Raw genomic sequence first — 144,179 nt, 5'->3', positions numbered from 1 at the left:
GGAAGATAATAAGAATAAGGTGATACTTTCTTAGTTGTACATGCCCAGTCTCCAAGGATTTGTTGGTTGGGGACCATCTGAGCCAGAGGCCACTCCTTTTGTCTAAACGTGGGGGTGGGATATGTGCAGAATACTGATGTGGAAGTATATGAACATAAGCATTTTAACTGGCCAGAAAATGTTCACAGATGTATTTTTTTTTTCTGGATTCATCCAACTCCAATTTAAATGGTTTTGACTATAGAAACAAGACCAGAGTTGCAGTTCTTGCACAAATCAGTGTTTTGTCTATGTTATACGTGTCCTGGCTGCTTCATCTAGAAAGTTTGGGGTAAAAACCCGAAAGTTCAACTCATCTGTCTTCACATCATGCTCCTGACTTTGGAGTGTATGAAATGATAATCACTCTCAGTTGGGTGTCTTGTAAGGGCTTGAAGCAAGCGGGGAGACTTACTCTTTCGAACAGGGAGTTCTGGATGTCTGTCCTCTCAAAGGGTGTGTAAATGTGGATTTGCTCTCCTGACAGAAGATCCTTTCTATTTTTATCTTGTAGTTAGTGGTTTTTGTTTCTTTGCAGTGTATGCTATGTCATCCTAAAAATTAAAGATCAATTTTTTTGAAACTCCATTCAAACCCGTGTCCTTTATTTCTGTAAGCTGTTTCTGCTTTTGTCTTAGCAGGCAATTATCAGATCAGCCTAAATCCCTTAAACATTCTTTAGCAATGTGCTGCCATTGTCTAGTGTTTAGGCTCTTTGGAAACATTCACAACTCATTTAACAACAAGACCGCAAGCTCTTCAAACAATTTTGCACAGTGTGTGCCTGTGTGTGCGTGCGTGTGTATATGTCAACAAGACGAGGCTTTTTCCTATCCTATCTCCGTGCAGCAGTAAAAATGCCCCTTTGTAAACGTTAGCCACAGGGCATGTTGGTGACATTATTAGCCTTTCTTCTTCTGTGTGTCAAAGCCCGTTTGTCCCTGCCCAGGAGATCTTACTTATTAGTAACAAATGAGAGGGGACACTTGGATACTACAGGACCGTAGGCGTATTCTCAGCCACGACAGTGTTTCTGTAACTTCAGTGCAGCTAGGTCGATCTGCCTCTCCTGACATCTAAAACGGTGAACTAGCTAGAGTTAGAAAAGTTTTAGGTTTGGAGGAGTGGCACAAGCCCTACGCACAGCCTTGGGAGTTGAATGCCCGCTTTGGGGGACAAGCAAGACCTCTATCTGACACATCAGTGTGTAGACAGAATGAGGGACAAAAGATACATCTTTTTTTCTCTTGGCAGAAGGAAACATGGTGAGGCACTGTAATTTTTGGTCTCTCCATAGCATGACGTGTTGGCTGCCTGCACTGGAAACAAAAGGGGGCTGAAAGTGGAGAGGATAGGGCTAAATGGCATACATACTGTAATGTGAAATTGCAGAGGCACTTGACACATTTGTGTATAATATGAGAATTGTCCACCTCATTTTCTTTCTGCTGTGTGTGAAACTAGTACCTGTACAGTGCTTCCAGAGCTCACAGAGGCCTGTGATCTGTAACCTTGTCAGTCTCCGTTATAGCCACTTCTCGTTTTCTGCATGTGGAGTGTGAAACAGGAATAGGAGAGCCAAAATAATCCCATTCATGGTGAGCCGTGGGCTATGAAGTACGATTTATACCTCTGAGATGCCCAGACTGCTCCAGACTAAGCATTGGAGAAAATGGGAGGGCAGTACAAAGCACCATAATGCAGACTTTGCCCAGGCAAGGGGCTGTGACACTGTAGGAAATGGAGATGGAGAGGTCATTTGCATCTGCAAGACTCAGTTCCACATGCTAATAAGTGCCTTGAATTTTAAAAGATTTAACATCACAAGAAGAAAGAGATTAATTAATTGTCTTTGGTTTGTATTTTTCTTTCCCTGTCTCTACTCACTGGTGTTCTAAATTAATATTATTCATCTGGTGATCTAACCAAGAAGCTTCTTGTTCCTTCTTCCTTGCTAGTAAGAAACATGGTAAAACAAAGTAGATCACAGATCCTGCTTTAGTTCCCCTACCTTTTGCTATTTGTGGCCCTCTGTAATGCATTGCAGCTGATGTGTGGGGGTTGGTTTTGGGGAGGCATCCACTTTGAATTTAGTTTGAGCATTTTGAGCTACTCTATTAAAAGCTGCATGGAAAAACAGGCATGTTGCCGTTTCCACTTAGCCTTTGTGAATTAATACTGGGGCTTTCTCAAACTTGTCTGCAAGAAGGTCTACTTCTGATTAAACCCCTGCTGATAAATATTAAGCTGTTCTCTAATTTTATATGCCTACGTGTATACACACGTGTGCATATACGTTTTAGTGTATTGGGTCTGTCATTCTCTGAATGGCAAAAGTATGACAGATAAGCAGGACCAGCTAAAATAGTAGATATTTTGGACTGCCCTCACACTAGTGTAAATCTGGAGTAAGCAGATTTGGCTGTTTAAGTTCTGGTGTTTGCTGGTATGTGAGTTATGTCAAGAACTGAATCTTACATTATAGGTCCATTTTGATTACTTACAGCTCTGATCTCTACAAATGAAACTTTCTGCTTCCATGGGGAGGTGAAAATACATACTGTATATGACCAAGTTTTCCTGGAGCCTGTAGGCAGCTGTAGACATTAAGAGCATTATTCTGCTGTAGTTATTCATGCATGGAAAACTTCGTGGCAGTGACCATTGTTACATTCCAGAAAAATTAAGTGTGCCTGAAATAAAGCAGGCCTGATGCTATACATGTCTCTACCTTCTTTTCTCTCTAATTTGCATGTCAGATGCTGCAAACTTTCATCACTTCATCTGTGGCATACTTGCATGCATATTCAGACAGAGCCTGATATTTTGAAAGAAAATCTTTTTCTCATCAGAGGAACATCTAAAATGACTTTATGGAGTTGTTCAAGTATTCTCTGGCCTGGATTCAGAGGAGCACACCAGTCTATACTGGAGTCTTCCATCAGTCATGTGTATGAGCACAGTGGGACTTGGAAAGCACATGCTTAAAATTGAACATATGCTGCCATGTTTTCTTGAGCAAACATGCTTCCCTAACTTGGAACCTCAGTAAGTGCAGCAATATGTAGTACAAACTTAAGCAGCTGAAACAGGCTGATTTTTTTTTCTCTCTTTTTGGTGCGGGATGTGTAATATCAAATCCTTTGCCATGTAAGTAAACTTAGTGAATTAACAGAGCTCATACTACTGGGTATAAGTGATTCCTGTGGGCTTGTTTCGAATGAAATGAATGTGAACCCTCCAAAGACTTTTTTTCCTCTGTTACAGAATGGCACACTTAGACGAAACCTTCCAACTTTTCTAGCTACTCTGAAAAAATTGGAAGGCACAGTAAGAACTGATTGACAACCGCTTGTAGTGTGACTGCACACTACCTTCACCTTCTCTTTTAAAGAGCCTTCTTTTCAGCCTGGGAATGCTGAGTGACCCAGCACATGAAACTGCGTTAAATATAGATGACCTTTGGCAGTGACCCTTCCCCTCCATAGATTTGCTTTCATCCTGCAAACAGAAGGAGAACCGAAGGGGTCATAAAAATAACACAAAGATAAAAGATTCTGACAAATTATATTGTGTAGCTAGGTATCCTTGTGTGTACAAGAAGGTACTCAATGTATGTTCAATAATCCAAAAGAAAATTGGAATTTTTCTGGCTCATTTAGGAGTCTGTGGTCAGGCCCAGTATGTTGTTCTGGTGTAGCTGTCCTTGTTTTCTGTCCTAGTGAAGCCCTCCTTGACTAGTAGCAACAGTTGCACGCTGATAAGATAATTTTTACCACCTGTGTCCTGAAGAGGACTAATATTCGCTGCAGTTTTGTTGGCACAACTGTCAAAAGCTTATGGAGATCACTTTGCCTTACATCACTGAGGTGTCTCAGTGTCATAACACTTTTAAACCTGTATTTAATACATGGTGGGACTACCCAGGGTCATTATGAGAGGATCAGGCACAGAGGATTTTACAGATACATGTCTGTGATTTGGAAAGGGCATGATGATAGGGGTAATGAACTACTGAAACAGAACCCAGTCTCCTAATGTGCTGAGCATGGTCCCTGCTTCAGCAAAACCTGTGAGTGTTGTGGTCCATGGTGACCTTGACAAACCAATTAATTCCTCACTGTCATTTTTTAGGGGGAGGGAAGGGGAAGAAAAAAACCTAAACATTAGAGTCTTAGCATTATGACAAACAGATTTTTTTCCCCCCTTAATAAACTGTCTTTAAGTAAAGATGTGTTGGTTTTATTTCCAGCAGAGTATTTTTATTGAAGAAGTCTATGAAACTTTTTGATGCACAGAATCATTAGATAATCACATAAATGACTTGGTCATGCAGTGTCATATGGCTTTATTTAAAGTATATAGTCACAAGTTTTGGTGAAACATTTTCTGTCTCTTCTTTCTTCCATCTCTTTGGTATTTGCTGATGCATCTAAACTGCTGTGTTTTGAGGGAATGAGTTAATTGCAGTGGAGTGGTACTGTCAGAGCCTCTCTTGGGTTCTCTCATGTTTGCTTATCAGTGCTAATACTGATGGGCTCAAGGGAGAGGGATTGTAATCTGCCCTCAGTAGTGAGTGCTATTAGCCTGGCAGGGTTCCTGGCTTTCACAGGAGCTCTCTGGAAAATGATGGCTCTCATTTTTGTGGTCATTTAAAGAAAAATGCCCTGCTGAATTGTGAAGGTTGGCTCCAGTCTTGGAATTGTGAGCAAAACGGAATCTGTTTTGCCCCTAATTGCCCTCTCAAGTCACTTCAGTGTTCTTTTTCTTTTTTAAAAAGAAAGAAAGAAAAAAAAAAAAAGAGTGTTTTTTTAACTTTCATCTGCATGCTTTGATCCTGCATCTTTTGTGTGTGTATAGAGCTTTGGTTTCATTGCTAGAAGATCAGGATTTGGAGGATAAAACCCAACTTTTTTCTCTGGCCCTATATTGACATCAGCTTGGATGTGCAGCTCATCTGAGGAGGATGCAAGTCATTTAAACTTAACACAGGGAGAATACTCAGAACAACCAGCTTCAGACACCGAGCAGAATGGGTTGGTGAGAGGCAAGGCTTTCTGCAGGCCTGGGCAGGCTGCAGCTCTCACCTGCTGGAGAAGCCCTTCTCTCCCAGTGGCCCTATAGTATAAGCACACAAAACTTTCTGATTTACATCTCTAGGTGGAGCCTGAACTTAAATATATCCCTCCTGGTATACAGATAAAGCTTTTTTTCCTTAAACCTTTATATCAACATTTTGATTTTTTTCATGATTTATTTGCATTTAAAATGATGCTTTAAAAATTATGTGTATCCTGCCTCATGTGACATGCTTTTAGCTGCTTTGTTATACATAGTTATATCTATATAGAGAGATATAAATGAATGGGCTTAATAAAAAAAGGCAACCAACCAACTCTGCATCAAAAGAATCTCAGGGAATACAAGTTCTCTAGCCTCTCATTCTTGAAACTGTTTGACTGCAGTCAACTGTGCAAAATAAATGTTCCTTATTTCTGAAGGCTATACCATCTGAAGCACTGTTGTGTTATTTGGAGCGTGTTTGGTGTTTTAAGCTTATGAGCAAAAATTTATTGTGAGAATGTTGTGCCCGCTCTGAATTACACCATTGTGTCATGCAGAAAACAAATTTCCTTTTGCTCAAGAAAATTAGCTGGATAGGGTGAATGGGAGGCATTGCACAGGTATTACTCATGATTTGTGGCTGATGGCACAATTGCACTGGGAGAAAGCATAAAAATCCCTACACTTCTAATCCTATTCTCAGCCACTTTTAAAAACTATTTAAACAATGCTTTCTTCTTCACTTGTGTGTTTATGTCCTTGCATGACTCATGATTAAAATTGTGTAGACAGAGATGCTATAAGGAAGAGATGTTTTGACTGGATGGGACCTTTGCCCCTTTTGTGTGTGACAGACCATGGGATTTCACAGTTCTGTGCTTCTACAGTTCTGCTGGTTAGTCGTCTTTTCTCAGATTTGAGTTGCTTCAGGTCCTCTCCTGTGTTTAGAATACAGAGATCTTGGAAAACATCGGTTATTTACGTCAGAGCTGATTGCAGTGCTGTTATGGCTTCCCTGTGCATTTGTCAGGATTCTGTGTGAGTCTGCTTCCTGACTTGGGCTTTCTCTACCTGCTTCTTTCCCCATCAATAACGTACAAGCTGGAATGAAAACTTATTCCACCAGTTGTGCCCCCTCTCGCCAGTCTGGCTAGGAAGCAAGAGCAGAATATACCCCCCTTAATCCAGGAGGAAATAGTTAGTGACCTACTACGCCATCTGGACACTCACAAATCCATGGGACCAGATGGGATCCATCCAAGAGTACTGAGGGAACTGGCGGAGGTGCTTGCCAAGCCACTCTCTATCATCTATCAGCAATCCTGGTCAACAGGGGAGGTCCCAGAGGACTGGAGGCTTGCTAATGTGATGCCCATTTACAAGAAGGGTCGGAGGGAGGATCCGGGGAACTATAGGCCTGTCAGCCTGACCTCGGTACCGGGGAAGGTTATGGAACAATTTGTCTTGAGAGCACTCACATGGCAAGTCCAGGACAAGCAGGGGATCAGGCCCAGTCAGCATGGGTTTATGAAAGACAGGTCCTATTTGACCAACCTGATCTCCTTCTATGACCAGGTGACCCGCCTAGTGGATGAGGGAAAGGCTGTGGATATTGTCTTCCTTGACTTCAGCAAGGCCTTTGACACTGTCTCTCATGGCATACTCCTTGAGAAGCTGGTGTCCCATGGCTTGGACAAGTGTACTTTTCGCTGGGTGAAAAACTGGCTGGCTGGATGAGCCCAGAGGGTTGTGGTGAATGGGTTTAAATCCAGTTGGCAGCTGGTGTTCCCCAGGGCTGATGTTGGACCCAGTTCTGTTTAATATCTTTATCAATTATTTGGATGAGGGGATTGAGTGCACCCTCAGCAAGTTTGCAGACGACACCAAGTTGGGAGGCAGGCTCGATCTGCTCGAGGGTAGGGAGGCTCTACAAAGAGATCTGGACAGGCTGGATAGATGGGCCGAGGCCAACTCTATGAGGTTCAACAAGGCCAAGTGCCGTGTCCTGCACTTGGGTCACAACAACCTTGTGCAGCGCTACAGGCTTGGGGAAGAGTGGCTGGAAAGCTGCTCAGCAGAGAAAAACCTGGGGGTGCTGGTTGACAGCCAGCTGAATATGAGCCAGCAGTGTGCCCAGGTGGCCAAGAAGGCCGATGGCATCCTGGCCTGTATCAGAAATAGTGTGGCCAGCAGGAGCAGGGAGGTGATTGTTCTCCTGTACTCGGCACTGGTGAGGCCGCACTTTGAGTCCTGTGTTCAGTTTTGGGCCCCTCACTACAGGAAAGACATGGAGGTGCTGGAGCATGTCCAGAGAAGGGCAACCAAGTTGGTGAGGGGCCTGGAGCACAAGTCTTATGAGGAGCAGCTGAGGGAACTGGAGCTGTTTAGCCTGGAGAAGACGAGGCTGAGGGGAGACCTTATTGCTCTCTACAACTACCTGAAGGGGGGTTGTAGTGAGGTGGGTGCTGGTCTCTTCTGTCAGGTGACTGGAGATAGGATGAGAGGAAATGGCTTCAAGTTGCAGCAGAGGAGGTTTGGGTTGGATATTAGGAAAAAATTCTTTACTGAAAAGGTTGTCAGACATTGGAACAGGCTGCCCAGGGAAGTGGTTGAGTCACCATCCCTGGAGGTATTCAAAAAGCACATAGACAAGGTACTCCAGAACATGGTTTAGTGGGCATGGACGATGGTTGGACTTGATGATCTTGAAGGTCTTTTCCAACCTAAATGATTCTATGATTCTAGTGCAGCTCACGTTTTACGGGTGTGAGAGTTTCTTCTTATTTTTTTCCTCTTTATCCATTGGAACTGGGTTGGTGATGGCACATCTCAGGAAGTGAAGCTCATGAGACTGCTCTTACTCTGTGACTTGCTTGGGAACCTAGCGCTTTATGAATATTTCACTGTCATGTACATGAATGTCCTTTGTGTGCAATGGCAGTATCTATTTAAGTTGTACAGCATAGAGTAAACATTGAACACCAACTATGGTTTTAAACATCTGTCCTACATACTGCTTTTGCATTGAGCAGCTCACAGGCAGGAGAGCACTATTGTAGCTGTACTGCAGCAGTGTTTACTCTCATTGCTACCTCTTCGCCATTTCAAGTTTGATGAAACTTGAACTGGTTATCCTGATTCACCAGTTAACCAACTGGATTTGGTTATCCTGATTTCTTATTATCACCTGATTAGTTTTCAAACTTTGCTGCAGCCAATGGAAAGATGTGAGAATCAAAAGGCGACTGTGCCTGTTTAACTTGTTTCACTTGTTCATCTGATAAAGTGCTTTCAGATTTTTCATTTTTTTTCCACTTTTTATTTAAACTTTCAAAATTTCTCCTATGTTTCAATTAATAGAAATTTTGCATTTTTTGTACTTTTTTTTTTCCTGAAATGTTTGGTACTTTTAAGAGGGATAAGAGGTAGGATTATGTGTGCCAGACAGCATGAAGACTTCAAGTCCAGAACATTTGTCATTTCAGCTAATGGAGCATGACTGAGGAAGAAATTTGATCTGTGAGTTTTGTGTCTACCAGATCTGTTGCTGACCATTAGATTTGCATCAGCATAGACCAAAAATGCCATCCTTTATAAATACCTACTATAGGAATTAGTCTAAAATAAAATTATTGGAGGTATAGCTCCATTATTATTTTAGTTGGGGTCTCTCTGTTGCTCAGACCCACATCTACTGCAAATCAGTCTCCGTTTCCTGAAGCTGACATAGTTTCATCAATTTACACCAGTTAAGGATCTGTCCAGGGTTCCTTATATGGGCTTGTAAGAAATTTCCTTCACTTCCATTGAATTTAATTATTTTGTATATTGCTGAGTACTGTAAACTGTATGTGGCTTTTCAGGAAAGGAAATTAAAACATCAGATAATGTTTTAGTGATTTATTTTTCCATGAATTCCTGAAAAAGCAAATGTGATCCTTTATTCTCAATCTGAATAATTTTTCACCATTGCTAGAAGATAATTGTTGCTGTTTTTTATTAAAAAAGACAGACCTCCATCCCTTATTTTGTCCTTCCTTCCTTTTTTTTTTTTTTTTAATATTAACTTACATCTGAAAATTCTTTTTTGAGTCAGTAAACAGGACACCTGTCAGCCAACTGTGAGCTGAATTTCTGTAACTTACAGAAAGACTGGTCATAAAGTGCTTAAAACTCTGGGGACTTGGGTACCACCCAGTGCAGAACAGATTAATTTCACGGTGTTTTTCTGCATTTGCACAAACTAAAAACATGAGAGTCTGTGCTTTGTTTGTTTGAACTTCTTGAATTAAATTACTTCAATTAATTTAGTGCTCAGGTGTGGACACTCAGCATTTTCCAAAAGTGCCCAAATTCCTCTAAGTTTAATGCCAGTCGGATATGCAGACCTCTTTCTCTGCCTATATCCCATTAGCCTCTGATGCAAAAGGATTTGTTTCTGCAACCTCTATTCATCACCAATTTTCTCCACTTGGATGTTACCCTTGTTTGCATGCTTCAGGTCTAACGTTCCTACTTCAAATAGTTTTGGTGCTTCATGTTGGAATTTGTGTTTAAAGAGACAGAACTGTCACTTCAGGAACCTCTCATGGTTGTTTTGGGGAAACTGTGCTTTGATTAACAATCCTTAGCAGTTCAGTGATGTAATATAGTTCAATTGTGTTTAAATTTAGCCAAACTTGTCCAGATTTTTTTGGAATTTGTTCGTACTTCTTCTTTTCTTCCTTCTAGTGAGAGCTGGTAAAAGAGTGTTTCCCCACCCCACCCATACAGAAAGTTGCTATGAAAACAATACCTTTCAAACCTGCTGAAAAATGGAAAACCCACAAATGGAAAATTTTGGGCCAGAAAGAATGGCTATAACAATAGTTTGGTGACTCAAAACTTCTTGAATCACATCTCCCTCAAGGGTTTAGATGTCCCTGGATGGGGTTAGGCTGCAAATTGGTGACTTTGCCTGTAGCAAGTTTTGCCATTTATAAAAGGTTTTCTTGCAGCTCCCATGATGATTTTTACATGCAGCCTAGCAGAAACTGTTCTGAGTTAAAGCATTTCTGCATTGCTGGGACTACACAGGAAATAACCTGATCATCTTCTTGATGACTGAGCTACAGCTTCTGAGCTTTCCAAGAAATTTTGTCACTAAGTCAGTGTGGTTTTTTGGTTGTGTGCTTTTTGTTTGTTTGGTGGCTGTTGGTTTGGGTTTTTTTTTTTCCCCTCTCCAGTCAATTAGGATGGGGCTTCATCTGCTCTGCACTTAGCAGTCTAATCAAAACTATTCAGGTTAGGCACTGTCCATGGTTAATGAAGTGAAATGGGAGTGTTCCTGAGAGCATTTAGACTCACTTGTTTAAACATTTATTTTAAGATTGGTGTATCAGCTTCTGGGGTCTCTCTGTCCAGTAATCAGTTAGGTTAACATCTCTTTACTTCATTTTATCAACTGGATATAAAGGAATTCTATATATGAAAAAGTAAGCAGTAGTATGTAACACTTCGAAGAACAGATTATTTTTGTTTAAGATTGCTTCATAGTCATAACCTATTCCTTTATATACTAAACTGAATCAATATAGCAACTACTTGGGGAATTAGTTTTTCTTTTCTGAGATCTGGAACATTGGTTTGCATGTGCTTAATTCTTGAGGGCCGACAATGCATCTTTAGGAGGATACAGGAGGATAGTTTGCTTAAATATCTGGTAGCTGTTGCCTAGTTTCATACCTCTTCATGCCACCATAATCTGGCAAACTGCAGAGTATCTTGAACTTATTACTAGTTTTGTTCAAATAGGACTGAGTCCATGGTGTAATCAAGGCCAAAGCAGAAGACAGTCTGAATTGGCTGTTGTTACCTGCTGACATAAATCACTTGAATAGATCAGCCCTGCGGTGCTTAGGCCAAGTAAAGATAAGTTAGAATGACCTACATTTCATAACATTTCAAAGGCTGTTCTGAAATTGGGAAGTAATACTTTTGTTCTTGCTGCCTGCTCTTTTAAAAATAATTGCAATTACACTACTGTCCTTACCTTAATAAGGAGTGCAAAGGTAAAGGTGCAGTAGTAGCTGGATGGATTTTTTAGACTCCAAAAATAGACAGCCTTTCCTGCATTTAGCCCATAAAGGAGGGGTGATCTACAGCAGTGCTTTTTCCAGAGACTGTGCCTAACTCACATATACAACTTTTCCATTCTAGAACTAATTAGTTTTGGATGAGTAACTCATCAACATTAAGTAACAATAAGAATCATATTTCCAGGAACACTTCTCTTGTTATAGAAAATTGGAATCAACTGTGGAAGTGTGGTTACTGAATCTAGTTACTTTTAACAGAGCATTTTTTTAAAGACTTAAGAAAGAGCTTCCTGTTACAATGCAAAGTGTTTTAAATACAGTTGATTGGGTGACTGGATTATAGTTATAAAATTTTAGGCTTCTTTGAATGTAAAGTTTTATTGCACTTTGATTTTAGTAGGAAGATTTACATATTCTGAAAAACTTTCCCAATATGAGGGATAGTTTAGCTAACAGGAAGATTTAAGAAATCTCATCTCTGGAGTCTTATAAGAACAGGTTAAATAAATACTGGCTCTAGGTGGACCAGAGTTGGGGATAGACCTCTGAAAATCCTTCCAGTTTCACACTTGTTGTGAGCCATGTAACCTGCTTAGTCCATTTGTGTTAGCCAGGCTTGCAGTTAGTTTCAGTTACAAAAGCTTTATTTACACTGACTGGGCTTCGATCTTTAATTTAGGGGCAAATTCTGCCACTGAAGGCCCCTCTCCCTGCAGATCAGCCCGGAGTCTAGTTTTTCATCATCTGAGCATCTGGCTAGTTTCTACCACCTGCTACTACCTCTACAATAGAGAAATTTCAGCCCTTCTACTTTCCTACTTGTTTTCCTTTCACTCTCAGTGCCAGAGGTTGCACAGCTTCTGCTAGTTTTCAGCTACCTGAAGGCTGCTTGCCTTAGTCTCCTCCTTTTCACAGATCATTCCTGATCTTCCTCAAGGTCTGAATTTTGGGGTGTTTGATCACTCTTGGGCGAATGATTTCTGCATATTCTGCCTTTTTATTCTCTCTTGAGAATCTTCTGCTGCAGTTCTGCTTTGATTTCACACTCTGTCCATTTACAGTCAGGCAAGACTGCAGTAAAATAAATTGATTTCCTTGATGCACTGTGGGACATGTTTCTTTTGAATGGTGTCATGTTCTTTGTGACTTGTTTTTTCATTACTCAGAAAAGAAGGGAGAAAGGTGAAGACCTTAGACTTTTATATTTCTCAGCTGTCTCCTTTTCATTTTAACTTTTACTTCTTGTCTTTCATCATTATACCACCCAAATGTGCTTAGGTCAAAACTAAATGCTTTACCCCTCAGTGTTTTACATTCAGGCTTTGGTGCAGAATCCAGAGCTCATCACATCAACCTCATGATGAGTGAAAACAGCTATTGAGGAACCAATGAGCCTCATCACACATTTTTGGGTTTTTTTTCTTTGTTGCTTTGACTAATGTTGTTAGTTTACATACCAGGAGTTATACAAGATGAGAGAAGCTTATTGACCTATTGAGGCCTGCTCATATTAACCCTGAAAAAAATCTAATCAACCAGTCCATTGCCACTGTCAACTAACAAGTTCAATTGGTGGCTGCAGCTTCCGGTTTCTTCCACAAACATGGATCCAAGTCTCCTTTGAACTGACCCTCATTGTTTACTTTCATTGCTGGGTGTGTTCGTTTGTTGCTCATCTCAGCTACCTGATAGGTAGATAATTTTTTGTCTGATCTGTGTGCTACAGCCTCATCTTTAACTTTTCTTTGTGCCTTCTCCTTTATAGCACCAACTTCATTAAAAGAGCTTAATGACATAAATTTGTCAACTTCCTTTAATGCATGTGTACCACGATGTTTACACAGTCAGAGAAGCTGTGTTCATTTCTTGAGATGATGCAGAGTTAACCTGAGTTGGTCACGTTCATGTGAATCCCCTTTCAGCCCGGCAAGTGAGAGCAGCTACAGCGGTGGGCAGCGCACAAGACGAACACAATGACTTTATTAGCAGCTATTGTCTCGGGCTCTCAGTGCTTATCCAGTCAAATCAGGTTTGAACATTCGCATTTGCATTTGAGGCAGCCGTCTGCGTTGTGCTCAGCACATCAGCCATAGCTCCGGGGAAGCTGCAGTTGAAGAAAAAGCAGTAATTTCTCCCAGTTTCCTCCCATTCATTCCACAATGCCTGACACCTTCCTTAATTTACAGAGCCTACAGAAACTGTTTACTGGGGGAGATTTTCACTGTCAGGATAAACTGCTGAGTGCCAAATCCCAAGGAGAGGTAGAAGAGTTGTGTAGCTTTAACTTTCTTGCAGCTCTGCAAAACTTTTCTGCTCTCCTGGAAAAACTGTCTCATGAATGTCATTTGCCTTAAATCAGGGACAATTTATTGATATACAATAAGTCCTGTTGTTCTGACTGGCTGTATGGATACACTGTGGATCACAGTCTGTGTTTCAGTTGGAGTTGAGGGAATTTTGTTTGGAAGAGACAGAAGAAAGCATAATTAAAGAAAAAAAAAAAAGGCAAGAAGGAAACTGCCAATGTAGACCAGCAGTTTTACCGGGCATCATAAGTTTCCAGTACTGCCTAAGAATAGTCACACCTTATCTGTACTGACATCTGGGCCAAACCTTTAGTTCATGTAAAAAGGGCATAGCTATGATGCCAAAGTAGCTAGGCTGAGAAGACCCAAGTAAGGATCTGTCTGCCTGATTTTACTTTTGCTGGTTACTGTGCATTGCATTTCAAGTATTTCAGGCAATATGTTTCCTATTTGCATAACTGTTTATGTTAAACAATCCTATCTCAGAGCAACAATGTGTACTTGCTTTTTTAAATATTTGTCTTGATATGTTTCCCAATTTCTGGTCCTGGCACATCAAACTCAATAGAACATATTCTGGTTTTGGGAAGATGAAATCAGCCAATGATGTAATCTATGTAACTGATTTCTCTTTTCTTCATGGCTCCACTGAATTTGCTGCCTTTTATTTTATCTCTCATGAACTCATCAATAAAGGACAGACAATAAAAATAAGTTTTGGATTTTAGGCCCTCACTGTGTTTTAAGTTTGTAAGAAAATGGTTACGAGTGACTTAGCTAGGATATAAGTCAATAAGAAACAGAGATAAGAGGAAAAACTACTAGACTCAATGACTGTCAGTCAGTGGAGATACATGGAAAGGAATCATTACCTTAAAGAGCTATTTTGAGAACATCCTATTTTAAATTCATTGCAAATATTAGCCATGCACCATTAGCAGGAGTATCACTTACCCTGGCATAAGGGTGCTCCAGGTGCTGAAAAAATTGCCTGGTATCAGAGATGTAGTAAGTTGAGCAAGCCGTTCTCACTATTGAATGACTTTTTTGTATTTGTGTCACACACACCCCCTCCCCACTTACCCTACAGTGGCACTTATGTTTTGGTACATAAGTACAGGTCAAGTCCTGCAGGTGGTTATTCTGTATCATTGCCATTGACTTTACAGCTGATACCTGAAAACTTTTTGGCAAGCCCTGGCAGAAAAGCTAAGGGAGTATGGAAAGTCCTGTCCAAAGCAATACCTTCAAGAAACACTAAGCCTGTACTATTGCTGTTGGTGCTAATTTGTATTCATTTAAACAAAAGATGTTTGGTCTCCAATTTTTCCACTCACCTCTTTAAGCACAAAAGCAAGATGTTGGCAAATTTGGGATGACCAGACCTCTTTGTGGTAAACACAGCAGATGCAGGAAATTGCAGATTGACAAAGATGCAAAAATGCACCAATGCATCCGTAAAATATTTCTTTTTTGATGGAGCAAAAAGAAAATCCATGACTTTATTATTGTTTTTTATTCAAACCTGTTGTTACATTGCCTATTTTAGATAAATCTATTTAGGTAGCTCATTTTCACTTATTTTCAATTTCCTTCCACTGTTGGCATGCCGTAACACAGTGCTCTTGATATCAGTAAGGGTCTATCCTAAGATTGCAAGAAGGTATTGCTGACTGTTGAACCATTTAGTTATGTAAGACCAACTCTACTGTTGTAAACATTGCCTTACTCTCTTGTTGGTTTCAGAAAACAGGCGCTTATCAAGAGAGTCAAGGCAATAAAACATGTTTTTCTACTATAAATATGCTATTTTCTTTTAAATATTATCTAATTAATTTTTGTCATTTTTTTAATTGTCATGCCTATACACACATCAAAAGCAGAGCAATCCTTTTTCCTGCAAGGAGCGAATGCCATCTTCTTAGCAACAGGCAGATTCTGTGATGCTTTAAGTGATATTTTAGCCTAGGATTTTAGGGGAAATGATGGAAAATATTTAAGAAAAACAACAGCAAACAAATAACACTCAGCAATAGACCTTTTTAATTAGCTGAAGTCAAAAGAACAGATGTCAAAGAGAATTATTTTCTTTTCCTTTGTTCTTTTCCTTTAAAAAAAATATCTAATGTATTCTCTTCAAAAACTTCAATGAAACAAAAGTAGTATTCAGGCCAAAACTCAAGCAAACCTCTTTGTTTAAATTTCCGAAGTTAGTGGAAAATACAAGACACTGCAAAAGGAAACCTGAATGGTAAGAAGCTATATTAAGACTGGAAGAGCAGTAATTGAGTGCAATGACAGTGGAGGGATGGTTAGTGTTGTCTGAACAGACACTGTTCAAGTAGATGTTGCTGTCATATGCTTGCTTTACAGTTTTTGTTGCTAGAAGCTGATCTATGACAAATGCAAGCCAGTTCTGTTGTTTTGACCCCAATAATGACTAAGACAAACACTTTCAAAGTCATAGGTGAATGGCCACATGTGGCTTCTGTTGACTTCAGTGGGACCTCTGCATAAGCTTCTGCATTCAGTATTTGGTTTGTCTTGTTCATGGGAATATGGAGTCTTGTCTGTTCTGCCTCATATTCATCTGGAGACTACCAAAAATACATTTTCAAGTAGTGGCCTGAGAAAAAGCCACAGAAATGTTGTATTCCAAAGCTACAACAATATTCAAGGTCAAGTACAGAGAAGATATGACAGATGGAAATGAATGCAGGAAAAGGAATGTGGTCTGAAGACCAATATGTTGCATAAATTTAGCCCACAATGGAAAGGTTAAGTTCAAGCAATCACACCAATCCTATCATCTATAAAGCTCAGTTGTAACTTTTGATATAATTCCAGTGGAATTTGTAATAAGAGGTTGAATTTAGTCCTAGCAGCATTTTTTTCCATAGTATAACAGGAACAATATATAGAAAATAAGAATCAGATTTATTGTTCTGTTTAGACATTGACAAAAAAACCCAATACAGATTCACTGATCCTCACCGTGGAAATCTCTTAGAGTCTGTGCTTTCTTGTTAAATGGTACGTACACCAGCTCACATTCTCTCCCCTTTTGCCCCCTTTTGTTGTTGCCATTGTTGCAGGCTTTGAAAACAAATGCCTGTGCTATGAGGTCAAAAATCTTTTGAGTAGACCATATACCACAGGTGTAACTGAAGAATGGCTTTAGTATGCTTCCTAACCCTTCTCCATCTGCTCCTGGCACCTGATTTATTACAGCGCACAGGGCAAACTTATCTCTGGTGTTTGGTCATAAACTCCTTTTTGTACAAGGAGGAGAAGAAAGTATTAGCACTCAATAAATTATAAAATGAAACACTAAGAGTAACAGTATCACTGATTTTAGTCTGGCTTTGAAACTCCATGTTAGGCAGAAGAACTGCAAGCATTTTGGGTAGAGAAAGCTGAAGCCAGCTTGACTCCTGAGGTTTCCTGGACCTTGGCTACTTCATTTGAATGTGGGATGCACACTTCACTGGCTGTTTTCAGAAAGGAACAGAGGAAAGAGTGGAGTAATTGGGAATTGCATTTCCTCTTTTGACAAGACCAACCGCTGTTGCAGTGTATTTAGATACTGAGGCTGGCTTTTTCACAAATGGCCTTCAAGCTTCTAGTGACCTAAACTGTCAACACTTCTTTAAGAGTTTAAGATGGCATTTTCTAAAAAACCCGGTATAGGCCCAACTCTTTTCTCCTGAAGATTGGCAATGATACTTTCATTAATTTTTGTAGGAAGCAGTTCTGCTGAGCTAGAAAATCTTAGTGTCTTTGTGGTTTTCGAAAGACAAAATAGAGGTGTAAAATGCTGGCATTTAATCTCATCTTTCCTTTTGCTTTGGTGTTCTGGTGAGCTGTTTATTTTCAGCTTATTTCCTCACTGGAGGAGTAACTGCGAATTTTTTTCTCAAGCTGTCATGACACAAGCTGAATAAATAAAGCTGCAGAGAGCTTTATCCTGAGTCTGTCTTTTCACAGTGCAGGAGAAAACTGCAGGGTTAGGATCAGATCCAAAGTGGAGGGAAGTCAATGGGAGCATTTCTGATGTTTTCACTAAAATTTGGATTGGGATGGGTCTTGTAAAAAGTAAAAAGCTTCCTCTACAAAAAATTCCACCAAAATAATGTTTTGTTTTGCTTAGTATCACATTTTCCTGTAGTGTGGTAATTATAGTGATTTTGAATAATAGAAAGGGGTCAAATCCAGCAATTAATTCACTTTTCACTGCATCCTCATTCCTATTAAAGTCTGGAAGACTTGCACTGCTATTTAATGTGAATTTTGAAGACCAAAGGGTGGATAACAGAACCATGATGATGATATTTACCAATACTCTGAGACGTGAGTGGATGCTATTAATTCTGCTTGTTGGGCTGGATGGCTACATCGTGCTCAAACAGCTGAAGTGGCTGGCTGTACTCTTTCAAAAACAAACAAAACCAACCCCAACCCCAAGTTCCAGTATGTGGCTGGAAAAAGATTTGATACCGTTTCATACTCTTTTCTCTAAAGGCATTTAGTAGCATTTTTCAGACAGATGCTCTGTATGATGATAAATTAAGTTTATGGAGATGGGAAGCATTGCTCTTCAAGGCTGAAAAATGAGCTTGCAAGTATCCTACTGTGGTTCTACGTACACTGATGCTCTGCCTTGGGAGGCAGAAGAGTAACTGCTCCTTCTGGCACCCTGTTAGCTTTATCACAGCTTAGAAGAGCTTGTTCCAAACCCTGGCTATACTTGTGCAGCTCTGTTAAAAGTTTTTTCTCGTGTGAATTTCAATGATAAAACAGGAAATGGGGTGAATTTTGTCTCAGTGGCTCAGAAATGTGTTGGGTCTGTGTTAGTAACAGAAGGGGAAAAAAAAAATCATAAACCACTGTATTTGTAATAAGCAATTCAGAGCCTACCTGCTTTTAGAGGTTAAATCCTTTTCCAAACCAGCAATAGGATTTCAGGCACCTTGCTTATCTGTTAAGGTTGATCAGTATAGAATTGCTTTCTCTAAAGAAATGGTTTGTGCTGAATGGTACAACTGTGTCTTCTGAAGAGATGATCTGAAAGTCAGTGGCCCTTCTGCATCGGTGAGTTGCAGTGGTATGATATAGTACATGGTTTTAACTGATGCAGTGAAGTTCTGGTAAAGGCTGTTTCACTTGTAAGCCTGGGTGGTTTTGGTTTTTCTTGGTGTCTTGGACACCAAACCAAACTTGATATAGTTGTAGTCACTAAGCAAATTATGACCACCGAAAAACCCCACTCTTGTAACTGTCTGTTATGTTCTCCGTTTCCTTAATTATGAGAAGAGGTAGAACAGGTTCATTTTGTTTCGTGACTGGAATTTAGGCATTGGCTTTGCTGGCAAGAGACAACTTCTGAAGGCACCAGAATTGAGTTGCATTTAGGTTGGGGTGGGTGCTCTCATCTAATTGAATTAAGACCCTCTTAAGCTGCTATGATATAGTTGCAGGTGTTTGTATATGTTTAGATAGGTGTCCTAGTTTCAGCGGGGATAGAGTTAACTGTCTTCCTAGTAGCTGGTACGGTGCTATGTTTTGAGTTCAGTATGCGAAAAATGTTGATAACACTGATGTTTTCAGTTGTTGCTCAGTAGTGTTTAGACTAAAGTCAAGGATTTTTCAGCTTCTCATGCCCAGCCAGCAAGAAGGCTGGAGGGTCAAAAGAAGTTGGCACAGGACACAGCCCAGGCACCTGACCCGAAGTGACCAACGGGGTATTCCATACCATGGGACTTCCCATCTAGTATAGGAACTGGGCAGTGGGGGTGGGGAATCGCCGCTCGGGGGCTAACTGGGTGCTGGTCAGCGGGTGGTGAGCAATTGCCCTGCGCATCATTTGTACATTCCAATTATTGCTGTTGTCATTTTATTAGTGTTATCATTATCATTATTAGTTTCTTCTTTTGTGTTCTATTAAACCATTCTTATCTCAACCCGCAGGTTTTGCTTCTTTTCCCGATTTTCTCCCTCATCCCACTGGGTGGTGGGGGGGAGTGAGTGAGCAGCTGCATGGTGCTTAGCTGCTGGCTGGGGTTAAACCACGACAATAGGTTTAAACACAGATTTAATTTAAATCAGATCCCACTGGAAATGTGTTTTGGAAATTCTGTTAAAATTTCAGAGGAAGTGTGCCCATGGTCAGTTTGCTACTTGCAGGAAATTATAAGCAGTTGGACCTCAGAAAGGTGAGGTGGGTACTGCAAGATCATGTGGAAGGGCAGGTGAAATATATGAACCAATCATGTTTTTCAATGCAGATGATGGAAAAATATATTTCACAGAAAACTATCCATGTGGACAATGTGACTTAATTTTGCCAAACCCAGATCTTTGGTATATTTTTTAAGTGTTCAAAAATATGTATCATACAAAAATTGGAGTGTTTGATTAGCTCACTCTCCTGTGTCATGGACAGTTATACATAAAATTTCTGTGTGTATTTCCATGGCCCATGGGGAATTACCTCCACCGACAATAAAGAAACTTTCAGAGGCACGGATAGATGCTGCGTGTTTTATATTTGAGTAGCTCTGTAAAAGGTATGCTAAGGCATCTTAACTTTATAGACCATGTATTTGATGGGATTGCAACATAAGATTATGAGCTTAGATAAGCTAGTGTGGACATGGATAGCAGTGCTAAGCGTCTGGGAAAAGTAGAGAAAAGACTTCAGGGGAAAAGAAAAAAAGCTGTGTTCTGACTAATCAGTTCATCAGCCATTGCACTTTTGTGGCGTGCCCTACGGCCACGTTCTTCCCAAGCATAGAGATTCTCACATGACATGAGATATGCCCAGCATAATAAATCCTAGCAGTTGCATTATACCAAAACAAGACATAAATGCAGGTTTTATTCATCTTGCTACAGTTTGTAGTTTACAGTTGTTTTATGTCTTCTACTGCAGAGCTTCTCACTGCAACCTTTCCCAGACCCATCTCCCAGTTGGCTGATTGGTACAGATTTAAAGTAGTAATATGAATATCTTCTTAGATGAATGGTGATATCTAGTCAGGCTGCCAGAGAAATTGCACATGTACACCTATGGAATAAATGGGCTAGCATATAGATTCCCTTGACTAAAGAGAAATACTCAGTATCTCCTTGTCCTGTTCACTGTCATCTCATTCAAACATGCAAGTTTGGTGATTTTTCCTTGTCTCTTAAGGAAAGTGGTAGATCGGTCAGGATCAGGCCATGAACAATATCTGTGGAAGCTGTAGCCTTTAACTCACACAGAGGTGGGGACTTGCTGGTTTTTGGGTGGAAGTCTACAGATACTATGCAACTGTGTAATCACAAATGCTTCCCTGAAAAAAACATGCAGCCTCCCAGTAAACCCTTGTTGGAGCTGACAAGGACACGAGGTCTCAGTTGTGCTGCTTGTTGGAAGAATTATGCGATATACTTAATCTCAGGCTGGCGTGTAGTAAGTAACTTTGCTGTGAAGCAATATCACATGAGGTGCTTTTTCTGCAATAACTGTGAGCAGTCTCATTAGCTTCTTCAATGGCTGTCCTGACTCCTTGTGGCCACTAAAGACACTTGTCATGCTTAAACTAATTTTTCAGAGGACAGTGCTTTTTTCTATTCAGTGATGTTGTATGGGTCAATGCTTATTGTATTTAATAAAAATAGGTGATTGCTTAGTCTTCAATTTTGTAGAAGTCTTAATTTACCTAACTAGAGATCTCTGGGAGTTAGGAGGTGACTCGTGGATCTCTATTAATGCTGAACTTTAGCTTGCCCCGAATGCTTTTACAGTGAGCATGTAACTCTGCTGTAAGAGTTCTTTGCTATTAGCCTTACCTCTCCTGCATGGTCTTTACACCTCACATAGCTACAGTGGCAGCAGGTATAGCAGAATCAAGATAAAGACCATCTGAGAGATTTTTGTTTGGAAAGCTCTGTGATACAAGGATGCAGTAAAAACCACCCATGTTTTCCATTCTTGCATCTTCATTTTATGTTAGTTTTAATCTGTTGGTTGTTGGGTGTTTAGCAGGACAGAAATTTGGCAGGAGGAAAATACTCCTTTATCTCTGTAATGCTGATGATTGTTTTTCTTTCCTTTCCTGGATTAGTTTGTAGTGGTAGGTGGGTTGTTTGTTTTTCCTACAGAACAGACTACAAATATCCTGACAGTCACTCAAAAGCAGCATCAGCAACAGGCACTGCCTAACAGTATTTGAAAATTGTTAATAGTTATGGAAAGAGGATCTTCAGGTACTTCCCACATCTGAAGGTTGCCTATGCTGCTTTGGATGTGCTTATGAGATCCTTTGGGAGGAGCTGGGAACAAAAGAAAGCAAAGGAGATCTTGGCCATGTTCATTAAATTAAATCTTAAATTTAGAATGTAGGGAGGTTAGCCCAGTTTTGCTTCTGCAATAATCTGTGCATTTTTTCCCTGTTGTTGACTATTGTAACTAGTCCTGGATAAAAACTTAATATTCAAGAGCTGCTGATGGTGGTGAGTGGCTTGCATACACGTAATAGAATTTGCTGTTACCTTAACTTTCCCAGCTTCATTTACATAAAATGACAGTCTTTAAACACATATTCATGCATGACTTTCTCCTCCTTCCTCAGAGAGGCTGAATATAGCAATTCACTAAAATTTAGCTTAAATTTGGTATTTTCCACTTTCCCTGGCTTTTATGGGCATGATTTGTAAACAAAATAGCATTCTCAGAGTCATTATTTCTGTGCATGATTTCTGAATGTGAAATTTTAATTGTCAGAAGTAAATGCTTCCTAACCCATTTCTACTGGATTCTGATGAGGTCCTACTTCATAGGTATAAAAATGTGAACAATTGTAATGAACATGGTGCAGTAGAAAGTATCCCATTATCAATTAATACCTTAAAATTTAAAGTTACAGCTCAAAATTCAGCTGTCATTAGAATCAAATGAATGTCTCATGATTCTCTCTGTAACAAGGTAAAAGAATTGCTGACTGTTCCTTCCAAAGAGATTTCTCTTTGTGATAGATCTTCTAAAGTACAGTCTGACACTTCATTCTTGGAGTATGTTAAGAGAGGGTGGCAGTGAACAGTGATGACAGAATGACAGAATTTCGAAGGAACTTCATCCTAGCTGGCCAGGAGCTAACATCTGGGACTTGGACACAGTGTTCATTCACTTCTGTGTGAGAAAGCACTGGTGCTGCTGGATAGCAATATTGCAGCCATCTACAGGTGCATGCATCTGTAGGTGTATAGATGATCTCCAAGAAATTAAACAAAGATGGTGCATTGGCCAGATGCCAGCCCATGTGAATCCTTCTTAGGATAGTTACTCTACAGTGATACTAGCAGATTAGTCTTTATAAAGCTCTTGGGTGGAAGGCAGGTGTCAGTTTTTGTATCCTGTCCCACAGAGAGGGAGTCAATGGAGCACTAGAGCTTCCCCCCCTGCTGCCCAGCACTGCTCATGCTCTGCCACACATTCTCAATGAATAATGCACAAATGCAATGTGCTGAAAGAAAACCATATGCAGCATTCCATATAAACACACCAAACTATATTCATATTCTGACTGAAGGGAAAGGAAAAAAGCTATTTTCTTGTACCACTAGTTGGTTGAGAGGAACTTAATAAACCAACAACACCTAAATGGGAATAATATAGGCAGGGGATCCATTATAAATACCTGTGTACTTTATGGAAGCAGAAATGCTTCCTTTATTCTCATCTCTGTGGTGCTCTGGTAGGAAAAGTTATGGAAGTTACAAATTAATTATTGACTACAAAGTTCACAGTTAACCCTGCTGAAGGACTTAATTTGTAAAGAAAGTATAGTACAGAATTGCTTAATATCCTCAGTATGTCTTGGATACTTCAGATACCTTCTCAGAATCAGATTAAAGATTTACCCAATGAGAAGTTTGTCACTCTCTCTTTCTGGCCTCCATCCTGCCAGCTGCCAGATCCCATCAGTGTGTTTTCACTATAGCATTTCACATTGCAGGTGCTGGAGTGCCACACACAGTCCAAAGTGCTGCACACCACTAGCAGTTCCAGAACTATGCTAAGCAAAGCCAAGCGATGCATAATTCACCTTTGAGTTACTCGGCACTACTACAGCTGGCAGTGAGCTTACAGGAAATCCCAGGACTGACGCTTCATTTGTTCAATGAGGGGAACACCACCAAATGTGTGTAGCAGTATTGTTTCTGAATGTGAGTACAGGGGGCTGATGAGAACTCAAGGCCTTCATTTTGCTACCTAAAAATGGTATGTAATCATCAGAAGATGAAAGCCCACCAAAACATGCAAATTTAACCCCACATCTTCCCTATAAAGATCAAATGTCACAGCCACTTATTTTCAATGGTTTTCTGGGGAGAACTCAAAGGCACTTAATAAGAATCAGATGTACAAGAAGTTGCTTCTCACTAACTGTATTAAAAAAAATTGTGGAGCTTTTTTTGTTCACACTGGCCAGTTTGCCCAACGCACAATCTATTTCCTTCCATCTGAGACCAAAAAGTCTGAGGCAGGCAGGAATCACCTCTAAGAAAGGTAGGAGAGCACCCGGGATCTGCAGCAGCAAAAGGAGAATTTAGCTATGTGTGACTTTTGGGTTGCTTGCATTTGTCAGTTCTTCGGCTTTGAAAGGATTTTAACTGAGTAATGTCAGCCAGCACCAATAGATACTGCTGCTATAAGGAGAGAGCTGCTCTTCTCTCCTGTCTGTGGTCTCTCATTGCCATCCCTCTGCTCACCCTCCCTTGGCACAGGCCTTTAGGCAGCTGTATGGTGAGCAAGACTCGGGAAGTGATCTCGTCAAAAATGTGGCAGAGTTGCGTGTCCAGCTTTCCAAGCTTGTATTTCTCAGGAGACGTGGGAGTCGTGTTTATGCCTGGTAGTGAGTAGGCAGAGTAGCGTGACACAGAAAAATTTTAAGAAATTTGCCTGGCTTACTAAAGGGTGTGTGAAGATGGCAAAGAACAAAGGAAATATGTTAAAGCCTGCTCTGAGGAGTGGGGAGTAGAGTGGCAAATGGGATAAGCAATTGGCAGAGGTGTCTGAGTAAGGGTTTGAAAAACAAGGAAGTTTGGAAGAAGAAAAAGGAGGAGCACATACTTGGGGAAGAAGGGATTGTTCTTGCTGGAGCAGGCGCTGATGAAAGGAGAGGAGGCTGGCCTCCCTGTTTTTGAGGGGGAAAGTGTGTGCCAGGAAGGGGGATCCTAAATGCCTGACAGAATGCCAACCAAATCCCAGTAAGCGCTCCACGGTGAGGAAACTGAGGCTATCAGTATAGGATTGGATATATTTTCTTTTAAACTTAAATCTTTAAAACCCTTGTGCTTTCCACCAGACAGAATAACGGAGTTAGAAACCTTTGGTCTGTCTGCTCCGGCTTTTTGCAGAAGGGAACTGTAAAGCAAAAAGTGGGCAAGGATGAAACTCTGGGAAATCATTGGCTTAATGATTTGCAGTGGTGTTGGAGGTTTTACATCTAGGCCTAGTGTCTTGAAACAACAAGATAACAAGGGCCCATTCCTATGACAGGATAATAGACACTGTCTCTGCCCAGGAATTGCAGGGGTGGAAGAACAGGAGATAGTTGCAACCTGCTTCAATATGGCAGCTTTCCAGTGTTCCAGTTAAGAGTGAGAGCGCTGTTAAATGCTTAAGACCACAGTGCAACACGTGCACTTTTCTGTCTGATGGTGCAGGAGGATCAGGAGTCACTCTCTAATGAGGTTCTGAACGGCTGGCAGGGATGTGGCTCAGCGGTTACGCTGTACCTACAGGGTGGCCACCCTGGACCTTCAGGCAGCAAGTCACAAGGATCCCCTTGTCCAGTTTTCTTCCATCACTCCTCTCCTTATACTGCAGCTCCTCCTGCCCTTCCTGCTGTTTCTGTTTATGGAGTTAAATCTCCTTTAAGACTGTGCTATAAAAAATTTCTCTGAAACCAGCCTGAGTTCATATCAGATGTTTCATGTGAATGCAGGAATTAAAATACTTTGATTCACATCACAAACTGAGACAAATAAGACAGTCTTTCCCCTTTGCTGGCAGGCCACTGTTCCTTCTTCCTAGTGGAGCGAGGGTTGGAGGATTTTCTCTGACACCAGCACTCTGAAAATTGACAGTGTTTTTGCTGCATGTCTCTCACTGTGTTGAGGCTGTACCAGGTCCTTCGTGCTATTTGTTGGCTGAGGCTGCGCAGGCTGCTCTGCGCAGAGCCTCTGCAGGGGCTCCCCCACCTCAGCTTCTGGGTAGCTGCATTTAAGACAGCACTTAAAGTAGTGGCAAGGTTGCTGCCTCCAGCAGCAATGCTGCTCCTGCTTTTCCCAGCCTGAGGGATTTTTGCAAAAGCTATTCCCGGGTTTTAAAGTCTCTGAATGCAGTTGGAAGCTTGGGGGTGGTGGTGTGTGTGCTTTCTTATTATCCTGACTGTCTCCCTTCCCTGCACTGAAGGAAAGAATTGGGGTGGTTTTCCTCGGTCTGACACTAATGCTTCCAAATGCCTTCACTGCTGAAAAGTTCTGAGTAGTGACAGAGAGAGGGAAAACAGTGGTGAGGAGGCTGACAAATGTCCATTTTCTTGGATAGGAAAATAAAACATGAAATCTTTGTTTGTGGAAAAAAATACATATTTTGAAAACAAAACCTGGCTGTGTTTTGAAACAAGTTGCATGCAAGACTTGGTTCCTGTTTGCTTGTTGCCTTGTGCAATATTGTTGATTTTTTTGTTTGACCATACAAACTTTCTGTTGGGGACTTTTGTTTTCTGTGTTGACATGCAAAGAAATTTTGCATCTAAAACTTCAGCTGCTTTTGACAATTTGAGCTGCTGCTGTGCTTTAGAAGCACAAGCAGCATGCAATACATAGAGGATATTCAAGCCATGCAATTGGTCCTGTAAAGACGTTTGTGCATGCCTGTTTTCAAGCAAGTGGATAGTCCTACTGAACTGTTAGAATATCTTTGCATATAATCATGCATATGTGTGTCTCGAGCTCATAGGATTTTTTATATAAATATTATAGGAATACAAATGTTCTCAGTTTGAAAAGACATACTTTGGCTGCACTGTCTGTTTCTTTATTTGTTAGCTAAGACTTACCATTCAGGGAGAGACAGTTGAAAGTGTGTAAGAGGCCAAACTGTTGCTTTACAGGTGTGTTGGATCCTCTAGGCAGCATGGAAGAAAGTGTAGAGTAGATGGATAATAGACGTAAGGGCATAAACAGACACATCCATTAAGCTAACATAATTGGTGAATCATTAAGGGTCACAGAAGTAGTTATAAATAGAAGTGGCAGCAGAAGGTTATTTCTGTGAAGGACTTCAAAGTGAGGACAAGAAGCTTGAATGTGATGTTGAGCAAGTCAGTCAAGGGAGAGTGACAGGAATGGAGGATGGTGTCCAGCAGGCAAGAGATTGGAGCTGTATTTTTAACTGGAAGGAAAACCATGACACTCAATTATAAATAAAGTGTTAGCTTGTTGAAACCAACACCATTAAAATCTGGAATCTCTTTCAGTTAAGTCTGTTCTGTTTTTTTCTTGGTTGAACAAACAATTCACTTGTCAGTTTTAAATTTATAACTGATTTTACTTTCTATGGGACTCATGTATGAAGAGTTCTGCAAATTGATATCAGTTTTGGCAGTTTTGAAGATCTTGAAATGTTTGTTAATTATTTTTGCTGGGCTTTCCTATTACTTCCCCACCCCTCCCCCCATAAATTAGTTTTGGGAGGATGTGTCCCTCTCATGACAAAGATTTATTCTGTCATGCATTTGATAACAATGTTCTGACTGGTAAATGGTCAAACCCTTACTTTCTGAGGAGGTAAGATATTCTAAGAAATACGCCTTGAAGTGAAGTCTGGGAAGTTTTGATTACACCTAGTTGTACGTGACATTCAGAAATTTGGTCATGGGGAAAAATCAAGACTTCCCTTAAGATAAATATATTTAGGTTAATATAGACTTATTTGCATAGTTTTAAAGCTTGCCCAAATTAATACATGCATTAGTACATACAATAAAACATTAACACACAGACTAAAAATATACATCAATGCATACATTTATTAATACATCCAATAAAACTTTGATACAGTCATGACTATTTACAAACCCTGAAACAAATGGCCTGCACTGGTGCTTATTGACTTTAATTTTGGTAATATCCAGCCTTTGAAACCATTGTAAATACATCCAAGTAAATTGAAAGTTGTTAATGAGATGTCTGAGGGAGAAGGGATTCCTTCAGCCCCCAGTAGTGGCACCTCATGCACCCCTAGAGGTTGGACAAATAAAAATGGGATATTAAATGGCACATGAGGAATAGAAAGATTGGCTACAAGGGCAAAGAATGGAGGGGAAAAAAAAAAAAGGTTGTGTGAGCTCCATTGTTACTCATGCTTGCAGTGTGTAGAGGATAAAGACATGCAAAGAAATGATAACAACCTAGAAGTAAGGTTCCCAGCACTGTCAGCTTTGAAAGAAAAGGCTCGTGTGCCCTGACCTCCTTTCTTGGATGACGGATTACAGCTAACTTCAGTGGTACTAGTGTGTAGGCGTGTGTCCTGGTTTCAGCTGAGATAGAGTTAATTGTCTTCCTAGTAGCTGGTATAGTGTTATATTTTGGGCTCAGTATGAGAAGAATGTTGATAACACTGAAGTTTTCAGTTGTTGCTAAGTAGTGTTTAGTCTAAAGTCAAGGATTTTTCAGCTTCTCATGCCCAGCCAGCAAGAAGGCTGGAGGGGCACAAGAACTTGGGAGGGGACACAGCCAGGGCACCTGACCCAAACTGGCCAAAGGGGTATTCCATACCATGGGACGTCATGTCCAGTATATAAACTAGGGGGGAGTGGGGCTGGGGGGATTGCCGCTCGGGGACTGACTGGGTGTCGATCAGCAAGTGGTGAGCAATTGCACTGTGCATCACTGTATATTCCAATCCTTTTATTATTACTGTTGTCATTTTATTAGTGTTATCATTATTAGTTACTTCTGTTCTATTAAACCGTTCTTATCTCAACCCACGAGTTTTACTTCTTTTCCTGATTTTTCTTCCCCATCCCACTGGGTGGTGGTGGGGAGTGAGTGAGCAGCTGCGTGATGCTTAGCTGCTGGCTGGGGTTAAACCACGACAGTGTGAGTGCAGGATTAGTGCCTGTGCATACTATATGTGCCCTGCACTTGCCTCTAGTCACTCAGAAACAGGCTTGAGCTGAGACCCAAGTCTGGATTTAAGATGGGACATTTTGCAAGTGCAGAGGTGTTTTGCAGAGGAGTTTTAAGGCAGGTCTGGAGACAATGTGTAAGCATGCACTTAAGCGGTTCAGCCACGTGTGCACAATTCCTGGATCAGAAGCTATGCTTCTATGGCTATTACAGTTCTCACACTGAGGAGATGAGAGCCGCTGAAGGGCAAGGTGTTGCCATTGGCACTGTGTCCTGGTTATGCCAGAAGAATAGTGTAGAAGCTGCTTGCAGCAAAGGCAAAGCTTGTTCGTATCTGTCTGCAAAAGACTATGTATGCATACTCTCAGTCTGGCTTATTAGGGAGGAAGATGCTTGCTGGGAAGTGCAAAACCGGGTCAAAACTCTTCCAGACTGGTTAGTTGTTGGGATCTGATTTTGGTTCAGTTCCTTTTCCAATAGCAGATTTATTCCAGATACTTATTTTATGGATGAGATTATAGAATATCTTGTTTTGAAGACTGCACAAATGCGTTTAATTGCTTTAAGATGTATTTACCAATACAGTGTAGTGATTTTCATAGCAGACCCATAACTTTGGAAAAATCCTACAGCATATAACAATACCTTAATGAAACTAGACTCTCTTTTTATAAGGCACATATGGTATGTTCAAACAGCTCTGTTATCATAATCATGGTCTTATGATATGCTGGGCTTCTCCTATAGCTTAATGATGGATGCAACATTATTACAAGCATTGGACTGACATGAAGGATGGAAGGGAAGTAGTAATTTGTGCCTTCTCCATCTGCAGCTTGTTCATGTGGTTATCATCACAATTTGTTTCTAAATGAACAACTTTGATTAGGGAGATACGTTGATGATGATTATTACTTGTTTTCAATACTGCTACTGTGAAATTCAAAGCAGAGAGGGTAGCTTAAAGAAAAGCCTTGGTGGCTTTATCATACTTATCATAAGTATGATAAAGAAATAATACATGATAGTAACAACAAGTAACAAATTTCTGATTCAGTGGTGGGAAAGTACCTAAAAAATAAATTTCCACCAGAACATATGGATTAAATTAATTGAAATGTTTAAAGCTATTTTTTTCAACCAAATGTGGGGGAGAAAATAGAAATGCTTTAATTAATTAATTTAAATTTTAAGCTCCTATTCATCTAGCTGGACAGGATAAAGTTTTGAGTTTTGGCTCAAATGTAGTATTTTGCTCGACCCTCAAAATTATTTTGCTGAAGAGTGAGGAATCAGAGGATTCATTTAAGTGTAAAGATGAAACACTTTTCAGTTTAGATTATCTTCTTCTATTTTTCTGAAAATCTAGTATTTGCACAGTTCTAATTGTGAGCTCTGACATGGGATCAGATTCTGTACTTTGCTTCTCAAGAGGCATGAGTAGCTTAAGCGTACTTTGTCTCTGTGAACAATTTGGCTCTGAAACTTGAGGCTCATGCATCATTTCCAGTAATGTGCTACTGGAATAATTATGGAATCTTTTAAGTGTGTGTGAGGGGGGAAGAGCAGTAAAGTACCTAGCATGTATTTTTAAGAGCAGGTGGCTTAATCTTCCACTAAATAAAGTAATAATTTCAGCATATTCTGGTGATTACAGATAATAGTTATTCAGGTAATATTAGCTTTTTCAGGTGTGGCATCTTGTTCTAGGTGTTGTAACCTGTCGTTTACTCCTTCAGTGTATTCAGGTTTACTTCGTAATTGCTTTGCTGAAAACCAGATTACATATTATTTAGCTGTCAGCTGTATTGGAAAAGTGCCAAATAACTCTTAACCAAATATTACCCAATAAACAGAAGTGAGAACAACTCATGCATGAAGCAAGGACCCAAACTGTTTTCTTGGTAGATGGTTAGTATTGGAAAGAAGTTCTGAATCAGGTCTTTCTGCATTTGCATCATTGTCCAACTCATCTGATTGGCTTGAAAAAGTTTGACTTTTCAGTTAAATAGTAGGCAGAAGTATCTTAGCCATCTCAAAAAGACCCTCAAACTGTTTTGACTGAAGGAAAAGCTCCAAACAGTCCTCAATTCAGCAAGGTGTTTCTAGATGAAGTGCTCCTGCAGTAGAATGTCAGTGTAAGTTGTTACACTTTCATAAAACAGATAATGGTCAGCATTTTTTCAGAGTCAGAACAGGAATCCTTACTGAAGCTTCCCTTTGAGCACAGCAGGGGAACTGTCTAACCCCATCTTAACGAACAACTGTGTTATTTTATATTTTGCACTTAGCCAGCAAAGACAAGCGTTACTGGAGGCAGTGTCCAAAACCAAAACTACACATGTGCTCAGAGTTACAGGAGAAAGTTCTAAACCCAAGTTTTGGGTTACATCCATTTATTATAAGATACTGAGCTTTAAATTGGGCTTAGCAGGGAAGCTGGCATATTTTAGGTATTAATGTGTTTCCCTGATGAGAGAATCATGCAGGATTTAGGGTATCTGTGTTGTATATTAACTGTTTGGAGTAGGGAAGCTCTATCGATGCTGTGATACAGCTGGGCAATGGAGACAGGACTCTTCAAAACCACGAAGGAAGTCAGTGTCAAGGTAAAGACTGGGAATAGGTGCTAGTCTTGAAGCCTAATCCTGAGGTTTCTGAAAGCCTTTAGGGGCTTCGGGGGCCTTGGTTATATACTTGCATTGAACACTCTCATGTCCTTTTTTTCTTTTGTGGAGGATGAGGTTATTTTGGGTCAAACAACTGAGCATCTAAACAATCAGCCTGCCTCATTTCCTGCTCCCTTGAAATATTCTTCACTGGAAAAAAGCCAGGCAGAAAGGACGCCATGGCAGGATAGCTGTTTGGTCGAGCAGGTCTTTGCAGCCTGTTGTGTAGTTCACTTTGCAACAGCTTGAGGTCAGCAGGCAGAAAGCAGGAGTAGAAACTACTCAAAGAGTATGCTTCCCACCCTTGCCTCCTGCTCTGCCCTGCCTGAAGCAACTTGTTTGATTCCACATATGTTATTTTCCCTGTCGGAAAATGACTCCCACTCAAAACAGGATTAGGGAGCTTGGCAAAGGGAGGGTGAATTTAATTACAGGGCAAACCAGCATTCTCTCCTCCAGGAGTCTTGGCTTCAGTTGTCACTTCTGATGCTTATTCTCTATAAATGGTATCCGGTTGGCCTGTATTCCTTTTAATCTGATAAGATGACATCTTTTTTACTCCTGTGTTGTTGCCCTCATGTACAGATTTCAGATGTCAATGGATTAAAATAGGCAATCTGCAGAACACAGTGACTGATGCTTTTAACCGCACTGAGATTATGGCATTTGGTCGAGATCCCATCTAAGTTTAGACACTTTGAGGTGCCTAAAGTACAAGGAAAGTCTCTCCAGGCTTTACCTAGTTGATGGAGCCAGACAAGATCTCCATTCAGCCATAAGGAGGACTGAATAATTTTGTGCACATATGTATTTTTCTCTTCTGTCTACTGAAAGAACGTACAGTGATAAAGGTCCTAAAGACTACTGAAATGAATCTGGATGTTATAGAGAGAAATGTAACATTTCAGCCTTGATCCTGTAACAGTTATTACATGTCCTTAGCTTTGTGCACACCGAAGTAAACAAAGGGTTTGTAATATAATGCATCATTCTGTGATGACTTTTATAATCTTATATCATGTAACAGAGAAAACCCAAGCATAGAGGGCATGCCAGTAGCTGATAACATTCTATAGTGCTAGGTGCTGCAGTGTTAAAGATGTCTTTATTTCTGTAGCTGATCTTTCCAACATTGGGTCACACCAGGTATATTCAGTGTTGATTCTGCCTGGGTAACTGACACCGTGGTTAGACTGAGCAGATAGGATCTGAGCAGTCACAGTACAAGTGATGCATGAGGTACACTTCCTAATGTCTGTCTTACCTCAGTGTTGCTGGGATTTGAGGGTTGTTTATGCCATAGACCTTAGCACTTGCATAAGCTGAGGTGCTTTGATGCTTTTTCCCAATGAACAAGTAGGAGAGACTTCTCTGGTATCCTGGAGCTTTAGGAGACCTGTGGAAGGTATTGAAGGACTCTTGTCTGACTTTGCATTCTGGCTGAAAAATAAAGGGGTTAAAAAACCCCAAATGCAAGTACAGTCATCTTCCTTGCCTTCAGGTAGTCTAGGTTGAAAGCCCCATTATCTTGGCTTATTCTGTCCATAAATAGAAGGGAGCTGTAGAAAACACCTTTCATGCTGGCTCTGCAAAGAAGCTATCTTAAGCAGATACTGTTGTCACCAGCCTTCAGTGAAGGTTTTCTCGCTGTGTATCTACTGATAATCTAAGTTAACAGATGTCTATGTGTATTATAAAACAGTAAAATAATACCAAATTAGGAAAAAAGGGAACATGGGCAATGAATGATAAGTAAAGGGGTGAAAGGAGGTCTAGAAAAAGTCAGAATAGGAATTTAAATATTGCTTAATGGATCTTGCATGATATTCCGTTTCAGTATACTGGGATAGGGGCAATGAAGGACCAGGATCTTATCCATCAGTTATTACCTGACCTGTAATATTTTAGGTGCAAAACCCATTTGTCTAAGAAAGATCAGTCCCTATGCTGATTGTAGAATTGAACTCACAGCAGAACTGGAGAAGGGTAGCCTATACCATATAGTCTTGTATTGAACAGATATTGGAGAGCATTTAGCTCTGGAGAAGAGCTTTAAGACTGAGACACAAACTTACATGGTTCTTCCATGTTCTTCTGTGTTTCTATGGCCTGGGCTAGAGCTTGTTTAAACTAACGAAAGGCTCCTTGTGAATTCAGTAAAATTTGGCAAAGTTGTTGCTAACAGCTGGCTGAGAGATTGGATTTCTGTCCTCTGGTTTCATCCTGAATGAAAGCAAAATATATGTTTACCAAAAGAAATAGACATTCTTGTTTCATCCTTATCAGAATATTTGATAAGGTTGCTATGGTTATTTTCTCATAACAAAAACGTGAAAAGTGATATAGTTCAATCTTGTAAGTATGAAAAGACATTTAATGTGGGATATTTTAACTTAATCAACTCTGTACTTTCCATTGGGAAAACCATTGTGTACAGTCTTTTTTGATCAGCACTAGCTGAGATATTTGAAAAGCCATTGTAATTTAAGAAAATAAGTCTTTAGATTAGTGCTGTTCTGGTTCAGAGTTTCTGCTGTCCAGCACCAAAAGCACTGACCAGGAAGAGAAAAAAAATGACAAAAGTAACTTTGTGGCTTCTTTTGTTTACATTAAAAAACCAAACCAAACAACCCTCCACCAAAAAAAACCCCAACCAAAACCCAACCCTAACCCCACAACACTTTAAAAACAAGCAACTATTTTCTGCTATCTTCATTTGCCACAAGAGGACTTACAGTAATTTCTTATCAACTTTGGGTGCTTTGTGTTTTACAATTGTAGAATTAATTTAAAGTTTTTATTTGAATTTGAAACTTGACTAATCTGAGAATGTTTAACATCCCTGTTTCAATGAGTGAATAATCAAAACAAAAGTTATTTTAAACCTCATTTTATTTTTTCCTTGTACCCCATTTTTATCTTCTGTTTCCATATTTCAAACCAAGTAGCCACAGTTCTTCATATTTACACTCTAGCAAATGTTTCCTCACATACAGTAATTACTGTAGAACTAAAATTATGCAAATTAGACATTTCTGTCCTTCTACTGTTTCTTTGTATGGTGGAACAGTAAAAATGTGGATGAGTTGAGTTTCATTAGTTTTGCTAGCAGGAAGATATCAGGAACTCTGAAGTAAAGAGTGCTGCTCATTGGGGCATGCAGTGCATCTTCTTACTTTTAGGTACTTCAGGCAAGAAAAGGATAAGTGTTAGTTGTTATCAATATTACTGGCTCAATAATATCAAAGGGATCAAAAGTCTTGTGAGCAGGGTTATAAATTAGTGCCTAGAATGCTTTGGTTCTGGTCTTGGCTGTCCACAGACTTCATCCACCAGTAAATCATTCAGTGTTTGTGTTTCCTGCCTTCAGTTATGAACCTCCAATACCTCTTTTGCCTCATAGTTTTTTCGGCATCTTCATATGAGCTTGTGCTATGCTTAACATGTAGTGAGTGGTTCCTCCTTTGGCTGGCTGTGGGTAGGGACCTTGCTGGGGCTGGTTCTGGTTCCACCCTTTCCATCTGATGCTCCCATGGAATGAGATGGTTTTAGCAGGAATTGTCTTCTGGAGAAGAAAGGAGCTGGATCACAAAATATAAAGACTAACTGTATTTCTTTTCAAGAGATAAGCTTCTAAATACATTACTCATTTAAACTGAGCTGTTAGCGGCAAACAAGGCAATCAAGCACCGTCTGTAATGAATCCTCTGTGGTTTGTTACATATATTTACAAATGGCCAAAATTTGGCCTTGCTGTATGGCTTTGCTACTTGTGATATAGTGCTGTTCATGTTAATTTTTTTTTTTTTTTAATGAACATTTGGGTCAAAAGTCTTAGTTAAATACAGATGAGTACAAGTGAGCCTGGAATGTGTCATGAAAAGCTTGTGGAGTAGGACTAGCTAGCGATTTCTTTCTATCAAACAAACAATTAAGGATTTGTATTGCAGCTATACTCGGCACCCCCTGAGGCTCCTGTGCTAGGCAACATATAGGCACTCAGCAAAAATACACTGCCCTGTACTGAACATTTCAATTCAGAACAAGAGAACAAATAGAAATAATGAAGTGGTGCGAGGGCAGAGGTCCAAAGAATTACTATTGCTGTCTAACCCCAAAGAGAGTGATAGCCCTAATAAGTCTATATCTGATAATCTCTCTTTGAACTGAAGTGATAGAGACCTGTGGTTTTACTATTGAAAATTTTTGCTTCTGTCTTTGCTGCTGCCTGAATGTAGGTTATCTGATGGTCATGGTGATGAATTGTGTACAATGATCATGATTTAAAAGTCAGTATTCTTATCAACACTGGGACTTCCTCTGAGTGCTAAAGTGCGAAGCACTGTAGAAAGTACTGCTTTAAATACATATGTATAGCTATAGTGTACGTTTATACACCTTCTTTCAATGGGCTGCCATACCAGATATATTAAAAATATCATCATCTGTGGATAGAACATCTTTGTGTTATCACAAGTAAGTGTTGCAAAATCAAGTTAGGCAGGTGACAAACTGAAAGGAAACTTATTCTAACCAAAATTACAGCAGGTGATAAACTAGGAATGAAATTTGTTCTAAGCAAAATTGCTTAACGCTCTGACAAACATTAGTAACCTACAGATTCAAGATGCCAAACTTAAGCTTAAGTTTTAGAAATGATGACCCAGAATGTGCAATCAGTCATCCTGTAAGGTGAGGGCTCTCAACCTGGAAGAGTTTCCTTAGGCAACGTCCCAACCCAAGGGGAGAGTCCCTGACTGCAGACCTGCTGCTCCCAGGAGGACTGACTCAGCTGGCCCCCTGGCAGGACTCCATTTATATCCTAATCGAATCTGATCGGTGGTCATATATGGTTAATGGTCGAGAAGTTTCTTTCAACCAAAGTGTTTCGTTGACTGAGGGCCTTGCCTTTCGACTGAAGTGTGTACCATGACAGTTGTCTCTAGGGAGAGCTGTGGTTCAACAGTCTAGAGCTTTTGAGGAGTTTAGGTCTTTACCAGGGTGGGTGCTCCTGCCACAGTAAGGGACATGTCTTTCCCTTCTGTGCCTTTTAAAGTTGTCTGGAACTGAATGATAATTACTAAAGTTACTCCAAATGCAATAAAGCTGCCAGTAGATTTTTAGCAGTGGAACTGGTGGCCTTTCACCCTGGTGACTCAGGGCTCTAGCAGACAAGCTGAAAACATGCTGCATTGCTCAGGAGACATGTTTTATGTGTCTCAGACTTGCTGTTATGAGTAGCACGAATAGGTATCCTTTGCTGTCATCTCTGCAGAAGTACGACACAATAGTCTCCCCCAGTCTTACAAAAGGCCTTGTCAGAGATGTGCCCAAGCACTGGTGGGGTTGTAGAAGAAACCTTATGTATCTGCTAGTCCTGATGAATAGATAATGTGCAGGTGGGAAATGAATTTTAGATTCCAGCGCTGCTCTTTCAGTGCATAGCCTAAGCATTCCAAAGGCCTAAACTATGTGAGCTTAATGCACACAGTATTGAAAAGAGCTAGCACTATAAGACATTTCGCTCTAATTCCCAGTGTTGCTGTAAATTCACTATATTATTTAACCCTTTTAAACTGAGGTTTCAGACTGTAAACAGACATGAGCATTTCCTTATCAATTTCACGTTCCCTTTGGAGTGACGTCTGTTTTTAGTTTTAAGTGCTGCAGTAATACAAATAACCCGGATGAGAAGGTAAAGTCCGCAATAAAAATGTGTGAAACTCTGAAGGCTGGGTGCAACCAACACCTGGTGTCCATAAGAAATGCCGTGACTATGCTATCTAGCAGATTTATGGTTCAATCCAGTCTGATCAGACATCTGAATATTTTTTCCTCTGTGGAGTGCACTGATTCTCAGAATAGGTGTCAATTTTCTCTTGCCCTCAGAAAGCAGAGGGAGAAGCACTGTGCAATCCTTAATATGCTGGAGAAAGGCTGCTCTCTAGTGTTCAGTGATGGGGTAATTCTGGGAAATGCTGGATCGTGTATTCTGCATATTGTAGCAGTCATCGCTCAAATTTGATTTAGGCTTATTTGACTTGCAAAGGCAGTAACAATTCGATGGAGGGCATTTCAGAGGATATATTTGTTGAGACTCTGAGACATTTTGCTATTTCTACTTGATTTTTGCTATCTACTTGATGGCAATCTATCTCTGAATGATTAGCAGAAGTTAAATTCTCCTGCCAGTCTCAACCAGTTGCTAGAATGTGACTGGCAGGTGTGGGCCATGCCAAGATGAGATTTTTTTTTTTTTTTAATAGGAGTAAGCGGAAAGAAAGCAAAATGTCACATCATTCCTGCAAATGTTGACAAGGATTTAAAAAGTCCTGCAGGAGAGCAATCGTCTTCATCAGGGCAGGGAACAGCAAAGGGATGGTGCTCGAGAGGAATCAGAATTTAAGCAGTTCTAGCTGAAGAAAACCTGTGGCATTAGTGTAAGTTTTCACTTACTCACTAGTCTCTGCCACGCCCTCTGCAGGACATGATTTAATTTGGTCCAAGTGTTTCACTGTTGCTGCTATGTTGATGGCTATAAATTGATATGAATAAACAACTTAAGAATAAAAATGAGAAACGTTTATTAAGTAATAGCCATAACTAGCACACAGGTCTCAGATCCACTGTTTCTCTACCCTGCTGTGGGGCCAGAGGGCATTTAGAGGCCCAAGCGGAAATTAAGCTGAGTTTAGTGGAGTGATGAATCACACACAAGGGTACATTTGCCTTGTCCTCATTCTAACACATCAGTCTACTTCTCCCATGACTTCTCGGTACTACTGAATTATCATGTATTAATTAATCTGATGATGCTTCATATCATGCTTGTGATACTCCATAATACCTACTAGATAAATTGAGGTAATGGCTGTGGCTTCTGTATCCAAATACAGATACACAGACTTGTAGAAAGTGGGATTGGCAGTGGCAACCCATCCCTGTCAAAGCTGTAATGAAAAACCTCCAAGGACAGAGACATCACAATCTCTTGGTGATCTGTTAATTATCCTCACCACTGTAAAGCTTTTACTAGTGGCTAACTTAAGTCATCTTTGCTATACATTAAGCCTATTACTTCCTGCAGATGTAAAGATCAGTTTATTCTCCCTTTTACCAGCAGTCTTTGCAGAAACATATCAAAGAATGTCTGAGGACTTCTTCCACATGTGAGTGGGCTTTATCAAGCCAAACAATTAGGATGAACAATTATGCCGATCAAGTCAGACAGCCAGGTTTACATACCTCACTAGCAGTCCTACTCATGGAATTAGGATAGTGTTTAAAACTTCCCATATAGAGAAAATTCTGTATGGTTTTAATGGAAAGGACACATCCTTTGTAACCGGTAGTATTGTTTCTTTCCCCGCCTTTTTTCTGTTTTTCTTCTTCTTCTTTTTTTTTCCTCTTTATTTTTTTTAATTTATTTTTAATACCATGTACCAAAGTGGTAAAAGAAGTGGCAAAATGGTCATTGAAACTCCTTACCTAGTGCTAATTCTAACACTTTAAAAGTTGTCCTTTTTCAAAGGATGTTAGCTGGAGGAGTAATGCTTTTCTATCTGGGATGTTAGCTATCTGAAGTCAGGTATTAGAAGTTAGAGACATTACAGGTCATAGGTGAGACTGTAAACACGTGTGGGATCCTGTCTGGTAGAGGGGGGAAAAGAGAGTGGGTTAATTTTTAGGACAAGTCAAGGAAATCTGCAGATTGATCTAGAAACAGATAAGCTTGCTTTCAGTTCCTTTGTTGGCTGAAACAGATTAAAACCAGCAAATTGCTCTTTTTAAAAGAACAGCTGGTTAAACTGCAGCTTGGTTCAAGTGAAGCAAAAGATTGGTGTGGAGCTAGTGTATTCCTGGCTCCTGGCCACATAAAGAACGGAGGAATCACTTTCTGATCATTTCAATTTTTGCCTTGCAGGCTCTGATGGCATAAAGACATATGTAATTAAAAAAATGTCTGTATCTTTGAGAGAAGAATCCACAGGGAAGAGCTGCTTCCCGCTGCTTTCCTCCCTGCTTAGAGTGGAGATGGGTGCTTCTGGGAGCCACTCAGGTGGAAAATCCCAGTCTGCAGAGCTATGTAGGGAGGGAATTCCTGCTGCTGACCGACAGCTGGAAAAGCAGAAGGCAGCAGAGGTTGCTAAGGCTGGCCCTCTTACCAGAGGGAGCCTGAGGAGTTTGGACTTGCCAAGTAAGTAACACGTAGAACCAGAGCTCTGGGAGAGCACGTCTGAGCAGCTGCAGGGAGTATAGAGTATCTTTACCAAAACAACGCAAATGTTCTGCTGAAATGAGTTGACTAATAGTTTCCCTCTGTCCCAGTTTCCCCTCCACACAGTTAGCTTTTTATTTGAGTTTGCATGGCTTGGGTGAAGTTGGCACCACACATCAGCAAGGCTGACTCTTATTCTTTCCTCTTTTGTAGAAAATAAGTTTCCTGTTCGCTTGCCTTCAGGAGTTGGAGGGTTAATCTAATTCTCTTCAAGCAGCTCAGTTCAGCTCAGACAGGGAAAACAGAGGACCCTCTGACCCTACTGGTACTGCATGTTGTAGGTGGCAAAGCTACTGTCATTGCTGGCTTTGGAGGTAGTATGGGGAGCAAATGTTTTTTCATAAACAATTTCAATAATTCTTTAGAATCAGGGAAGCTAATAAGCAAAGCTATTTGTCGTATCAGAAGGAGCAAAGGCCTGGCTTATCCTAGGTAGGATATGTAATAATTTTCTTTCTCATTTCAAGGATGAGAGAGTATGTGGAATTAGTGGATGGTGACATTAGAACTAGTAGTTCTATGTCTCAGTGAGTGTTTGGTGAGAAAGTGCCAGGAGTAAAATGTTTACTTCTGCTGTAATTAGAAAAGCAATCCATAGAAAATCTGAAGGTATCTGGCTTTGGATTAGTTCCAGGCTCTTTTGCTGCCTCTTGAAACCATTATCCGTCCATGGAATAGAGTCCAGGGACCCCCCTTGATTTGCCTTGTCTCAGAAGTATGGGGAAGCTAAAACAATGCAAGAAACCATGGAAGGTGTGCATCAGGAATATCTTGGCTTACAGTCAATGTAACCTAGTAACCTTGTGCAGCCCATGGGGAAAAGTAGGGGCAAAAGGGGAGGATAAAGGCATACCATAGGGTGAATACAGACTACAGGGAATTCTGTTTCCTTAGGCAAACTATAACCACATCTGCCAAATGTTGACTAGTCTGATTTTGTTAAGCTAGTGTGAAAAGGTAAATTTCCTCCATAAGTATTCATGAAACAACTTTTGGAAGGATGTCCTAGGCAAACTTAGTTAGATGTCAGAGTTTGGGTCTTTGCTGGGAAGCAGACGTTGGAATGAAAGTGCTGCTTTGTGAAGGATGCTTTCTCTTAACTCTGCTCTTTACAGTGTACAGTGTTCTTAAGAAGGCTTCTTAAGAACGGCAGTCTAGTGACACATCTGACTGTGGTGAACTGTAAAAGGAATGTCTGTGGTGAACAGTAAAAGGGGACATTTCACCTAACTAAATCAATAGTCACAATAGTGATGTGTAAGTTACCCTTGTTTTACCCAATATATATGGATTTGCGGAGGAGATCACTCCCAGTTGACTGTTATCTGAACGCACAAAACACCTGATTTCCCTCTGTTTAAGCAAAATATGTTTTGGTTTATGCTGAGATCTAATCAAAGCCCAGTGCAGATGTTGTCTTTGAATGGACTTGAGGTCATACTTCATATCATCAGTAAAATTCATGTTCTGAAGGAAGGACCTTACAGAGTCAAATCTAAGTCTAATCTAGCTCTGAATTTGAAGGCGCATACAGAATATGTTTGTACAAGACTTGCATTCACTCTGTGAATAAAGCATATATGATATTTTTGTCTGGTCCTACTAAAGACTCATTTTTTCCACCTCTATTGCTAAACAGGAAACAATTGGTCAATAATTAGAATTTAGTGTTTAACTACTGAACAGATATGTATAAAGTCACTTATCTTTCTATTGCCTGTGGTTCTCAAAATAATGCTTGTAACTACACAGGCCATCAGAATCCACAGCTTTTGCTTTCTTAGGTATTTTCAAGTTGATATTTCCTGTTTTAATAGAGCATAAAGGTCAATTGATTTAATTTATGTTGACCGTGGAGATATGGTTTAATTTGCTGTTCAGTAAGATATTAAAGTGATCTAATTTCAAGGAGTACCTACAGCAACAAAATTGCATGTGAAAGGACATAGTCTTGGAATTTTGTCTTGCTTAAGTTTGCACATTTCAATCATCTTACATATGTTAAATACCAGCACGCATTGCAATGATTAATAACCCTGTGTTAATGAGATGAGAAGCAAAATGTAGATGTATTTTGGTTTTAGAAGTAATTGGTGCAAAAAATAAATAAATCCTCCAGTGACTCAAATACTTCTTGTAATTTGAAACACATTTATCTGGAGAATGTGTTATTGGCACATTTATAATAGATCGACGCTTATTATTTTAGATAGGCAAGTTTTTGGCTCAATGTCTATTAGAAATTAAAGGCCTAACAATGTCTATGATTTGGGTTATTTTTCTTCTATATTGGTGATGTTTTTTTTTTTTTTTAACCTGTGTTGTTATGGAAAGGTCTTCTTCCTTCCTACTTTTCCAATTGAAATCTGGATCGCTTTAAATGGAATTAGAATTAGTATCATATTTGAGAAGCAAAAACTATGTGCATGTTTTTAAGTTAGAAAAGATGTGAGCCTTGATGCAACGAAGAGCTGGTCAACTCTTTGTTTTGCTGGATTGGGGATTTTGGCTTAACATTAGGAATCCTAATATGTTTCTGCACTTCTACAGCCTGCAAAATTGGGAAGGAAATTCATAAGAGTGAGCTCTGTGAACTATTGGTGTTGTGGAACAGACATTTAAATTTTATACTTCTTTCCTGGTTGGAATGATAGTTTCATGCTTTTATTTCAGTAATCAGAGTTAACAGACACAAGCAGAAACACTATTGAGGGGTGCAGTACAAAAGAATGACTTTGTTAGGACAGTTCTTAATACAACAAGAGCCCCTGCTGCATTCTTATTACGTAAGCTATTGGCTAGCAGGTACAGTCATGCACTTTATGCTGGAAAGCTGTCCTTGCAAAAATCATTATTTTCTCTATATGTCATTTGGAAACATTTCTGTCAAGAGTAAAAAGAAGTATTTGCCTTGTGTTGTTTTCATAAAGATTGTGGTAGTTTGTTACTTCTTTTATTTTTAAGTGAATCTGATCTAATTCAAAAGGTTTTGTTGACTGTATTCACAATTATGTTTTCATCTTGTAGACATTGTCTTACGGAAATTGTGGGTTTTCAGTGCATGAAAGAAAATGGAGGCTGATGGCAAGAAATGCACTGATTTCTCTGAGTTTGAGAGGAGTATGATGGGGTGCACTGGGCAAGAGAAAGTTTGCTTTGGGAAGCTAACTGGTTGGGAAGAAAATGATCTGTTGCTTTATGGGACTTAAAGTTCAGGAGTCATGATTCAGTATAAGGTTAAGTCAGTTCATCAAAATGTCAATGAAATACATGGATTTAAGAAATGTCAATTGCTTGTTTTTCATGAAATACCAGAGCACAACACTCTGCTTAAAAAACAAGATAGTCACCTTTGCTTGGCCTGCAATATTATGGAATACTTAGAGAAAATTGTTTCCAATTTTGGGAATGCAACAAGATAGCAAAATCTTTAGAGTTTTCATAGAATTGGGAATTCCAATTCATGTGTGAATTTTGTAGCCTTATACAGCAACTTCCCATGTATATTTTACACATATGTAAAAGACTGCAGTGCATTACAGAATAAACAATGATTCCAGTTCAATAGCTGCATAGAAAAGTTTGCTGGAGTTGCACAAAGTCACAGTGAAGAGCCAGGTGTCATCAGTGGAGTTATTCCAACAGGAATCATTCATGTGTCTAAACTTCCTTATGTTGTCCAAAGTACATTGGCATCAGCATCACTTTCATGATTTTATTTAACTTGTACCAGTGACCACACCAGGTAAAAATCATGTTTGAAGGATCAAGCCCTTAGTGTCTCTAATACTAGGTAGCCCAGGGGTTGTGGCAATGCTAGTCCCAGTACTGACGACGTTCTTTTGACTCCCTGTCTTCACAGACGTCACTGAGTCGGAAAGAGCAAGTCAAAAGTACGATGCCTTTAGCGTAGGATTAGAGCAGGTTCCTACCTAGGCAGGACAGGTGAGAATTGTGATCCAAGGATTGTCCAGTCACATTAGTTAAGTGTGGCTTCATGTAAAATACATAAATACCCATTGAGCAGACAGTTGTGTTCCTATCCCCTGTTCCAGTGCGGAGTGCTAGGTGATGGTCGTGGACACTTGGGTTCTCTTTTTGTGTTACTACAGTTTCCCTATGCCTGAATCCTGTGTGGTAGGACAGCGTTGTCTGATCAAGTTGGGGGATATGAATGGTGATTCTTACTCTTCTTCCCGTCCCCCCCGCCAACTTGCTGCATTTAGCAGCCTCTCTCCCTTCATCCCTCTACTGGTAAAGTGGATTTTAATACTGCCCCCAAACAAGAGAAATTTATTTAATGTTTGCTAAGTGCTTTGAAATCTTCAAAGAAAGGTGCAAAAAGGACTTGGGAGGAGATTAATTCAGTTTTAAAGGGATCCATCATTGCCTGTGCACTATAAAGGGTTATTTTGAAAGCTGGTGGTGGATGCCTCCTGCTGTTGCCTACAGGGAACGCACTTCACTAAGATCTATGAATGTTTATTGAATTATAAAATGAATTTGCAGTGCAAAACTGCACTGGCACGTATACCAGTTGCCTCCTGCTGTGTTTCAGATTGCCAGCCTGAGCCTACTGGCACATGCAGGAGAAGTTTGAACAGTCGTGAAAGAAGGGAAACTTTCAAAAGACTTGTCTGACTTTTCACCAATTTCTGTCAATAAAGATGCCTGTGTTGCAAAAAACTTGTAATATCTGAGCAAAAATGGGGAAGAGGTGATTCTTGCTTTCGGGGGCCTTTGATAATAGCCGTCTTAGGAAGGTACACTCACTGGCTGAGCTCACAGTAGAGGCCTCAGTGTTTCCCCTCATCTGAAAGTTTTTAAGCCCTTATTGGTAATGCTGCATCTGAAGGGCAATGCAATGCCATCAGTTTGAGCTCATTTCTTGAGCCCAAACTCTCCAGCTGATTGTTGGCAGCACAGCCATGAGGAAAACTGCCAGAATGTAATTTGTGTGTTGCTACTCAGAAGAAGGAGACCCAAGAGGTGAAAGCATCAAACCACATGTGCACTGAGGCACATTGTGCATTGAAGGCATTTAGTCCAGGGGCCAGACTAAATCTAATGGGAAGGGAAGTAAGTCTGAAATACATATAGTGGAGATGTCAGGAGGCCAAGCACTAGCCACTTTCACCTACTGATCCATTACTGTTGTGCCAAAGTACTTGCTGATGTGGACCTAGCCTAATGCTTCTTAATCTGGACCAAATCTAGGACAGTTTGGGAAGGGTGGTGGATGAGAAACTACATTCTTCTAAGTGCTGCATGAATGTTTTGCAAAGGGTAGTGAGGAAAGCATCTAAAAAGCTGGTTGTTTATTCAACCTTTCTCCTCCATGAAGTCAGTTTTGCAGTAAACAAGCTGCTGAAAGAATCACCTCTATTATTTATAGGGTGGTGGGTTTTCCAATGTGTGCTCTCACCAACAACTAGAGATACACAAATTGTCTGTATTCTGGCGTGGTTGTTTCTCCTCTGTGAACTTCAAAGATAAAATGCCGTTTTAAAAACAGGTTAACTAAGTAGGTCAGTATTTGTTCCAGAATGAGCCTGTGTGGTCTTTAAGACACTGAAGAAATACTTCTCTTTGAAAGTCTGCATTTTACAGCGTTGAAGAGTTTGGCCATGCTGGCTTAGCACAGGTCCTTTTTAAAAGCTGCATACTTCAGTGCTAAGGGGATTAGAGTTGAGCGCACTTTAATGAACACCTGTGAAGAGAGTGAACCTGTTTAAAAGAATAGACATGCTGTGCTTCAAAGTAATCCATAGAGAGAAATATGGAGAGCCATTTTAAAAGAATACTGTGCATTTTAACTAACTAATCCAGTTAAAAGAATAAATTTTCAAGGCACAGAAAGTCAAAATACAAGAGAAAGCAGAAGAGAAGGGTTGTGTTATATGGCTACATCTTTCTCTGCCATGTTTTTTATTCTTAATCTGAATAAAAGAAAGAACACTTTGAACCACCTACCTGAAACATATTCAGGGTGCAATTTCAGTGGGGTTTTTCTATGGCAATGGGATTATGCATTTAATGGGTGTCAGTTGTACCTTCTCTGTGCTTTTTAGCTAACAGTTGTTCCGATCCCTCAGGAAACGAGAAACTTTTAAGTGAGGGTGTAATGATCACATTTACTAAGGGAGAAGTAATAGAATTTTTGCTGACTGATTATTTTATCACCATTAATGCTTCCTTATGATGGTAATGAAAAACTTGAAATATTCAGCTGATGAAACATTTTATGATGAAGACTGAGCTGGTGTTTTGCAGAACTGAATTTGTGACCTGGTAATGGCTTTAGAAGGCTGGCACAGATGGCAACAGTGGTAAAATACTCAGTGAATAGCATACAAATAATGAAGCAAAGGGTCTCTACCGCTCTTTTCATAGTACTATCTTGTGCTGAATGTCTTTTGTATGGGAAACAAATAGAACCTCGTCTGCTTTGGCAATGCTGCTGGAAGGACCTGTCTCTTATGGTAGGAAGACCAGTAATAAGAGTCTGTTTTTCAAGATTTTTATTTTTAAATAGATGCCCTGTAACAGTGCTGCTCTTCACCCAGCTGTTCATTCCTTCTGCTGTTGCTGATGTAGCAAGGCTTTTCCTGGAGTGGAATCTTTTCACAGTTGTTCTGATTAAAATCATACATCATCCTGGCCTCCCCAAATAAGGTTTTGCATGGGAGATATTCTGTCTCTTCAAGCATAACAAATGTACACAGAGATCAAATGAACACAAGAATAAGAAAATGAAATTTTGTCCTTTATAACCCTTACTGTCTGAGCCTCCTAAAGCACTTTGCAAACTTTAGGTCATCTTTGAAGGGAGCAGTGCTGTCTCTGTTTTAAATACAGGGAAAGAAGGAATGAGGGGCAAAGGAAATGAGACCTAAATAAATGATCTGGACTGGAGTTGAAGGCTGACCTTCCATTTCCGCACAAGGCAAGGAGGACAGGACCTCTCCCTTATATTTGAATGCACAGTAGAGGAGGGAAGGTGTACAAGGGAAGGCAGTTTCAGATCTATGTCTGATTCTCAGGGCAGGCCCCTCTAATTCAGTTTGACCTTGGCAAATTCTTCAATAGTAAGGGACTGGGGTAGTAAAGTTCCCCCTGGCCAGTGCCTCACTGGGCTGTAATGCTCTTGATGAGAGAGGGTGTCCATGCAAAGGGCATGAGGGTGCTACACCCCTCTAACCAACAGCCCTGCTGGTGCAAGGCAGAGGGACAGCTGTGCTGCAGCCCTGCAGGACCCACGTGCTCTACTGTGCAGAAGGGACTGTGCTCTGCTATGGAGATCGGCCCAGGATGGAGGCTTACTGGCCCAAGAGCCATGTCCTTGCCATTCTTTTTGCTTGCAGGAATGGTGACAAAACAAGAAGGTTCCTTGAGTAAGTGCTCACGTGCTGTAGGTTTGCTCAAATGCAGTTGTGAGTTCAGAAGAAGAATTTTGAAAGATTTTAGCTATTTTGCCTACAGGGTCTATTGCCTTTTAAATCTGCAGAGTGAAAATAATGATACATCTCTTGCATCTGGAGACACTGATGTCTCCTAGTATCCTTCGTAACAGGAATTTCTGCTATGAGGACCAACTCTTTAAAAAGTGTATTTAGAGTGATTTAAGGGCAGATTTTCTCTTACTGTCAGGTTACTTTAAGCTATTCAGATGAGACCCAGTTGACCAGACACAGAAACAAAAGAACAGTGTAATCCAAAAATGTGTAAAATGAAGGGAATGAAAGTCTCTTCTCAGTCTGTGTGGAATCAGCTTAAAATAGGCCTAAAATAAGTAGGATTTAACTGAAGTACAAAAGATCAAACCTCAGAACAAATTGTCAGGTAATTTTAAATAAATCCTCTTTGCTCCTTGTGCTAATAATGAGACTGCTCTGGAAATCTGGATCACTGCTGTTTCAGAGCAAACATCTCTTTACCTGTATAGTTGCTTTTCCTCTCAGCTCAGCACATCAAACCTGAACAACCCTTACTGTTTTGACTGAAAAATGTCCCCTGGAATAATAAAACTGATCCCAAAGGTAATTTAAGGTTTCCTTCTTGTAACTTTGACCCTTTGAAATGGGGAAAAAGCTCAGTTCCTATACTGAGTAAGGGAGGAAGAGACCCTCTTGCTGAGGTCAAGATGTGCTTTCTATTAGATGCTGTTGGGTTTTATTTAAAAAAAAAAGGGGGGGGGGCAAAACCCCCCTGCTTTTAGTTCTTGTTAAAAGCTAAGTGAATAACTTACAGCCTTCCACAAATGAGGGCAAGAGTGGAGTTTGGTATATACTGGGGAAGAAAATCACAAATATGATCTATCTCCTTGAAACCTTTTTTCTAGTAGAGGAGAAATTCCTTGCAGAATATTAGTGGGGTTTTGGGTTGTCCCTTTTGGGTGTCAGGAGCACAGGGATAGTCTTGCTGCTTTTCCAGTCATCTCCTCCTCCTCCTCTTGCCTGGGCTAATGTCAGTGCCCCAAGTGCTCTCCCTCTGCCTGGCTCCACCACCAAAGTCACCTGCAGGTAGTGCAGGAGGCCAAGTCCTGGGTGCATCTGCTGGCAGGGAGGGAAACGAAGTGCCATGAGTAGATTAATTTGCATGGCAGCTGCATGTTGCAGGAAATTAATTGCAGCTGGTGAATGGTGGGGACAGATTGATTAGCAGCCCTCAAAAGGTGGATTTAACAAACTTTATCAAGATTGGGAGTTGTCTGTGCTTGATTTAGAAGTAAATCAGAGATTTGTGTAAGCATTTACTCAGGAGTTTTATTTTGTGCAGGCCTATGAGGTGGTGATTAAAACTAGTTTTCATAAACTATGTATTTGGGCAGTGCAACAGATGAGGAGAGCAGCATGTGCTCCCTATTGTAATACATTGCAGAGGGGCTGCTCTGAAGAATGCACAGGTAAGAGTCCCAAAGGGTCACTTATCCTACCTGCTGGGCAAGGTGTCATTCCCGTAAGGCTGCTTCATGCTGCAGTCAGTGCTCTTGACTACTAATTTTCTCAGTTAAAAAAAAACCAAAACCAAAAACCAAAACAACAAAAAACCTGTCTTAATGAAACTACTATACAATTCAATATCAATATACACTAATCAAATATTTTGAGAGATTAGAATTTACTAATGGGGAAATGTGAAAAGAGGCTGATTAATGTAGATTTTGGGGATAGTTTTGGTGCAGCAGGGTGCACAGCAGGAAGGTTTCTTTCTGGCTGTAGCGTGAAATACTTGGAATTGTTGCACGGGGAGGAGGTAAAGTTCTCAGGATTTTGTTTTGCCTGATTAATTTGAAAGTCAGCCTCTAAATGAATAGCTACATAGGAAAGAGGTGTTCTGTGGAGGCTTTCGAGCTCTTCTTCCCGTCCCTCCCTCCTTTCCTTTTTTCGGGGACAAGCTTAAAACACGTCAAGTAATCATCAACGCACCTATCCCGCAGAAAGCCCGGCCTTTTAGAGGGAAGCGTGCCGACAAGGCAAACGCACGCTTCGCTCCCGCCCCGCCGCCGTTTCCGGGGGCGGGAGCGGGGGCGGGAGCGGGAGCGGGGGCGGGGGCGGGCGGCCTGCGCCTCCCCGGCGCGGGGCTAGGTGGCAGCCTCGTCCCGCCGGCCCCGAGGAGCCGCTCGAGCGATGAAAAGCTTTGCAGCCTTTCGGTTTCAGCGAACGGTAACGTTCTTAGGACAACTAAAACGCACTGCAAGTGTCGTCTCTCTTGGAAAAAGGATGTTTAAGCGTGGAGCTAGCTATAGGATACGCTGAGGGGGAGCAGGGAAACACCTCCTCTGGTTAGGGCCATCCAGCTGAAACCCCTTCACCCCTTCCTGGAAAATTCCATAAAAGAGGAGAAATGAAACGTTTGGGAGGTGCTCTGGGTTTAGGTAGCGCTCTAGGATTTACCGGTGGTGTTGGAAGGCGACTTGTTCCCGCACAGGGTGCTTTCCAAGAATGGATCCAGCTGTGTCTGTTGGAAATGTGGTTTTAATGGCTGTTAAGAGATGCTGGTGGGGTGGAGTTTTCTTGTTTTGTTAATTTTCTGACATTGCTGATAGTGGTGCATGGTTGCGTCCCTGTGCTCTGTGCTGCCAGGGTGGGGAGAAAGGGTGTGCAGGGACCATGATCTAACACACAGGTTATGTTACAGGTGTTGATTCCCACATCCTTAAGGACCATGCGGTGTAAGCACAGGTTTAGCCCATGCACATCCATTACGCAGCTTGCGGGGTGCCCATTGCATAGCTCCTACCAGGCCCAGTACAGTTGGGACAGGCTGTGTTGACTGGCATTTTACTGTGCAAGTACTGCCATTAATTCAGTGAGGCCGTAACTAACTGCTGAACGTGAGCAAAAGGATTGCAGTCTGACCCATATAGTGTTTCTGGGAGTATTCCATACATTGGAAGTGTGCTTTTTAAAAAAACAAAACAGTAACACTATGGTGATTCAATGCTGCAGTTCAGGACCAAGCGTACAGAAAAAACAAATGTAGCTATTGTGATTAACTTTATAATGTGAAATCTTTACTAACTAGGAAATTTTGATAATTATTCTACCTACTTTTCTATCATTTAAAAAACCCCAAACAATAAAGCTCTTTTGTTTTGTTTACAATATATACATTTTTTATACCGCCCCCACCCCCATTTTTGGGGGTAAGTGAAGAAAAGACGTGGTGGTTCCTGCCTTCATATATAATAGTGTAGAGATTTTTATCAATGAAAATTTCCAAGAGTCTTACACTTACATACAAATGTTTATTTGGGGGGGATTTTGCCAGTGCATAATTTTGTATTTCTTTTTTTAAGACACTAGAAAGAGAAAGGAGATATTTTCCAGGCTGCTGTTAGTAAAATAATTCTTTTGGGGGTGAAGGAAGAGGCTGCAGGAAGAAACTTTGATGTAACAAGTGTTGTGCCATACTTGGGTGAGGGAAAGGAGAGCACTTTGGTGCTTGTTAATACAGCAAGTCTCTTGCAGGTGACTGGTTTGAAAATATGATAATGCTGTTTTACCATGTAAAACATGAAGTATGGGGTTGTTTGACTAGCCTGCTCAGGGCTTATCTGGGACCTCATGCAAGTGTGAAGGAGGATACGTCCTGAAAAATGAGTATAAGGGGAATTCTTTGTTTACATGGAAAAATACAGACTTAAATGAAGGAAGAGTTTTGGGTTCTGCGTGAATCAGGCAGGCTGTGTTCAGACTATAGGAGTGACTAGAGGATAAAAGTGGAGGAAAAGCGATGTAATCTTGCTAGTGTAGTGTTTTGGGCAGTGGGTCCCGAGTGTTTTACGCTTTTGCAGCTCAGAAAGCTAAAATGAACGTTCAAGCAGTCTGGTGGACTCAGGCAGAATATAGAAGACTTCACATGAGAAGATACGTGCTAGAGTATAGCCACAAATCTTCAGGCTTAAACAAACATAACTTTCAGGTTTATTAAAAGTTTCCTTAAAGCTTGTGAACTCGCTGTTTCAATGTAAAGAGGAGCTCTGATCAAACCAGGGTCTGGCTAAAACTGGTAGGCAGACTTTGCGTCAATAATATGCGTTTGAATTCAGCACCTAACTTGCAACACTTGATAGTTGGAAAGAATTGGGAACAGATTTGGAGAAATTCTGAAGGCTTGATGTGCAGGGAATGGTGCAAAATAAAAAGCTCACCTCATCTCTAGCAAGCAGATGCAGCCATGCCTTGCAAAGCTCTGGTGTGCACACGTTGGCCTAAGTACAGCTGCTGTGCCTCACTCTGAATCCCAGTCTTTATCCTGATCTCTTTCAGGCTTAGGCATGGCAACGTGTTTAGAATGATCAGTGATACTGCTTGATGAAAGTGTAAATTTATTTTTTTTTTCTTGGTTCTTTTTATTAGGTGTTGGTTTTGCTCTTCTGGGGCCTTATGAACACATAAGGTATCTTTAGCATTCAAATCTCTTCTCCTTGACCGTTGACTAACTGCTTGTAATAGTCATGTTTTCTGTATGAAAAAGCAAAGTTTCTGAGTTTAGTTTGCAATCCAATGTACTCAAAACTGTGTTAAGGAATTGGTTTGAAGTTTTATCAGTAAAATGGTAGTAATCGACTTTGTTTTGTTAGATAGCATAAATGTCAATGCTGTCAATAAAAGCTTGAAAAAACACCTTGAGCTGAAGCTTAGCTAACAAAAACAGATATTAGGAATAATTTAGCTACAAAGTGGATTTCCAGCTTCCATGGTTAGAGTTTAGGCTAGTCTGATCAATATATCTGGTCTTTAAGTTCCTGCCCACCTTTATTTTGCCCTATCAATAAGCCTGAGCCACCTTAGACTTGGACCTCTCTGGGACGAATGTATTCCTGATGTGGGTTCATCAAGTCAGTTGCAGAGATAAGAGAGGAATACCTGGATTTTCTTTCTGCCAGTGAACTTAATCCCCGGATGCGCTGTTATTTGCATTAAGGAAAGCAGTAAAAAGTCATTGATTTTAACATCTTAGAATTCATGTCTGATCATGATGGAAGATGCAGTTTTACATGTTAGATATGCCTTCATTTAGACTTGTTGAACTTACTTTATTCCAACTTCTTTCCTCATGTTTTATGTCAGCTCGTACCTAAATTTGACAGTCAAAGACTGCCAGGGCTGGCCAGTGTGTGCAAGGTACTTCGGTGGGGAACCCTCATCTCTCAGATTCACTCCTGTCCAGTAGACCAGCACCACCACATCTGTTACCTTCAGTGCTTGATTTTCGGTTTACGCTTTTTGTCATTAGCAGAGCAGTTCTTTTGTTGTGTTGGTTAATGCTAATTTAGCTGACACACAGTTTCGATTTTTGGAAACTGAAAATAAGCCTTTAGGCTGTTAATAGGTATTTTTACAAACAGAAGGAAAGACAGGCATGATTTTTAGCAGAGAGGGTTTGCACTGTAGCTTTAGAGGAGAGTTTTAGAGGAACATGATTTCACAAATGTATCGCACAACAATACACTAATTCTTTGTATGTCTCCAGAGACTTCAGCCCAAAGGTAGCTGAAATTCTGTACCATAATTGCATTCTTTCCAAATTGCAGCTATAAGAGACCTTAGTTGTTTCCAGAGAAATGTAAAAAATGGGATGTTCATTTTTCTGTGCATACGTTGCATATGCTAGCATTCAGTCATAGATTACTTCATTAACCTTTGCTCTTCAGAAGCCTTGGAAAGGAGAAATGTTTGAGGGAAAAGTAGATTGGGGGGAGCAAGCTGAAGGGATTTCATGAAAGGTCAAAATCTATCAAGTAAGATCACCCCTGCCCCCCACTTGACCAAACAGCTCCTGCTCCATCTCTCCACAGAGACACAAAGAGGTCTTGCAGGTGCTGCAGAAGCAGAGGTTGTTTCAGTGCTTATTCCTTGTACTTGTTTTCGTGTATTTTATAATGCTCTTGCATGATTTGCTTGTTCAGATTTTTTTTCTTGTTCTTGAATGAAGGCTATGGTAACAACTTAAAAAAAACCAACACAGGAACCCCGAACAAACCAAAAATCCAGATAAAATGTGTTGTATCTCTTTTTATCCATTGTTTTGTTTTAAAGACAATGGAACAAGGGGTACCTGAGTGACTTGAGCCTGAGATGCCTTCAGCATCAATAGCTCATCCATACACCTAGTTTTGACTTAGCTGTAGCTGTTTGTTTTTTTAAATTTTATTTATTTTTATTATAGATTTTTGCTGTCCACCTGGTGACAATAATATAGAGAATGCAGCTAATTCACTTTATATTCTGGATTCAATTTAAACAGTGACTTCTCATGGCCAAGTTATAAGCTTTTGAAATATGGGATCATAATAGAAACACTGACAGTATCTTAACAGTTTCTGCAGAAGTGGTTGTTTCTCTAATGTGAACAAATGGTGTTATTTGGCACTTTTTTCCCACTCTCCCCACTTTCTTCCAAAGATGGTTTTATCATTCATTAGCTATGAAACTATCACCTTTTTTGTTTAACCTGTGGCAGGTTCCCCCCACCTTTAAATCTGGAGTGGAACAGGACAGATAGAGAAAATTGATGTTATACCTGTTCCATCCTTTCTTGTAGCTTATCCAGAAAACTTCACTGCTGTCTGATGCTATTATGTACTTATATTCAGTAAGTGTGTAAATAAACACTTTCAATCTAAGCCTTGAAGGAGGCAATCTTTAACGAAAGTGTCATGACAGTGTAATTAAAAGGATGGTCATTTTAAGATGCTCTATATCTAGTATGTTGTATTGGCAGAAATTAAGCCATTTTCCATAAAACACTAACACTAAACCCTCTATAACTTATTTAACTGATACCCGTGGAAACACATTCATTTAAAACTCTCTCTGTAAAGCCCATATTCTAGGCTGCAATTGCATGGAGAGATGAAGGTAGAAGGAGCATGTCCTATTCCATTTGGGTGATAATGTTGGGGCTGCCCATAAGCTTTTCCTGGAAAAGAGCTGGTATGAAGAGGTAAGAAGTCAGAAGTGAGACAGGAACAATGATCTGCAGACAGGCAAGGGCGGTGCCTGGGCTTCCTTCTTTGTGCTTTCTCCTGACTGTGTAAGTACCAAGAGTGGAAGCCGCCTTTACTAACTGCAGGATGTTGCTTAGCTTCCTGTAAATACTGTTTTAATTGAAGTGTGTCTGGGTATTCATGTGTGTTAAGTAGTATTTTCTCTTAGAAGCCTACCACACACTGTTATTAACTGGCAGTAGTTGTGGATTCCTCCTCTTCAGCTATTTCCTTTAGCTAAAAATGCAAAATTGTGCTGCCCCGAAGTGTTATTTAGCAAGCGTTTTAATGAAATAATAGAAACATTGCACTCTAGTGATTTCCCCCATGTAGGGAAATGTCACAGTCCATTGCTCTTTCCCAGGAACATTACATGAAATTACACCTATTTTCATTACTCTGCTCAAGTACAATATTGTAAGTAAATATTTGCACAAAAATGTGGCCATCCTAAGGTGTGAGCTGTCCTGCAAGGTAAATAATTAAAGCATGTGCTTTCTCTAGTAGCAGAAACCAGTGCTTGATACAGGTTTGATCATTTCACATGTCTCTTTGGTAATCCATAACTGTCTTCTGCAATTATTTTCATTGTCCAGCCAAGCAAAGATAAAAGGTAGAACATGTCTCTTTCACCTGCTCCCAGGGAAACTCCATTACCCTTCAAGGATCACGTGGCTGTGAAAAAGCCAGTCTGAGTGGGAAGAGGCAGCCCACAAGGACAAACTCAGTATGAGCAGAAAATGAAGTTGTTACCAGACAGCAAACTGCAGCCCTTGGTTCTTATGAATATTTGAATGAGTAACTAAAAACAGCTCACTGGACTCTAAGCAACTGTGACAGCTGAAACTGCCTGGGAAACTAGTAGTCTACAAGGACCATGATGAAAAGATCAGCAGTCAAATTTCCAGCTATACCACCATAAGTATATTGTAAAACATGAGGAGGTTCATAGTCCTCAAATATTTAGAAAAAAATCTCTTCCCCCCTATGAATTTTCATAAGCAAGGTACCTACAGAATCTGTCAAGAAATTTTGAATTTATTAAAACACAATGATTTCTAACAATCTATTCGAGGCAAGAGAATAACCACATTTTCTAGACATTGAAATATTGATGTTGCTGTTGCTTATACTCATAGAAAATTTGCCCTAGTGAATCTTTCATGAATATCTTTCAGCTAGTTCCACACAGAAAGAAAGATGATGAGAACAGTTTCCCTGAAGCTAAAATGTTCTGAATAATCTGCAAAAAAAAAAAAAAAAAAGGGTGTGTGTGTGTAAGAAACATAATAAGCAAACTAACAAAAGACTGGGCTTTATTTTACAGCACTCAGAAAGATGTACAGCAGTTCTGAAAACAACAAAGTGGCTATATCTCTTTTCTTAAAAGAAAAAACAGAAGGAAAATCTGTTACACTGAAGTACAATTTTCTGACACTGATTTTTTTTTTTCATGTATGTTATAAAACTGCATTTAAAGATGTATTTGGTATGACCTTCCTGATCATATAGACCACAGTTAATGTGTCCTCTGCTGTGTAACTACCTAGTATTTAATAACATGAACATTCCTCACTCAATTGTTCTCACTGGGACTGCTTACACAAGAGAAGGTTGCAGAATCGGTTTGGTACAGTGTTTAAGATGTTGGCTTTATAGTAAAACTGTGATAGTGACATCTTCCTTGCATTTTTTATTACTATTTAAAGTTTACACTATAAATCTGACTTGAGAACCAGATGAATTGTTCAGATAAAATGTAACTGGCTTGCCGTAAATGAATAGCAAGGAAAGAAGTATGCTTTTAAAATAGTAAGATGAAGGGCCTTTTTAACTGCACTTACATTTGTCAAATGGCACTTCATTCTGGTACTTGTGCCATTTGGTAGCAATGACGTTGGTTTCAGTGTAACATCTGCAGTGCTGGAATAGAGTACTTTGAAAAATTGAGGAGTTCCCACCAAAGGAGATCCGTCTAACCTGTTCTTAAACGTTCATCAAGAATGATGGTGGAAGAATTGATTGTGTAATAATAAAACACAGAGATTGACTGGAAGACCTCTTGAACTCTTGCCCAGACCTCTTTTCTATGAGCTCAGGAATTGGAGATCCACAGTTGAGTCATGTTTCTTAAGGCAGAGATTGCAGAGTGAACTGGAAGGCTTAGGCCTGATTCTGCCTATTCTGTCAATACCATCAAGTAACCATTGAAGTTTCCCAGAAAATGTGTAATAAATCAAAATTCAGGCTACACGAGTTAGCTACAGAACTGGATTAAAAATTCTGTGCATAATTCTCTTTCCAATTTTGCATCTGTTACGATTTTGTTTGTTTGTTCTTTTGATCTTTTTATTTTGATTCCATCATAAAAACTTTACCTGGTTGTGATTAACTGGTGGGATTTAGTTTGCATTTTGGCACAGTTATTTAATTTTGTTCTATATTGCATACAGAAGGTCTTGAAACTTGTTCGCATTTTTCCTGTGCCTTATATTTTTAGTAATATTTTGTTCCTGTGGATCTGATGAAAGATGTGGACAAAAGATGATGATTTTACAAGGAAGAAGAAAAAAAAGGGGGGGGGGGGGGGCAGAGAAAAGGACTCTCTCAAACTACTGGAATTCTAGAGACCATACCTTTATTTGGGCCCATAGCACAACAAATGTGTAAAGGGCACTTTCTTGATTCCCAGAGCTCTTGGGTAAGTACAAAGAGGTCCTGTGCTTTGTAGACTGCAGTGATCTGCTCCTCTGCTCCCATGTTATTTTTGTACTGGTCTCTTGGATGATTTCAAGGGTTTGTGATTTTGGCTGTACCTTTATAAATCAAACTTTTTACTAAACACCACAGACAATAGGCTCAAGGAGGTCTGGAATGGAACAGGACTTGCCTGGAAAGACCTGGTTGTAATGCAGCAATATCCAAAAAAGAAACAAACCAAACTGTTCTCGTGAAGGATGGCTGTGATTCCTGTCTGTACTTGTTTTAGGTTCCTGACTACATGGGGAATGTTACAAGGAAATGCCATTTATTCTCAAGAGCTGAGGGTCTGGAAAGCTCTAGCTCAGTGCAGAGGCGCAAGATTGCCAATGGGCATCCTAAAGACCTGACATCCCCAATGAAGGATGGGACAACGACGGAATTGTGATGCCCATTTCCCAAGGATGTTCCCCAACCTCTGCTTCCCACCACAGCCAGGAAGTCTGAGTCAGCAGCTCAGGGTTGTTAGCCACTAGCCAGGGCTACTGTGGTTCCAGTTACACTTCTTTTTATTCCTCTGTCTTGTGACTGAATACTGACTTGTTGGTGAGCTCCCTTCTCTGGACGCAGGCTTAATGGGGTTGAGAGTCAGCTCTGCCTCTAAGCTTAAATGTGAGCCACAGTGCAAGGAATAGGCCCAGCAAAAATCCACATAATCTGATGTGGGTGGGTAGGAAAAATGCTGCCTCTGAGAGTGGCATGACTGATAATTCGTGGCCCGACACTTGGTGGATGTGGGAGCTCGAGGAACTGAAGTGCTTTGTGGCTATGTATTGGCACGTATGCATAGCAGTAGCTGAGTCCAGATTTCAAGGCCTAACTTGCCAGTGTCATCTGTTTAAAGAGATAGAGACTGTCTTGCTTCCTCATATTACTCTCATACTTGGATCTTTTTCATGGCTAAGCATGATGAAGAGTTATGATTCAGATAGTGGCATGTCACAGGCAAAGGGATTTGCTTATCTGGCTGCTACCTAATGTTCTCAGGTCCTCTGGTTCTTTTTTCTACTCTCCCTGCCTTTGATTTTAGTATGGAAACACATAAGTAAATGTGAATGTGGTGTAGGGTGTAGGTCGCTCTGCCCTGCAGTTAAGGATCTATTAAGTCTCTGGAAACAGAGCCAGTAAAAAGTGGTAAGATTGATCGGATGATTCCCAGTTTATTTCTGTGTGTAAGGTAATAATTTTCATCAGATGATAGACATGGCTACTTTTTAGGTTTTCTAGGTGGGAATTAAAAAACAAACAAAGAAACACCCACCCCCCCATCCCCCCAAGATTATTTCTCATTCAACCTGCATTTTGCTTAATGAAAATGCAACAACTCTGAAAGCAGAATGATTTCCAGCATTGCTGTTCTGTTTGGGTCCATAAAAAAAACACCTGGCCATCAATATTCTCTTCTCCAGAAACACTACGTGAAGACTAATGGCCAAATCTGGTGGCTTGAATCGTCCTGCACAAAACACCTCTGTAGCTGTCTTGATTTTTCCAAAACTCATCTCTTCTCCAAACCTACGAAAATCGAGCTCTGTAAAAAAAACCCAAGAATCATTTGTTAAGCTGATGATACAACTCTTTAAAGACCACCAGACATCACTGTTGCACCTTTATGTAGACATTCTTCATTCTGTTAAAAGCTGCAGATTATTCAGTTAATCAGCTCTGGGTAATTTCTTTTATCGGTATTTATGTCTCTGCCTGCACAGAGGACTGCACCCCCAAAGAGACTGTCTTCTTGATTCACATCCACTGTATCAACTCTGACCCAAGTTACAAAACTCTTAAAGAATTAGGGAAATACATATTCCTGGCTTTTGTCTGCTCAACTATCTTTTGGCATCTCTTTTACTTTAACTAAGCAAAGTAGGTACAGGTGTGGTTAGCTGCATGTGCACTTTGATGGATGAAGACTGGAAGGAAACACCAACAAAGGCTTGATCCATTTGCAGGTACCTCTGTGAGGCGAGGAGGTGTAGAGTAAGAGTTTGTTGTGATGTGCAGTGAAGATGAGCTCTGTAGAGGAGCCATAGGGTACTGAATGCTTTCTTATCTCCTTGTTCAGGCACATAAAAGGAGTCTTTCCTTCAGGATTGCTCAGACTGGATGAAACATCACAGATCCCAAAGCTTTGCTGAATTTCTTGTAAGGCAGAAGTACACTAAGTACACAGCTAAATGTCTGCCACAAATAAGAAAGTATTTGAAACAATTTGTTTTGTTGTTGTTTTGTTTTCTAGCATTTTAGACAGTAAAGGAAGTTCTACTTTAATCTTGGTGCTCTCCTACTCTCACCTCTCCATTACTGATACTCAGTTTCCCACCAGGAGGTTGCAGGCAATGTTGATCAGAAGCTGTGGCTTCATGAGTTGTAGCAGCAACAACAAATTGGTCCTTAAAAATAGTCTTTCTTTCTGTTTCATGTTTTTTTCTGGGAAAAGAACTCTTTGCTTTATTTTTTGCCTTCCCCAGTAATGAATGCACCAGACCGAAACTAGTTGTTATGCACACAGATATCTGAACCTGCAACTAACAAGAGGCTCACTTCCATAAGCGACTTTCATTTAACCATGAAAGGAAAGTACCACTCCTGAGATCTTAGTGTCTTTCTTTAGCATTCTGCTTGAGAAGGGTCTGTTTGGGTGCACCTGAGCGACCTCTTCACCCACAAAGAAAAAGGATTTGTATCCTGCTCTCCACTGGAGAAACATTTCAGCACTTACCAGTGACTCTGGAAGTCATTTCCTCTGAGATTTTCTTGGCTTTGTACACAAACAAGACCTGAGAATTGTTTCATTGCTACTCTGCGCCCCTTGCCAGGAGACAATAGCCTGTTTCCTGTAGTTATCTTCTCACTAAATTCTGGAAGGTTTTTGTTGGTTTGGGTTTTTGTGTGTGTGTGGTTTTGGGGTTTTTTTTGTGTTGTGTTTTTTTGTTGTTGTTTTGTTTGTTTTTTTTTATTTTCAGAGCTGACAATTGGAAGCTTTCCTTCTCTCTCCATGGTTCTTCACATACTGTGGGGACTTCTGTTTTTATGATTCAATAATATACTTGCCAATTTACAGTACTTGATTATTCTTTGAGTACATAATAGATTGTGGGGGAAGAGTTCCTGGTTTCTTGCTTTTAATTTCTATTTGAAGTAGTCCTTTAAAAAAGACAAAAATAGAATGACTGGGAAAATGAAAGTACTGACTTCTGTAGAAGTCAGTCAGTCAAGGCTCATGTCTGAAGCAGTGTGATTCTAATTAAATGAGATGATGCAACAAGATATTTATATCATAAATCTAAACAATTTGCTTTCTACAGAATTTTATTTTTTTAGGATTTTCAAACAAAATAGCCAAAAAATGATATTTTTTCTTCTTCTTCTTCTGTATCTATAAGGAAATTCTGTTAAATAAAGGTGTTTTTCCAAAGGTGCTCTTTGCAGGTTTTTAAGGACCTGTTCAGAGTCCACTGACTCTTAATTACAACAGTCTTCATAGAAATTAAAAATAAACTGCACAATATAAAAACCAAACACATTCTATGGAAACCCCTGATATGATTAAGATTCTCAAGGAAAGTTTGGATCCATACTTTCTTCTGAGGATAAAAGGGAGTCTGATTTGTCCATTTCAAAAGGAAATTAGGTCCTAGTCTTGAATGGCAGCTTTCTGGAATACTGACAGTATCATGTTCTTCATTATTTGGAACATGAATGTATGGCACTTAGAGTACTTTTATCTTTTCATTCTTCTCTGTTGGAATTATTGCATGACAGTGTTACTGAAGACATTTGGGAGGGGAAATTATTCCATGAGAAGTTGTGTAGCAGTGGAAAGTGAATAACCTGAGGCAAAACAAGAAAGAAATCGGAACAAGTTTGGGTCGGGGATTATTACTTTGGGAATTAACAGCTGAGAGCAAGGCAGTACTAAGGTGAAACCAGGCTAAATACTTAAGAGCTGCAGTCAGACCATACAAAAAAGACTTGTAGAAACATGGCAGTCCTGGCATGTTAATCAGGTTTTTGCCAGGAGTGATGGAAGTGCTTGTATAGGAATTGTAAATAAATTTATATTTTGTACTACCTATGCAAAAAAATGAAGCTGGTTTGACAATTGGCTTAAAAATTGATCAGTTAAACTGGTGCAGATACTTAATGTCAGTACTTTTAAATACTTTAAGCTTGTTCTGGCAAACAAATCCAAGCTTGTTTCAATGCTGTTTAGGTGCATCTGTGTTTACACAAGTTAACTAGTTTGACTCTTAAATTACTAGGCTAAATGGATGCAATCCTGCTGGTAGACCCATGTTGTAAAGACAACTGATCTGCCAACTTCAGCTATAGAAATTAACCATCATGGTTTAAACTTCTCTTTTACGTGATACTTAAATGTGCCTATGTTCATGCCTTGGGCTTCTCAGGAATGTGATGTTGCAAGGTGTTTCAATTTGTCTGTTCTCTGCCCTGTGTAGATCTAGGCCAACTGTTTAACTGGCTCTTGTTTCAGACCCGTACAGACCTACCATTAGTCTGACAAAGTACCAGCATGTGCCAGGCAATGTTTGCTGCAGCCTTCTCCAGCAACAGAACTGCCACAGGGTTGCACGTCTGTGCTGCTGCCTCCACTCCAGGCATCGGTTGTGTAGTATGAGAGAGACTGGTTCCCACCCAGTACAGTGCGTTATTCTTTCTCCTCTCCCAAAGCTGTGGAGAGCTAACATCAGGTGGCCTTCCTTATCAGGCTTTAGTGTAGGAGGCAAAGATACAATCAGAAATTGTGTAGCAAACAGATATGCTTTCTAATGGTGGGTGCTGGTAGAGGCATCCAGCCATTGCCCTTGTCTTAGCTGTATTGCATATTAAGAATTGTAAGAATGAAACATTGCCTTATCCTTTAGCATTTTCTATTTGTAAGAAAAGTAGGTTTCTTCAAAAGAAGGAATTTAACTAATGCTTTTATATCAAAACTCAGAGAGCTTCATGATGTGGTCAGTGAACCAAAGGGAGAAATTCTGTCTGTACAGTCTGTGCCCATCTGTAAGGACTGTCATTCTTGACCAAAGGGCTGAATTTTCTCCCTTTAAATACTTTCTTGTGTCACAGATGGATATACTTTCTTTTCTATAAAGGGAGAAGTCATATCAAAATGGGATATCCTGGTTTATGAATTTTAGTAGTGTCAATAGTAACAAAGAAAAAATATCAGGCAAGCAAGCTAGCATGTGACTAAAGAGTGATCCAGTACTCCATATACACAATTCAGCATTACTTATCCAGTGTTTGAATCTAATCTTCAATGTCTTCCTTTTAAGGGTGGATTTCCTAAGTGTGACTACGGAAGTGCTATTTATTCTATTTTTACTCCTTCCACTCTAGTACCATGTGAATTCAAGCTGCAGCTTTTGAAGTTGTTCCCCTTTTATCACTTACTGTTCATTGATTTATTTCTTACTAAGATTACAGATCAGATGTTCTGTCTTTTTGAAAGTTAGTTTTCCATGGGAAGAATGATGAAGGTGGGCAAATGACATTAGATTTAATTTAGAATATTCTCACATATTCTTAGTGTGAAACTAAGACTTAGTCTTTCAGCAGCATTGCTGAGCACCTGCTGAAGCAGTGCTAAGCTTTGTACATGTAATGGGAAGCCATCAAGCAGCTTGTTACAAGATGTTTGTTTGCCTTCTACTCTAAGCAGCTGTAAACATCTTGCAACAAGACCATGTTTTTGTCTTTTATTCAAGAAGGAAGAGAAGGAGTGATTCAGAATGCTTTTATGATACAATCTGCCTTAAGTGATGTACTGCTGCATGAGCCTAGGAACAGAAAGGAGCACGTTCCTTGTCTTTCTGGTTTCTTGCAACTCCAATTCCTTCCAGAAACCCCAAGAACTCCTCGCCTTGTTCTGGGGAAGAGTAAGACACTTGACTTTTGGATCAAGACTTTTTTGGATCAAGACTCTCTTATGCGACCTGAATTGATATTAAGGGAGAAGATGACTCCAAGGCCCACCTCTTGCCAAGTCTTTGCCAAACCCCATCTGTGCCTACTTGCAGGGCAGGGTTCTTGGGAACCAGCCCTACCAACTTTCTTCTTCCTCCTGCTGCTTGTCTAAAAGCCAAACACAAGGGAAAGGGATCACATTTTTCTTATCTTTTTATTGCTTTTTAGCTCACATTGGGATTTCTGCTTTGCCAGCATCATTGAAAAAACTTAAGAGCTGATAATTCAGCCATAGTTAGTATTAGGTATTACTCATACCATGATGTTCATTCCCTTTGCTTTTCACTCACCTCCTATCCCCAGGGTAATGAAAGTGACATTCACAGAGAAAGAAAAGTTAGGTCAAAACTACTCAATTTTCCACCAGAGCTAAACTTGGCTGCACAAGTCCTGAAGGACGGGTGTCTACTTTCTAGAAAACAAATGATATATTGATTTCCTATTAAAAGAAAGCACTGACAGGAACTTTCAAAACAAAAGCCTTCTTTCAGCAGAGCATTTAAATATGGGACTGCTTAAATTGTGCAGTCTTAAGTGCTCTGCTGGAACAGCTCCTCAGTGCCTGGCTTTGAATCCTTGTGTCTGCCTTGCCCCAGCCCTCACCTGGGCTTTGCTCTGCACTTGGAGGTGCACAGGGGTCACCTGTCACAGCAGTAACATGCATTTTGCATCCCTGGGCAGACTGCTGAGATTTTGAATTTCTGAAGAGTGTCAGAGTCCATTGAGGGTTTTCTTTCCTTTCTCTCTATTTTCTTTTCCCTTCTTCTCTCCCAGTCACATACAGTTTGAACTTCAAGATTCATTTCAAGTCTTCCTCCATTTTGTGAGGACAGGGAAGAGGTTAAGGGAGTTAGTTTTTGGTTTTTTTTTTTGTTTTTTTTTTAAAACCACTTTTATTTCCCCCTTTTCTACTATTAACTGCTTACATGTATTGCAATGCTCATTTTCCCCAAATCCCAACCAAAAAGTTTCCCAGATGAAAGCAAATAGGAGTTAACACATTTTTATGTTTTTTAATTACTTTCTTAGATGAGTAGCAACAGCTGTGGTGTGCTTTCCAATTGAGATGTATATTTATATCTTGCTGTATGGTTAGACTACTCGTATCTTTGCACATGTGCAGGTACAGTGGTTACTGCTAGTGTAATTGATGACAGTTTAATTGCTGCTCATCCTGGAACACAAACCAGGTGGCTTTACCCCTTCTTAAACTTTATTTATTATTTATTTATTAATATTTATTTATTTGTGTATTTAAATTTGCTATACTAGCACTGTTTTCTCTCAGGATTGATTCAGCTCACAATAGCATTTCCTGAGCAACTTTGCCCCCTGCATTACTCCCAGGTGATCCCTGCTATGGATGCCTTTCCTTCTCCCAGCTGTTGGGGATGAGGGGCTGGTTTGTGGCTGGAGCTGTTCCTTCTTGCCCCAGAGTAGAAGAGTGACAGACTGATATGGTGACTCACAAAGAAAATATCTTTCAAGTACAGGAAATGAGGAGACAAGATATCAATCTTTTCCAATCATATTTGTCAAGAGCAGCATGAGTAAGAGGGAGATGATAAACTTTCAGGTATTTCTAATTTGAAAAATACCTGTAGGACTTGCTCCAAGCAGATTGATATTTTACTTGAGATTCTCAGAAAGCTATAAAACACAGCAAAGTGATGGCAATAAGATCCCAACAGTTTCTTAAATGGATGAAAGTATGCTTCAAAGTCTATTTGTTTAGTCAGTCTCTCTTTTCATCTTTGTTAATTGCGGAGAAGGATGAAGTAGTATTAGTATGCACAGCTTGTGAATTATAATCTTTAAAAGGAATCTTTTTTTAAATGTAGGTGTTCACCTTAATCCTGCTTTCTCACAAGTGCTGCATGTGTGTTTACTGACATACTTTAAAATTTATTGCCATAATAATTAAAAAAAGGATGAAGTAAATGAATATGTTTGGAAATTGTTTTAACAACTGAGGGGTCCTATTTTCAGAGATCCGTGTTTCCCCCCCCCCCTTTTTTTTTTTAAGCCTATTGTAATAAAATATGTAATCTTGTCAATTGGGAATGCTATTAGACTTCATAATAGTTCATTTGGAAACAATTTTACCCTTAAGTTGTACAACTTTTGTACTACTTTGTACTGCACTATATGCAGTAATACTTTAAAAAACTATGTCTTTAGTAATACAATTCAGATTTTGAGTTTCACCTGTATATCTAAGAGATCTTGGTTTTGATCCTCCAAGTGTATTCATGATAATCCTAATCTTTAAATTGAGAGTGGGAGGAAAGCTTTCAGGTTTGGGCATCTTTTTTTTTTTTTTTTTTTTTTTTCTTGGGGATGTGCTGGTGGAAATGACAGGGAATGATTAATTTGTGTAAAACATTCATTCTTAAGATCTGAGTCATATAAAATTAAGCAGGCATTTTTAAAAGTAATTTCTGTAGTTGTTCCAGGAAGGGTTCATGCATTCCCATCTCCAAAATAAAAGTATTTTTATTTCAGTTATGTAGTATAACTATGGCAAAAACTGCCTTGATGATCTGGCAGAACATGGATGGCTGCCAGAGTTACCTGCCTTTGCTAGTGAGCTGCATTCACTTACATGCTGTACCGCAGGCAGACCAAGCAATATGAACAAACATGTATATATATGTATATGTACACACATATAAGAGAATGTGATGTGGCTGCATCATAGTCTGTTAGCCAATAGCATGGTATCCGTTATGTCCAAATTTTTATGATGTTATTTCTGGTTGTCTAAAATGAAAAATGTGTGAACTCAGGCTTGGTCATCTTCAGAAATTGGAATACCATATGGCAGGTAACTAGTTTATCATTGCAATGTTTTTGAAGTCACTCAATATCAGATATACAAGTAAAAAAATCAGTGTGAAATTTGCAATTGGAAATGTGCCAGAGTTCATTTCTTAGTTGGTGTATTTGACATGTGCATTGCCAATCTATAGAAGAATTTATCTGGCCTAGGTATAGCTTAGAATGAGCTTGTTAACGGCTGGTGTGTTCTCCTCACAGTAGCAGTTTGGAAGCAGTCAGGGTGGCATTATCAAACCAGATAAACCTTAACAAAAAAAAAAAAAAAAAAAAAAATCGAGGGGGAGAATGAACTTAGTTGTTACACACACAGACATACAATTTTCTCAATCCTACTTAACCAAAAGCTGCCTGGAGCTGTAACGTTCTGCACGTGTCAGGGGCATATCAGTTTGGCTGTATTACAAATAACATCTAAACCAGCAGAAAAGTGATGAGGGCAGGGCTGTGTTCTCTGGTAAGCTGAGTTTTTGCTTTGAGTGCCTTCCAATTTTTTTTTTTTTTTGAAGTGTCATGTAACCCTTGGTAGGTAGATTAGCAGGCATGTGGGATTCTTCTTCAACAAGGCTATAGTAGCTTTTTTTCCCTCTGTACCTAAAGAATCATATTATTGTGTGCAGATCTTTTCCTTTCATCTGGTGGCCCCTCAAGCACTCTTAAAAATGCCTGTTTTCACCTTTCTTTGTACAGCATCTGCCTTCCTGGGTTTTCTGCTGCATACAGAAGAGCCTAGTTTATAAAGATATAGAGCCCAGCGACTATAAAGGAGCTCCCACTGTCAGTTTGTCATGCTTTAAAGGATTGTAGGCACCCTGAAGGGAAGATTAGTGGAAGATTGTCCGAATTGTCAGGGTTCTGAATTCTTTTTTGGAGCAACCATTTTCTTGCATCAGCTTAGAAAAGAAAAGAAAAAGGAAAGTCTGTTTATGGGGGAAGGTGATAAACGGGCAGGAATGGTGATGTTCCCTCTGTGTAAGATGCTGATTGCAGGCCATGTGGAACCCAATTTCTCAATTCAAGACCTAATTATCTGACCCAACCCTTTGAGACCTAAAGCATGAGTAGTACTTGCCCAGAATGCACAACCAAGGAACCGAAATATTTAATGGCATCTTCTTTCTTAGTGCTGTTTGCTCTAGCTTTAATAAAATAAACTATGTATCTTTTCATCTTCCATTGATTACATGGGTGCTTTTTGGAGACACCTTATTTTGTACTCCAGCTGTGAATTGTTTTCTCTCTCTTGGTAATTCAAACTAACATCTGGCCAGTTTCTTTTATTTTGCCCTCACAGTTCTGCTTGTTCCTCCCCTGTGCCCTGCAGTGATGCTTTGGCATGCCAAGGTGTAATGTTCCCCTGATTAAGCTATGTAGCTGGTCAAATATGAAGGTAAAAGGCCATGGTTACTGGTTCCCTTTTATTAAGAGGAGGCTCCACTGCTTTTTCTCCTTGGGCTTTCAGGGGAACTTGCAGGGTTGCTTGCATGCCTGTGTCCGTTGTAAGTGCAAAAACTATAGATAGCAGCAAACCCTGTCTCTGGAAGAAACGGCAGTCAGGTTTACTCACTGGTGACTTTATCTGTCATGGTTGCCTCATGGATTAAGTGACTGCAGCTTGTTATCATTCCTCTGCACTGTATGGCTCTTTGCCATTGCTAGCACAGATCTCTGATTAATTTGCAGCTTGTAGTGGTGGATGAGCAAGAAGGAAAGCCAGGGCTGCTGTGTCCAGGTATTTCTATATCTGTGCTGTATAGCTTATTCGTAGTAGACCTGACACTTCCAGGTAGCACTGGTCTTACTGTCACACACTATACATATGGTCAACATGTGTACTATGAATGCAGTGCTTTTGGGACATGTCAGATCAGCACGCTCACATGAATCATCTGTCTTGCACAGGCACAGTAAATCCACTGCTTCTGGACAGGCTCAGGTGTATTGCGTGTGCTGTGTGCAATTCATCTGTGTGTATGCTGCAAAAATGGCTGAGCTTTCCAGTTCTGTGGCACACCCTTTTGTAGGCCAGATGTCCAAAAGTCCCAGCCAAATGTCAAACTCTCAGATTTTATTGGATCAAAACATTCCCTTGGGAAAGCTGGTTCTATGACAGAGAGCAGGGAAAGTATCGCTCATGGCTGTGCTGCGGAGGGGTGATCTTTGGTGCGCTTGTTTTGCAAACCTGAAGCATAGATAAAGAAGAGCAAACTGCAAGTTCTAGGAGTTTCACAGGAATTAGTAATTCTAAAAGAGTTGATCCTAGAAAAAATATTATAGGGCTGAACTGCAGGACATTACTGAAAGTTGGTTGGTTGTGGGTTTTTTTTTGTTTGTTTGTTTCTTTGGTTTTTTTTGAGATTGCAACTGAAAAGTCACTGTCTCAATAAGAGTTCTCTGAGCCAACAAGCTTCTGAGCTTGTACCCAGTGCAGCTACTACACACTTATTTCAAGCATCATTGCTTGTTACACTGTGGACACGAGTGTAACCCAATGTACTACTCACCATTGTTGTAACAGGGTGGGATGTTAGTGAAGCATAAACCTGGCTTTGGCCACCTGCACAGGCAGGAGTCCTTTTTGTCACCCTGGTGTCTTCCTGGGATCAGCAGGGAGAGCTAAGCCTTCTGTCTCTCACACTTTCAACACAGTCACGGTCACCCTGAATAAACTGGTGCGAGCCTATTCCTAGTCTGAACTGGAAGAAGTTCAGGTAAAATATACTGCATCAGTATGTGTGATGTCAGGAAGAAGTGGAAAAGTATTTTTGGTTGAAGAAACTTGGGCCAATAGCTGAGCAGCCATGGGCCCTGCATTCACAGCTAAGCATAAACTTGATGAGTCTTTCATATATTTCCAGGAGCTTCAGTATTATCTCAGGTGCATTTAACTGTACAGCAGTCACTATAATTTACAGTGGCTAGAAAATTCAGCCAAACAACCTGTTTCGTGCTTAATCTGTTCAGGCTTTATACCTACAAGACATTATCTGATGTTACTTTACGTAGTTACTGCCTTTGGGAGATGGTACTTCTGGGAATACATTCCTCACTAGATATTGCAAGGATACACAGGCTTAGAGAGGTAACCAGCTATGTGTCTACAGTATCATTTGTTCCCAGTCTCAGTGGGTAATAAATAGTTTCACAAAACACAGCAATAGTCGATATACCTACTAAACCATCTGTTCAGGACTGCTCAAATGGAGTTAGTTAAGTAATTATCCTCTAGGGGCTGTTTATATTTTAGCGTATCTGCATGTCCTTTAGATCCTTAACCTTTAGACAGGTCCACATAGCAATGCCATGATTTATTTTCTTTGTGTGGTCTTGACCTTCTCCTGGCAGATTTAACATTACCTTCCGCAAGAATGTAGCTAATGCTAGAAAGGAATGACTATATATGAATTTCTGTACTTTCCAACTGCTGGTTTTATATGTGAATTTTTGTAATCTCTGCTGTTAAGCTATCAAATTCAGGCCTAATAATCCACTGAGGCTGGACAGGATTCGTGCAATACTGTAACATAAGAACTGTGGTTTGGGATAATACTATTCCAAATATGCTAACTTGCCTGCTTGCCTGCCTTTCCTCTCCATCTTCTCTGCTACTGGCTTTTTTTCTCAAGTCTTGAAAAGCGGTAGAAATCAGGTTCTTAGCAAATAATTTTTTTCCTTAGGACCCTAGACATCATCTATTTGAAACTGAGGGAAGAAATCTTACAGACTGGAATAATACACAGCAAAAATAAAGCGTTTTTTTTTGGGATTGTTTCTTGTTAAATGAATAGTGCAGCTTCTAGTAGGTAAATTTAGCTGGGTTCACACAATCTGAATGTCCTACATTTCTAATAGGAATGCATCACATAGTGCAGCTGCATTAGGTGGGCATAATGAAAAGTGACTTGTGAGACTCCACTCCAGGCAGCCTCAGAAAAAGGATACTGTAGCTTGGCAGAGGCATGAAGAATGGGTTAGTTTCCCTGCTTTAGAAGTGCTGATCCCTTACAGTTCACAGGTAAAGCATGTACTGACAGGGCCATGTGGGAACACTTGCCCCACTGCTGTCAGTGGTGTTCCTGTTCTTTGGGTAAAGAGAGTGTTTTAGTCCCTTTGCCGGGTGCTTCAACTTTTCACCAAAGTAATGAGGCACAGGAGACTGTGCTGTCAGTAAGACAACTTGACAGATCTTATCTCTGTGTGTTTGCAAATAAGTTAGAACTGCTTCATGTGTATTTTAAATGAGCCTTATGATTTATTTCCTAGGCTCTTAGCTTGCTTTGTGGCTTCAACTTTTTAATCACAGTAAAGGTTTGATAGCCTTTAAATCCATATCTGTGGGCTGCTTAGAAAAATTGAATCAGTCGTGACATCTGTAAAGTAGTCAGCACTCTGATGGTCACTGGTGCAAGACACTTTGTGCCCTTCAGTAAAGAATTAAATTTTAGCTATTTTTTAAAATGTTTATAAAAAGAGGTTATAAAGTGCCTGACAGCATGTCCTTTTGTGTTCATGAGGAAGTTTCTAGCTCTGGGCCTGTGCTGAAGGCAAATCTAATTGAGGCCCTGGTCTGCAGTGGATATGCACCACGGCTGCACATCTTGTTTTGGGGAGATGCTTCTAATAATCTTTATGAAATGAAGAATAATGATATTCTAGCCTCTACACTTTGATCTGTCCAATAAGAGGCACAGCTCTCATGTTACCTGCTGGGGGGCTGCCGTGGTTGCAGAAAAGAAGAGCCAACTTCTGTAAGTTTTAAAATTTAAGCATTTTGCTAAGTATATAGAGAACTAAAACTCTGAATCATGAGCTGCTGTTCACTTTCAGTCTTGTTTGGGGAAATGGAGATGGTTCAGCACTTGTAGTGATGGTAGCTAACCCCGTCGCTTGGTTCCCAGTTACTATTTGTTGTTTAACAAAGAAATCTAAATTCTCTAGTAGGATGTTTTCTAATGTGTATTCCTTACCTTGTTCTCAAGGACAGTCTCTGTATGTTGGAACAGAAGAAGATGATATTCTGGTCGCTGTGTTGCATAGAAACTTCATGGGATTGTAGTCTAAGAAGAAAGTATTTATTATGGCATCTTTTTCATCAGTAGATGTCACAGGAATGCACAAAGAAGGTCAACAGCATTATCTCTTTTGCAGATGGAGAAACTGTCTCTGTAGTTATTGCAAATGAGGAAACTGTCTCACCTTACAGACATTGCCTGGAACCTGCTCTGTAGCCCATGACTGAATTTGACCTTGCCTAAGAATTTATTCTTTTCTATTGCAGCTTTGGAGCTCATTTAACCTTTTTAAGGGATTATTTCTCCAACAGTAAATATGAAATATTATTGCAGAGATTGCCACATCCTTTTTATTAATTACTTTTGAGCTTTATTATTTGAAATGGAAATAATTTAATTAAGCTGCTCAAATCTTCAAAATTGGCAGTATTTTCCTACCAGTATCATAGTAGTCAATGATCAGAAATAGCGTTGCAGTGAGAGCTACGTATGTCTGCCTTTTCTGAGTAATTTTCTCTTTCTCAGCACAGAAGTTTGCCTGGAAGAAATGTAGGGATTATTTTTTCATGTTTATTGAGCTCTAAATGTCCAGCAGCCTCAGTGGAGAAGCTTTGTGGGGCAGACAAAGGATGGGAAATCCCACATGAGGCTACTCTCTGCCCATGAAGTCATGCTGAAACATGAGGCTGATATGCTCCAAGCAGCTGGAGCTTTTCTGCTTTAAACTGGTGATTTTTACACATGACTGACTTAGAAAACTGACGGTTTGTTTAGGGTTGGCTTAAGACAGAGCACTTTAAATAAAGAGTAGGAGATGAGTAAGATTAAAAGTGCAATTGGAGATAAATATGAGTGTCAGGGTTAACCACATTTAGCATTTAAAGGACAAGTTTTGGAAGGAAAATTAACTTTCCTGCTTCAGGGTCCAACCTAATCTTTGTTTCAAAGGTAGGACTCCCCTGAGTATCTGCATTACCTCACTTTTGCCTGATACAGGCATTTACACTTTCTCTTCTTGAAAATCTGCCTTTGACTTTGGGAGTAGAAAACATGAAACGTGAGAACCACCTTCTTGTCTGGTGCTTTCTGAAGCTGTTTTCTTCCCTATGCATGTGCAGGTGTGTGTGTGGAGGGAAGGGAAGGAAAAATGCATATAGGTGTAAAATATGGACAACCAGTTAGTGGCTCTACTCTTGGCCTTTGTAGCTTAATTCACCTGTAGTTCATCTGTAAAGTGGTCTTTATATTTTTTCCAGCTATAATAAGCATACCAGTATGTTAATGCATCTCTTCTCTGTACAAGGCTGTGAAAGTACAGTTACATTTGTTATTTTTCTGGGGAAGATATGTGTCTCCTCCCTGGAGTGGAAGCTGGAGTCAGGGAATCTCAAGTACTAGCTCATTTTGGGGAGGAAGCAGAGGCAGGCAGGAGTGGGGAACAAATCCAGGAACTGACTCAGGGTTTCTATGTTCTAGTACGGGATTCAAACCATGAATAATTTAAACTCATTAAGTTTGAATCCCATCCCAAATCTCAGCAAATTTTATACTGTATTTCTCTCTTGCACATTTAAGAGAAACGATTAGTTTTCAACAGAAAGATCTTTTCTGTCTGCTCTAAGGCTACTGAAGGAGCCTACACAGAGCTCATCCTTGGCAAAATGTCTCTGTTACCACCAGTGCTCTTTATGTATCACGTTGCTGTTGCCTGCCTGTCTGCTGCCCCTGTGACCCCGAAATGACCTGAAAGCAACTTCGATTTTAATAGTAAACATGAAGCAGCCTGTAAGGAGACTTGGGACTTCTGTGAGGCAAGTGCTGGAGACTTGGGACTTTTGTGAGGCAAGTGCTGTGTACGTGTAAGAGATCATTGCATCTAAATCCTGACAGCCTTTTCAAAAGGTCAGCAAGCATCTCCCACTCATGCTCACAAGTAGTCTGCCTGATTAGGTATTTCTGTGCTGGCATATCTCTAAAATCATAATGACTTTTAGTTAGCATTAATGTGGATGCCTTGAACATTTCTGTGGGACTTCCACTGTCAATTCAGCATTAAAGTGCCATTAAAGCAAAGTGTTACTGTAAGAAGCAGTATCTGCCAAACATTTCTCAGAAGAGCACTGTGCTTTACAAGATGGGTAAGCGTTCACTCTTTTCCATTTTCATGTAAAAGTCAGAGATAAGTCTTTTTATTGATTAGAAAAAACAATAGAGATGTGTGAGAACTGTTGGCAAGACTTTTTATGACAAGTGGCATATCAGTATATATTAATTTGCTGTTCATTGCACTACAGTGTCCAAGATGAATCTTCATTGGTATTCAGGAGAACATAATGTGAAACTGCACAGGAATATAGGACACTTCCCATATAAAATTGCCAAATTGTTCAGACTGAAATGGTGACTCCTGGCTATAAAACTACATTGCAGAACTCTTCTAACAACTTCTAAGTGAACTGTATTTGATATTTTTATGTAGTATGGACTATATCTTTATTCTAAACTCCCTTTTCAAAAGCAACATCAACAGTTTGGCACAAGTTGCGCTGAAGGCTAATGGGGTTAGGCTTCTATGTCATTTATGTGACTTCAGAAAGTTTTAGCTGAAAAGATCAAAATGAACAAAGAGGGCTCATGTTTCCATAGGAATCTTCTGTATTCTGCATCACAGGACCTTATCCTGCAAAAGCAGTGTAATAAATCCTGAGACCATTTTACAGCCCTCCTCTGCTCTGTTTAGACGATTTACAGCAAAAGTGGCCAAACGATAAAGACAGGAAAAAGTAAGCAATAACATCATCAAATTGTGAAATTGACTGAATAAATAAATCCTGCTCTCTTTGTTTGCAATCCCAATTTTGTAAGCCTTGAGGTCTAGTAGGGCAATGATTTCCAGCATTTCTCTGCATTGTTTTAAAATAAAAGATGGAATATCCCACCCCATAGCAATCCATAGAAATATGTGACAAAAGCATGGGGTGACAACAAACAAGATGTGGAATTTTAACAAGAAGTGTTTAGGTAGAAAAATTGTGATTTGTTAAAATTATTTGCTCCCAGTAAGAGATAGGAAATGGTAAGATTTCTTAATTTGAAACTGGGAATCTGAGAGAGGGTAGCTGCACAGAGACCTCTGAATGACCCAAGTGAGATGCTTGCCTGACTTGCATAGAACTGAGTCCTGCTCTGCACAGTTCAGCCTGGGAGTTTGAACTCCGGATCTCCCTCATCCTAGCTTTTGGCTAATTTGGTAAACTGGTCTTTCTCTTTTCTTTTGGGGAAAAGGTTTGAAAGGTCTCTGTTAAATCTGGTTGTGGGAAGGGAGTGTTTTGAATTCTTAGTTTTGTGAGACAGGAAATCCCTTTCCTCCCTACCTATAAGTGCCTGATGGGCCTGCTCTCTGCTGAGCTGATACATTGTGAGGATTGGAATGGGAATATCAGACAAAAGAGGCTCTCATGTTTTTGATAGCTCTGGCAACTTCATGTTTTCTACCCTAGGAAGAGTACTAAATGGGGTTCTTTTCTCATGCCACTACAGCATTCCCAAGGAAGATTCATGATTGGATTATGTTCCTAGGTGTTATAAATCAGAGCTAATGGCAGAGATAGTTGATGGCTTGAAGTAAGTGGAAAAATAAATCGGGCAATGAGAAGGCCTAGGGCTGAGAAGTCATAAATATAAAATTTACACCCCGCCTCCTACCCCCACCCCCCACCCCCAACGAAGAAAGCAGACCTTCAGTTCTTAAAACATCACTTAAACAAACAGGAAAAGAAGTCTGTTATACATGATCTTTGCTCAAGTGATGGGAAAGTTGAAATCTGGGACAATACAAAACCTGCGTGAAGCTTTTGAAGAAGTAAAATTTCTGTGTTTCCTGAAAAATAGAGAGATAGGTAACATGAAACATTAATTTTGAAAGAGCATTAGGCTTTTTCAGGGGAAACATCAGAGGACATAAAAATCTTTGTCAATATCAGATTAGAATGAAGCATTAAAAAAAGAGAAAAGCTTATATTCAGTCTCATGGGGTTGGACTGCCAGACTTGAATGTCTCTATTTGGCCTTGATAATTGTTCTTTTATCCTTTGTGCAGTGTTGGTATGTTTTCACCCATAGCCTGCTGCCTATGTCCCAGTCCTCTCAACTACCAGCTACTCTGGCTCAGTTCTCAGCTTTGTTCTCCTTTATGACTCAATCACGGACTGTAAAATCTCTGCTGAGGCAGTGATTCATCACCTGAATGTGCTCCCTTTAAATTAAAGTATCTTTTTTGTGATACAGAAAAGATGAAAAAATTATTTTTCAAAGTAATTCCAGAGGTATTTTCAGTCTAGATATCCTTCCTTCTTGTTTTTTTTGGGTATAAAGCTATATAACAATCTTTAAAAAGATAAAGAATATGTAAAACATTATTTAATTATTATATAGGATGCAAAATAATACTCCCAGAAGTAAATAAAAAAAATTAATTCCAAGTGGTTGTTGGGACAAGTCTGTTTTGTTGTTCAATGTCATAATGTTTCTGATTTCATTTATATTGACATGCATTATAGCAACTTCTCTGAAGGGAATCGAGTTATTCTGAGGTGCGACTGCCACAGGTGAGATGAGAGTTAGGAAGTTAGTACAGCCATGAATGTGGGGGTTTTGCCCCATCTGTAATGAAAGGTGTGCTCGCTCTGTTCCTCCGCTCTTTTGGATGCCTTCAGAAAAACTACTCTTTTGTTAGTGCTTGTGAATGAGTCTTTGGTTGATTTTATTGGGAGAAACATGATCTCTCTGATAAGGAATAAAGTTGGCAGAGGATAGATCATTTGCTAGAGAGTAGTTTTCTTTTGGAGAATGCTGTTCCCTGATGAATTAGTACAGTTTGGCCATGAATGTGGAAAAAACCTGGTGATAGCCCTTCATTTGATGAACCCTCTTGTTTCTTTCCTGGTGTTAGTCATGCGATGGTTTCCTTCCAGCCAACTAAGAAAAACTATTGAGAGAACAAGAAGGCTTTGAAAATGTTGTTTGCCCACATGAGGTATTCTCTGGTTTTTGTAACCAGGTACAGTCTTGCTTTTGACCAGTGAAAAGGTCTGTTACTAATGACCACGTAAGCTTTGTAAATAATCTAAGACGCTTCATGAATATAAATTTCCTGGAATACAGGAAAGAGAAGCTGGCTCTTCCAGCCTTAACAGTGCCAACCTGTTCAACATGTACCAAAGCTGGCTGCCAACCAGCTGTAACCTTTACTGTGGCTCTTCTAGTGCAATGCAGAGAGCCTGTTAACCACAGGGAAGCAGAGCTGGCCTGCTTTGCTGCTGCCTCTTTGGACAGTCATATTTTCCACTTCTGTTGTCTAGATGTATTGCATGGCTCAGTTCAAAGGCACTTCTTAAAATAATGCTTGTGGTAATGCTGCGCTGAAAATAGGGGGGTGTGTGGTGGTGAGTGTGCTGGTGGTGGTGGTACAGAAAGGAGCAAGGAGCACATATACAGGCTTTTCTGATTCACAAGTTGCTTTTCTGAATCTCCCAGTTGAAAATTACCCATGGTTGTGCTGTTCTGTGATTTCTTCAGCTTAGGAGGCTGCTTGTGAGTTGAATGAGAAAGGTGAACTCAGTGTAGGAAGAAGGGAGAGAGGAAATTCTGTGTTTGTGTAGCTTTGAACCACTTCGTGCTTTCTCCCACTCCAGTATATTGGTTATTTTTAGTAACTGGGGGCTTTATTGCTCTACTAATCCCTAGAGGTGCAGGTGCATCCTAGAGCTGAATTGAGTCCAGTGATCTGTGCACCTTTTTGGAAAACCTGCAGCATTTTCACAATGGCCCCACTGACATTAATGGGACTTTCAGTGAAATAAACTTATATTCATCATCCAAGTTCTTTTTTTTTTTTTTTTTTTTTTTTTTTTTTTTTTTTTTTTTGGATAAAAGTAATTTAAGGACAGTGACCTGAAGAAGTTGGAGTTTCTCTTCAAGTGCTGAGTCTGTGGCACTACTGTGGTAAATAATTCATGTAACATGAGGAGACTCCCCAGTTCTTTCAAATTGTTCACACCCTGTGAAATCAGAATGCACTTACTAAAACTGGCAGAAGTTCCTAGGTTCACCATATGTGTTTCACCTGCTGAGGTTTGTCTATATGTGTTACCGCTTATGGGTAGGCTCTGAAAGACGTGAGAAGGCATAGAATTAAGATAGCCTTACACAGGTCTAAGAGTATTCGGTAGATTTTTATTTTTTAATTTTTTTTTTAAATCTGAGAGCTCTGTGTTTTGGAAAAGCATTTTACTAGATGTGGCAAATGGGGTCTATTCCCAGCTCCCAGCTCTCCTCCAGTTCTATGTTGGGTCTTGATAAGTCCATTACACCTCTATTTACTTACCTGTAAAATGAGGAATGGTGATATTTCTTTTTATTAGGTACTTTGAGATGTAGGATTGAACAGCCTTTGAGGAGTTTTCTTCCTGGGATTTTTAAACAAACATTTTCTTAAGCAAAAAGAACTGCCTCCATGAAGCATATATGTTTCTTGCTTTTACTGTTCTTTACTATGACACCCTAGAATAGTGTCACAAATATTTTTGTTTTCAAGCAATGGTGTTTGTGTTTTGTGTATAGTTTCAGGTTCACAAACACATTACTGGAAAGAGTGGGCTTTTCTGTTTTTGTAGTAATACTGTGATAACAAATCGTGCTTGCTTCTCCAAAAACTGACACTGGCAGATGATCTGACATTTCTGAGAGGCATGTCCTGACAAAGCTCCACTGAAGTCAAGCAGAGCTAGGACCATGAACTATCGACTGAGAAACTGCCTGAAAATCAGGGTGAGCTGCCACTTATGTAAGCTTTTTATCCCAGCATGGAGCATTTCTTCCTTCCCTCCTTCTCCCTCCTTCATGGCCGTAGGAATTACTGGGGCACAGGACTGCAGCAGCAGCATGGGTGGTGGGAACTTGGCTATCCTCAATCATATGGCTTGGGGCAGGGGGCTGATTCCTGTTTTTTCATTATTATTAGTAGTATCACTGCTGTAATTTTATTCTGATCAGCCCTAACATGTATGTGAAATAAAACTGACTGTAAACACCTGACAGCTGTAATGGAGCCACTAACCAGCCATCACAGTGGCACAAGTAGTCCATTATGATTGACAGCATTTTTCTGATGGCCCTAAAAAGTACAAAGCTGTAGATATCATCTCGTACTCTTTCCAGGTGCAGTACTTTAGGAATTAGTCTGCCAGGAATTACAGTAGTATTAGAGGGTGGGAATTTAATTACAATATTGATTATACATATGTATTTATACACTGCACAAATGGAAAAGCAGCTGCAAGGGAACCTGGAGCTAACAGTTTTGCTCACTGTTTACAAGACTGCTGTGTTGTTGGCATGATTGATTACCTTCACAATAACCTTTCTGTGTTCCAGAGAGCATACCCTATATATGGAGAAATGACTGTTCCTTTAGGGAGGTCAGAGCTTGTAATGCAAATGTTAAATAATTTTTATATTAAAAACTAAATAAAAGGCCTGAACAATTTTTATTAGTAGATTCTTTAATGAATTCACTGTCCTTTGAACCCAAACAATTTCAGCTTTAAGCACAAACCCCCAAACCCATATTTTATAATCTCTGAGAATTTTATCTTCTAGATTTGATAGACTTAAAACTGTTCATTTTGGTTCTTATTTAAGCTCTATCAGACTAAAAAGCTTTATTTTTAAGAAACACAAATGAAAGCGGAGAAATGGACCTTTAAAGTGAAAGGGTATTTTTTATTTATTTTTGAGCTATTTATTGACTTGAAAACATACAACGGGTTTATTATTTTACTGCTGGAAAATTGCCCAGGAGAGAATGAACTACAAATGATATAGATTATATATCACATTGTATAATTAAGACAGCAAACATTCTACTGGAAAATATTTTATAGACTACTTTATATAGTGGAAAGTTCACAGCACTCAAACAGAGACCACCTAATACATCTTTTAATATGAATTCTACCAGAGATTTAAATTAAGGTTTGAACACTGGTGCTTTACAGTCTATCAGTCTTGGTAATGATTACACCTGCCTGTGCAGCCTAGTTTTGAAACTCTATTATCATTCAGAATTAACCTACTAGAAAAACTCAGCAGAGATTTGATGTGGTTTTCTCCATTTTCTTTGCTATGTGAGCAGATCTTCTGGCCACTGCCTTGGACTTCCTTCTTTGCTTCTTTTCTGTAACTTGTGATGACCAGTTTATAATGTATTTTGATACTTATTTTTCTGTTTTGTGATGAGGAAACTGTTACAAGTTTCTGACTGATTAAGATACTATTGAAAGATGGCAGGCAAAAGTAAGCTCTTTAAATTTACATGTATATTCATTTTTAGCATGTGTGAAACATTTAGAATTTGGGTGGAAACCTGTTCCCACTGAAATAATCAGGAAAGTTACTACTGGCTTGACTGGGACTAGGATCATTACCTCTGTGTGATGTTTTATTTCAGTGTCCCCATACAGGGCACCAGTCTTCACTTAAACATGCATTCCATGGCTTTCTTTAGAGTTTCTGATCTTTGGCATGCTGCACCTTTATTTTTGTTTCAGGCCTCACCAAAAGAATGTTGTTCTTGTTACAAGTTTGTATTCCTAGTTTAGTTGTAGGTCTAGTTACACGTGTTTTGTGAATACAGTGGATGGAATGAATTCTGGTTTGCCCTCACTCTGTGCAAGCTGGTGTTACTTCAAATCTTTTTGAGTGTTAATGAGAACTTGACTTTGTGCAAAACTATAATCCAGAAAGGAAACCCACAAGAGAAATGTCATTTGTTTTCACTCTTTTGCATTTTATGGCCACATTTGGTGGCAGTATTCTGCTTGCTTTACTGGAAAAATGCAGCATGGAAAGAATTTGGGTTTCAATAAAAAGGGTTAAAGAAACCCTTGTGGCTAGGTTTCCTGATTCTTGATAGTCACAAGAGCTCTCTGACTGCTTTAAATCCATATAGACACACTAATGCATCTTGTATTTGTTGTAACACTGAGATCTCTGGACTTGTTGGCTCCAAAGGGCTAATAAAAGTCTTTATATTAGCTTTAATTGTCAGGAGGGGAAAAAACGGTCCTAACAGATTGAAAAGTGATTTCTGGCTTGGTACAGCTGGCTCCAGAAAGAGAGGTCTGAACAGAGACTTGGTGTTTCTTGACTGCCCTCTCAAGCAAATGCTGTTGCTTCCCTTTCCTCCTAGGCTGGGTGGGGTCAGGTTGTTCAGGCTGGTAAGGAAGAGGAGCCGCACATCTGTATGGAGAGGCCATTCCTCCCCCAGTGCTCTGGAGAAGACACATGATCTGTGGTGGGTACTGTGGGGTTCATAAAAGGAAGCAATGGAAATTTCTGCTGTGTGTTCTGATGGGTACCCAGGCTAGAGCTATGACGTTGAAAGCCATCTTCATTCCCACTGAGTCTTCAGAACCAAGGTTTTCAGACAATATATGTTAAAAATACCGCTCCCTCACATACTGTCTGAATTGACCCATCTGCTTGAAAACTGACCACTGAAGAAATTTGAAGCACTTTGTGACAGTTGCCTGAGAAGTCCTGGCATTCATCCTGACCCGCCAGCCATAGAGGTGGTGTTGCAATTTCTGATAGGGTCTTTCTAGTAAATGTTCTCCAGCCACCCTGTTAATAATGATATCGTAAAGCTCTGAATGTGATGCATGAAGGCGATTAAATGTAACGTGTCTTTGAGAAATACTCAGAGATTAAATTCCCTTAAATAACACCAAAGTTTTGGTTGTGCTATTTATAAAAACTAATGAGAACTTGAAAAGACAGGGATTAAAAAGAATTATTTGTCTGTTGGCAATTCCCAGGGCTAATTTGCTTCATGAGATGGAAATGTATATACCCAGGAAAGCTTTAATACACATCTGTATTGATAAAGTTATTAAAATTCAGACCATTAAATCCTCTGGCATGGATAGCTGCTGTGTATTGGGGTTTCTTGAATCTTCTTTCTTTTTAAACCCCTCTTGCAAGACTGCTTATTACACTGTCAGTAATAAAAGGGTAGGATGTTTCCTGGGCTTGTAGGACCCAGTATAGCTGTGCTGTGTGCACCTGTGTGGTCTCTCTGGTGGTTTCTTGCTCTGTTTTTTTGGCAGCTCCTTGGTGAAGGGAGGTAGCATCCCTGACAAGAATGGCAGGTTCTCCTCTGGCCACTCAACACGGGAATGAGTGGGGTCTCAGAAGTGGGACCTGTGGTTGTTTTAGGAGGCTAGGAAAGAAGGAGTGAGATTTGGAAGGCACAACATGTGTGGTCCTCAGCTACAGGCTGAAATTGCTAACAGCTCTCTCCACGTAATAAATGTGCAGCCATGTGCGCTTAAACTGCAGGGTGACACTTAGGAAGGGACAAGGATCTTACAAATAGAACTAAATGCTAGTTACTCGTTATGTATTATTCTGGTTAACTGCATAAAAACGCTTGAGACAAAGGAAAAAGCATACTCAAGTGGCAGACAGAGAAAGAAAGACTAGTGTGGTTCAAGAATTGAATGAAAGTGAAGGAAGATGAACTGGAGATTATAATTAGAAAGCAAGGGAGCAGGCAGATTTTCCAACCTCAGTGGGAAAAGATGACTGACCTGAGCAGCAGGAGAAAAGAAGAGGGAAATATTGCTGACAGCTAAAATGCAGAAGCTATTATTTGAGAGACTGACCTCTAAAGGAGGTGGCAGGGAGGAATTTAAAAAAATCTCAACCAGTGAAACCTGCGGTGTTCATGCTGGAGTCAGCTTCCTCAGGGAAGCCAGAGAAACAACATTTGAAAGCTAGAGTATGTTAAACAAAATTGCCAAGGCTATTATGTACATGTTGTGCCGACACATATTTGGAATGCTTGTACTTCATTCCTCGTGTTTATCAGAGGTTGTCAAAACACACTTTACAGTATTTGGTAAAGATGTTGAAGATGCAGGATGAGGCTAGTAAGGCAAGGCAGAGGACAGTACAGAGGATGCTATCAGGCAGCTATCTAGGGCCGCCTCCTCCCAGGCTTACTTCCCCCATTCTTTGCTGGGCAAATCAGTGCATGATGAGCATTTGTTCAAGAAAAACCTACTTGTGGTCACCAGGTATTTCATTTCTCCAAAATACCCTTCAGTGATAAATAACAGTGTTTTGTTTTCTTGAAAATAAAAAGTAAAGGGTCAGCTCTTTAGCCAGGGTAGATGGGAATTGTGCTGTAAAATCACACTGGACAATGTGTTTCTTTCCTGATGCCTGAAGTACCCCTGGGAATCCTCAGGGCTTTCTGTAGCCTCCGATTTAGTTCTGTGAAATGGTGTGAGTTTTCTGAAAAATGAGGCTGAGTGTTTTAACCCACACCATTACAGTCCTGCTACATGAGGTCAAAGGCTGAGCAAGCACAGCTGGTTATGAGCTGGTTTGCCTGTCCAGGGCCTTGGGTGGACACAACCATACTCTGATCCTGTGCTGTGCGTTGTCTGCCTTGCAGCCCTTGCAGCTTTTTCTGTGGATTGCTGCCCTTTGTACCAGATCTGGACCATTTTTCAGCTATTTTTCTTTTTTTCTTTTTTATTCCCCTTCTGGCTATGAAATTTCATTGATAGTTTTCAGTTCTCTTACAAATCATGTATCACAAAAGACTGTTCTGATTACTACTGATTTCCAGATTTTCTGCTTGTTTCATATCGCTTTTAGTCCCATTTCCTTTACCCCTTCCTTTCCTAATCAAGATTTCTCTTACCTGAAAAGATGTCTCCTATAAGCAGGACTGTGCATTTAGGTGTCTAATAAGGTACTTTTAAACAAATCCTAATTATGAATTACAGTTTTGAATGTTGCTAGTGATTGCTGCCTTCTATGGAAAATTGGCCTCCTGAAAGACCACGTGAGTGTGCAAACTAATTACTTGTCATATTAGATTCTTTTTTTCAAATAACAAATTAGGTTCCAGTAATTAGATCTTGATCACTGGCATCTAGGCAATGGTCCCACAACCTCTTTTTTTTTTTTTTTTTTTTTTTTTTTAAAAGTATGATCAAATCACTTGCATCTACCAGATGAAAACATAATGGAAATTTACCCCAAGCATGTGTTCATCTAGGTGACAGTCAGATCATGGAGGCATTCCACAGCGGAGCACATGGACAACATTGAAGATCACAATCGGTATATTTGCTTCCTCGGGCCATGGTATTTGGAGGCCTAATGATGCAAGAAATACTACTAGCTGCCTATTAGATGCCAATATACCTTTAAAAATCAAGCAGCTAGTTAGTCTTGACCTGAGATTGTTTTTTAGCATGTCTCCTTCCCAAGATAACTCTGGATGTTTTTGATATCATAAAATCAGCTGCTTTCTTGCTACGATGCCCGTATACCACCCCTAGTCTGGTAGAGTGCCTAATGCCCGAGAATGTTCAGCTGTGGTACAGTTTTTCCTTTTACAAATACATGGCCTTGATCCCCATTCAGGATTAATTTTCATGTGGCAGCTATATCATTACAGTGAATAATGTTGACTTCCTTTAAGGTGAGGGGGAAAAAAGAGTTTAATAAGGAGCACGGGACCTCCAACCTCTGTGCAGGCCATCCTAGAGGTGCTCGTCTGAAGGCTGCTGTGTTAGAATCACTCAGTTGTGATTCCAATATATGAAATTATCCTAAAACTAAACAACAAAAATGACACCTGAAAATGACAATGACTTTTTTTTTTTCTTCCACACTGTAATGAGATATTTGTGGGTAGCAGGATGTAATGCTTAAATCCTCACAGCCCTCTTATCTGTCTGCAGAAAACATACAGTGCAATCCTTGTGGCATTCCCTGTGGCTCCAGCTCAGCAAAATAGCTCAGCGTGTCCTGAATTTAAAGTGTGGCTCCAGAAGGACTGCTCATATACTTGATGTTACACAGCACATGTGATTATCTTGTTTGGAGATGGAGAGAAATATTAATCTTGCAAGACTGCAGACACAAATGTATTTTCTTCATGTGCAACCTGTGTGTAATCAGCACTAAAAGAAAACCAGTACTAACCCATGTCACAGAGACTTCCTCATTTTGTGCTGATCTGTTAGTTTCACAAAGCCGCAAGATAGAATTCCTCCCCCCCCCGAAAAAAATATTTGAGTTCTGAAGTGAAACTACAAAGTGAGCAGCTATTATTTCTTCTTTATCAAGGACCTGTATTATTCTATTTGTCATTAACATTTGTCAGCTGGTAAATTATGCACAGTTTTTTCTTCTGTCTCTCCTACTTTTTAGCTATCCGTAATTATGCTAGCTGATTCCCGTGTAGACTTGTTTTCAGCTGCATTGCTTACATGCCTTTTTAATAGACTGTAATTTTTGTTAAGTAAGTTATGTCAGATTAACTACTTCCGATAAGATGCAGTATTATACTTGGGTTTTCTTTTTCTCCCAGCTGGATCCACAGAATATGTCACTGCTGACTTGCTTTCTCCTGCCTCCCTCTAGCTAAATGGCAATATGCCACTGCAGCAAAACTTCTGTTTGAGGATTCATTGGCTTTTTTTGTTGGCTAGTAATGAGGCTTTGAGGTAGCTTGCTGCTCCTGATTAGTGACAGAGCGCACAAAGAAAGGAGTAGTGCAAACCAGTCATTAACTCATAGTGAAAGCCTCAGCATTTAAGTTCATAAAGATGAGGAAAGACTCTGTTAAATCCTTTCCATTCAGATTTGGCTGGTTTGGTTTTTTTTTTGGTGCCAGCCTTGGCTTGTGGAAATAACCAGCTGAAGCGCTGATAATACTCCTGTCCTTGCTGAGCTCACGTTACCTTTGTGCTCTGAGCACCATCGCTCTGGTTTCTGCTGCAGGCTCCATCATTGGTGATATTGTTGAGGGTTCAAGCTTGCTCAAGTTGGAGCTGGGCTTTTTCACTTGGCTGACCGCCTGTGGACACAGGGGGCCTGGAACATCTCTGAGACTTGGACCGAGGGTGGCACTTGCCTAGCGCAGACAAGGTGGATCCCAGCTGCAGCACCACCAGCAGAAAGCTTACTGCTGCCGCATGCAGCCTCTGCCAGGTCTCCTCCTGGCACAGGGTGTGCAGGGACACTGGCACTGGGCTTGCATCTCTGAGGGCTTGAAATGCAGTAGAGAGTTCAGTGCTTGTTCAGTGGGCTGCAATTTCTCTTCTCTAGGCTGACTGCCGCTCTAGGCTGCTAAGTGTCCTGGGGGCCTCTGAGTGTGCTCATAGCTGTCTAAAGCAGCAAAGCTGTAGACCCAGTAAAGAAATCTCCAGCTATTACCCTTCCTTTGTTTTATTGCTTGAAGAGAAAATGAAAGCTTGCATCAATCTCCACAGGTTGAAACAGCTAAGTTTCACAGTACTCTGTGCAAGAGCTTCAGCATAGTTCTTTAGCCTTGCAACAGAGTTCCTTTATCTCAGATTTCAGTTTCAGTCATGGTGTTAATAGCTTTACCAGGTTTTGTTGTTTTAATGCAGTACAGTGAATTATATTTCTGGGTGCTCATAGGAAAGAGGATTAGCTGCTGGAAACTGTTTATTTGTCTTACAGTTTCTTCAAAGAAGTAAATAAAATGTGAAAATAATGATACTGTACATTGCAAATAATAGGCTATTTTCTGCCCTGGTTTCATGCTGGAGTGGATGTCATTTGTCAAGTGTGAGGATGATAGAAAGAATTGTATAAATCATCTTAAATGTGATTTGCCACCTGCCTGATTGTTCAGAAGTGTATGCATGCTTAATTAATCTAATTAGTCAATGCATATATAAGAAGCAAATTTATAGGCTCTCTGTCATCTTAAATAAAGCATTTTTTGTTTTCCTAGGATAAATAATTCATTATAGAGCTGAGTGCTAGACTGTAGTCCTGGAGAGCTGGCTTTTTGGATAATAAAAAAAAATAGAATTATGATGTTTCTTCCTTTTTCCCTTTGGCTTCTCTTTAGACAGGGATTTCATGGAAGGAAAGGGGAACATCTGCACGGGAGGAACATAAATTCCCATCCAAAAGAGAAGCAGAGAGCACACTAACTTTGACGCCACAGGCGTTTTCGTGTGAGAGATGGTGTCTGCTTTGGCACAGATGCAAACTGCAACATGTGCATGATTATCCCTGAAAGTGAAATAATTAACATGCTGAAAACCATGTCATGCCAAAAAACATGACAGAGTTCATATAGCTTGGGCTTTTCTGCTTCAGAGGTTGGTACACTGCTTAGGATGGTATTGTAAACACGCCAACGGACAACAGCTGTATCTCTCTGGTAGGAACAATGCTTTGCATACGTACCAGTACAATGCAGTACTGTCAAAGTGAGAACATTTAGATAGTGGACAGTCTCAAATTTATGAAATCACATTATCATTAGCTGCCTAAAAGTGCTATGAGAAAGAGTATCTGAATCAAAGAAGGTCCTGAAGGTCAAAGATAGACCAGAAACTGCAGATTTTAAATAACTTTTGGTTATTGGTATGTGCCAGCCTATGCAGCAGCAACTTGCCAGCCTCTTCAAAACTTGGCATGAGAAGGATGTCCATCACCATGAGACGCTGCTGCTAGCCGATATGTAGCTAATTCTATGAACTGTAGCTATTCTCTTGCAGTGACTTCTTTAGGCACCTGGTATGACAACAAAGACCCTCCCTGGCATTTTGATGCTATCTGCTATTGGGAAGAATGGAAGAATGTGAAGATGGGAGGAAAATTTGACAGCTGATTATATATTTTAAAACAGTCTGTACTATCCAGGGTGGCATAAATTCAGTGTTTTGGTTTAGGTTTTAGATTCCTTTTTTGTTACTGGCTCTGTAAGTAAAATACAAAATTAGGTAAATACATGTCCTTTATGATAACTGGTAAGCTTTGCTTTCTGAATATGTGTGATGACAATTCCTTCCCTGATTGTCAGGTGTAGTCCTGCTTCCTAGCTTCCAGATCCACAGGAAAACTCCTTGAACCTGAATATCCATTGAAATACATGGCTTGATGTTGCCAGGGCCAGTGAAATTATTGGCTGTAATCAATGGCTGGAGCTGAAGAAGGATCAAGGCCGTTGCCTGGATGAATTTGTACTGTCGTAGTGTTTACCACTGTTTTCTACAGTTCTCTTCACAACTCCATGGCAGGTTTGACCACCAAAGCAGAATCTGTGATGGGCAGATATTTAAAGACATTTATTCTGCTCAGTTTGCACACACAGATTGGTGCAGAATTCCTGCAAAGCAAATTAATATGAAACTGCATAATTGATACATTAGAACCATGAAGATTGCTGTGACTCTAGCTAGAAATGAAAAACAGTCTGTTTTGAGGTGGTGTGGCCCTGTCCTAGTAATTCTGGTTGATTTAGTAAACTTTTAAATGGAAGATGATCAGAAAGGCAATCGGTTCCAGTGGCTTGGTTCCTGTGCACTGGGGTCAGCCCAGTGGACTCACTTGTTTGTCGCATTCATGTTGCTGGGTAAAGGATGCTCTTGCATTCTCACCGTATAGTGTAACATTGCTTACCTGCCTGTTTGAGCTCTCTTGTGGAAACTTGACTTGACCTTTCGGTAACAATTTCAACCTGTGATGAAATGGCCTGTTTACAAAGCTTTCTGCAGGTTTGGGGCTGAGGTCTTTCTGTGTTTTATAAAAAAGTTTTATCGGCTACCCTTGGTGTCTGCAGAGTTTTCATTACTACTGTATCTACATGGCCAAAAGTCTCTGAATATATACCTGTGCCACAAAACTGCTCAGAGATAGGAGTAAAGTCACTCTTATTTTCTGCTTGGAAACTGGGGCAGAGAGGTTGGATCTGGGAGCCACTGACTATTAGGCAGCGGGGGGCTGGTGGTGGAATTCACAGCTCTGAGTCAGGTGCTGGGAAGTAAGGGGGAGGGTCTGGGTGTTTCAGGATGGATTTCATGGGGTCAGAGTGAATGTGAAGCCCAAATAAATACACAAATTAGGGAGAGAGGGTGCATCGGGCTTTTGAGAGGTAGGACATGCAGGTGCTTTTCTCAGTGCTACCAGGAGGTGCCTCTCTCTACTTGGGATTTCTGGCCCAGGAAGGAAATTGCTTTAGCCTTTGCTTGCAGAAATTGCTCAGGCTCACTCCTTGTTTCTCTCCAAAAGAGTCATGTTGGTGCTATGGACAGCACAGCAGCCCAGTGGCTAGAAAACTAGGAAGAGGAAGGTGAATGTTTCTCCCTTTTTGGCAGGAGAAGTCAGAACCTCCCGTTTCACTTTCAGGGGTTTGTGTGTTGTTTCCTGGGCCAGCCCAGGGCAATGGGGAATGGGGCTGTGCCTGTGTATAGCTCCGTGCTGTGCCTCACAGTCCTGCTCGCCACAGGCATCCTCACAGCCATGTGTGGGAATGAAATCAATCCCTTTGTATGTGCTGGTTTCCTTCAGGGGGAACCTAGGGGAGAGTGCAGTGAGGGAGCTGAGGTACATTTCGGCAGGTCTCCTGATGTGGGTCGTGGGGAGCCAGGAGCCCAGGAAGTGCTGCATGCCCCCTCTCCACAGCCTTGGCCCAAGCACCCTAAACTAAAGTGTGCAGGAGATGATTTGTAAAGCACAGGGGTAGGCAAACGGTGACAATTGCACTGTGCCCAAGTGGTCTGGGTTTTTACTTTGGTAGGGGGCACTCTGGTCCCTGCTCCACGGACTTTCAGTGTGTTTTCTTCAAATTGCTTAACATAGGATATATGCAATGACTGGAACACATCTGAAACCCTCTTTCTTGCTCTAACGCTAGGCTCTTTGTTGTACCTCTACTGCTCAGCCAAGCCTTCAGGCCTTGAGAGAGGATTCCCAAGCTGTGTGTTTTATAATTTTCTAACTACTCTGATAGTTAAGAACTGTTTAAGTTTTATGATATGCTTGCTGGGTTATGGAGTTTGTAGTACTCATTCCTGATTTTTTACAGGAGAGCTGCACAGAGACCTGAGAGCAGCGATTGGACTGGGTGAGAGTAGGTGGGAGCTCCTTGAGCTGGTGCTGCTGTCGAAGGTAGCATGTTAAGATCTAGGCTGTTGCTCCATTTGCTTGCTTGCTTCTTGTTTTTCCACCTGTATCTCTTGATTCAACCCAGAGGCACGCTAACATCCCAAGGCATTGCATTGCTTGGTTTATTGCTTAATTTTCTACCTTTATTGTCTTCACCGTTGTATTTTAGGCCAAATTTTGGGCTTACTCTATTTAGCAATGTCACTTTCCAGAAGTGAGATCTCTCTTTTACTATTTCTGTATCCCCAGTGCTGAGTGTTTCCTGTGTGTCTGATCCATTCACTGCATTTAACCTATCATAAATGCAAATAATGATAATTAGATGGTGAATAACGCTATTACAGATGCAGTTCGGTGCATATTTCACTGATTGGGCCAAATCAGGAAGCTATGCAACGTGTGCTGGCAGCTTTGTGAGTAAAAGTGCTTATTACTTATCTCAGATTGTAATGTGCTATCAATTAATTGCTCACAAATCTCTGGTGTCAGTTTGTGTGGGTTGTGAGGAGTGGTAAATGATTAACTTTCAGTGGCACAGAGTTTGAATTACAATGCCAGTCCTGCAAGGTAGGAAATTTGCAAGTTTAATCTGGTGGAAAGAATCCCTTTGTCTACCAGCATCCTGCTGGTGAGGCCAAGAACAAGTATCGAGCACCGGCACCCCAGCTCCTTTATACCCTCTCCTCTCTTGCCTGTGTCCGTCCATCCAGTGGGTCTCAGCCCCTGGGCATGGGGCTTTCGGCAGTGGCTGCCTCCTGTGCTCCTCCCTTATCTGACACATGCATGCTTGGGCTCCTGGGGGGGCAGTACCTGGAGGAGGGACCCTGTCAGCCATGTGTCACTCCTTGGGCCTGTTCTGAATAGCAACAGATGCTTAAATCAAACAATGAGCTCCCAGACAGCAAGCTGGTGTGTGATCAGCAAACACGGCACTACAACAAAGCCCAAACCAAAAAAACAACTGAGACAATAAAATGAGATAGAAGAATAAAAAGTGTCTGTGATTTGGCAGTCAGCTAAAATGCAGGGCAGTGATCATGCTGCCATGAGCATGGGAACAAATCTAATTCTCAGGGCACTGATAAACTCTCACTGTACATTTGTCTCTAGAAGGCAGTGGGGCAATAGCCATGATTAACTTGCCTAAGAACTGCCTTAAAACATTAGCATTTTTTATTTTTGTATCTAAGGTTAATTGTGTTAAGTGTGCCAACGGTTGATTTCTGTTTTACGAGAACTGGAGGCACAAAGGAAATAAGAAACTTTTTTTTCCCCGAGCCTAAAAGGAATCCTGTCACAGAACTAGAAGAAAAAAACCAGGTCTCACGAGTATCATCCTCTTGCACTGACTATAAAGGATTTCTTTTAATCATTTAATGCTTTGAAAGCAAGTATTGGAAAGAAAATAATTAGCTTTCTTGTTCCAAGTATCAGTGTTATTTTTAGGATGGGAGCCTTGCTTACTTTTATTTCATTGTGGGAAAACCGGTATGTGTCAGCAATCTGCCTGCTAAAACCCAAATGAAAACAGGCACTGTCATTTTAGTCTAAAGAGGAGGGTGCAGAAAAGACTGATGATACCACCTAACTATTTTGCTTTGTCTCCACAAAAGCATCTTGCTATATATGCCTGTTTTAAGTTAATTCTCTCGGGCTAAAAACATTCTATCACTGTAGAAAAGACACTGATGTTCATCCGGTGTAAACCATACCTGGGATGACAGAAGATCAGTGAATTGATGGGCATTTTGGCCTATGATTTATCCAGCTGACAAGGAGCATTGGGCACCCCGCAGTTAGAAGTAGCCTGCTAGGCACATATATGGAGATAGTGCTCAGTGCCACGCAATTCGGCTCCTTGTGATCTCAGGCTCCTTTCCTAACTGAATCAGCGCAGTGCAAATCTCCCTTTCGCTCTTCTGCAGTAGTTACCCTTTCTCTGCTATCCATACAGTGATCCTTGTGCTCCCACTGAATCTGCAGTGACTGGTTTCTTTGAAGAGAGTGTCTATTTCTCTCCTTCCTTTTTGCTCTTCTCCCAGTATTTTTCAAGCAGATCTTACAACTTCAGATGGAGTTTGGGGGTGTCTAATGTAATCCTTCTTTGACACATCCCATGATGGGTACAGGGTCTGGCAACAATTCTGCTCTGCCTTTAGCAACTTTCACATTAGAGAAAGGTCTAAAGTCAACATATGGCACTTCAGAAGGTAAAAGTTGCTCTGCTTCGGTGTTGTGAAATCAAAAGCAGTCTTTTTGCTCAAACTTCAGTTCTAAGTAGCAAATGACGTTCTTTCCCACAGGTCTGACCTAGACTGCTGGACTTGTGTGCAGCTGTGTTTCACTGCATTTTAAACATGCCTTTCCTTGTAATCAAAAAGAGGTCCCATTAGTTTGAAAGAAACAAACTTAGAAAGAGGCCAGATGCAACAGGTCTGTAGCTGCAGAATCACTGTCTGTATCTCTGTTATTTAAAGCTCACCAAGCCCTGTGCGTCCAGAGGATGCTCTAGCCTGACTTTCCATTGGGGGAGACTCCAGTGTTTGCTGCTCTGTGTTTACCTTTGTAAGCATTGCTGTGGAATCATTTATTTTGCTGAATTTTTTCTGGCCAAACCATACATTTGTGCCCTGTGGCATTGGAGTGTTGACACGAAGACACTGTTGCAAATTACACACCATGAGTAGAGAACTTCAGACCAGGCATGCTTCAACGTGAAGTAAGTTTCTGTAGAAATGAGGTGGGAATATATAAAAGCTGTACATTTCTACTACTTCAGAAACATTTTGTTGATATAGGAGGACATGTACTGAGCCTCCTAATGAAATACTGTATTGCAGTATTGCAGTACATCACCTTCAGAGGAGGATGAGCATGGCTAAACCTTCAAATGCCTTTTCAGTTTGTGTGCAGGTATTTTCAATGTTATCTGATCTATGAATAGAAAAAAAAAAAAAGGACTAATCAGGATAAGGACTGCTTAGCATATATGAAAGCTGATGTGCCTTTCAGAAATGCCAGTCAAAAAGGAGTGCTTACTAAAGAGCAGCAGTGATTATTACAAAATTTGTGCATGTAAGGGATTGTTTTTGTGTGTATAACTACAAGGGAGTTGTCAGTACCTGCAAAGGGAAAAGTGTGTTTGCTAGAGATCTGGTAGAATCTTCATCCTTTTCTGCCTTTCTCTGTTATCTCATCTCCTAGGACAATCATGTTTTAGTTGGGTAAATTCTGTGGGCACTTTATGGCTGGTCAGACTTGGTGTAGTTTTTCCCCTTTGTTCAAACAGCTTTTGTACCATGTGCCACTGTCAGCAGTGAAGGTCAGGTCTGACCATCAGAAGGACCAGTGGTGGCAATTCTCATCTCTGGTCATGGGGCTCACGCTCCTGGTGCCGCTGGGATGCAAACCACGATGAAGTGCTCTGCATACTGGTTGTAGTTCAGGTCCTACAACTTGGGAAGCCGTGCTGTATGCTGCAGAAGCTTTTGTCTTGTCTTTGTCCCTCTTTAAGCTGAGTGTAGGGCAAAGCTGCTGCAACCTCCTCAGGCAGGGAATGTGAGATCAAATGATCTATCTGCATAAAACAAAGGTGGGACCAGTCATAGCAAGTCCAATACTGATTCAAATAATAGAGACTTTTATTAAAATGTAACTCTGGCCACTCTGATGCTATTACCTACAATAAAAATGTTTTATTTATTCTATCTGCAATATTTCCACTTTATGATACATCCTAGGAACTCTGATATGTTCATTTATTTGTCATTTGAGCAGTGAAATATGAAGGAAGGGTTGGAATCTATTGTGTTATTATGTGGGAGTTATTTGTGCCTTGTGTTCAATATAGAAGATCATAATGACTCTTCTTTGGTTCCAGTCTTTCATCTGGCATGAAGGTTGCTGAGCTCCACAATCGCTTTCGGAATGAAAGAGGGGGAAGGGAGGAGTGCTGGCATGTCAAGCTTAATGTGGCCATGAGCTAATAATACTTGTGCTAAGCAAGTGCTACAAAATAAACGTATATTTATAAGAAGGTGCATAAGAAGCTTTATTTTAGTTTCATCTGCCCCATTGTATAAGATATATTTTTGCTCAGTCAGAACTAGTTTAAACAGCTGACTACTGGGGATCAAACCACAGAATTAAGGCAGCTTGCAAAACTGTTAGCTGAATTCTCTCCCAGCAGGGCAAAAAAACCCAACCCCAAACCAAACCTAAATTTGCTAGATAAATTATTCATTGTGAGTCATTCGCTTAATTCTCATAATAAATGGTTTCCTACCCTTGGTTCTATTGGCTAATTACTGTGTTTAATGTTTTTTACTGGCTTTTGTTTTCTATGCAATTTAATTTTGCTGGGATGAGATAGTCTGGAAAAGTCCAAGTGAGGGAATGAAAGCTCTGTGTCTGTGCTGGTGCAGCTCCCACTGAGAGCCAGGAATTCAGCCACAGATTCTGCTGTGGCCATTCACAGCTAAATTATGCTCAGCAGAGATAGAGGAAGAATTGCTTCCTGAGTAGTGCAGCCTCTTTGTAGGCTTCTTGCTGTAGAGAAGACCATGCTACTATGCATTAGCTGGTACTATTTTCTGCTGTCTTTGGTTGAGCAGCTTCATTGGATTGCTGAAGCAGCTTAGAGCTGCAGCCTTGCTCCCTTTTTGCTTGTCTTTCAAAGATCTGTAGTGCATACGCTAATGTGTACGCAGAGCCTCTGACTCCATGGGACTCCTGGCTCCTTCTCTTCTGCTTCCAGACTCTGGCAGAGGTGGTCCCAGGGACTACCCAAATAAGTTGGTTTGGAGCTGAAGAGAGAGATAGTGGAGTGTGGCCTGAACAGCCTCTTACATGCTTCATATCCCCTGGCTCCCGTAACAGTTGTGTTCCCTGTATAAAACTTGCTATATTTGAGGCTAACAGCAATATAGTCTTCTCAGTACAGGCAGGGATTAGCAGATTGAGCTTAGTTTACGGTGATGAGAATATACTTTGGAATTTATCTAGAAGCTGTTTTATCAAAAGAATTTCAATTCTACTGATTTTTCAGTATCAAAATATCACCAGGATTGGCATACCTGGGTAGCATCAAAATGCCCCAGTCAGGATCCTGGATATTTACTCTGCTGTGCAGTCACAAAGTAGAGCCAGCCATGTCCCGTCCCAGAGGCTACAGCAAGGTATTTCTCAAGTGCAGCATTTGAGGTCTTTAAGGAGAGATTCAATCCCGAACTGGGTGCCTATGCTCTATAGTTGATAATATTGGCAAATGAGCTAGAAAAGCTTGAAGGAAACTCTTCAAGTGTGAACTCACAGTCTGACACTTGAACAGCTGAAGGTGATACTACAGCAAAGTTATAGCTATCTCCCTCAGGAAGCCATAAGGAGGGTGGGTAGAAGAAGAGGGTATGCATTACAATTGTTTTCAGCGTTGCATTTGTGCCTATAGATACTGTACAGATGGATCTATTCAAATGAACACATGATGTGACTGATAATTGTCCAGTAATGAATATTGAAAAAGAATTCCTGTTTCTCTCTAAATGCTGATAATGCAGCTTTACGTCACAATACACAACTGGTATTACTGAAAGAATACTGAATCTGAAGAATTTAAAGGAATGTGAAATTGGAAGTGCAGTTTGAATAAATCTTACTAAGTGCTCTTCTCACAAAAGTACCTTTGACTTCTGTTGCACACAGTTTATTTGCACCACCTGAGGAAAAGTCTGGAGATTATTTACTATCTAGGTTACAGAGTTCTGTTTGAGTTTCCAGCAACATGTGCCAAAATGAGGCAGATACAAAGTAAAATAATAACAGAGAACTTCTTTTTTAACTGAATAGAAGAAGCCTTTGTAGCTTGTTACAAGCCAACTCTAGCCCACTGCCAGGAATTTGATTAGCTTTTTTGACAATTTATCATGTTTTGATGATTATTTTTTTTAATTTAGTCTTTTTATGCCAACCTTACAATTTGATGTTGAAATCTTAATTTCTGAAGTGTGGTGTTTCCTTTCTCCCTCTCCTTCTCCCTCTCTGTTTCCTCTCTAAATTGTAATATGATGCAAGTTAAACCTTTTAAATACAATTTTACACATTTTATGGCAGTAGACAAGCACTGAAGCTGGCCTTACCTTCTGGAGGTGTTTGAGGACAGGCTCTGGAGGGTAACTAATTCCTGCTTCTGTGGTAGTAAGGTTAGTTTGAGTAACTGTCTCCACGTAGTTATGAGAGCAGGAGCTGGCAACACTAGGCCATGCTCCCATCTGAACTGATGACTCCATGTCATGGGAACAGAGCTGAGAGTCTCTCTGTCCTTGGTATTCTAAGCTGCAGGAGCTCTTTGGAAGACCTGGAGTCCTGTCCATGCTCCCTGGGGAGAAGAGACTTGTATTCTCCATTGTTAGCAGGGCCTCATTCCTAGCATAGTTTTCTGTCCTCTGTGAACCCAAAAAGCTAAATCCCAGCAATGGTGCTGATTTCTTTATTTTTATATTGATTTTAATAGATCTGTTTCCTGGGTAGAGTACTGCTTAACATCAGAATGGCTGGAGGATTGAGTGTTTCCAGTTTTTGGTGTGTATGAGGGTAAAATGAAGCCAGTAATAGTTATTTAACACAAGGGGGCATTGGGAAGCTCATCAGGTAGAGCACTTTCCAGTTGTTAGCAGCAAGGTATTAGGAGATATCCATGTAGTTAAGTCCTAAGACTGGAGAGTTGAGGCAAATTCCAAGAGAAGGAGTTACTAGTTAATTATAATAATAAGCAGAACAGTATTGCAAATAGTGCACCAAATCAGAACTGTTTTAAAAGCTGGTATGTCTGTAAATCATGAAAAGAGAGAAAAGCAGTGCAAACCTCGTGAGAATTTTCCTTACATCTCTTTACTGTCTTCCCCTTCTTGTCTCAGGCTCTATTTGCAGCGATTCATGAAAAAAGCCCTGAAGAGCTGACATTTGGGCTTTGGTCCTTGACACTTAAGTAAAACACTTTAAAGTGTAGTTTGGGAGCTTTAGACTCCTTCCTTCCACTCACTTCTCTCAAACACTTTTGAAATAAAAAAAGCACCAACGGATGTTGGTTTTCAGTTTTCCTTTCTTCCGACTTAATCTGTTCTCTGGGGTGCTTGTAGAAAGCGAATCATTTCAAGGCAGTGTTGCCAGCCCACTTGTAGGTTGTAAACCCGAGGGGTTCAGGACTGTGGCAAACACTGCCACTTTGTTTGTTCAGCTATTTGAGGAAAGTCAGCGAATACAAGGGCAGTGTGAACAGCTATGTTACCGTGAGGAAAAAACAGGAGTGAAGAGTTAACGTGCAGGAACGCACAATAAAATTATTAGGGCTTTTCTACTTCAGACCTGCCTATGAAACCAATAAAGATAGCACTTAGCACCTATGCAGGGCTTTGTTTTCAAAGATCCCTACAAACATTACCTAATTCCCTTCTGAAACAGCTGTGGGAGTGGTTGAAAATAATTCAAAGTCTTTGTGCTTCATCTATGGGGAAGAAAACCCTTTGAATCCATAAACAAAAACTGTTGTGCTATTTCCATGTGGCTCTACAACAAACGGGTAGCAGAGCCAGAAGCTCCTAGGCTCTCACTCAGGCTTTCTGTTTGTGTCTGTGCTTCTCTGCCAGATCTAACTATGTGCACCGCACATAAAGTCAGAGCAAATAGTAAAGCTGTGTTTGGTAATGTATTCATACACACAAACCAATCTTACTGGAAATAATTAATGATAATGGATCATACTATAACATAGCATGATACATTGTAAGGGTCAATAATGTCTCATGCTGACAAAGTACTTTTTCAGCCCATTTCATCTATAAGATTGTGGATACCAGGTTTCAACATGTGCATACTTCAAAAACGTTTGGGAGGCTGCATCTCAGCAGGAGCTCTGGAGAATAGCCCTTGATCCTAAGAGCACTAAACAAAAAATACACAAGGGGTAATTAGGTGGCAGCAGCTCAAGTTTATACATCCTGCAGCTGTATCAACCAAATTCTCTTGTCAGTGTTGGCTACTGTAGCTATTCACAATACAGCTTTTTACTGAAGTCAGCCATAGTTCTTGTAGAAATGACAAGTGGTCCACAGTGCTGAGATGCATCCCGCTCCGTCTTCTGCAACCCAGGATGACTCAGGCTTCTCCCAGGGAGGAAGGATTTTTTGCTTATGATGATTCCTGAATTTCAACACTAAACTGTTGTAGACAGAAAGAGAGGTGTCCTGTATGATACTGGAATTAATGTTTTGTTAACACCAAATCCACTTACCTTTCCCAGGCAGAACCCAGAACCTTATGCCCACTGATCTGTTTCTACAGAGAAAACAGCTTTTCATTGTAGAGTCAAAGAGTTAGTTAAGTAAAATTGAAGTCCCCCTAAAGGATCATGAAACTCTTCAGAGGTGAAATGACTAGTCCTACATGAGGCAAGTAGTGAAACCTACTTCGTCACCATTTCTGAAGTGTCATTTTTGAGTGATATTGCTGAAAATATGCTTAAGAGAATACATCAAAGTAAAGTGATCTGCTTGGATCACCTCTGCCTGCATGCCTGTCTGCAGTCATTACCTTTCCATCAAAGATGTGAGTCATGTGAACCCTAAAAGAAAAATCAGAACAGAATATTCCAAATACTTTTCAATGGAATTCTGCTGTTTTCCCCAGTTTCTTTCTGGTGTGACTTTCCTTTTGCTACTCAGAGGTTTTGTTTGGTTCATTTTGTTGCTAAAGACAGATGAGACAAAGATGTACATGGATTTTTCTATTTGTAAATGAGCACTACAAACGAGAAGATACGACATAAAATAACATCTCTGTCTTACAGTAAACAAAACAAGCTACTATACAATGAAGAGAATGACAGGAGTATGTTTGTGTCAAAATGAAATAGGACATCCGTGTAGTAAAAAGTGCTGCTAAGAAAGCCTTTCAAGTGTTTAATGAGGGAAAACAGATCATTAAAGTATGGATTTGATTTTTGGAAAGAACAGTGCCCACAGCTTTTGACAATGGCTCTTCTGTTGTTTATAATCAATACATTACCACACAGTTCTTTCAGGCCCTTCTGCAGTGTACTGTTGTGTCAGTACCTGATTCGGAAAGAAGCTGAACTGATTTATCAGTTAGCTGCTTTGTAGTGAAATCATCACCTATCAAACTCCAGCATTTAGAGGTCACCAGATAAATAATGGGCTGGGAGACCTGGGGTATGCCTAGGGCCTGTTTGCAGGAGTGAAATGAGAAAGGAGGGCCAATTCTCAGTACAGGAACCCTGCAAGTGCCTCTTAGGACTAGCATGAATGAGAAGAAATCTGCATCTGGTGGTAGAGCAGAGACAGGACTGGAGTTTAATTTTTTTGTTTGTGTGTATACTTCAATGGGCAGGAGCTGGACAGGTGTTTGAATTGCTTAAATTTGAAGAGGGTGGTGCCTCCTTAAGTTCACTGTCTCTCTGCAAGCTGACAGTGTTATTACAGGAGGATAGTGGTGTAGCTGGGAATGAATGGACTTAAATAAAGTTTACCCAGTTCCAATCAGGGCAGCAGAGGATTTACCAGCATCTCCCCCTGAGCCCAGAAAACCAGGCTCTTGGCTGACCTGTGCAGTGCAGCCAACCCCAGCGGTTGGCCTTGATGCCCAGCTCTGCATCCAGCGACCTGCAGCCGCTTCTAGCTGATGCTGCAGACCAACGTGGCCATTTTGCCACTTTGAAGGAAATTCTTCTTCCTTTTAAACAAGATTATTTTGTGCCTTTCAGTTGTTTTTTTTTGTGTCATGGAATACATCTCTGGCTAATACCCCTCATTATGGATTTCCTTAATTATTTGGTTTCCCAGCGACTTAGTAATCTAATATGACTCCAGGGACAAATCCTTGCCTGAGATCACAGCCTAAATATCTAATGTTATGTGGGATCCAGAGATTAGCAGAACTAAATCCTAAATCCTCTGGGGCTAGAGAGTGAAACTGATGGGGAACTGCCAGTATATGGCTGAAGCCACAGGGAACAGAAGTCAAATAATGGTGCATCTGGATAAGTGGGAATGCACCAGCTTGACCGCCACTCCAGCCTCTTCCATTCCAAAGTCTTGTTTGTTATTATAGGGCCACAGGGATTTGAAATGGGACAAAATCAGAGTGAGGTTTCTTAGAGCATCACCACAGGTCACTTTTAGTGGTTGTCATACACAAAGCACTAGTACTGAGGGTGTGGGAGAGGGGAAGGAAGAGGCTCTTTTTTGCTATGCTATGTTGCTATTCCCTCCTGTTTTCTGGCTGCATAAACACACCCATTATCTCAGGAACTGCTACTGTTATTTGTCTGATGCAGAATAGTGAATCACATCCCAGTAGGAGGGAGGGTCCCAGGTTTTGACTGAATCCCAAACCAGACAGGTGCTATTATCCTTCTTTTTGTCTCTTATTCAAATGTGCCTGAATCATTATAGATTTTAACAGAAGGTACTGAAAAATATGCAAATTTCTGCAGGATTTCAGGCTTCTGAGATTTAAATTTTCAAACCCAGCTAGTAGATTGCAACATGTTATCTTAATGCAACACTGTACCTGCAAATCTGGTTGCTAAAAGATGCCTTCCCCACCCCACCCCTGGATTAGTTCCAATTATAGCTTTATTATTCCAGGTCTGCTAACCTTTGTCACCCTGCGTGTATATAATAGTTACAGATGTGCACTGTATGTGTATATGTGCTAATCCAGTACAACCCTTGCCATGAATTTTGACATTTTAACCGTACCAAGTATTGCTGGGTTTAATGGTCACTTGGGTCCCTCCAACTCCTGGTAATAGTCATCCTCACGTCAGTGCAGTGTGTATGCAGCTTCATCCCATATAAATTGCTTTGTATTGGAATTATGATTATAGCAACACTATTATTTTTAGGAGTATAATGATGTGCAAAAGAATGGAAAAAAATAGCCTCCCTCCCACTTTAGTTATTACTGTAACTTTTCACAGCTTATTCTAGCAAACTTTGCAGCTATCTTAAGATTTCCTTTACAGCAAAAAGAGAATAAAGCATTAGGCACATCAAATGGTATTACCCTGAAGTGTTACCCTTTGCTTTTGCATTAAAGGCTTGTTGTTACTACCTGTTTGGAGAAAATACAAGTGTTGGGTTCTTCAAACCTAACGAGTACCGGCTGGGGCACATTTCCATTATATAAAGGAAAGTAGATTTAACCTTTGTACAGTGGTGTTCACCCAAATTATTCAGCCTTGGGGATATTCTGCTGAGTGGCAGGATCTTGCCAAGCTGTGCATTGCTTATTTCTGCCCCATTTGTCATTGCAGCACAAGGATGTCTCAATAAACAACATCTGGAAAGTGACTTGAGAAGTTCCTTGTTAATCATTTATTGGTTATAGGCTGAAGAGCATTTGGTAAACAGCGGCTGATGCCAATTACCTGGCAAGAATTTTGGTTTGCTCAGAAGATCTAAAGGATGCTGTGATCATTAAATACTCTCAGCGTCTGCTCTGGGAAAATATTAACTTGAGAGAGGCAGAACTGTTAAGTGAGAAATTTTAACAAATGACAAATGTATGTGGCAGCCTCTTCACAAAGTTGTCTGCTGAATAAAATGTTTGCACTTTTTATCATTGGTATTGAAAGCCTAGTCCGTAGAGTTGTTTGTTTAGTCTCCAGAGAACAATCAGTTCAGATGAGTTACTTTCAATCCTTACATTGTACTCTGTGCACCACCTCAGAAATGTTACTGATGTCTAACCAGAAGCATGGATAAGAATAAAAAATCTGGGTGACATTCTACGAAGGCTGTGTTCATACAGTGTTAGGAGTGTTCCTCTTTTGCTTCCCATGGTAATGCTAGTATTACACGTTGTTCTTCATAACAGTCTGACATTACTCTTTGAATCTTAATATTTCTTAGAAAAAGCAATGATGCAAATGGATTTCCACTGTGTCATAGCAGCTACCTATGGCAAGGTGAACATCAGCTGGAATGCTCTTAGATAACTGTGACAAAATGGTTTCCTTTTGGGGTCTGCGCTAGTCTCCACATTGGGTGTGGTGGAGCACAGACATGTTGGAACTAGGGGCAAAGATTTTCTTACATGACAACTGTTCATATTTTTTTCAAAAAAGAGAAAATATTCAGAAAGTATAAACAAAGGTGCACACCTGCTACAGTTTTAATTTGATAGAAGTGCAGACAGGATAATCCTGATAATGATGAGTTCATTTAAGCTCTTTGAATCAGCAGTTTTTTTGATGTGTGATTTTTATCACAAGGAATGCCCTGTCTCCATTGGTCTCTAAGGACTACTGTAATACAAGTAATCACCCACTGAGAGTTAATTGATAACTTTGACCTTTTCATAATCTTTGACCATTACTCTTCTAATTTATATCAGTGTATAAATTAGAAATTTATACCACTGATTCTGGTGGACTTGTTCTTGATCTACACTGAGTAAAGACAGGTCACTGTTGATTTCAGAGAAATCCTCTGGCCTTTCTTTCCTAAAACTGGTTGGTGGGAAAAATATCATCAGCAGGGCCTGTTAGTGCATTGCTGGGCTTAACAGAAGATTGTGGTGTGACTGATTGCAGAAAAACTGCATTAAAGAAAATAAGAAAATAGTTAAAGACTATGGATGTTTTGGGGGTCTTTAGTGTTATGTTTATGAGTGCTCTGTGAGTGTTTACCATGGAACTATAATTATCCATTCAAAAAACAGTAAATTGATCAGTGTCTAAGATGAAATGAAGAATTGGGCTCAATAAAAAATTATCTTCTCAGTCCTTTCTCTCTTTATAAATTATATTTAACTGTTTGTAGATGCTCCAAGGTTATGGCTTAGGTCTTTAAATTACACAAAGAGGAAAAGAGGAAGCGTGGCTAAAAACCAGGGACTAGAGATAGTCAGTTTAGCATGGAGTTAGTCCAGCTTAATACCCAAGTAACACAATTAGGACTCTATGCTGTCCATGCTTAAGCTATGCAGATCTCTCATTTTTCTATAATTAGAATGAAATGCAGAGCTATGTGACTCTCTTGCCTACATTATGCAAAGTCATTTTTTTCTCTCTTCTAATTAAGTTCACAGCTTAAGACAATGCCAAGTGCTGAGAGCAGCTTGCTTACACAGTAGTGCTTCCCAAGAGGATCACATGGACTTTGGTTTTGATTTGAAAGTACATTGTGGAGACGGGAAGGTGGTTCGGAAATCAAGCATTATTTAGAAGTTTTAGTGAAACTAGAAACTCTGAGAAATTTGCACACAGGACGTTTCTATTTCTATGGATTTTTCAGACAAGGAAAGGATTTTAAGTAAAACTGTAGAGATTCTACCAGTTCCTGAATTGCTGCTAAATTCAAGCTGACTTGGTAAATCAGACTTTCCTAACTTTGTAGCACCTTTCTAGCTGCTTTTATTTTTGTGGTTTGCTTTTGTAATCTCCCAGATAAATAATTTTGCAGTAAGTCTCCACACAACAGTTTTGGAAGAATATTAACCAGATCTGCCAAATCTACTGTTACAAGCAACAGAGTGTGGTTTTAACTGTGCCAGTTAATCATCTGCCTTTTCCCTACATTTCCAACAGCCTGGGATGTTTAGAGGACTAGATACCGCTCATGTGCATATTACTTATGCGTAAGTCGTGAATCCATGGCGTATTTCCAGCCCAATGCACCCACCCAGTTGATCACTCTACCTGTAAGGTGGCTGTGCTGAAGTGAGGGGATTGTGTCTCTTTGGTCTCCAGATGCCCAGTGGTGTATTTCTGCAGTGGGTGCGAAGAGGGGACAGAGAGAGCTGGGCATCCTTTGCCTTTGTTGGAGTTCATACTGCCTTTGCAGTCACCTGAAACATTCTTGTCAGAGCGCACTTATGGTACTTCCTTTCGGGAGCAATTTGTTTGCCTTTGGAATGGCCCAAAAGGTGCCAAAAGGCACTTATTTTCAAAGCATTCCAAGGGAGATATATAACAATTCTTCTGTGTTTTCTTCCTTATCCAAGTCAGAGTCTCCATCCCACAAAAACAGACTGACTGACAAGTTGCCTGCATTCAGCATTTGGCAAAGCTTGATCAGTTTGCCAAATGTTTGTTATAAATTGAGACTACAACGGATCATAATCCAATTGAAAATTTTATTAATTGTAGCAAGTAGAATATGAGCAAAGACAGCGCTGGGCGGCAGGGGAGTCTATGTTCCGCCAACTGCCGCGCCAAACAGTTCTAACAGTCTCCTTTTATCAGTCATCCAGTTCCGCATTCAGGTCTTCACTCTGCGCATGTCCCAGTTGTTGTTGGGGGGTCTTTTTCTGCCTCCTGGTGGTCGTTGAGGCCGAAGGCTTGAAGTCTTCCTCAGTTACCTTTAGATAACTTTTCTCTTCAACTTGCTGTGTGGTATTTCTCAGAACTGTGTTATAAGCTCCTTTAGCAAACACTTCTAAGCAAAGCAATAGCTATTTCCCGTATTCTTGCATCTTGCGGTTTGACACTTCTTTAAACAAAGCAATAACTGATTCTCATATTCATACATCCTTATCTTTAGCAATCTCACAAAATAGTTTTGCTTTGACTTATACAAGTGGTATCTAATTAGGCTTATATAAACAATTATGGCTATTTTTTTTTTCTTTAATTATTTAATCTTTATATTGGGCTTAACATAAATCTTAATAAACAATATTCTAGTCTTTAGTTTCTCACAATCCCCCCTTTTTCTTTTTATCCTATTATTGTTTATTAGACGCTATTTTTATTTTCACTTAAATGGTTCATGTGGGTTTCCTCTTTCTGCCTGGGTTACTATCAATAGCACAATTAACGGTATACCAGGAAAAAGGGTGTTTGTTAATTTTTTTTTTAATTAATTTTAGTAAACTCTTACCAGTCCTGGGGAAGTTCAGCCATGATTGCCTTTGCATCCCATTTTCCTGATTCATTTCTCCACAGTTGGTTTCTCTTCTGCCTCGCCCGTCGACTCGGTTGCTTCGAGCCACGGGGTGTACCATCTTCTCGGCAGCAAGGGAATTCTTCAGGAGAATAGCTGTTTCGGGTTTTCTGCCTGTGTACATAGGCCTCCCACTTCGCAGCTTTAATTAATCGGGTCAGGCAAGGCACGGTTAGTACTTCCCTCCGACACCGGACAGTTACGATCTCAGTTACAAAGGGGATTCTTTTAGTAAAGATATCTCACCATTGGAGGGATCCCTTTACTATTTCTCGTCTTTGTTCGAATTGTTTCAATTTCCAATCAGTTAATGATCTTTCAAATTTATAGCACTGCTCGCAGACTCCGTTTGGAGGGTATCCTTCATAGCAATGCACCCACCATTTGTCCTGGCATACCTTGCATTTAAAACATACAAATGGATAACAATCACACTGTTGGTTGTTACACCTTAATTGTAAGTTTTGTATATAGTTGTTCCTTATTCCCGTAGAATCTCTATATTCTATATTAGGTTGTATGAGTATTTAACAATTTTTACGACCACACTTAGTATGTTTCCACAAGTAATACACCACTAAAAATCCTATAAAAACAATTATAAAACAAATCACACACTTTACACCAAAGGGCAAGGCTTCAAAATAATCAAACCAAGTGTATATCATTACTTTATCTTCTTAATATAATCTTGGTGTCACCTGGTGCACTGACCACCTTCCAATGGGGTCTTGTTACCGGGCCTTTAATGTGACTGATATGAGTCCATCCACGCTCAGCAGTCCGGACAGGTGTTTCTGTTGTAAGTCATTAATCGCACGGTCTCAAATTAAAATGTTTGTTTGTGGGCTTTCAATCCACTAGGGCATTCCATACACCATTTCGAATGCTGATATTCCCACATCCGTTCGGGGTCTAGTTCTAAAAAATTAATAGTGCCATGGATAGGCACTTAATCCATGATAATTTAGTTTCTATCATTAATTTAGTTAGGATAGTTTTGATTTCCCCATTCATCCTTTCAACTTTTCCCGAACTCTGTGGATGCCATGGTGTATGGTATTCCCACTTAATTCTTAAGTTTCTTGTTAGATCTCTAACAATTTTTGACACAAAGTGTGTTTCTCTGTCCGAGTCAATTACTTCAGGTACTCCATATCGAGGTATAATGTTTTCAAGCAACACTTTAGTATTTGTGACGCCCTATCCTGGGTAGTTCAGTAAAATCCACTTGTATGTGTGAAAAAGGTCTATATGCTGGGGAACGTCCTCCAAGAGGTTTTTGTCTCATGTTGTTTCGATTGACCTTTTGACAGGTCTCACAGGCTGCTGTGACTGTTTTTGCGATGTTGTATACACCTATACAGGCAAACAGTTGATTAAAATGATCAACTAATGCCTGGGTTCCCCAGTGTGTTTTACTATATATTTTTGAAAATATTTCGAGTGCTATGCCCTTCGGCAAAACTTCTCTCCCATCTGGCAATATGTATTTACCATCCTGTTCCTTAGCTCCCATTTGTTCTAATTTTTCTTTTTCTACAGACTCAAAACTCAAATTTTTATTAATAGATGTCTGTTATATAGTTAAAATCGTATTATAATTGCCTGCCATTCGTTTTGCTTTCGTATCAGCTGCATTATTTCCCCTGATTTGGTAACTTGTACCCCGTTGATGTCCCTTTATATGTACAACTGCTATTTTATTCGGCGTTTTTAATGTCCCCAAAACTCGTCGAATTAATTTTGGGTGTATCAGTTCTTTTCCCTGTGAGTTAACGAATCCCCTTTCCTCCCATATTTTTCCAAAACTCTGTTTAATTGTTCCAATCGTTTTTAGAGATAGTTTAGGGGATTCTATAGGTATTCCTTCATACTTTAATAATCGGCTATCTGTAAGCCATTTTTCTGTTTTTTTGTTGTAACACTCCCCTGATATTATGAAACACATATAAGACAACGTCTCCATTAAAAATAATGCGATTTGTTTCCTTGAGTAATAAGGCTGCAGCAACAATTATTTGTAAACAACTTGGCCAACCCCTGCTTACAGGGTCCAACAGCTTTCATAAGTATGCCACCAGTTTTTTTTTTTTGTCCAGCCCATTCCTGAGTTATTAACAAATAAATGGAATGGCCGCTTTAAATCTGGTAGGCTTAAAACCGGTGCTTGGCTTAGTTCTTTTTTTTTTTGAGACTGACAAACTGCTCTCGATCTTGCGGGGTCCATTTGGGTATTTTGTCTTCCTACAATACCCAAATAGCCCTAATGCCTGCCGAATTTGTCTCTTAGTGACAGGCATAGGTAATTCCAGAATTGCTTTAATGCGCTCTGGATCTAATACCTTCTTGCCGTTAAACAAATAATGCCCCAAGTATTTCACTTTTTCTTCCACAAATTGTAACTTTTCTTGTGATACCTGTAGTCCTTTTTGGGCAAGAAAATTTAGAAGTCGAATGGTTTCTTTTCTTACATCCTCCTGATTATTTTCTGCTATAAGCAGATCATCTACATATTGCAAAAGTACATTTCCCTTTTGCACCTGGTATTCCTTTAAGAATTCTTCCAGGGCCTGTCCAAACAAATTAGGGGACTCAGTGAACCCCTGGGGGAACACGGTCTATCTCAATTGCTGTCTGCGGCCTGTCTCTATATCTTCCCATTCAAAGGCAAAATAATCACGGCATTCTTCTGCCAGTGGACAGGCCCAAAAGGCATCTTTTAGATCAACCACACTATACCAGGAGTTATGTGGTTCTAACTTACTTAGAAGTGTAATCCTCTCCGTCCTTCTAGAGCCAGTCTACTAATTGTGTCCGGAGAGTATCAGACATCGGGGTTGAATTGTTTTTGATCTTCCACGGTCAAAGGATAAGTAGACACTGTTAGTTCTTGATTTTTTACTTTAATTTCTAATTGCAATTTGACAATTAAATCTCGTCCCAGTAGATTAAATTCTGCTTCAGGGACGAGCAAGAGTTCACCCATTCCAAATTTATTTTCAGTTTCAAATACCACATTTTTGATTTTGTTGACTTTAAAGGGTTCTCCTTTTGCCCCGATTACTTGTACTTTTTCAGGAGAAACTTTACATCCCTCAGGTATTTGCTTAATAGTTGATTTCTCAGCTCCAGTGTCTACTAAAAAGGTGAACTCTTGTTTATGGGGACCTATTTTTAATTTTATCAAGGGCTCGTGATGACTTCGGTCCCCTAAGATATAGAGCCCCTGACTCTCCTATTCCGTTTTTAATATTTCTTCATCTTTGATCCTTTCTCTGCAATTCTTCTTTATATGTCCCTTCTTTCCACAGTAAAAACAACATCTCTGTTCCTTCTTTACTACTACGTTAGTTCATTCAATGGATAAAGTTTAGCTCCCGGTCTTTCCAGCCAAACTTCCGCATATTGACTCTCCTCTGGGTTAAGAGTTTTTTTTTTATTATTAACCCATAGGTTTAATTGTTATTTTATCCAATCTTCTTCTGACCCATAGACTGGCCAGAAGACATTTTTAAAAATCTTCTTCCCTCCCCATATCTTAGTACAATATTCTATCATCTTCTGTTTATCTTTCCCTAGAGTTCCAGGGAAATATCTCCAATTGTCTAAGATATATGCCAGAGGGGTATTCCTAGGTACAGTAGGTACCCTTCCCATGGGAGTCGAAGGCTTGCTGCCCTTCGCCCCCATCTTCTGGACTATCCGCACACACACTCACTCACTCCCCTTATTCCTGGCCCAGTCCCTCGCGGGAGGTGGGAACCGCAGTACTAAAGGGTCCACATTCACTTGGTTCAGTATATCGAACCTCTCATTTGTTATAGTCCAGGAAAACCCAATCCCGCCCGAACGGCAAACCCGCGACCAAACATCGCAATATACTTACGCGTCCTGCGTCTTCGTCCGGACTCCCGTGCACAGAATTTTTATGGGATTTTACCGGTTTTCCCTTTGCTCACTATTCTAGAATTTAGGTTCGTCGGTAAGGTTGGGGTAGGCTGTTGGTCGCGGGGCCGCGAATTGTCGCGGGGCGCGCCTCCCCGGAGGACCAAAGCCCACCGTTCCTTATCCGAGTCACGGCACCAAGAATTGTTATAAATTGAGACTACAACGGATCATAATCCAATTGAAAATTTTATTAATTGTAGCAAGTAGAATATGAGCAAAGACAGCGCTGGGCGGCAGGGGAGTCTATGTTCCGCCAACTGCCGCGCCAAACAGTTCTAACAGTCTCCTTTTATCAGTCATCCAGTTCCGCATTCAGGTCTTCACTCTGCGCATGTCCCAGTTGTTGTTGGGGGGTCTTTTTCTGCCTCCTGGTGGTCGTTGAGGCCGAAGGCTTGAAGTCTTCCTCAGTTACCTTTAGATAACTTTTCTCTTCAACTTGCTGTGTGGTATTTCTCAGAACTGTGTTATAAGCTCCTTTAGCAAACACTTCTAAGCAAAGCAATAGCTATTTCCCGTATTCTTGCATCTTGCGGTTTGACACTTCTTTAAACAAAGCAATAACTGATTCTCATATTCATACATCCTTATCTTTAGCAATCTCACAAAATAGTTTTGCTTTGACTTATACAAGTGGTATCTAATTAGGCTTATATAAACAATTATGGCTATTTTTTTTTTCTTTAATTATTTAATCTTTATATTGGGCTTAACATAAATCTTAATAAACAATATTCTAGTCTTTAGTTTCTCACATGTTGGTGGCTCTTTTCATAGAGGACCTTGCAGGGGAGAGGGTTTTTTAGTTATTTCAAATGACTAGACCTCATTATTCAATGTGGCTATGTACCTATGTAGCCATTTGCAGTAAATCACAAGATTTTCCATAGGAAATGGAGATAAGATTCTGGCGTTTTTGACTGAAGTATTGGCTGCTTGTAATAATGTTTTACTCTATTTGATTGGGGTTTGAAGTGCTCTGCTTGGACATAGAGAGTGCTCTCAAAAAGCAGGGGAGCTCATCTGCTTATGGGGAGTCCCTGGTGCCTGGCTCCAGCCCTGGGAGAGGAAACCTCTCAAAGGGACACCACTGCTCACCAAGGGAAAGTGGGTTCAGCTAACAGAAGGGTGGGAAGCTTTGAGTTTCCTAACTTTGGAAGTTAGGTGAATCCTGGTGATTCTTCCAGTGAGAGGGAGATGTGCAGAAGAGGAATGCTTTTCTGTGCCTCAGTGTAAATACTGAGTGAAGGGCGAGATGAAATGCAGATGTGGGCTTTTTAATAGAAAACTGGGAGAGCGGAGGCTGTAGTGACAGACCCACTGGGCATCCCCTCCTTGACAGGCCCTGTCTGGAGTGGGGAGGAATTGCTGGTGTGTTACAGTCACTGTTTTTGAGCAAAACCAGCTCAGTCATTCAGGAGAACCTCAGCATGAGGTTTGTCAGGCATTGGAACAGGGAAGTGGTGGTGTCACCATCCCTGGAGGTATTAAAAAACCACATAGACAAGGCACTTCAGGTACCTTAGTGGGCATCGTTGACGGTTGGACACGATGCTCATAAAGGTCTTTTCCAACCTAAATGATTCTATGATTCTACGATGTGCAACACAGGAGGTGGGAACAGAGAATGGTAAACTGGTTAACAAAGAGCAGTGTGATAGGAGGTGTCTCCTGCTTCTGGCTGCAGCTGATATAGATGACTAGACTTCTTTTGTATGTCTTTGCTTGTAAGTCCTCACTGGGCAGTGACATGGCCTGTATATCTCCGTGTGCACAATGGAAAAAGCAAGAACCAGAATTTCCCTTACCGTGTTCTCCCCATACAAATAAGAAGCATGTGTGTGGGTATATAAAGCTTTCTCAAGCCTCTGGTAGTCACTTCCACAATGAAAAATCTTCATGTGAGATGCAACTAAACAAGATGTGTATGTCTGTGACAGTAACCCAGCTGTCTACCAGCCAGAGCGAGTCGGTTGATTGAGATTTCACAGGTCTGTGTGGCTTGCAACAGCTGCAAAATCACTTTATGCAGTCAGCAGATGTTGCCTGCTAGAATTCAAGCCCCCTTTCCCTCCTGTCTTACCTACTAAAGTGACCTGTACAGCTGAAGTGCTGAATGTGGGTGCTGTATTGATAATCAAGGCTAAAGACTGTTATTGCCATGCTGCAAGCAGAGTAGCCTATTGCCCTGGGTGCAGCACATCCTCTGAGCCTGCCGCAGCTGGACAAACTTCCCAAGGACCAATAATAACTAAAATACCCAACTTGATTCTGCCAATTCAAATTTTTTTCCCATTTCGTGATTCAGGTTCTCCATGCATGCTGTCTTTCTGTCTATGTCAGGAAAGGGAAGAATTATGTCCTCTGTAAATGTTCAGGTTTTCCCCCTGTGTTCAAGGGAACTGTAGTAAATTGGACCAATTAAGAGTCTGTCCAAAAACTTGATGTGTAATAAAGTAGTGGCGGTAATTTAGTCATCTCAGAGAGCACAAACCTCCCCAGTATCATCAAATTTGGGGTAATTTCAGTATCTCCAAAGCTCAGGGCTCTGGAAACTGCTTAGGACCTTCTGCATGGGGGAAAGGAGAGATACCAAAGTCCTTCTCTCTTATTTATGAGTGCAAGGCACAGTCCCACAAAACCAAATGTGTTTCTTCCCCTGTGTGCCTAAACTTACGAGTAGCTTTCCAGTGCTTTTGTGTGGACAGGTTATCTCAAGAAACCCACTGTGATCTGCAAGATTTACAGTGTCTGAACCTGGTGGCTATCATCACGAGTGGTGGTGATGATGAAGGAAGGGATGGGAGATTTTATTCTGTTCAGTTCTCTGAAGTCCTCCCCAGGCTGTAGGCTGATGGGAAGCAGCCCACAGGCACAACCCATACTTCAGGTATAAACTGGTGTCAATCCAAAGTAACTCCACTGATCTGGAGTCAAGGGTGTTGTGGCAAACTCACATGGGAAAAGCTGAGAGCAGAATCTGTCTCACAAGCAGATATCCAAAGGTAAATAAAGTTTACCTCTGCACTTCTTTATGGTAATATAAGCCATTAGACAGAAAAGTGACAGTTTCTCTATTATTCCCAGGCAGATTTACCAGCCAGGTGTGTCAGTGTTAGCCTGTTGAAAAATAATATCCAGTAATGCTTTCCTATAAAGGAGAGTCAGTCATCAGAGTAAATGCAAGGAGGTCATCAGGCTCAGAGTGTGGTATCGTGTTTAACCAATGTAGGCAGGTACTGGAGGTGTGAAATTGAAAAAGTCACGAATGCTTCCTACCTTATTCTTTCTAGATGGGTTTCTTGTACTTACTTAAAGGCTGAGAGTCCCAAGGGACAGTGTTACCACCTTTATTACTTTCTCTCTAATGAGATTTTTCAGATATGTGGCAAAGCCACATCCCATATCACAAGTGAGATACCAGCCTTTGCTGCATTGGTCAAGTTGCCTTACAGTGAAGAAGTAGCTGTAACTCTTGCCATTCTGTATTTTCTCAGCTTTCTTTGCTGCATTTAAACCTTAACAGAAATGCTGCCTTTCTGAAGGGGAAAAATTCAGCCTTGACAAAACTGTTACATCAGTCTGGTCTTCAGTAAGAGGGAAGTTTGCTCAGGATTGTGTTTTAGACAAGACTCAGGACTAGACCGGGCAACCTTTGCTTGCAAACAATAGGCAATTAAAAATAAGGAGAACTATTCTTCTAAGTCAGTACTTACATCAGACTGCCCTTAAAGGCTTTAATTCACTATTACTTAATGTCCCAAACATTTATATATGACAGCACTTACAACTTCATACAGTACAACTTCATACACCTGCAGCCTTTGGTACCATTATTTTATTTTAAAGAAAATTTAACATATGAGTCAAGTGAAGCCAACTGGAGCTTACTTCTACAAGTACAATAAAGTTACGTGGGTATGATGACCACTTAATATTCTTGGAGGTATTTAGCATGGGAAGAATGGCAACTTGAAATACTAGAGCCAGGAAAAACATAAATTTGATAAGTCCAATTTTTTTACTTTCAGAGAGCTGTGTATTTTAGCAATCAATGGTGACTTCAACAAAGCCAGACTGGGTGATTTATATATTAAATCTACTTTAGTTTTTGAAGTCCAGTTTTGCATGGCAGATTTTCCGGTGGAATATCCAAATGGCCAGTGGGTTATTTTCCTTGTGACTCTATGTTTCTCAAGTGTATATGCCTCTCACTCTAGGAAATGTTGCTGCATTAAAAACCCATAATGACTTTTACCTCCTGGCATTATTCTGGACAACAGGACTTAGTCTTGCTCTTTTCCAAGACCCTTTTTACCTCACCGCTGTCACCTGCATCACCCTGCTGATGAAATGGTTAGAGATCAGATTGTATAAGAGCTCAGTTACAGGGCTCTTGAAAGCAGTGCTTCTCTCCTGTGGTCTGTGTGAGCACTGCAAAAGAAAAATGCCAGCCCAACAGCCCTGAATAAACTTGCCCAGTCAAGTAGACAAACAGCAAAAGTGCGAGGGGAGGAGAGTAAAATAATAAGTGAAAATACTGGAGGCAATACAATTTTTCATTTTTTTGTCCTGTATGTCAGATGTGAGGTGGACTGATGAAGATTTGGGATGGAACACTGCCACAGTGCTTCCTGGGGTCTTGCAGAGGTGATTTTGGGAATGAAGAGTAGTGGTTCTGCCCACAAGATGTAAACGTGAGCAAAGTAGGTTGTAACTTGCTTCCTCAGCCTGGAAAGATGCCTCTCCAGGAGTCAGTTGCTGCATCTAACATTCCTTCTGTTTTTCGGCATCCCTTGCTGGCTCAAGAGTTGACGCCTCCATCACCCTGCTCCCACCGGGTGGGTCCACGGAGGACACTGGCCGCTTCTGGGCTGCCTCTGTGTGGTCTGGGAACCCCTGCTCCAGATTCCTCTGGGCTCCTCAGATCTTGAACTGACTTGGAGTTACTGTTGGTGTAACAGGGAGGCAGTTAGCAGACTGACTGCTTAATTGGTGCTGTAAATGCATGAGTAAGTCTTTTAGTGTCCATGAGATCAACAAAAATGCCACAAGAGGACCATTCGCTTTTAACAGCCGCTTGACTGGGGAGACATCTTGCATTGATCCAGCATTATTGGACTGCCAGACCTTTTTTCCAGTGTAGTTATCAGTAATGAACTGGTGGTAAGGAGGAGTTAGAAGGGCTGAAAAACTGCAGCCCTCTAATGTTAACCTTACCAACACAGAGAAAGGATGACTCCAGCACCCATAAATATAGGAAAAGCATAATCTGAAAACAAAGTCTTGTCACTTGAAAGGCTGCTGTCAGAGACTTCCATCTCTGCTCATTCCAGCAAGGTCCCAGTGCAGAAGTCTTGCTAGAAAGTGTCACGCTGTACTCCTCTGAGCTGAGAGGGGAATCTTTCACAAGAAAGATTAAAAGTTAAAAAATTTGAAAGATTACATGACTGAAAGAAGAGCAGATAATTGCAATTTGTCTCTCTGAGCTTTTGTGAGCAGATATTGAATAGAAAATGGTTCATATAATTGTATTTTTGGGAGCCTAGTTGGAGTCGAAGATTTATAGGTTTTTGCCTGCAAAACCCCTGCTCTTTTCTATTTTAAAAAAGGGACTATCATCAAGTGTCACCCTGAAGAATTGGACCCACTACAGTATTTTGTTACATATCAGAAAACAAAGTGCAAGGCTGGTACACTATTAAGCAACCGCAGTGGAGCTGCCACTCTCAACCTCATTATTCAAGCCTCTCTTTAGTTCAATTATACACCTCTACAGCTAAGGAAGATAGATGAAGGTCATTTGGGAGCTGTAAACCACAGTGCATTGAATGCAGAGTTGTTCTTAAGCTGATTTACACCTTGTTCTCCAGTGTTGTACAGCATGGGGCTTCAATTGAAATGCAGAGGCAGTGATTGAAAAGCCTTTTTCCTCTTCTTAGCTCCAGATCCACTGCCTGTAATTATTACCTTGATTAGATGGTGAGAGACAATGGCTTCTGCTTTCCGTACCTCGGTGGCAACAAAATCCAAAATCTTGGGACTTGGGCAGAGAACCCACCAGGGATGAACAACGGTGTTTACATCTACAATAAGTTAATTCTTGGTTGTGTGTATTGGTCCAGCCAGGAAGAAAAACTGTAATTGAGAGAAGCAATTTGCCTTTCCAGGAGAGACAAAGAACTGCCATCTTGTACTGATTTACCTCCCATATATCTCACAGCATGAGCAATGTTGTGTATATTGAAAAAAGTTAATTAAACAATGCAAATGCAAATGCAAAAAAAAAAAAAAAAAGAACCTTTTCATGCTATTGACAGATTATTGTAGGCTTTTCTAATAGGGAACAGAGACCTTTTTAAAATAACTTAGTCCAAAGTATACTGTACAAAAACATCTGGGACCAGGTTCTTAAGGCAATGAATCTGTGGGTACAAATGCTAACTGTCAAACATCTAGTTACCCAATAATGCCCCAGGGGGACACCATTTTGGGTTCTCTGGTGTTTTGGTTAACTGTAAATCAGCCTCACCATCCCTAAACATTGTTCCAGAGCTTATGCAATGCAAGCACCTTGCTTTGTATGTTAAGGTTGAATTGCAAATTAGTTAGCACTTTTACTAAAGTCAATGGAAGCAGATGCCAGCTCTGATGGAGTTAGATCTAACTAAATATCACCTTGTATTCCAGTGTTGTCTTGGGAAATGTTTTGTCAGTCTAAGCTAACTTAAGAGGGGAAAAAAAAGGCAATAAAACCACAATGATTTGAATTCTTTTCTGAAATGTAGTTTGCTGAGCATCCTGCATCTCTAGCAACTCATCTTTATTTAGAAATAAATTCTAACAATAATCACACTTCTGTTCCTTTAACACAGAGAACAGGAATTAGCACGGAGCCACATGTACTTTTGATATAGAAATATCAAGGAAGATTGTATTTTTATCTATAGACCAGAGCTTGCTTTATTAGCATTTCCTCTCTTTTTATATTAAGGTAGAACATTAAGCACCATGAACACATTTTTATTTATGATGTTTCAGAACTTGTTTCAGGTGGAGACATTTTTTTCTGATATTTTTATTTAGTGGAAATAATCACGGGAGAATCTTTTAAATATTAATATTGTATGAAAACGTTTTACTCTGAAATATTTAGTTTTTCTCATAGATACATAGTTTAATTTTTAGAATTAGTTCTTTCAAGTTGTTAAAAAAAGAACAGCTCTTTACTTTGTCCTCATCTGACCCTCATTTTAGTTCCAGGGAGTCCATTCACAAGTCTCCCATGATTTCAGTATTGTGGCACTGTAAAAAAACCTAATCTGTCCACACATGTGCACATGTGATGCCTACTAGTTTCATAGTACCATCACCTGAAGGCCAGCATTCAGTCTGTGTTGTTTGCCTAAGATTTTATTATCTGCAACACCTGGTATCCTTAAGAAAAGAGCTTTCTGTCCATGTGCATGTCAAGTTCTCCCTGCTGAGTTTGGCCTAGAAGCAAACACGCAGCTCCCACTTCTAGCATGGCCCCATTGCGTTATTATCTCTAATTATACATGAATCCAGTCCTGCTGTTGTTAGAGTCAGTGGGAGCACTGAAAGGGCTTGAGGTTGCCAAAAATTGGAATCTCTAAGAGTCCACCAGGGATAAATGTAATGATAGATACATTCAAAGACAATAAAATTCTAATTATATATAATTTGCTGCTAACTTAATTATAGATATTCTAAATGAAGATCTGGAATCCCCTTTTCTCACAGGAGAAATCCTGCTTTTTTTCAATAAGTCTGTTGTGTAAAAGCAAGTAGGACTTGGCCCTGATGCACGCAACTGCAATTTGCAGACCTTATCTGAGATTTTGCATTGATTCTTTCCTGCACTGAAGATTTGTGCTGCACTATTTATAATCTTTTATCTTCCTTTTAAAACAAATGTCCTTTTAAAGGGGAAAACAAGTCTCTCAGGACTACTCCCTAACTTCAGTGAACTTCTGCTGTGGATGCATGCTGGATGTGCTCCCCAGTAATAATTTCAAATGTAATGACCTGGAATTGTTAAAATGAAACTTCTTTAGTATTCATTCAAAACTTTCAACATAAATATTTAATGAAAAATTTGGGCAGCAATTCCCTCACATAAATCGAGGGATGTTCCCTGGTAACTGGTTTTTTTTTGGCTGTTGTTTGTTTTGGGTTTTTCCCCCACAAATAATAATGTAGTCATCATCTTATTTATCCCTCTTGATTGTATTGATGCAACTGTTTGCAGGGCTGCCTGGTAAACCAGATAAGGGAATGATCTGGATTAAAAATATCAAAGAGGTCCAAAACCTGTGGCAGTGCAGCAGCTGTGGGGATAGTGCAGGGGTGGGAATGGCTGGCAGAGGATGAAGAGGAAAGCTGCTTATGCCAGTACAGATGCTGACGTTTTTTAACTTCAAACTATGTATCAGCTGACCCAAATGCTAGACCAGGTATTGGCATAGCCACTCTAATTGTGAGAGTGGAAACTACCCACATGTTGCAGGCTGATAATCACTGATTTTCTTTCACTCCGTTCTCCCCCTCCCCCAGTGATTAGTAATTGTACTCATGAGGCAAAATTAATAACTTTGAATAATCCTGGCTTTTTAATTTTTTTCTTCTTCTGGCAGTGAATTTCTAATCTACCATATGTCCTATTCTGGCTGAAATACTGTTCTGAGTCTGTACTGGCATCCTGTAAACTCTCTCAGAAAGGGCAAGGCATGGCTGTGCTCCAAAAAGAGGGGAGCAGGGAGGCGAAGTAATCGCTCAGGGGTGCATGTTCTGTATTCTGCGTGTAGAAATTCTCTGCAGAGAGCACTTCTGGGGAAAGCCAGTCCACCCCACCTGCGTGAATTTGCTTGTATTTCAGGTCCTTCCTTCAGAGGAACTTTGGAAACCCCAGGATGTTGCTCTATCTCAGGTGCTGCCATTCACATTTATGCTCTTAAAAGTAACTGCTGTTTTTATTTGCCAGGTAAGATGACAAATAAAAGATGACAGGCCTTAATTTCAGGGATATCATAGATATCATAGAGATTTCTAGCATTTCTGCAAAACAGGGATAGACTAAGTCTTTTGCATCTTCCATTTTTTTCCCCTGCTTCTTTTACACACCATGAATCCCAACAATGTCAGCTCCAGAAATTATTGCAAGCCTTGTAGAGAAGGCAGTGAGTGCATTGCACAACTGGCAAGCAATGGTTTCTAGAAAACATGCTGGTTCTAACAGCACCACATGTGGATCATTGTAATGCTTCCAACTTCCTTCTGCACCTGTCTTACAAGTGCAGTGTAGACAGGGCAAACTGTGTGTCTTGTCTTCTGCTCTGTCTTTTCCTTCTGTAAAAATCCTTGGGTTTTTTTGTGTTGAGAAGGGATCAAAAAAGACTGAAATCACCCTGCCAGTTTATTGGAACATGCAGCAGGAAGAACTTTTTCCACTTGTACATTTGGACTTTGGAAACACTGTGCATGCCAGGATGGGATACCCAGTAGCTCTTAGCTGGAACCTCCCAGGTAGAGGATACGGCAGTATTAGCTAATTCCAAGAACTATTGGAAATAACAATCTCATGCAGGTGTCTGAGTGCTTAAAGAGAATAGTTAGGTTTTTATTTCAGGTTTTTTTGCAATAATCTTCTTCGGGAGCAACATCTGATAGCTTTATACAAAATAATAAGAAAGTACTCCAGCAGATTATCCAGGCAGACTCTCAATTAGCTAAGATGTCTTGATCTATGAATCTGAATAAAAGGTGCTGAGCTTATTGGTGTGACCTTTCTAATAAGCATGAAACTGCCATGGGTAGAGGAGTTACTGAAATAGCCATAATGTGGGGCAGTAATTCTGAAAGAAGGTTATACCTACTCAATTTTCTTTTTTTCTCCCTGTATGCTGCAAGAGGGTTTCTGAGCTTTGTTTAATGATCCCAACTGTTCCAAGCAATTCAGAGATGCAGATAGGCTTGGACTGAGGCATGTATCATAAACAAGGAGTAGCCTTGTATATCTTGTCATTTCTTAATCAAACTGACTGTAAGGCATTTTGTGAGCACGTGCTGTACACATTGAAAAGCAGTGCCTTGTAGGCACTAAAAAAGCGGTGAACGAGCCCCATTAGTGAGAGAGGATATATTATTAACCAAAGACATTGATGGGAACTTCTTCTCTAATCAAAAGTACAAGAGGTTAAGCTGAAAGGACCTGCCTTTCTTAGTCTTCTCGGGTCTCATCCAAGAGACTTGTACGCACTGTATTTTTTGGTACTCCATTTATTTTTCTTGGAAGGTGCTGAGCTGATCCTTCCAAGGCCTCAGTCTGTTCTCAAACAGCTACTCTGTGCTAGTGAGGATCTGTTAATTTGAATTTGTATGCATCCTTGCATGCACCTCATCCAAAACAGAGCCTGCTCTAATCAGAATACCTGGTGCTACCTAGTGTTTTTAATGTAAGGTAGACTTAAACTCATATTTTTTCTCGTTTTTAGACTCTTGCTGTCCTGCCTCGATCCAGGTGTGTTACAAATGACAGACTTCTGTGACAGAGATTTATTAGATGTCCTTCTGTAGAGCCAGAACAACTAGGGTTGTTTTTCCCTCTGTCCTGGACCTGGTTCCTGTTTCCTGTTTGCGCCAACCATTCAAGTCCAAGCATCAGAACGTGTGATTCTGCCCCAAGTAATTGAGGGCCCTGATAACAGGACTTTGCTCCATCCTGCATGTCCTCTGACACCATAAACTGCACCACCTCCTGCACAGTGCCACAGCCTCTGGGGTGGGAATGAAGCTTTCTCAGCCTGTCGTTCAGGGCTTACACTGCTCTCCTAGGAGACATGAGATCTTGGCTTAACATCCCAGTCCTGCACGTCCTCTAACTACTCACCTGCTGTATAAACTACAGATGGCAGTGATACTATCTCTCCTCTGACCACATTTGTTTTTAAAACAAAGGCATTACAAATACATTTTGTGAAGGCTTCGTTCCTTAGACCTACTCTAAATTTGGCTAGTGGAAGGGGAACTGTCTAGAGGACTGGCATGCTACTCTGTCTGCCTTTGGATCTTGACCAGATTTATCTGGGGATAGGTACTTAACTATTCAGGTTGGGTCAGTTTTGAATAAATGCAGAAGTAAAACTGCGGAGTAATACCACTTTTGGGTGAAATAGAGAAGTATATACTTCATTTAGCTGCTCCTGTACTGAGTTGTTGGTTGAGATATTTAGAAAAATGCAGGTAGAAGTGACCTCTGGAGCTCATCTAGTCCAATCCCCCTGCACAAAGCAGGGCTAACATCAGAGGGTCCTGAGGTTAAGTGCTAATAGCCCACAGATCCTTGTATCAGTTTACGCAGTCTTTGCTGGACCTTTATTTTAAGCAGCTGGGAGGTCCAAGTCCAGCTGTTGGGACCATCTTGTTACCTATGTACAGCAAATAAATGGAGTGGTGTATTAGCAACTCTGTAGGGTGAGCTTTATGTAACACAGAAAAGGAAGAATCCTTACTGAATTAAATGGGAACACAGAATTGCAACAGCATATAGTCTGGATGGTTTTAATAAAGTCATAGATTTTGAGGCCAGAAGGGACTATTATGATCATCTGTTCTAAGCCTCTTTGTGATGATACAGGGCCATTGAATAGTTCTAATGCTGGAATAAAAGACTCTGCTTAGCACTACTTTTCTAAAATTATTTCTAACTATTATAACATTTTTTCTGAGTTATTCTCTAACCCCTAAATTACTCTTTTTCTTATAAGGCTGTCTGTCAATCTGTTCTCTGACAGCCTCGTCCTCACCTTCCAATGTCTTAGGTGCCTTTTTTTCTGCTGTCAAACTCAGGCTAATTCATTTTCAGTTCCCTTGAGAGACCTGTCTAAGCACTGAAAGATCTGGACTCTTGCTATTTCATTAGCCCTCATTATTTTTCAGTTAATGGTTAGCTGGCAGCATTGGTTTTGATTTTTTGTAATAGAAATGAAGCAGGTTTTTACTTTATAGTAATTTCTCATCAGTCTCAGGGAGAAAAATATATCTGTCTACAAGGATATTACAGTCTCTCTGAATGCAATTTTATTGTTATTTGCATCACTTCAGTTATGCACAATTTTAGTGGGAAAAGTGTATGAAGTTAGAGTGCATGCAGCTGTTCATGAGTGGTAGCAAATCCTGCCACAGATGCTCCCTTGCCTTCTTTGTTACAGGGCCTTAATTTTATCAAGACACTGGAAGAGAAGCTACTGGCAGAGACAGAGAAACAGCACTTAGTTTTCTCACAATACTGTATTTTTTCTGATACTTTAAAGATATAACAGAGCTTTTAGGAGTAACATGATTAATTTTGCTACTCTGGAACAGAGCACAGAGAGTTTATCCACTTCAAAGTGTCATTGTTCAATCTGGCTTTGCAGTCAGCCGACGCTGAACTGCAATTTTCAAATAGGGAAGGGGGAGTAGCATACTTCCCTGATTACCCTTTACTGGGGTTATTAATTAATCAAGCACAAGCTTGTTACAATGACTGACTGAAGAACAATCATACCAGCCTTTTTTGTGCAAGACAGATGAGAGAGATGTAAAAAATGTAACAGTAGCATGTGAAAATATTTTCCTGAAGACAGCAGATTCTCAAGGAAGGAAAGCTTTGAAATATTCAAGTCATTAACCTGAAGTTTTCAAAATGAAGAGGGGTGTTGAATCCCTACGTTTTCTCAGTAGCTTTGGTAACCTCAGCTCATACAATGTCCATCAGAAAATCAGCTAAGCATATCTTAATTCAGAGCAGACTTAATAGTCCTGTTAAATTTACCTCCATAAAATTATGCATGCAGGGTGACTTGCAGTAGCTGATCCAGTGAGAAACAGATCTTTGGAGTCTGAGATTTGATGAGCACTAGTAATAGCTGTGGTCTTGAGCAGCAATTGCATATGGTCAACTCCACTCAGATCAAGGTGATTGGCACTTGTGATCATTTTATCAATAAACTGAGTGGTTATCTGTAAAACAATATATTTTACTCTCTTCCATCCTGGCCTGTCTCAGAATGTGTATGACCTCTCTATTTTTTATTCATTCTCTTACTATATATCATCTGTCAATCTATCCTCAACAAACCATCTTCTCCATAACTGAGTTTACATGGAATGTAAACCCTATGCAATTAACTTTAGTTATAATTATGCTTCAGTGCTGATGGGGGAAATGACAAGAAATTTATACTTAATGGAGAAAGGAGGAGATGGAGAAAGGATTACAAGAGGTAGTGTTTGCTAATGCAGTTAGTGATATAAAAGAGTTATCCAGAATTAGCAGCTGGATCAGCATTTGCTTTCCTGGTTTTTCCCAGAAATGGTTCTGCTAATAAAACAAACACAGATGTGGAATGGTTTTATAGCTCATCCTTAAGTATCCTCGTGCAGTGTCTGAAACCTAATCATTACAATGTTTTGCATGAAAGCCAGAAAGTGAGCAGGTCATTATGTTGCTACGTGTTGACATGGTTCCTCAGTACCTTCTCCTGAAATAAATAGTCTCTCTGTAGATTTGCTATAATTGGATTCTACTGCAGAGTAATATGTAAATCATAAACTCCAATTACCAGTGCATAAAAATAGAAAATCATGTAAGTGTCTTAGGGAAAGGTATATAAGCAACTAAGAATGTTTAGGTGTCGTTCCCCCAAATACATATTATTTTGTTACAGTTGTCATGACTCTGTATCTTTAGGGTTTTTTTGTTTGATTGGTTTTTCCCAAACAACTTTATAGTTCTTGGTTGGGTCAACTGCAGCAGTTAGCTGTACTTCACCCACCTTGTACCATACTGCTGACTGAAGGTGCATTGGCTCTTTAGTCTGTCTGTGATATTTTGATCATGAAATATCTACCTTAAAACAAATAAGTGAGCAGGTGTTTTAATTTGTTGTGTTTTAAATTGCACTTAGGGCACCTTTATAATCTGAGCTTGCCTGTTGCTGTTCCCCTACAGTTTGTGATGAGTGACTTCAGCAGTTTCTAAGTCTTGCCTTTTGAAGGTATCAGAGTGAGGACAGCTAACGCAGCACCTCCTGAAAGGGATGTTGGTACAGTGAGGCAGGTCCCCAAGAGGACACTCCTGCTTACTTTTCCCAGAGGTGATATTCGACAGGTGGGTTCCCACAACAGAGCAGACATGGTCGCATGAGGAGGAAGGGACCACAATGAAAAATAAGGAGACTGTTTTTCTTTCATATGGTATTTCATAGCCCAGAAGTGCTGGGTTTCACCACCATGCAGCATGATGGCTCTTGGCAGACCACTGTTTATGCCAGTGAAGAGGTGGTTGTCTCATGGACCCTTAGCAAGGAGTAGATGGCAACAAAACCTGCCACAGCTGTACTGGATCAAATGATGGAGTCTCATGCAGGAGGCATGAGATTTGACTTGCTGACATAATTTGTCAAGTACAGTTGTTTTGAGGCAGCCAGCAGGAAAATGGGAGAGGGGTGAGTTCATCAGTGCCAGCTGAGTTAATGGAACAAAAGAAGCAGTCTCTGCTTCTTCCTCTTCTATTTTGTTTTGTCACTGAAGCTCATTTGCTTTGGTCCCTTAAATAAGGAAGACCAAACCTAAATTCCATTTTCATCTTTTGCACCAGCTTGACTCTCTTTGTTTTCCTCAGGCCTTTCTCTTCCAAACTATTCCTGCTGCCTGAAGCTAGCTACTGGTAGAAACGTGTTCCACATTTACATTGCGCTGACACTGTATCAACATGCAGGATTCGAACAAATGGGCTGTTAGGATATGTCTTAAGGTGAACTTTACAACTAGTGTCCATCACCACATTCTGGAGAGATTGTTCCATTACTGTCAAAATGCATTTACTTTACTGATGTAAGTAACATCACCACTCATTAATATGATCACCAAGCCTTCTGAGGAATAGATTATTCTACATGGAAGTGTCTCAGAAAGTTCCAATTTATTTTCTCACCTGCCTAAAGGATTTCAGTAACAAAGAGATCAAGGAGGAAATGTGAATTTTTTTCTACCTGCTATTTAATTCTACACTTTCTATTTTTGTCTTAATGCAATTTAATGTTATGACAAAGAAATCCAGTATTCTCTTGCTATAGAAAATGTATCAATTCAGCTGTTGTCCTTTGTTCACCTTAAACCCAGTGTATAGGTCCAAGAAAGTATTAAGGCAGAAACTTTCAAAGGTACCCTGAAAGTGTAATTGCTTAATTTTTGTTGAGTTCTAGTGTGATATTGTTGTCTGATTCTTAAAGGCTCCATGAAGCCTATGAGCCTAAACAAACTGGTATTACATTCAGGGCAATGCAAGTTCAAATAACTTTAGCAAACTACTATTTTTATCCATTTTTCATTAATGTTAGGTGGTATTGAAGTTTGCACTTTGAGATGATCAAGTGCAATACCTAAAAAACCCCCCACTACTAGAAACCTTGCATCCTCAGTAAGAAAACAGGACAGAAAAGCTTGCTTAAAACACTACTGATTTCAAGATACTTTTGTACTAAAGTGAAAGAATGAAAAGCCTGCAGCTAGCTTCAGCAGAGCTTACAGATATGTTTAAAGAGGAATGCTTTTATTGTTAAGAATTGCATTTCCAGGGAAAGGCCTTTGATACTGAAAAAATAAAATAAAATAAAAAAAAATTGGTTGTGCAATGCTGGAAAAATCCCATCACTGCTCTCCAGCTAGACCTGAGCCTATAATACAATGGGATCCTATCATGATCTTTCATTCACTAAGCCTACTATATTTTTTCTTGACACAGCAATTACTACTTAATCTCATTAGGATAGATGGTAATGGAGCATAGTTGTAAAATACCCTTTTGTATTTTTCCCTTTATTTTGTTTTGAATATATTGCCTTGTTTTTTATCACATTTATGTGCACATCAAAGCACAATTATTCATTGTTAAAGCCAATCTGCAATCAGTGTCATTTTCTGTATTTTGTTTACCCAGATTAGTGGTTTGATTCTGCTCATTGACTTCAATAAGAGCTTGACTTACCCTCTCCCCCCTCTCCCCTGGGTCTCTATTTTACAAAGAAGCAGTTTGTCCTTGGCCCTGGCCTTGGTGCACAATGAAATGAGCCTGTGATATGGACTCTTATGTGCTCTGAGGAAAGACTGGTGATATTTACTTATGCAGTTGCTGGGGCAGGACAAAGTGTCACCCCTTAAAGTCTCCCTGGCCTCCAGTAAAGGATAGCTGGAGGGCAGGGGCTGGAAAAGGTAGAAGGAGAAGTGTAGGGAGGAGGAGGATGGCAGAAAATCCCTAGCAAATGTATTATAAAGAGACCAAGCCATGGCATCTCAGCACAAAGCCTTTGTCATGCAAAGAGCTGGGGCTGGGCTCTGCTCACCTTCGAGTGTGAGGAACTGCAGTGCTCCTCTGAGCTGTCCTCTTTCACCCAGGGAAGAGTCTGTGTCTGAAGGGTACAAGACTGTACACTGAGCTCTCAGGACAGAGGACTGTGCTTATGGGGAAATTCAGTTAATGAAGACAACTAGGTGGAGGAAAATGAAATGTTCTCAGTGCTTCGAGGTGCAGTCTAGAAGAAAGGGCAAAAGCAGTCCTTCAAATATGTCTCTGCTTCCAAGTGGTTCCATTTTTGAGCAATTTTCTGTGCATTCACCTTCCTCTCTTCAACTGATAGGATATTTGTGCTCTCCATGCTTTCCTGTGACTTTACCACTTGTCATATATCCCCTTCCTTAAGTCATGAGTAGGTATTTTTTTCCCCTCTATGAGCTGCATTCCTATTCTGATGAACAAGAAACTTAATGTAATACTAAGCAAAGAAAGAAACTCATTTTCCTATCTCTCCAACTTGACTTAGGCTATCAGTTACCCTGGAGTAAAGTGGAGATTAATCTACCCCATGTGTTACTTGCTGTAGTTAACAATAACAGTCTGCTTGCCTTATCAGTCTCCCTGTGGAAGTTTTGATCACAGAACTGAAGGAAGAATAAGCCTGTGTTGACTATTCCTGAGGTTCTTGACATTTGGCAGAGTGTTTACCTTGCTGGTCCTGTGCCAAAGCATTACGGTTCTGGTTGGGTGTGCAAGGGAGGGTGAAGACAAGTAGGAGAAAGCCCCCATTAGGGAGTGCTGGGAGAAAAACCTGCAGAGGTCATAGTGCAGTTTTGCTACCCACATTTAGTAGGGAGAAGTTGCGTGGGCGAAGTAGGGTTGTCCGTAAGACAGTGGACCCTGGCTGCCACAGGGAGCATGCCAACTTACTCGCCATAACTAGGCTGTGATTTTTTCATTAATAGAAATATGTTACTTCTTCTGCTCTTGTTTTTCTTTAAAGACAGACTGCTTTCTGGTGCTCCAGGTGAGATCATATCCTCCCACCATGTATTTCAGTGTGAGGAATATCCAGTTAGCTTGGTTCTTGCCAATCTGCCCATACAAAAAGGAATGCTCTTCCTTGGGTGATCTGAAAAGTCAGAATCATCTCCATCTTTAAATCCTGCCTCAAGAAACGTCTGTAATGTGCTGTGCACAAAAGGTCAGCTATTTAACTCTGTAGATTAATGGCACTTGGGATAGAACATGTTTCATAGAGAATTTTGTTTAGTGAATGATAATCAGAAGTGTCCTAGAGTATTGCAACTGCTAATGTTGCACTGCCTCTACCACTGCCCTAATTTAATTTCCTTAAAAAATACATTTTGAACATTTCAAGACACTGAAAGTGCCTGATTGCAGGTATGTGGAGTGTATAGCATTATGGGGCTCTAATTTTGACCTGGACCTTGTAATATTATTTCACATAAATAACAATTAACAACCTTTGGAGAGGAAGAGAACACTCTCGACCTCAGATGTATGACCAGAAATGTGGCCTCAGCCTGCCAAGTTTTGCTGTGATTTTGCACACATAAAGAGAAACTGTCCCCACCCCGGCCCCTCTTCTGTACTAGTTCTGTGGTCAAGATAATTCTTCTCCATGGATCATCTGTGGAGGGGCATGTACCATGTCCTGTTGTTTGGGAAGGGAGGAGTGCAGTGCAGACCTGCCAGGCTCCTGGGTCACATAGGACCCAAGTCTCATAACAAGAAGGGGAATGGGGTGACCAGCAAACATGCTGCCTTGCTGCTTTGGTACTTCTGTGGAGGAGCCCTTGTATGACAACTCATGTCAAAGAAGCTTCTTGCACTAGTTTCCAAAGCTTTTTTTTAGGGGAGAGGATAAGGATAAAGGACACTTTTAAAAAATAATATATTATTTTTCATACTTATTTGATGCCTGACAGTAGATTTCTAGTTCTTTTTTTAATTAATCCTTACCCTAAAATTCAACATTACAAATATATCATTTTCATTTTAGGCTATAGCTATTTTGCCAAGTTCTGCTTTTTCCCCTATTGATTTTATTCCTGTCTAAAACCTCTTTCTGTCACTCTGTAATAGAATAAAAATGGGCTAAATCAAGCACTTTATCCAATCGATGACTCTTCATACTTGACCAAGAATCTCTGTGCCAGAAATAACATTCCACAGTCTGGAAGCGATAAGGATGAAAAGGTCCATTACAACATATTAATCATTGTTCTTTCATTTTTCTTTAGGCAGGACAAGTTCCATTGCTGTTTATTCGGTGACTTGTGATGGGTATCTTTGAAGCTTGCTTTACAACAGCTATGACCTTAGGCTCTACATGCTTTCTTTGACTTTTTAAATTGGTGTGCCAAAATATATGCCCATTGGTATGCATAATTCACACATGCAGTTCCTAGGACTGAACACAGTACTGACTGGAAGTCTGCCATGGGGAGAGAGGTTGGTAGTTTTTCTGTGCCTGAACCTGAAAGAACAGATGTGGTAAACGCGTGGTGAAATCACGTTCACAATTGTGCATGGAAATATTCAGATGGTAGATATTGCCCATGCAGTGAGAAGTCAGGAGGCTAGCTCTGAGGCTGAGTAAGAAGGCTGCTAAAATCCATTTTCCTTTATTTGTTGCAGGAGAAAGGAAATAGGCAGAAAGGGTTAGAAGTCTAGGGGTGGTGAGAGCTCATCGAAGAAACACGGTCCAGCTGCTTCTGCATCAGACAGGAGAAGTAAAACTTGTGCTTGATTAGGAGTAGGATTTGTTGATGCTACAAAAGAAAATGACAAAGGAACACTGAAAGAAAATATTTTCATTTTAAACTGAGCATTCATCTCCTACCATGTTACTTAGAACTCTTCCTATCACATCTATGCTAACTAGGATCTGCAGAATCAAGTGTTTATAGTATATGTTTGCAGCATATAGTATATGTTGGTGTAGCTTTGCTCAGCTTGGGAATAGATCTATGAAAATGCTTCAGAGTGGCTACAATGCCTCAGGCTCCCTGACAGTTCATGGGCAAAGTATGGTGCTGCTTCAGAATGGGCTCTGAAGGATGCAATAAGCTGACTACGGTTGTTTAAACCAGCCAGCAGGAAAATGGGAGAGAGATGAGTCTTCAGTCATTTTCTTCAGTTGGAGAGAGGCTCTGTGCAATGTATTATCCAGGGCTTGGAATACTCTCCTGAAAGTAGGGCCTCTTCTCAGATAGCCAAGCAGGGCTCGCTCTCTCTTTGTCCTCGAAAAAAGCAATCAGAAGAGGAAAAGGAAGTGTGATGCTGCTCACTCCTTATTAGTTTAACAGACTAACCGTGATCAATTCCTTCTTCTGCCAGAATAAATTCAGCTGCACATCTTCTGGAAGGATGCTGTGTAGACAATTGTGGAGGAAGGTATGATATCATGAAGAAAAGATACCAAGGTTGCTGGGATCAGGGAGACAGGCTAGACAAGGGACTGTAGCTGTGATCTGGTGTAGATTATGCAGAGTGGGATGCCTGCTCTCTGGATTTTCTCAGTGACTATGATTCAGTGACACACACGCACGCATACACACACACACACACACACAGTTTTTTGCTCTTGAATTTATTTTTACAGGGAAGCGTGAGCAGTCCCATTTCCCTCACCCCATCCCAATCATATGTGTTTGGCATACTTCCAGAAGTATAACCCTGGCCCTGGGAGAGGGACATTTACACAGGGTTAGGAATTTCCCAGCAGAAGGCAGGTATGGCTTGGAATCCTCTCATGCAAAATAAGATACACAGTTGAGGCAAGGCTGTGGAAGAGGCGCTTCCTATCCACATCTGTCCTCAAAGAAACTGCCATCAAGATTAAATTCTATTTGGACAAAGGCTTTCAGGATAGAAATTTTGGCATTACCTGAAATGGAATTTTTGTTCTTGAGCCCGAAGTCCTTTATTCAATAGATGGCTTGTGATCAGTGCAGTGTCTTGCAACTGAGGTTGGACCTTTAGAAAGAATGAAGTTCTGCCACAAGTCCTGAGTAGAGAATTTGGCCCACAGTTATTTTTAAGCATGCAGAACCCGGCACCTTACTTCAGTTGTTCACTCTCTCCCTCTTTCCTCAAAAATAGTTAGAGTTAAAATAGCTTGCACTCCACTTCCTCTTTATGAAGCAGTACTTACAAAGTAGGTAAAATTGAAAATTACATGGTACATAGCTGAGATCAATAATTAGAGCTACTTTACATAATCTCAGACTAAGTGCATGACTGTTGGGTGTTTCTCATTAGAAGTTTGTGGAATGTTCTTGCTTTCTTCTGCTTTATGTTACCTGTTTCTTGGTGTTTCCTGCACAGACTTGTTGAAATAATTTTTTCTGTATTCTGCCATTTCCCCACTGAATGTGGATCCACATTTCTTGTCCATCTAGTTAATCAGAATTTTTGCAATGACTTATGCAGCACTCAAAATCTATGTTGAAAATATGTTCAAGGGTTTGCCATTTTAAAATGGTATGGATTTTTTAAAAAACCAACATTTTTGATATTGAATCATGTTATGAAGTGGAGATACATAATGTGGTGGCACTTCTATTATTCATGATGGATCAATTTTGTGTGGAACGTTATGGCATAAAATGCAAAACAGGCTGCCACAAGAAGTTATAGCAGAGATAGATCACAGGTGACATTGGTTTCTGTAGAAACTACAGGCAGATAAAAACAAATAAATTAGCAGGAGAATGTTTCTCTTCTGGTGGTGCTGGCAGAAGGATCAGATAAGTTGTTTACTTGTTATTTTACAAATAAAGGAACACACAGAGAAAATGTCAGAAAATATTTTGGACTCTAGATCACGTCCAAGCACTTCTATAATCTTTAGGAGGAAAACAAGCAGCAATATTCTCAATTTAAAATTGTGACTTACTCAAATAAAACGTTCATGCCTGGATTCTTCCATGCTTCTTGTGCTGAGCAGAATCTTTAAGAAGCCCTCATCCCTCCAAACCCAAGTCTATATGTGGAGTGTAGTGCTGATCAAAGAGGGAAAAGTCAGAGATTCTGTCCCTTAAAACCTAATCCTCCCAGCCCATCTGTCAGTCAGCCTCATCCAGTAAAAAACCTGTAGATACTTACAAATAAGCAGTTTGGGTCTGTCTGTGCTTAGCATCAGCTACATGCCAGGCTGATGTTACAGCATCACTTTCCCTTGGGCGAGGGGTTGGTACATGCCTTTCTTGACTGGGAAAAGAGAGTGAAGAAAGGGAAAGCAATCCCCAGGTGAGGAGGTGAGTTGGGGTGCAGAGCTGGTGAGGGAGAGCGGTGCTGCTGGGAGGAGTGGTATCTGCACGGTGATCTCCCTGAGCTCCGCAGCCCCAGAGCACTTCCCACCTTCTCGCCCTCACTCTTTCCCTGAAGACGGTCTGTAGTGGCTGGTTGGGGAGTGCCATCCCTGCAGGTTTTCTATGATAGCCATGGCAGTCCGTTGTTTTTGAGGATGACAATCCACAATTTCTCCTCTACATTACTTTTATCAGTTCTTCTATGACTAGAGGGTCCAGGTTTTGTGAAGGATGTTTCTTCACACGTAGTGAAACAGATATCAAATTGACCTAAAGGTTACTTCCTCTAAATTTCCTTTGGGTTCTGTTTTCTTCAGCTGGCTGAAAACAGGTTATTTCAAATGAAATTAGCCTACCATAAATCTTCTTTCACTTCCTTTTCTGCCACAGGCTCTTACTTCCAGATTGGTGGTCTTCGATTTTTAAAATATATTTATTTTAAGATAGACTTAGGGGAATTTTTGTAGATCTTAAGCTGATCACCACAAGAGTGCAAATTCAACTTTACATTACTGAAGAATCTTTTCTGGGCTAGCTAGCACCAGGAGTTGCACCCCATACCTAAAAAGTATGTTTGATGTGTTGCATCTATTTTGGTGTGAATAGTTGTTTTTAGGACATCTGTAAGGGGTACCTTTGTCACTATTAAATTTTTGTGATCTTTCTGAAGTAACTCAGAAGGAAATGACTGAGTTTTGTAATGGGACATCTTTTAAATGAGCCAGCTATCCATGAGTTAAGTGAAGATATTACAGTTGTTGCTTTATAGGTCATAAGTGCTTGGTTTTCATCAAAGCCTTAAATGTTAGCCTGTTCCAAGGGGTCAGCCTTTATATTAGGTATCATTTATCAAGGATTAACACAAAATAAAGTTTTAATTGTACAGTATGATGGAAAGTTGGATTTGTTTAAAAGAGGTAATAAAAGGAAATTTATGTGTTTAACTGAATAGCAGAGTGGGATAGGGTGGCTAGAGAACGCTTAATGTTTTTTTGAGGAAAACTAAGGAGGTGAGGGCAGAGAGGGGAGACAGGCACTCTGCTCACTGATAACCTTCCCAGCCAGTGGAATTGTGCCAGGGTCTTGTGCCTGACTGTTGGAGGATGACACTGCCATATGTTTTCATTCAAGCCAAACCTCACAAAGGTTAAAGCCACTTAAGGAAAGGCCAGCTAGCCAGCATTTCTTATATTTTCATTCGGGAGTAAAGCTCACTCTTCACTTGTATTCTCAGCAATTTGGGGCTTGATAGAGATTGAGTTTGACAGTAAAAGAGGTAAAACTTATCATTTGGTGTCATGATTCAGTATATAGCTCAGAAGATAAATTACTCATTTCAGAGGTTGATAAAAATGTATTTGTTCATTTGCCATTATATGATCTGTTATATTTTCAAGCAATCTTACAATAGAAGTAACATCCATTAGCTCAAAACAGCTGTGTGCTGTCTGTAGAGTTAAAAGGAATTAAAGCACAGTTGTGTTTAAAAAACATATGTGTATTTTCAGATTTCAGCTACAGCTTGATGAAGCTCCATTAGACATTTGGGTGGCCAGAAGAATAGTCACCACTGAAATGGATACCCAGGCTAACGACAGGGTGCTTAGTAAAGTTCCTCTGCAGAATTGTTCAGCATATGCCACAGTGCAGGTTAGCAGCTAAAGCTCTGCCTTCAAGGAGCACAGCTGTGATCCAGGGGGTAATCCTTGCTGGAGCAGGCCTCTGCCTGCCAGTCTGTGCATCTGGTACTCAGCCCTTTTGGGAAAGATGTCAAAAAGCCCATGCGAATATGCAGAGATTACAGGAGGATGGATCTCTGTGAGTGACAGTTAAGCGATCTTAATGAGGCTACGCATTACAAATATCAAGGCTTTGAAGCCTAATTTTAAACCAAAGGGAAAATATTCCTTCCAGCAGGGCTGGAGAAAATGGCATCTTTTCTGTCAAAGAGCTCTGGGCCAATTTCTTCATCTTTTATGCACTCACTTTCTTCCTTTGCAATTTCCCAGGCTGCCTTCCTTAATGGGCTTTTGCAAATCCTGCCTTTGCAGAAGGAAGCATTTGGGTACTCTGACTCCTGTGCTGGTTTCTACAACTGTTAGAATGGGGGAAAACCTGTTCTCTCTCATGCTCTCTTACTGATTGGCTCGCTTTAGCATCATTTGCCAGAATTTCTGAACCAGGACCTAGCATTGCTCTGCTAAAACCTGCTCTGAGCAGTAGTAACCCTGGCCCAAGGACCTCCTATATCTCTTTGGAGTAAGAGGTGTTGCATGGTTACAGAAGAGCTAACTTAAATTATCGAGAGATTTATCACCAGTGAGACCCTGTGTTTAGGTCTGCAGAAGCTAAAGTTATCTTAAATCCAGAATGAATCTTGTCATGCTTTACATAGGTCCCATAACAATATGCAATTCCTTCAGCAAAAAAAGTTAAGCTTAAACTCCCAATTCAGAAACACAGTTAAGGCAGTACTTAAATTATTTTCTGATCTATGTCCCAACTCAGCATTTTCTTCCCCTTTCCAATGTACTTACACTAATACCCTGCTGGGAAAATGTGTCACAGGATATATTTTTGTACCTGAAAATAATTTTCCTGTAGCCTGTGAGATGCAGTATGATGCATTGTTCTTGTTGCAGAGAGTTTTTTCTGAATGTACTTAGTAAAATTATTATTACAAATGTAACTCCTTGAAACAAAATGAGATGACAAATGAGTGGAAATTTTATACTTTCCACAGAAAATAAAAACCAGTTTCATAAGCACATTATTTATCAGTCCCATGTCTTTGTATTTATACAGTGCTTCTTATCATGAGCTACTTTAATTATCCTTTCAAATACTGTCCACTAAGTCAGGAAATACTGTGTTTTCTCTTAGAAGTAATCTGCTGAGAATTCACTCAGTTTCAGTTAGTTCTTGAGACCATATATATTTTTGTTCTTTTATATATCTTTTCCATAGCACAGAAGAATGTTTGATTTGTTTTTCTTGTTTTATTTACAAGTCAGCACTGTTTTCACTTTCTGATCACGATTATGTAATTTATCTTCTTCCTCTCCCCTTGATTTTTTCATAATCAACCCCCCAAATATGTATAATTACTGATAACAGATGCCCCTTTCACCAGATTGTCACCTTTCTATGTTAAGCAGTTCAGCCATTGTCTCATTAATAATGTAATGAACAACTTTATTACAGAACATAATAATAAATAGTTTAAATTTTTTTGTACATAAATCTCAGAGTTATACAGCGTTATTTTCCCCATAATGTTTGATTTAGACACTGGCAAATGATAGTTATTTGTCACTGGCAATATGCAAATTTGGGGAGAGAACACATGTATGTATTTGATGGTTATGTTTGCAATCTGGAGTGGGTCCCCAGTGCAGCAATGCCTGACTCCTGCTGAGTGGGGACCGTGTTTTTCTGGGCTGCTCTTCTGGCAAAAGCCCCGTCCGTACTCTCCCTCTTCCCTTAGAGCAGGCTGGCTGCAGTTTCCTGCCAGGATTTCTGATGCCTTTTCTCTTTTCACGTATTGTGTCGCCTCTTTCTTTATGGTACAAAACAGGGGTGACAGAACTGAGGTAAGATTGACCTTTTGTTCAGCTGCACTTCTCCTGGATGATTTCTAACCTATTTTTGGATGAAGAGGGATTTTTGTCTACTAGGAAAGGCCTCTGTTTCAAAACTGGAGAAAATATTTCTAAGCCATCACTGAATGTTCAAATTAACTTTCCGATGGTTCTTAACTTTTCTGTCTGTCCTAGATTTATCCAGGCAATTACCTAGATGCATAATGAAGCTCTGTACTTAATAAAAAGCAGATTTTTTGCTAGTGGGAGAGAGGCAAACCATTTACTCCAAACTAATTTTTCATTATTTTTCCAGCTTACACCAATCTGCTGATCCCTGGTGGATGTTCTGTAATATTCAGTACACAATACATTTGTGCCTTTCTCATCTATGCAAAACATGCTCTTTTGAATGCTTTGCCATCTAGCTCCCAGACTGTTTGTTATGCTTACCTGTGGTATGTCTGTTGGGGAGGAATCTACCTTTTCTAGGGGCTTGATGGTGTCAAGAACAGCATTACAAGGTAGTTTAGGCATTAGCACAGTTTAAATAATACTTAGCAGTCAGCTAGCTGTTTAATTAACTGTGAGCAGCTGACCTCCTCTTACCTGTATTCTTTATAGAAGATGGACACAAGAAAGAGGATATTAGTCAGATGAAGCTTTAATCAACAAAAACCTGTATTAATTTTAAAGAAAACAGGGCATGATTCCTATGATGCATTTACCAGTTATGTCTTGCTTTTGTATGAGACAAAAGTCTCATACATATGCCTGATGAGACATAAGTCCATGCAACGCAGCTCACCTCCAGCACCTTACCAGAAAATCAGAACAAAACTTGTTATGTGTACAACATCCATTAATCCAGGGAAAAAATGTACTTTCATTGATTGTGGCTTGCTTACTGAGTTAAGGCATAGTATGGTCATCCTTGAGAAAGCACCTATAAATACCCCGTGCGGAGGTTTGTGCTGTCAGGAGGGACAGTGCAGACAGAGGAAAAAGACAGATCAAGATTAAATCTGTCGAAGTGCAGCAGCTAATGTCTCAGTGACTTACCAGAATGATGGTGGGGTGGTTAGTTACTCAAAACACAAGCAAGTTCAGGAGCATTTCCCCCCAACAAGGTAACGATCCTCAATTAAAATTAGTATAGAGAGTTAGTAGTCTTGTGTCAGTCATCCAGTCTGGACCTAGCTACCAGTTTCATTAAAAGCTGTGGCTGACCATCTTGGATCTTATTCTTACCTCAGTCTCTTCCCTTTTTAAAATAAAATAAATAAAGTAAAAATAGTTTCATTACATTTATAGACTACTACTTAGCATATAGTGATTTCCTCCAGAATACAGCAAATTTCAGAAATATGTTTCAGTCCCAGTCTGTTGCCATGCTTGGTACCATTTCTGTCAGGTTTTTCTGCAACTGTAAAATGTGGATTTGTGATGAAAAATTGAATCTATTTTGATAATGTGGAGATCAAAGAAATGGTTATTGTGATTCTATTCCATGACATTATTTCTGAATAGGCAGCAATAACGATCATCCCCCTCCCCCCCAGTAGAGCATATAGACTCCATACTTTAACAAAAACATGCAATCCTCCCTCTCCTTAATTCTTGTCTTCAAAATTGAAAAGAAATGAAAAAGTGTATCACTCAGGAGCTCAGGGATATTTGCCATGGATCTGTTAACTAGATACAGCAGAGCAGGTCACAGCCATCTGCCTGTTGTGTGCACGTAACACCTTCGGCAGCAACTGAAAACAGGGAATTGCCTGATCAGGATTATTTGCATCCCCCAAGCCTACCCAAGTCCTTTACTCTGCCCTCATTTTAACAGTTTGGTTTTCTCTGTAATACTGTTGATTGCAAAGTCATTGATCAGAACTGATGAATAATTGGCAGCCTGGATTATAGCATATACTGCAAATTTTAGAGAAGTAAATTCTGACATTCACAGAGTGAAAAAAATTAATCCCAGAAAAGCTCCACCTTCCCCCAGTCAGACCTTGGTTTCCATATAAGATCCATCTCAGGCCCTCTTCTTGGCTGTCAGCCTCAAATTCTTGCTGAAGTCAATGGTAGCTGCAGATGCAACTTTCAGAAGCACATGCTTAAAAGCGACTTGGAGGGTCCCTCAGGGAAAAGTGCTTCCTCCCCTCCCTCCCCAGCCCCCTACTACTTCTATGTGATGTACAAAGAAATCTTGAAAAGATGGAGCAGGGAAATCTTCAAACTTAAGCCTTCTGGGTCATCTTTTTATATCCTAAAATAAGCTCAATGGCAGAGACCTTTAAAGGCTTTTCTTTTTGTTAGAATACTTTAATGGGAAGTGTATAAACTGACATTGATCTCTTCATGTTAGGGTTTATTACGCTGAGATGCTAGAGATGTTTTTAGGTAATAAAGTTCTGCTCAAGTGCTCCGTAAATAAATGCAGTAATAGAGAGATTTGGCTTATGTCAAGAAGAGATGAGCTGAACAGAATGGACTAATAGGCAATTTTTTCACGAAAACATTGGAGTATTACAAGAACAATGGGGTTTGTCAGTATCCTTTGAACTCAATGAGAGTGAGCTGCGTGTGGTCTTATTTTAAGGATGGGGGAAATTGGATCGGATCTAAATTCTTCTCTTAGCTCTGCTGTCATCTTTAGTAGATGCTGCTAATGCAGATCAATGTTTCTGTTGATGTAAAGTAATCTTGCCATTGGAAGAAGTCTAAATTAGATGCAGCCTAATTTAATTTGCTCTGTTTGGACATGCTGTATAATCCAGTGTTGAAAACCAAATCTTAGAACAGCTTTTCTTGACTGTACTGACAATTACACAAGTTAAGTGGTTGTGCCTTTTGGGACAGCATGTTCACATCTTTGTGGCAGGTTTATGTTTGTTTTATTTAGGTGCAATTTCAAGTCAGGGTTTATGTGATAACCACTCGGGCAGACAAATTAGCTGTTTCTGTTCTAATTAATCTCAAATAACTTTTATTGGAAGCCTTCAGGAATATTACTAATGAACATATTCAAAACAGATAACTCATAAACAAATACTTATGTTTTTATTCCTAAACCATCACTTAAGTCTGAAAATATTATTACACGATTTCAGAAAGTTGCATTCTATCTGGTGTAATCATCACATTCACAAGCTGTCAGCTGTCAGATTTTACTGGTAAATATATTGAAGTAAATAGCGACGAAGCATTGCAATTTCTTATGTTTATATGGTTCTGTAGCTATTAAAACAGTCTAAATGCATAACAAGTAAATAAAACTCAACTTTATATAAAATGCTGATGTGGGAGATGATTTGTTTGCCTCTCCAGCAGTTTGTGGCATTAATGGAAGTGTGAGGTCAGGACACTCCACCGGTGGTTACGGGATTAGTCGTCCTCTGGCACGTTGTGCACCGGCAGGGGATCTGCCTCGCTGGCTCACAGACCTCACACAGTATTTTGGGTGCAATTTGCCTTATACTGGCCTCTTGGAGGGGGTAGATTTCTCTCTTGCTGAGTTTCTTGGGGGAGATGGAAAAGCTTGTATTGCAGAAATGAGAGAACAAAAGGCAGTTCGTTTTGTGTTTTTCTAACAAAGAGGAGGGCAAAGTCAGACTAGCAAGGTACTTTGATGAACATAACTCCAGGCTCTCTTTCGGTGCGTAAGGAAAAAGACCCATCCTCCATCCCCCCCAAGCAGACTCTTTCCTTGCTACAGGGCTGAGAATAACACTGAAGTGAACAGTAAAATATAAAGTGCACCATCTTACAGCGTGACATATCATTTTTCCTTGACATCTCATAACTTACCCTTTTCTACAGCTTTTTGTTCTGAGCCAAATGTCACAAGTTAATGCATGAATAAATGAGGACGGTTCTCACCACTTTCATGATATGTTGCAAAATATACACAGGTGGTGCTTTAAAGCTTGCCATTTGCCTCAATAACTAAATACCATTTGCATTTTACTGGCTTCTATGTGTGTCAAATCCTGCACCTGTTCAAGACCGATTTCAGTAGGCATTATACCAGAGCCTATATTTTACTTCTTTCCAGTGGTAAATAGGTCAGTATTTCAAGACAGAAATCTATTAAAGAGAAAGTAAGTGTTCTGTCTGAAAGGAAATATGGCATGTATGAAGTAAAATTAAAAATAAATTGGGTAATAATCAGTCAAAAATGACAGAAGTGCTGAAGAAATCAGTCCAAACAGGAGGAGTAAAAAAACCTAAACAAACCCCAGCTTCAAACTCTCATGCATTAAATTCATGTTTCCATAAAGCCTTTAAGTATGTACTTAACTTAAATATATGACTTGCCCAGCTGTAATCAGGAGTAAAGCACATATGCTTGAAGTTACACATGTTCTTATGAACCTTGCTGATCTCTGGCTAAAGTGGTCAAGCTTATTGAGTGTCTCTGGAAAACATATTTCTGATTACATGTAGACAAAAACGCTGTTATGTTCACAATATTTGTTACATTGAATACTGCTTAAAATACAGAAAGTTTGACCATGAGCATTGTGAAACTAGATGCTGTGACACTTGATAAGCAATACCAAGATTTGCTTAAGGGTTATTCTGAATGTATAAATGATGCAAAGGACTAGCGACTTTGGGAAGAGGTGGTTTTTAGTATTCCTGTCAACACCAAATGCTGCACATAAGAAAAACTCATGATCTTTCAAGGCATTATAATCTATCTGGAATGACTGCTGATGGTTTTCGGTTTGCTGTACTCTAGTAAGGTGCTAGGAGTGGGTCCAGTGCAAATTTGAGCAACCCCTGCCTAAAGCCATCCATCATTGTTTGCAGACATTTCATCTTGTGCCCCTTCGCCGCAGCTAAGAACTTTGAATCAGTCTAAGAGTGTTTGTGATGTTTACAGTTTACATTAAGTGGCTTTTAGAAAGGAAGAAAAGCTTTTACTTCATGAATTAATCGCTCTGTATATATTATTATGATGGTACTAATAGAAGCTAGTATACACAATAAAAGCAGAATCAAAACGCATCAACTCTGGTTGTCAGGAAAATCAGAGCTTTTAAGAGTTGCATGTACGCAAATTAAATTATGTTAAGAAATTTGTAATGCTATTAGGTGGCCTTTACAAGCTTTAAATTTATGAAGCAGGGCTTAGGTTTTCCCATTTCCCATGGTTGGTGGGCATGCCTGTGCATTGAGAGCTGGAACTGGAGAGAGATAGACACCAAAATGTACATGAGCCCAAGAACATAATTCAGCATGCGACTAGAAGAATGAACTAGTCAGGGGCTTGAATGAAAAAGTGCTCATGCTTGTGTATCCAGAATTAATCATAGGCACTGACCATATAGGTGTTTAGATCTCCAGCTGTCCTATTCAGGGGGTGGTTCTGCACCCAAAGCAAGCAGTTGGTTGCGAGGGCAAATTTGACGTTGACCTCAGCGGAGCCGAGTGGGAGATGGAGTGCTGGCAACAACAGGAGGGCTTGTCCTGCATCAGCCCTGGAGGGGCTGTAGAGAATCCTCTAACCTTCTCTTCCTCTAGAAAATGCTTGGCTGTTTTGATGTATTTGCATTTTTGGAGACTTATTTTCCCCCGGCTGTTTTGGAGGGAGAAAAGGTAGAGGCTAGGCTGGGTCTCTGCTGTTGACCTCTGTTAACATAGCTGGAGGGGTCAGGAGTGTGAAGAGCTCAGAACCCCCCTAGCAAAAGCCCTAGCGTAGAGGTGGGCATTTTGTCCAAACTGTGCTTTCCTGAAGTAGCTTGTACAGTGTTTGCTGGGGGCATCTTACTTTGCCGATACCTGTATTCCTATTGCAGGGTGACAGGTTTCCCCCGAATCTGCTCTTGCTGTGGATGTTGGTATGACCAGAGGCCCTTTAAGTCAGTGTCACAATACAAATGTTAGAGAAAAGAACTGGTCACATAGTGATAATGGAAAAATAGTTATTAACTGAGGTGGACTACTCTGAGACCAATCCTCCACTATCACCAACAGCTTTTATAATAGACGTCCAGAAGAGTCCTCAGGAACATCTGAGCCCACAGTAGTCAGTCCTTCATACCTTTCCTCAAGGCACAATAAGCCGGTATATTTGTTCAGTTGAAAAAGTGGAAATAATATGACTCACTCAGATGTCTGCTGTTTGTTCTTCAACACCAAAAATAATATATTTCAGAAACATGTAGCTTTTTCTGCAGGAAAGTGTGGAGTTGTATCTCAATTAAAATGACAGTATTTACAAAAAAAAGGCAATGAGAGCTCTTTCACAGTATAACATTTTGACTTTTCTTTCCTAAGCCATTATGAGAAATACAAATATTCATCTGGGACTGTTGAAAAATACCATTTATTGAAATAAAATTACTCCATCTCGGTCGGCTGAACCAATATCTTAACTGCTGAAGTACGTTTACGCCTACTACAAGAGGAAGGGTGTTTTCTAGCCTTAAAAAATAAAAGAATTGCCAGCATAGAGTTAAACTATGTTCTTCCCATTTCCCTTTAGTAGGAGGTAGCACACAGCTATGCTGCCCCAAGAGCAGACCCGAGAGATGCATACTCCTAGGAGTAAAATCAGGGTGACGTGAAAGTTGTGACCATTTTCATCACTGAGTGGCAGTGGTGTTTTAACAGGTGGGTCCCTGCTGCTGGTTGCTACTAGATAGCTATTAATGGCAGATGCACTTTCCCTCTGCTCTGTGTCAGGCCCTTTGGACTTGCTGTGCATGACCCTTTGCTGCATCAGCTGTAGAAGGATGTCCCAGCTCTGCCTTTCTCACTGAGGTTGGTGCCATTTGCCACAATGCAACCCTCACTATCATCTCCTTGGTACAATAAATTAATAAAGAAAAACACCTATACAAATAAAAATTATGTGGTGCTGAGCTATTATTCCTGAGGATATTGTTTGCTAACCCAAGCCCACAGGCTGGCACCAACTAGACGGAGGCATGTGGCTGGGGGTCACTGTACTCCACGGTGTGCCTTTTGAGTGGGTCTGAAAGAGTTGAGCTGTACAGCTCCCGTTGCTGGTGATGGAAACTGCACAACTGATGTGGCGGTCACTCCACCAAAGTTTTTCCTTTAGTACTATCATAGAGTGAGCCACAAAGCACACAAAGCATACATCAATCACAGCTGCACCCTGGCTCGATGCCTGCCTGCTGCTCCATTCAGAGAGCTGCAGTGTGCAGTCTCTCTCAGAAGGTATCTGCTCTTATCTGGGTGGAGGAGAGTTACAGCCTGTCTTACACACCATGTGGAGCTGTTGGCAGTGAGTCTTCCGGAGAGGCCATGTAGACTGTCTTTGAAACACTGGGAATGAAGTGGAAAGGAATTCTCTCCTTGGGTGCTTCGGGTTGGGAAAAATGTGTTGCTGTACACAGCACAGCAGAAATTCCAGATAACTTTGCTGACCCTAGGCCATGTTGCTGCGAGGTCTGCATTGCTAATTACAGCATCTTAAACCTACCATCCTGTGCTGCTCTTTTCCGTATTATACCTCCAGAATACCTTGGCAGAAGACAGCATGTGCTGCATTTCTGATTCAGCTGATTTGCATTCCTGCATGCACCCCTCAGGCCATCCCTGGGGAGTCAATGCCTGCAAGTCACTACTCAAACACGAGCATTTTCCTACCCATATTTAAGCAGCTTTAAAAATAGGCTTTTTGGCAAGTAGGCTCACCTGTAACTTCTGTTGGCTTTGAAAGGATGAGGACTTGATGTTCCTTAAAGTTGGACTATTTCTTGACTCCCGAGCCTTGGCCAGCATTTTCAAACCTAATGTCATGAAATGTTTCTCATGTCTGTAGACCATATAGTAGGAAAGCTCTCAGGTGAAAGCTGAATCATAGATTTCTAACCACATCTTGCTTTAATCACGGATATAACTGAGCCTGTTTGCAACTGTCCTCCCTTCTAAAAGAGCAAATTCTTTAAGTATTCCTAAAAAAGCTGTTAAAAATAATGTGTATTTTTGTTTGCAAAGTTGGGATTTTGGTGACTTGCTGTTTTCCAAATTAAGTCCTTTTTGACTCTTCCACCTGCAGATTACAGCATAAATTTTCCTTGAGCATAATGATTGTTTGGGCTGCCATGTGTGCCTCTTTGCATGTAATGATCATTTGGTGGTACCATCATGTGTACCAAACCTCAGGATCTTCAGAGGTTCCTACCATACCAACACACCTGTTCTCACAAATGCTCTCAGAATTTGGAGATGCCAAAATCCTTTTGGGTATTTACCTATTCTTATATTTATGAAGCTTTTCACTAAACACACAACATTTCTTATGTGCTTGTTTGCTTTGAACGGTAGCTATTGTTTTATAAACACCGACTGCTATACTGTAAAGGATTGGCATGATTCACATAGCAGTTAAGTCATATTTTTCCTGCTGAGATTTATTGTCTACATTTCTGCATCAGACTGGAAAACTATATAAAGATAAGTCCTTTTAGATTGGCTGGTACAGACTCAATATAGTGGAATGTGGGCCAAACTTTTATATATAGCATTAATTGAGGATTTCTGCAGAACTTCAGGCTAGCAGGCGGTTGACGGCTGATGAGAGCATGCCCACCTCTGAGGATTGTGCTCTAATGTGCTGTCCTGCTCCAGCCATGAATTTGGCTTTTTAGACTTGTGTTTGTTTGAGTTGTACGCTAAAGGAATGTGCAGGGATATGGGCATTGTTCTGTTGGCATGGAAGTTACCTAGACTTATGTATGTTTATTTTACTGAACCTGTGGGATGAAGTACTTGATATGGTTAATTTATTATGAGACATAAATTCAGCAACATGGTAAAGAACTTACTGTGAAATGATGGACAACTTGCATTAGAATTCCTCTACTAATGCTGTGCAACACTCATTTATTATTATTATACATCCAAAAGTGCTTTTGGCACAGTTTTGACACAGTCTGCTAACAGACATGCAGTCCAAATTTATTGCCAAATGTAGATCCCAGTAGGAATGGCAAACTATCCGCACTGTTCCTGTACTGTCAGATACCATGCTTTGCCAGCTATCCAAACAACTGCAGGCAAGGGGCCAGGGAAAACATATTATAACATATTATAAAACTCTATTTTGACTTGCACCTTTGTTAAAAAAATAGGAGACTGAATTTTAAAGTAATAATAATAGAACAAATGCTTTTGATTTTGGGACCTAGTAATCTGAAGGCAATTCAGTGACCCATCAGACTAATCACATATAAAGACTAGGCATAAGCATTCAGTAAAATTCTGCAGTTAATGCGGGGTAGTGAAATGCTAACTCTTACACTTCACTATTAATTTTTTCTTCCCTTTATGATTTAATATTGAACAATGATGAAATATGTCATCCATAATGGGAGAATTGGCTGAAGTGATTTTCCAATAATTAAAAAAATGTATGGAATCTGGGTCAGTCTCCCAGCAAAATACGCAATATAAATTGATTCAGAGAGAGCCTAATCCATGAAACATATGATTTCAGTTCATTATCTGATTTCTGAAATGTTGTAGTACCTGAGGATCTTGTTTTCATTACCTAGGTGGATGGAGAGTAATCCAAAGTTCCTTTAAAATGAGAGGGTGCATTGTAGCTTCCCCATGATGAAAAGAGTACTGGACATGACTGAAGTGAGTGTCTAAACTTCAGCAAGTTCAATATGTAGGAGAGGGAAAAGTGTGTTAAATCTCTTCCCTGCCCCTTCCCTTGAACCAATTTTCTTAGTTGCCGTGGTGTTCCCTAGGTCTCTCCAGCAGCGATAGGCCAAATCCCGCTTGCTGTAGCCATGCAGTTAAGTTTGCTTGAAGCCAACAGAATTATTTTTCTAAGTAAGAAGAATGGTCTTTAGCTGCATTAATTGCAGTCATTTTTTCTATTCATCCAAAAGACAGTCCGCTGATTTCAGCGAGCATTAGATGTAGGTTTTATAGCTTATTTCTTTTTTACTGTGGTAAATTCCATCTCCTTCTGAGATGCTTTTCTGGCAGGAAGTCTGCAAGATCATCCAGACTGCAAGTAACTCTCTGGTAGGATATTTATATCTTTCTTTTTTTTTTTTTTTTTTTGTGGCATCAGGAACTATAATCTTATTTTAGGCCAGATGGTTCCCCTGTTCCATCATCAGTAATTTCAGCAAAGGAGATTTTGAGATTTTGATGTTGTAAAATTAGAATCTCTGTATTCCTGTTTCATTAGAAGAAGTTCAACAGATTTGTAATAAAGGATTTGAAATCACTCTAATTTAATGGAAGCTCTTTCCTAACATGAATGATAGAACTGGTATATGACTAATCAAATATATTAGTGCACGGAATGGAGATTGCATAGGCTCATTTGTCTTTTTGTTGGTGTTTTATATTGTCTATATTTTACTTTTTTTTTTTTTTCCATTTTCCCTTTACCTTTTCTCTGCGCTTCAACTGGACAAATTCACTTAGGGTTCATTGTAAGATGGTCCTAGAGTAGATCACATAGTGCTTAATGGATTGTATTTCTGCAAGACCATTTAAATTATATGTATTAGGGAGTTTAGGTTTATAGAAAATTAATACAAATATCAAAAGATTTTTAACATTATCTATGTTTCTGGGTTCCATAATTTTAACAGTCTTGTATGGAGGTCTACCATCTTTGTAGATCTAGCAAGTGATATGTCAAAACATTTGCTGCTTTCCATAGAGTTTTGATGTTACACTCTGTTCACTTAAGATATTTTAAAAATCAAGAAGTCTTATAAGAGTTAATTAGGTCTTTAAAAACGTGAAGTGTAATCAAAGAGTTTTGCTTCATGTCTGGATTTTGGTGCTAGACTATTGGCATCAATTGCATGATTAAGAGTCACTCTTTTAATTTAGCTATTAGACAATCATTAGCCTGATTACTACATATTGACTGCTGTACTTAGATCTCAGATCATACTACAGGAGGGGAAAAAAATACACCAGCAGAAAGGAATAATTTACCGATGACAGCTTTGCTTAACAGTTCTCAGAGCTGTTTTGGTTTTCAAAATATTTTCCCTTTCAAAGTAAATGCTCACCTTGGCATTTAGAGATGTAAAAGCCTGTCAGGTTGTTACAGCAGACTGTGTGACCGGGGCTGGGTTTCATGCTCTGAATGAGGCCAAATGCTCCCTTTGTATCTTGGGCTCTGAAGGTCACTCCAAAGTCAGACTGTATTTTCATAGTAGGAGAAGGTAGAGTTTTATTCTGCTTCTGAGACCCAGAAAGCTTAAAAGCCATATTTTAGAA

The sequence above is a fragment of the Accipiter gentilis genome, chromosome 6, assembly GCF_929443795.1.
Source record: "Accipiter gentilis chromosome 6, bAccGen1.1, whole genome shotgun sequence".
NCBI classification, from domain to species: Eukaryota; Metazoa; Chordata; class Aves; order Accipitriformes; family Accipitridae; genus Astur; species Astur gentilis.
Note: the sequence above shows the minus strand (reverse complement) of the source record.